We start from the raw sequence: 139,233 nt of genomic DNA on the forward strand, positions 1-139,233 counted from the left end.
CCTTGCCTTCCTTCCTGTTGAGGAACTGGGGTGGGGGAAATCTGGTCTGTAGGGTCATCTCCGCGGCAGACTTCAGCTGGTCTGATATTCACCCCTCTCCCCACCCCAGTCTTTCATTTCCTCAGAAAGGAAGAGAAAATTACCTAGAAAGCAGGCTAGGAGACTATTTTCACAATTGGCCAAAATTGGGCTAAGGGAGCCTAGCCGGATTTTGGCCGATTGCGTGCAGCAATGGGAGCCAACCTCCCAAAAGTGCCTTTCCCCTTAGCTGAGGTTAACAGAGCAAGCGCTCTATTAACCTCATCTTTTTATTGTGTTTTGATTGACTGTGACCACACATGGCATCTGCGCATGCGCAGGCTCTATTTGCATGATCAGTATGGGAGGAGGTGGCAACAGCAGTGGCAAAACCGGGATTTTTGAGGCCCTCCCTGGGATGCCGTGAATCACTTAAAAAGAAAAGGAAAATGGCTGTCCCAGGTAAAAAGGGGAAGCTGTCAAGTATGGGAGACCTTCTTTCCCTGATGATGTTTTCACACCAAAAATCGCTCCATGCAAGTTGTTCTTATTTCCCCCAATGGCTAAATGCTTAGGCTAGGCCATTTTAAAGGCAGCATACTTATACCAACTAATCAGCATGATTAGCCATTTAAGTTTTAATTGCTGATTAAAATTTGCCCCTAGATTAATTGGCCAGTAAGCAAAAGCTTTGTAAATTTGGCTTCCTGAAAAGTCCCTCACTGTCAGGAAGCAAAGATGCACAAAGTACATTCCACCCAATACCAAATTGGTTGAAATATAAATTTAAAGATGGTGTTTCTTGCTCATCCATCTTCAAGCCTAGCAGAATTATTCAAAGTTATTTCACACTTTAACGAATTTCCTGTTTTCTTCCTCCAGCAAACTCTATGCATTTATTTAAATTTAATCAATAAATTAATCTTTTACTCTTATAAAAGCCAGACTGTTAATCAATTTAAAATCTTTAATTGGTTCACAGCCCTAATCTATTTCTTCAATCTTTTTGGGAAGAACTCTGAAAAAAGGGTTGTAATTCAGATAAACTCTGGGACTTAATCCCCTGATTTTGATATTATGCTTTATTCTTCCCTCAGTTTAGTTGCCATATTGAAAATATTGGCTGACATCCTGGTTAACAAAGTACAAGTACAACAGGAGAAGCACTGGTGCTTTGGAAAAGTTCAGCTAGCTCAGCTGCACTGCTGGCTCAGAAGTGAGGGCAAATTTGATGACTTCCACTTCCCCAGGAAGTGCTCTGTACTACCAAAAATATGTCCCTGAGGGTTGTGCAGCCCTCAGGAACATATTTTCAGGTTATACAGAGGACCTCCGGGGCAAAGGGAGGTTGCTGAAATTCCTGCGTGCACACACACTACTACCAGTGCAGTTTTCGTCTGGAATTCTTCAGAAGTACTTGTTCTATACAAGGGTTTCTCCTGTTGCTCTGGTGCTTCATTAGTTAGGATATCAACCTCTATTTTCAAATATAAAGGGCTTAGACTGGAAAAACAGCAACAATAGAGCTATAAGGAATAGCAGCAGATGTTATTTTCCTCCAAGAAATTCTTTAAAAATCAATTGCATTAAAAAAAAACCAAAACCAAAAACCAAAAACCAGGCAGACATAGGGAAGGCAAGCGATCTTTCCCCCCCCCCATTTTTCTAATGAAACCTTTTTTTGGTGATAGAATATTAACTGCTATTCCACATGGCCAGGGGAACATAATTTGTTTAATAAAAGGGGATAGATGTAAAAAACCCCACAAAAAACCCACCAAGGTAGGCAATATAATTCCGTGTCAGGTAAGGCTATGAGCAAGTGAGTATAGAGTCCCTTGTAGTGGTCACCCTTCTGGCAATGATCAGCAGCTCATTTGAACTAGCTCTGTGTGTGTTTTTCCCCTCAGGCTGGCAGCAGGCTGGCAATTAGGCCCTGGTAAATCTCCGAGTCCTCGGCAGGATACAAACAGGCCTCCCATCACTCCCTAGCTTGGATGCTGAACTGCTGCAGGGGTGTGTGCTGGCTGAAGGTGGACGAGGTCTCTTCTGTCTCATTTTCCGCCTTTCTCTTCATGGCTCTTCTCTGACTGATTTTTCCCCCTCTTTCAGCCCAAGCCTAATTTTCCTCTCAAGCACCCTGATTTATTCTCAGCTCACCTTCCTCTAGCTGCTTCTCAGAGATGAAAATGATTCCTTGCAGTCCTTGCCTGAGGAAAAGAGGGATGGGTGAGGGGAGCTGTGCAGCCTTACAAGGTTACCCATATAGAAGCCTCACAGCACTTTGTCCTTAGGGAGAAGAAGACCACAAGAAACCTTTGACAGGTGCTATTCATACACTGGATATAGTATCAGAAGAGCCTAGACTCTTCTTACTTGCATTATTCAACCCTGCTTTTACTTTCTTAATGAAATGAGTACAGTGTACCGAAGTGCACCAGCTGAGCCAGCTTTAGGGGTGGGTTAGCTGGGTGGTCACCTAAGGTATCTACCTGAAGAGGTGGAGGGAAGCTGAGTTTGCATTTATGTAACACTTTATGTAACACAGATAAACTAACCATGGATGAATGCTGAAGGCACTCCTCACTATTTAGGACTGGCCCTATGTACCAGCTAGCCACACTTCCCAGTGTGAATGCATTATGCAGCTCTGTCCACAGCATTTCCTGGTATGCCTGCAATATGTCTCTCTCTCCCTCTCTCTCTCTCTCTCTCTCTCTCTCTCTCTCTCTCTCCACATTAATATGCATTATACTGTTCTGAAGACTGCATCAGCTGGCTTGATGGTTGTGAAGGACCTGTAAATCTTTGTCTGAAATAAAAGGAGGGAAAATGATTATTCCTCCAAACAGGCAGTCAGGATTGGCAAACTCTGAATTAGCCATCCATTTTTACCTGAATATGTGAGCTCATCCGTAAAGATGTACACATGGAAACAGACTAGATATAGGGTTCTGCATGTGCAAATGGATGCTCGGAGGCCCTCACCTCCCACCCACCCACCCATCTCCCAAGAGTACGAGTGTGATACTCCTTGCTGGATTGAGGAGACATTGACAGCTGTTGGTCAGCAGCACCAGCTCTGGTCATCTGTTGAGGTTGATCATCAGGTGACACACACTGTCTTGGACTGGAGTCACATTCACTTCTGCTGAACAGATGCTTGCCTTGATCACCTGTTGGACTGCATCAAATGAACAGAAGGTGGTCAGCACTGACTAGGATTGGTTTTGTTGGAAGGAAAGGACTTTGCGCTGTCTCTTTGCCTCAGACAGTGGAGGACAGACTAGTAAGTCAGAGGGCTAGAAGGTCAAAGACATTTGGTCATCACTTCCTGCTGCTCTGATGCTATCCCTTTGAAATGTAGATTGCTAATCTTAGGGGATTCAACTTCCTTCCTCCTTCTCTCTCTTCCTACCTGGCTGTTGACCTTGCAACATGGCAAGTCTCTTGCCCTGCACCATATGTGCAGAGAAGATGGTGAATCCATCTGCATCCATTTAGATAGATAGATTAGAGATCCTAAATCCTCACTTTCCTATCTAGAATGGAGTTCCTTAATAAATGCCTTTTATATTGATTTGAAACAAGCAATTGGCTCCAAGTTACTTTACTCTTAGCACACATGCATGCATAACTAAATCCGCTGTGTTTGTGCCTCTGTGCACTCTGCTATATTGAAAAAGGGATTCTCTCACCACAGAGAATTTCCAACAGGTTATGGGCCCAGCCAGTTATGGGAGCAGTATTTTGAGCTGCGTGTGCTGCAACTAGATAGTTAGGTTTGTTCCAGGAGATCCATTGAGATCTAGCGTGGACACTTTGAATTGCTAATCTACAGCAACTGCCTTTTGGAGCCGGTGAGCATGGCTGCATACCTGGAGGGAAAACTCAGGCTTACCATCCTGGAAGCGGATAATTACTTGGAATGGAAGACTCGACTGAAGATTGCACTGAAAGCAGAGGGACTCCACCAAGTTACTGAGGAAGACCCCCCGCCAGATGGAACCTCGGACGCTGAGAAAAAGGAGAAGGAACTCTGGCTAATTAAGGACCGAAAATCACAAGCGATGATTGCAGCTTCCGTGAGTAAAACTTTCCTTTATGCTATTTGTGATCTTGGAACCTCAAAGGAGATGCTAAACAAGCTAGATTCTATGCATATGAGGAAAGGATGGGCATACACGTTTAATTTACGCCGAAAATTGCAAGATCTCCAATATAAAGATGGGGACTGTTTCTCTACTTTTATTGGGACTTTGGAAGATTTCTTTTTTCAATTTAGACAAGCAGGAGAGGAATTTACAGAGAGTCAAAAGCTGGAGACTCTGTTCTTGAGCTTGCCTGCTTCCTATAGCACTATAATTGGGCAATTGGAAACCCACACCAATCTAAACTTTGAAAAGGCTGTAGAAACATTGTCTTCGGAGGCTAACCGAAGAAACCTTTTAAACTCACGCTATGAAAGTGAACTGGCTAGCAACTTTGCTCTTAAAGCAACAATTGATCATTCCAGACGTAACCCGAGATGGGGAGGGAATGCTGGAGGAAATGCTGCAAGAGGGAACCGCATGGGCACCTCACATTTGCATACAAAGAGAGCAGATTACACCAGAGAAACTCAGCCCAGAGAGAGAGGTCACATGACCGCCAGTGCTGAAATGAGGTCAGCTGGAAACAAAGCCTTCAGGTGTTTCCTGTGTAACGAATTTGGCCACCGGGTGGCGCATTGTCCCAAGAATCAGACCAGGAGGTCTGGGAATATCAGTCAAACAAAGGAGAATGAAAATAGAGATTCCAAGTATACAGACAGACATTTCAACAAGAACTATAGTGTTAATTTAATGAAAAATAATGAAAAGCTGATTTTAGATTCTGGGTCATCTGTCCATATTTCTAAAAATCTAAGTTTCTATACTGAACTGTTTGATATTCCTGAAGAGACCGTTTATTTGGGCAATAATACTACAATTAAAGCAAAGAAAAAGGGCGAAGGAATTTTATATTGCAAATTGCTGGATGGATCTGTTAAACCATTTTTTCTGAGAGATGTTTTGTATATCCCTGAATTCTCAAGCTCCTTGATTTCAATATCCAAGCTAGAGCAACAAGGCTGTGAATTGTATATTAAAAATGGACAATGTGTTGTTACCCAGAATGGAGAAGTTTGCCTTGTGGGCTCGGAATTTCAAGGTCTTTATCATGTGGAAGAGCAATTTACAGACAGAGAAAGACCAGCCCAGTCCAGACCTGAGGCATACCAGCCTAATGTAATGAACCTAGCCAAGTTGTGTCAGCATGGAAACTGCTTACAATTATGGCACAGAAGACTAGGACACAGAAGTTTTGAATCAATTCAAAACATGAAGGAACAGGGATTAGCTAATGGCATTGATTTTGTACCATGTGACACTGTAACTAACTGTGTTTCTTGTCTCGAGTTCAAAGCAGTAAACAAGCCATTCCCAAAGCAGAGTGAAAGGAAGACGAAAGGACCCTTGGATCTGATCCACAGTGACATATCTGGACCACTACCAGCAACCATAGGTAATCATAAATATTTTCTAACTATAACAGATGATTTCTCACGATACACGTGTGTTTATTTACTGAAGGAAAAATCAGAGATGCTGGAGAAATTAAAACAATATGTGGCGATGGCAAGCAACAAATTTGGCTGGAAGCCAAAGATCCTGCGCACAGACAATGGAGGAGAATACATGTCCAATGCTACACAGCAGTTCTTGAGAGAACATGGAATCGTGCATCAAACTACGGTGCCTTACTGCCCGCCCCAAAATGGAATCGCAGAAAGAATGAACAGAACTCTACTGGACATGGTAAGATGCATGCTTGCTGACGCACACCTCCCACAGAAATTCTGGGGAGAAGGCATCATGACTGCTACATACATACACAACAGAATGAACACAAAACCTATTGAAACAACACCTTATGAACTTTGGCATGGTCATAAGCCGTCCCTGACGCACCTGCGTGTCTTTGGAAGCACGGCTTACTCATACATCCCAAAGGAAAAAAGGACTAAGTTAGGGCCTAGGGCCACAAAAGGGATTTTTGTAGGCTACGCAGCACAATCCAAAGCCTACAGAATTCTGGATCCTGACACCAACAGGATAACCATAAGCAGAGCAGTGTGTTTTGAAGAGGATGAAAGAGCTACACCTTCAGAGGGGGCCTACACTGAAGCAAGCAACCAGACCAAGCACCCTGATGACTGGATTATGCTTCCTGATCTCAGAGGAACTGAGGAGGAGGAGGAGACAGCAGATCCAGATCCAACCACACTTGACACAGAGAACCCCAGCGATCCACCAGACGCACCTGAGGTGATAGAAGAGACCACAGAGGGTGAGGTGAGGCGATCAACGCGCTCAAACAGAGGTGTTCCAGCTCCGAGGCTGTCCTACCTCGCAAGAACAGCGGAACAACCAGAACCTTCATCATGGGAGGAAATATCCCAGCTACCACAACCAGAAGCCCAGAAGTGGAAACAGGCTGCAATTGAAGAGCTTGAGGCTCTACAGAAAAACAAAACCTGGACTCTTACTAAGTTACCACAAGGAAGAAAAGTTATTGGCTGCAAATGGGTTTTCAAACTCAAACATGATGCTGATGGTGAGATTCAGCGCTACAAAGCCAGATTAGTAGCAAAAGGATATTCACAAAAATATGGAGAAGATTATGATGAAACCTTTGCACCAGTGGTTAAACATACCACAGTAAGGACTCTGTTAAGTATTGCTGCTAGCAAAGGAATGCATGTTGAGCACCTAGACGTGAAAACTGCATTCTTGCATGGTGAACTAGAAGAGGACATTTACATGCAACAACCACCAGGTTTCTTACAGGAAGGCAAAGAGGACTATGTATGCAAACTGCAAAAGAGCATTTATGGTTTAAAACAAGCTGCCAGAGCATGGAATATAAAACTGAATGATATGCTGCTTCAAGCAAACTTCAAAAGAAGTGAAGCTGATCCCTGCCTGTACACGAGATGCAGAGATGGGAAATGGACTTACATTTTGGCGTATGTTGATGATTTGATTTTTGCCTATGAAAATCCAGATGACAGCAAGGAAATAATGGATCATCTGAACAAAGAAGTGGAAGTCAAGCAACTTGGCAACATTGCACACTACTTGGGCATTCAAGTACAAAGAGAGAAAGATGGAAGTTTCCTGATCAACCAAGAACAGAAAATTAAAGACTTGATAAACTTGCTCAGACTGGAAAATGCAAATCCTACACCAACTCCAATGGAAGTGAACTGCATAAAGCAAGAAGATCAAACTGAGCCACTATCTGACAACCATAGATATTGTGAAGCATTGGGTAAGCTTTTATACATTAGTACACTCACTAGGCCAGATATTAGTACAGCAGTTGGCTTACTTTGTAGAAAGACTGCATCACCAACAGTCAAGGACTGGAATGCAATGAAAAGACTTGTTAGGTACCTAAAGGGTACTGCACACTTTAAGCTCAAGCTGCCAGCTAATAGTGAACCAAAACTAGAAGCATACGTAGATGCAGACTGGGGTGGAGATATAACAGACAGGAAATCCACCAGTGGTCACATAATTTTCTATGGAGATGGAGCGATAAGCTGGTCAAGCAGAAAACAAGACATAGTAGCATCATCAACCACTGAAGCGGAATATGTATCAGCTGCACAGGGCTGTCACGAGATACAATGGCTGTGTCAACTACTGAAGGACCTAGGTACAGATGTACCACAGCCCATACCAGTGTATGAAGACAACCAAAGCTGCATTCAACTCTCCAAACAAGAAGATGTAAAGAGGAGTACCAGACATATTGATGTGAAGTACCATGTAGTGAGAAGTCTGCAGAAAGATGGACTAATCAAGTTGCTCTACTGCCCGACAAATGAAATGCTCGCAGACTTACTCACTAAGCCACTACCAAGACCCTGCTTTGAAAAGCTGAGAGAGAAAATGAATATTGTGAACTGAGTCACGAGACAACGAGAGGGGGTGTTGGAAGGAAAGGACTTTGCGCTGTCTCTTTGCCTCAGACAGTGGAGGACAGACTAGTAAGTCAGAGGGCTAGAAGGTCAAAGACATTTGGTCATCACTTCCTGCTGCTCTGATGCTATCCCTTTGAAATGTAGATTGCTAATCTTAGGGGATTCAACTTCCTTCCTCCTTCTCTCTCTTCCTACCTGGCTGTTGACCTTGCAACATGGCAAGTCTCTTGCCCTGCACCATATGTGCAGAGAAGATGGTGAATCCATCTGCATCCATTTAGATAGATAGATTAGAGATCCTAAATCCTCACTTTCCTATCTAGAATGGAGTTCCTTAATAAATGCCTTTTATATTGATTTGAAACAAGCAATTGGCTCCAAGTTACTTTACTCTTAGCACACATGCATGCATAACTAAATCCGCTGTGTTTGTGCCTCTGTGCACTCTGCTATATTGAAAAAGGGATTCTCTCACCACAGAGAATTTCCAACAGGTTTTGCCTGCAGATCCCCTGAACAAACATCCCAAGGTATTAATTTTGGCCACCGCTTGTGAAGGACTGAATGAGGTGGTCAGCAGCAACAGGACAACACTGTCTGCTTGGGGGAGAAATCCTTGCTTATCTCAGCATATGTGCAGCCTTCTGTTGCAATGCAAGGCATTCTGAACTGAAGCCATTCCTTTCATGCCTATTACTCTGTTTTAGAGTTAGAGGACTGAATACAGCAAATGGCGTTCCATTTCCATTAAGGTCAGGGAGTGCTTTGCTGAGTGTTTTGTTCAGAAAGGACAATGGACCACCTTGACACTCCTCAGCTTTTCAGACTGTTAAATAGACTGGCTAAAGGTTGTTAAGCAGCCTCAGAAGCATAGAAAATGGAAACAGCTTAGAGATGCAATTTCAGCTTTTAAAAATGTAATACATGATAATGACTCTTTCTGGCCATATACACAAAAATGTGAACTTCTGAATTGTCATCTAATTTCTCCCCCAAAGGCAGGAAGTAATGTGGTATGCTGTGATGACAATATGTGAAAGATTAAGGTAAAGTTTTGCCTCCTAACAGAACCGAAGAAGATAACCTCAGTTCTGCAGTCTCATACATCAGTGCTTCATTTCCCTTGTGACACATTTTCTTTGTTTCACATTCTAAAATGGAAGCATTCATTTGTTGCAATTGCTTGGCAAGAAGTGGTAGTACCAGCAATGGAGAACTTTAATCATAAGGAATAAGCAATAAACATCTGTACGTGTTTGCCAGAGTGGTGGATCAGAATGTAATATGAAAGCAAATTAAATTTGTTTTTTGTATCATTGAAAAGAGACTTGTGTCCTTGAAAAGAGATTTCCAGAGCAAATTAATTCAGAATTTTGGCTCTTGGAAACAGAAGTCCTTGAGGCTTTGTGTCAAGAAGTCAGTCTAAGTTCCATTGCAATTTGTATGTTGTGGCATGGGAGAAGGGATGCAATCCTTTGTACACCACACAAGAGGCACACATGGTTCAAACCTACATCTAACCTTATGCAGCTAGAAGCTGCTGAGTGCTGGCTACAAAGACAAGAGAGGGCTTATGCTTCTGATGCCTACCACTGCAGGGCAGAACGCAAGGAGGTATGGCAGGCACAGGCTGAGTAGTACATCTGCTTGTCTTTAATGTACACACACAAAACCACAACTGGTTTGATTGAATATCCTGAGTATGGAGAAAGGACAGCATCACCAGTTCTGTACACAGAAGATTTAGGGATTTTCTGCATGATCTGAAAATAATTCTGTCAAGTTGTGGCTGCTGTATGCTATAATTCTACATGAGAACAGGAAAAGTTCAGAATGTACCTTAGATTGATACACCCCACCTTCCTTCCTTCCTTCCTTCCTTCCTTCCTTTCCCTTATGGCTATGAATATATATTTGAAACTGTTCAGGCAATGTTTGCTGAAATTTCAGAAGTCAGAGAGAAGATGAAATAATATTTCCAGTTGTGAAAAGTAAGATTTCAGTACCCTTGTCACCTGTTGCGGCTAGCAACCCCAGAATAAATTCTGCAAATCTGCATAACAATGATGCAAAATAAGATAAAAATCACACAAATATACTGTATTTCCATAAATATATATAGGCTGCTGAATTAATCTGTTCCTCATGCAAAATTTGGATTGACTGGGTGCAGAACTTTACTTTTTTCAGCTCAAAGCACACATATGAAATTGAAATATTCTCCAACTGCCTGTTCTTTGTGGGATATTGGATTTTGGTGGCTAACCCAGACGCAGATGTATTTACAGAGATCTATCCCCATCTCCCCAGAACAATGGGAGAACCACTTCACAACGCTCTACAGCAAGACCTCCTTTTACCCGCAACCGGATATTTCCCTGACCTCCTTACCTTATTGGTCCCCAGTACTAAGAAAATCCCATTATATGCAGCTTTCATTGATTTTCAGATGGCGTTTGAGTCCATCTCAAGAGGCATCCTCTGGTCTAAATTACTTAACACGTCAATTGATAGGCGACTATTACTACTAATGAATAGGCTTTATGAAAATTTGACTCTCTGCGTTCGTCTTACCCCTGCAGGTCATCTTTCAAAGAAGATTCCAACAAATAAAGGAGTCAGACAGGGTTGCATTTTAGTGCCATTTTTATTTAACTTTTATGTGAATAACTTAATTCAGCGTCTACAACAAACAGATATTCATGCGCCCAAACTATCAGATAGACGCATACCAATTCTTATGTACGCTGATGACGCAGTGATTTTGTCTCAAAGTAGAATAGGCTTGAAGAAAGCCTTGGTTGTGTTGGTTGGCTTTTGCAAAGAAGAACAGGTAGTAATAAATTATACTAAAATGAAGATAGTTCGTTTTAGTAAGGAAAACCAAAGTTATAATTGTTCAATCGACGGCCACAAAGTAGACCAGCTTAAACAATTTAAATATTTAGGGATGACCTTCCAGTCCAATGGCTCCAAGAATGCTCACATCAGCTTAATGGCTGAAGTGGCTAAACGTAATATTGCAGCAATACAGAGATTTTTTTGGTCTAAGGGGGGGAACTATATTCCAGCAGCAATCAAACTCTATAAGATCAAGGTGGTTCCTCAATTACTATATGGAGCCCAATTGGGGATATATGCAAAATCTGTCGAATTCAAAAAAATCCAAACGGGTTTCTTGAGGAAGCTATTCGGTGCCCCCAACTGTGTGTCCAATGCAGTGATCCGCTCAGAGGCGGGCATTCTTAAACTGGAGTCCAAGGCCTGGATGTTATCGATAAACTATTGGATAAAACTGCAACTTTTCCTGACAGGATTAATTCCCAAATTACTGGCAGCAGAACCACAAGCATCCTGGTGCAAGGAAATAATGCATAAGCTTTCCTGCTGCGGATTATCTCCCACTTTTTTGTTGGAGGCTGGTGTGACTACAGCACGCAAATTGGTGCAGCAAAGACTGGTTGACAAAGAAATACAAAATGAGAAGGTTATTTTACCACAATTTTACAAATCTGTACAGTTTAAGACAGATTTAAGTCCAGCTACTTATTTGTTCATGATTACTCATTGTAATCATAGATGGGCCTTCTCTAGGGCGAGGTTTAATGCCTTTCCATCAGCACTATTATACGGGAAGTATAACAAATTGCCCTATGAAAAGCGCATATGTCCTTGCACCCAGGAGATAGAGTCAATGGCCCATATTCTTTTAAAGTGACCACTTTACCAGGATGTAAGACAGCAATTAATTAACCTCCTGCTAAATAATCTGAAGGGAAAAACCGGGATTTCCTCGTAAAGTATTTATTAGCTGATGAAGATTCAGTAATTTCTAGAATAGTTGCTAAGTACTGTTATGTGGTTTTTAAAATAAGAGTCTCAAAGTTATGAGTGTATTTTAAAATTGCCATTTTTAGATATATGTATATGCTTATTTTAAGGATATTATGCTACTTTATGTCATTTACCATTGTATATCTCTCTTTTGGTCATTGACCGTAAATAAAGTAATCTGAATCTGTGGGATATTTCTGCAAGTCCTGATCCAATGCTAATTGCATAATGCTTCTTCGCTCGCTGTTTCTTCCTTTGCCCACTCACTGAGTTTTTGTGTGTTTCCCACCATGGCACAGAGTTGGGGTGATTGTGGCAGTAGGGGTGAGCAATATAGGGGGTGGGGGAGACAGAAAAGGCTCTGGAGGGCTTGTACACTAAGCACGTGTGTGCCCATTTGGAGCAATGCCCCTGACTGAGATCAACATCAGTTTAAGCCAAGCAAAACTGGATTTAATTTAGGAACACTAGTTACCCACAACATAGAGATTAGCACACACAGACCTACACAGCTCTCTTTGCCTGAGTCCTGGTCACATTTTGCACACACTTTATCTGTAGAGGAATGTGGGATTCAGGCCGACAGTTCAACAGGCTGTAATTTGTACCTGACTGGCTGTTTTGGACTGGGTTTCCCAAAATTTGTGAAGGCAGAGTTAATAACCTTTCCTTCCCCAACTTGTAGGCATTATTTCAACAGTGAAAAATTGATACCTGAGTGTACTATAGGATACAAAACAAGGCTTGGTTAATAGGATACAAAATAGAATAAAAAACAAGGCTTGGTTATTGTATTGGTATGTTATAATTACTTATAATTATAACGGTCTTTTATAATAGTGGCTTATTGAATGAATGAATTGCTAGGATTGTCAAATCCCCATTGTTATACTGGTCTGTTCAGTGAAACTCCATTTTTCTGACACACAGTCAGTCTGTAGCTGGAATGACAGTAAGCTCCCAAACCAGCCTAGCCAAGTTCGGACCCTAGGAACATAGGAAGCTGCCGTCTACTGAGTCAGATCCCTGGTCTATCTAGCTCAGTATTGTCTACTCAGACTGGCAGCAGCTTCTCCAAGGTTACAGTCTCTCCCAGCTCTATCTTGGAGATACCAGGGAGGGAACTTGGAACCACCTGCATGCTAGCATACAGATGCTTTTTCCAGAGTGCCATCCTCTAAGGGAAATCGCTTGTGGTGCTCACACATGTCATCTCCCATTCAAATGCAAACCAGGGCTGACCCTGCTTAGCAAAGAGGACAATTCATGCTTGCTACTAAAAGACCATCTCTGGTGGTTTTGTGTGGGGGTTTTTTGGGGTGGGGGGTGGGGGTTGCTACTCATTCCCTGGCCCACCAAGACTGGCTCAAGGTTTTTGTGGGCCTCAGATGAGAGATCCTCTAGGGTTGTGCATGAAGCGTCTTGGCACCTTTAATTCAAGGTGCCAAAACACTTCATGCTGCCCCAGTCAAATTGTTTAAGTGGGCGGGGGGGGGGGAGAGTGGGCACTTTAAAAGGAGGAAGGCGGGTCTTACCTGCCCCTCGGTCACGCCTCTGCTGCCCCACTGCAGTGCTATCCATATTAAACAGCAGCACCGTCTGTCCTGAAAAGCCATACCGCAGCTGCTTCCTGCTTGGGAACAGGGAACTTCCCTGTTCTCAGCAGACTGCAGGTGGCGTTGGCACGTAAATGGCATCTGCCTTTTACCAATGCCATTTATGTGCTGACATCACCCCTGGGCTGCTGGGAACAGGGAAGTTCTCTGTTTCCAAGCAGGAAGCAGCCATGGTATGGCTTTTCAGAACTGTCAGAGTGGCTGTTGAATATCGACAGAGCAGTGGCGGCGGGCAGCAGAGGAACGACAGAAGGGCAGGTAAGACCTGCCTTCCTCCTTTTAAAGTGCCCACCCTCTGCCACCCCTACCCCAATGCACAAAATGCTTCATGCACATCCAAATCTTCTCCTCCCTTATTTACCAGCTATCCTTGGTAGCGTCGATGTTTTGGACACCTAAAGCCTTGGAACTTGTGTAAGTAGCTACATTGTTAGTTAGTTACCTCCTTCATGTCTGAAGATCAAGATTTGCTATGTTGAAAATGTAAATGTTAATTAGCTAGTTGAAATTCTAAATGCTAATTAGTTATTGTTTTGTGCCCACACAATTGTAATTCAATTATAACTTTACTTGAAAAATGATGTGCTTCAAATATAGTAGGGTGCAAATTTATCACCAAATTTTAAATCTACTGCTTGTGTCAAGGTTGACACTAGAGAATGAAGCCATTATTTTTAATTATTGATTAAAAAAAAAAAAGCATCAGAGAAAGTGCAACACTCACCATGCTGTTAAATGTTCAGAAGGGAAGACTGGGTTGGCACCAACATTATACTAATGGCAAATTTGTCATTGCATGAACCAGAAAGTCTGGGAGCTTTTTCCTGCCAAAAAAAGTCCGTTATAATTAATAGGCTATCCTCTTAAGCCCCTGTATAGATGAAGGAGTGACAAATGACTATGTAGCAGAGTGAATCACCAAGTTACTGTTTAATGGGTCCCTGATGGGTTCAGATCATACAGCAACTCTCCTATAAAAATGGCTTTTCTTAAATCTCCCAGCCTCATCAGACAGATTTATTCAACCAGTCAGGAGCTAGAACCGATATATTGTGACCAAATGTTCTCCTAAATAATCCCAAATCAAAATGCAAAAATGTTTGTCAGCTGCCTAATCCCACTAAAATGAATGGAAATATTCCCACTGATGTCAATACAGCAGGAGGCGCCTGGAACGCTTCTGTAGAATTTTCTCGAAAATGCTTCAGGCTGTGAACCATTTGGTTTTCATGCCGTCACAATTCCCTTCATGCTGCAACAAAATTCCTTGCTATATATATTGCCTGATTTTAATGTTCACTTCTTTGACATTGATTTTCAAGAAAAATCTTTGTTTCATGACATTGGCAGTAGTCAGGAATTTCATCCTTGCATTCTGTAAGCTTGATGAGTTTTTCAAAGTTATCTCACAAAAATGACCTAAGATGTAAACCAAATGAACAAATTTGCAATTTCTGCCTATGAAATGTGGTATTATCCAAATCATATGTTGGGGATTTTTTTTTTTTACTAAGCAGTAAGTGGTATTTGTTAAAATTAACCACATAAGGCTTTAGAGGAGCCCATATTAGCAAATAGATTTTTCGTGCTTGAATGTGTCACAAATGTTGGGCCTCAGCATATGGACCCTTGGCCTCTGTGGACTCCCTCCTCGCTCCCAAAGGAGAATTATTGTCCAGCTTCATGAACTGATGATCCAGTTATAGAGGAGCTTTCTTTGTCATGATCTGCTTTTCTGTTCTGTGATATATGTTCATTAGTCTTAACTGAATAAAAATTTGCTTCTTTTATTTGTTAACATTGACAATCTATGTCAACATATTACTTTATGATAGAGTTGATTTACTTTGATTTTAACCCCAGTTATAATGCTTCCCACTCCACTTTTTATGTAAACCACCTGAACAGGGAGAGGGAGGGAGAGATTGGGTAATATATAAATACGAAAAATAAAGTAAGTGATCCATTTCAATTGATTTTTAACACTAAACATTTATATAGTGCTTTACAGTGTTCACAGTGCTTCACATATATATAATCTCACCAGTCCTTGCAATAACCCTATAAGATAGGCCAATTTTCAATATTATTATTGTCATATTGCAGAGAAAGCACTGCAAGGTTGAGTGACAATAGATTGCTTAAGGCAACCTAACAATGGTAGCTCAATACCCAAGTGCCTAAGTTAAGGTTTCAAATGCTTTCGCATTTGCAACCCACTCCCTGCTTCCCCCCCCCAAGTTGGGATTGGGAAGGCAACTTGCTGCCACATTGACACATCAATAATCTGCTCCCTGAGGTAACCCCTTCACCTCGTCTCATGCAGAGGCGTATCTAGGGAAAATAGTGCCTAGGACAAGCACTGAAATTGCGCCCCCTGTCCAAATATCTGACACCCATCTTTCAGATAACTTTATCATAATATCAGCTGAAAAATACAAGTCAAGCTTTTTAACCTTTTAATATTTCAACAACTATTTAGCAGTGGACTAAATGCTGGAAAATGCTGGAAAACTACAAATTTCAGTATGCTGGGGCTCATGAAATACCCAAATACTATGTGGAGGTGTACTTGGAAAACTAAACAGAAGTGCCTGTCTACTTCTCTGTCATGCATTGTAGCATCACTATTGCATAAGTTTTAAACATAACTGTAGCCCCTTTGGGGGGCTTCCTAAAGGTCTGAAAAGGTCCCCTCTCCCCCCACTGGCCTCTAGGGCCTTGCAGGGACCATTTGAGCCTGTGCAGTGGCCATTAAAAAAAAATTTTTTTTTACAAAATGGCAGCTGAAAACAAAATGGCTGCCGCACATGCTCAAATGGCCTCTGCAAGGCCTGGCATGGCCTAGGGCCTCACAGAGGCCATTTGAGCATGCACAGTGGCCATTTTGTATTCAGTGGCCATTTAAAAATAAATTTAATTTTTAAAAATGGTGCCCCCTTCAAGTGGCACCTGGGGCATGTGCCCTGCCTGCCCCACCCTAGATACGCCCCTGGTCTCATGGAAAGGCCATCCCTGCAATCTAGTTCATGACAGGAGTGAGATTTGAACAAGGGCATCGCTTGTTGGTTCACAACTTCATGTCTCAGTCACTGCCATATACTAACTCTTAGCACTTAATGGTGGCTGCTAGGTGCAGCTGCAGCAGGACAAAATGCAGAGAATTCTGGAAAGGGAGAAAGTGGACAAGGGAGCTGATGGATGAAGAAGAAGAGGATGATGAAGAAGAGGAGCCTTGGTTGCATTTGGCACAGAAGGAAGGGGCAAGATTGGACGTGGCAGTGGCAAGGAGCAGCAGCAGGCACTATTCAAAAGCAATTCCCAGGGGCTCTGGACAATACTGGGCAGCCTCCCAATGTGGGGGTCCAGGCAGGTGCCTGATAATGCTGTCCTCTGGTTTGGACCTGCACCAGATCCTGGCCTGATCCACCAGATTCTATTCTGACCTGCTAGGCTCCAACCATGGCCTACTAAGATTCAACTTAGGACATTTGAGATCAAAAGAGAATTGCCCATGTGGCACTTAGCATGGGAAAGGGTGAAGAGAAGCAAGTGAAATAGAGACAAGGAAAGGAGAGAAGGAAATGTGAACTTATCAGGGTTCCAATAAGCAAAATGGCTGTGGGAAATGGAGGAAAGTCAGATTTCTATGAACTTGCCATGGAAGCGATTGGCACTGTCTGGTCAAGAAGCTAAGTGTATGCAAAGAAGAATGGGGGTAGGGAGATAAAAACAACCTAGATCTTGTAAATTTTGTGTCAAGTAAGATTTGAGAAGGCTTAAGATATATTGAGTTTCGATTGACAGGCTCTAAATAAAACCTGTTTATTGGTTCTCAGTTACATGCAAAGTTTTCTTTATGGCTATGCAGTCAACAAACTATTAATTCCCAGGACTGATAGACATTCACCTTGATTTACAAATGATAGATTAGCAGAGTATTCATTAGGGATTCTGTAACAGGTTTCTGGTGAAAAAATCCCAGGTTTTGTGCTTGCTGTGGGGCAGAATTACTAGCTCCAGAGCCTCAAAGCTACAGCTCTCATTTTCAGCTGAATATTGAATATTCCGAGTGAACTCAGTGCCGTCTCTCACATTCTGTTCTCCTCTGTAAGAGTGTTAGTAAGGCTCCTGGCGTGGAAAGGAACAGAAGTGATTTCTGGAATGGTTAATGCAATCAGAATATAGCCAACTGAATAGTTAGTATAACAGATCAGGAGGCCTTTTGTTGAAATGTGAAGAGAATTCTCTTCTGGGCACACACGGTAAAGAGACCTTGCTTTCACACTCTAGATCTAAGATTTGCAGGTGAACAGGCCTCTTCTCTTAGGTCAATCAACTGAGGTTTATTTTTTGATTTACCTTATGATAAGCAATATCTCATTTACTTATCTACATTTATTAGTTGAGGCTCTACTGTCATTATACTGATTGTTATACTGAAATCATAAACATATGATAATAACCAATTAAAAACAGAAACAGCAAGGGTTTCTTTATGTCAAAATCAGAACATCATTCATCATTCAGGAAAGGTTCTTGAAAATAGAAATGTATTCACCTGCTGAGAGAAGCAGTATAAAGAGGTTACCTGGTGCAATTGCTTAAGAACAGTGTTCTGGAGTGTTGAATGCCATAATAGGGGGGGAAACCCCTATTCAGACATTGTATGAGTCTGTATGCTTGTCTGTATGCTTGTGCATGTGTTTGTGTGAATGACTGTATCTACGTTTGTTTTAAAAGTGAACCTGGGTACAGGCCCTCTCAAATGCAGGATACAGATAGGAAGTGTACTAGAACATAGGAAGCTGCCTTATACCAAGTCAGACCATTAGTCCATCTAGCTCAGTATTGTCTACATGGACTGGCAGCAGCTTCTACAAAGGAGTCTCTCTCAGCCCTATCTTGGAGATACTCAGGGGCATATCTAGGGTAGGGCAGGCAGGGCATGTGCCCCGGATGCCACTTGAAGGGGGGTGCCATTTTTTAAAATGAAAAAAAAAAAATTTTAATGGCCACCAAAAACAAAATGGCCACCACGCATGCTCAAATGGCCTTTGCAAGGCCCTATTATCTGGGAAAAGTCAAATTCTCCATTTATTTTTAAAACGTATGTAATAGTGATGCCACAATGCATAGTAGAGAATTAGACAGGCGCCGCTAAATAGTTTTTGAAATATTAATAGAGTAACGAGCTTGACTTGTATTTTTCAGCTGATATTATGGTAAAGTTATCTGAAAGATGGGTGTCAGATGTTTGGACAGGGGGCGCAATTTCAGTGCTTGCCCGAGGCGCTATTTTCCCTAGATACACCTCAGATACTAGAGAGGGAACCCAAAACCTTCTGCATGCCAGCATGCAGATGCTCTTCCCAGAGTGGCCCGATCCCCTAAGGGGAATATCTCGCATTTCTCACACATGTAGTCTCCCATTCAAAATGAAAACCAAGGCTGATCCTGCTTAGCAAAGGGGACCATTCACGCTTGCTACCACAATGCCAGCCCTCCTCCCACAGGTACAGTACACTGCTGTACCTGTGTTCAACATAATGTGTGAATAACGGTACCTGTGTATAAATCTGTTGCCGTGTACACTGTACACTCTTTGTACGAGTGTTGAACATAATGTCTGAATAGGATTCCTGTCCCCTGCTGAATCCATCTCTAAAAGAAGAAACACAGATTGTGTTGCACCTGCTGCTGATCTAAGATGAGGAAGTCCGCAGGGCGTAGCTATAACTGGACAAGGGGGAAGCTGATGTTCTTGGTTCCTCACTGAGTGACAGATCTTCCTTTCCTGCCTCCTTTACTACTATGAACATTTATATACTGCTTTTCAACAGAAGTTCTCAAAGCGGTTTACATAGAAAAATACATCAGCAACAGCAACTGAAGAGTTGCTCTCCTCCGCTAAATATGAGAGGATCGTCACTTTAAAAAGTGCCTATTTGCTCAGTTAGGAGGGTCCTTTACTCATTGACCTGCTGGTAGTTCTGGATTGGAGTACACATTTTGGCTTCAAAAACAGTGAGCGCTCTCCAGTAAGTATATATGGAAGTAGTAGGGGTGTGTGTGTGTGTGTGTGTGTGTGTGTGTGTGTGAGAGAGAGAGAGAGAGAGAGAGAGAGAGAGAGAGAAACTGGGAGTGTGTGATATTATATGCATAGGAGTGACAGAAAGGGTGTGCCGAGAATGTTTCGTTTTTCAGCATGTCCATATAGTTCATCTAGAGGCTGCAGCAAAGACACGTGGTGATGGGGCATCTTCACTGTTGTCTATCCTTGTGACACCCCTGGAAGTACATATAGGTGAAGGCATTCTCTAAGTCTTATGGTCCTGATCTAGGAGAAGTTGTAGTTAAGTCCCATCAAAATCAATGCAACAAGTTATTCCCAACAGACATATATACAAAGTGTGGTGGAAGTGATTTGAGAACACAACACCACCATTTGTTTTCAAAGCAGAAAGTATGTGTTTAAACCACTTCTACCCGTCACATTGATTTCTGTGGGTTTTCTAAATGTTCCATGCCTTCTAACTCTGAAGCAAGGAACTTAAAAATGTGTCTTCAAAATACAATTCACCTTCCATTTATGTGTATGTGTACACACACACATACATCTCTGGTAAGGTGTACCTTCCTTGCTCTTTGCTTGTGATAACACTCTAATCTGGCTAGTATGGATCAAGGCAGTTTCCAAGGGTGATTATAATCAATCCATATTATGTGGGAATCTACTCAAGCAGGGGCACTCACATAAGGCTCTAGTAACATGGTTTGGTATTGTACAGGCAGCCAGATTGCCACTGGTCATGTTGGCTGGCCCTGAGGAACCTGCTCCTATCTGACTGTAGAGAACTGAGCAAGACGACCTTCAATCTCTTCCAAGCCTAAAACTGCATTATTTGGAGTTTCCAGCAGTTTATTTGATACAATTTTGACTAGGAGCCGAAGCAAAACTCCGCTTTTAAGTTTGACGGGTCCTGCCTGCTTCACAGGGGATGAATTTACTGGTGTTTTTTTTGAAGGCTGCCATAAGGTGCCGTCTCACTGGAAACGTTTCTTCCATTTTTGCTCCTGTAATTCCCATGTAACAGTGACAGGACTCATCTGCTTCTCAAGACTGATATAGCAACTAGCCTGTCTAGCTCTGTGCAAATGAAAAATCATATGGAAGTCTTGAAAGGGCAGCACGAAGCCCCACATTGCTACATTGGGGTATTGCTGCACCAATTGCAGAAAAAGCCCAGGGAGCTTTTGGGGAAAAGATGCATGTGAAATGAGAGTGACCAATAAAGAAAGAGCTCCTGTTAGGGGCACAGAGACAAGATTTTAAAGAGGAAACACTTACATGTACAGATTTGTAATTTGTCTTTCAAGGCCTGATGTCCAGGCTTTTACACACCATTCACTTTAGGGCACAATGTTCTGTGGTACTATCTGCCACACCTATCTTTCACTATCTCAACGGAGGTTGTGACAGTGACTAGAGATTACAATAAAATAATCTCCAAAAGTCATTTAGCTTCATATCTGAAGTGCAAATAGGATGACACCCAACAAGTTTGGGGAAGGAGAGAGATGGTTTTAAATGTCACAAGTCAAAGCAGTGTTGCACCAAAAGATGTGATGCTTGAGAAATCCTTCATCTTCAAAGTGTTTCTCAGCGGTATAGATATCTATACAGTGTGGGTGCCTTTTCACAAAAGTAGCTGACCACATGGTTTAGGATCACAGCAGAAGCTGCTGAGCCGACACACTGCATGTATAAACTGGAATCAGGCATGCCATGATACAGCATTTTCCCGTCTTCAGACTCTTGTTTTGTACCCAGATCCTCATATTTGAAGTGCTATGGGTCCAGTGCCATAGAGGTGGGAGGCCAGTGTAGAGATTTGCCCCAGCATCCCACCCCCCAAATTGGCACCAACCCTGTTCAGCATGATCTGCGTATATTTTCTACTCAGTGGTGTATACAAGGGAAACAATTCTAAATCAGAGTTGGTTATATTTAGATGGTGTTTGGGGACTTGCTTTTCCCCCCATATATGTCATGCTAGAGTGTAATGTTTCCCCTAAATATATCTTTTTCGTTGTTTAATATTACTTTCTGCTCCGGGTTTTTCTAAAGCATTGGCCTTCTGGTAAGCTTTATTACTGCTACCATGACACTACTTGAACATCATATTTTCAAAGAAGAGAATGACAAGATTTTAAAGCTACCTTGAAAATAAGAAAGGGGTGCTGGGAGTTTGCAAGGAGAACTAATGACGACAGATGTTTTCTTTAATGCCTGTGGTGAGGCAATACTTTACACAACTTTGGCCCTCCTGTAGATGATGAACTACAACTACAACTTCCATCATCCCTGACTATTGGCCATTGTGGCAGGGGATGATGGGGATTGCAGTCCAAAAGCAGCTGGAGGGCCAAAGTTGTGCTACCCTGATTTACACCTTCTGGGGGTGTTTCCCTGGAGGGTACAGAAAGGCTGGATGGCCAAGAGGGGAATTACCTAGAAGCTGGATTCATATACTGTTAACTCCAGTAGCGTGCAGTGAACAAGAAACAGCATCTTTTTCGAGAGAGATCTACATCCCAAACAAGACTTGAGGGCAAGTCTACTTTCTTTTGGGAAAAGTTCTAAAATCCAGCCCAACCTGAGGGGACTCCTGCCTAGGAGGGTTCTCCAAGGAGGAGAGGGTTCTCCTTCCTAGAACCCTAGGAAGGTTTTCTCTGACTCCTACTCCATCCTCTGAGTGGGTGGATATATGTATGCAAAAACTTGATGTAAATTTGTCTTACAGTTACCTGGAATAAAATACATTTACCCGGTGTTCCTGTCGAAGCTCTAGTTGCTCTCTGGAATGGAGAGGTGGCTCAGGCAGTCAACATGATCGCTTCCAAGTGCCCTCTCCCACAAAGCAGAGCCCGTGCAGCTCCTTGATATACACCTGAGCTGAGTGCGATGAAGCAAGCTGGGAGATGGCTGGGAGGTAAGTGGAAGAAAACTCGGGGTGAATCTGAGCGAACACAGGTTAGGGCTCATTATCGAGCCTACTCTATGGCAGTGATGGAACAAGGGAAAGACTTCTTTTCATCCACCATTGCAGCCTCTCAATGTCGTCCAGCAGGGCTCTTGCAGGTGGTGAGGGGCCTTTTGAAATCTGGCCCTGGGCACGATGCATTAGAACCCTTGGTAGCACCCTGTGATGCATTTGCACAGCACTTTGAGGGTAAAGTTGCTTGCATTCACTGTGAGTTGGACACTATGACTGATGCAGGATCATTGGGAGAGATGCCCAGAGTCAAACCTAGCCTAGTTTTGCTGGATGAGTTTCAATTAATGGTCCCTGAGGATGTGGACAAGGTGCCTAGTTGAGTTTGACCAACCATGTGCATGCTTGACCCTTGCCCTTCATTACTTAGTAAATCTAGTAAGGAGGGAATTTTTAGCTGGGTCTTGAAGGATCTAAACACCTCATTGAGAGAGGGAGTGGTCCCAGCATTATTGAAGCAAGCTATTATTTGACCACTCCTAAAGAAACCCAGTCTGGACCCAGAGGGTGTAAACAACTATAGGCCTGTGGCCAATATTCCCTTCCTGGGCAAGGTGCTTGAGCGTGTCATGGCTGACCAGCTCCAGACATTCTTGGAGGAAATGAACTATCTAGATCCATTTCATTCAGGCTTCAGGCTGGCTTTGGAACAGAAACCGCTTTGGTCACCCTGTGGGATGACCTGTGCAGAGAGAGAGACAAGGGAAGTGCAACCCCATTAGTCCTCTTGGATCTCTCAGTGGCTTTAGATACCATTGACCATGATATCCTTTTGGATAGGCAAGCCAAGCTGGGTGTGGGAGGCACTGTTCGGAGATAGTTCCACTCCTACCTCAAGGCCCATTCCCAAAAGGTGGTGCTGGGGAAAACTCCTCAACCCGCTGGCAGTTATGCTATGGGGTTTTGCAAGATCTCCCCTATGTTTAGCATCTACATGAAACTGCTGGGAGAGGTCATCAGGAGATTTGGCTTGATGTCAGATGACAGTTGTATCTCTTTTTTTCATCAGATGCAGGTGAGCAGTGACTGTCCTGAATCGAGCCTTGGTTTCAGTAATGGACTGGATGAAGGTGAATAAGCTGAGACTCAATCCAGACAAGACAGAAGTATGGTTGGCCGATGGTTCCTCTGCCTGGGTGAATGATGTTCAGCCTGTTCTAGATGGGGTTGCGCTCCCACTGATGGACCAGGTTTGCAGTCTATGAGTGTTCATCAATCCAGCACTGTCACTAGAGGCTCATGTGGCCTCTGTGGCTAGGAGCGCCTTTTATCAGCTCTGGCTGATACGCCAACTGCAACCTTACCCGGACAGAGATAGCTTGGCCACAGTTACTCACACTCTGGTAACTTATCACTTAGATTACTGCAACGAATTGTATGTAGGGCTGCCTTTGAAAATGGTCCTTTGCTGCTTTTGAAAAGCCCCACCTCTTTTGCCCACCATAGTCAAATTGCGGGGGGGGAGGTAATCTGGCTTGGGAATGGGGCCATAGCTCAGTGGGAGAGCATCTGCTTAGCATGCAGAAGGCTCCAAGTTTAATCCCACCATCTCCAGTTAGGACTGAGAAAAATATCTGCCTGAAGACCTGGAGAGCTGTTTCCAGTCAAACTAGACAGCACTGAGCTAGATGGACCAAGGGTCTGACTCAGTAGACAGCAGCTTCCCATGTTCCTATGGCTATTTACTGTAAAAAATAAAATAAAATAAAAAGCACAAAATGCTATGCCTGTGTAACCCCTCTTCATCTTAAGGATCAAAGGGTGGTGGTGTTTCCCCAAGTCCTGGACAGAACTAGACTGATTGCAGAAGTCCAGTCCAGTTCAGAAGTTCAGGGAAGAACTATACTGATTGGTTGAAGAAGTCCAGTGATTGCAGAGAAGGATAAACAAAAGAAATTCTTGCACCCAACTCAAAGGGTTAACAAGCATTATATTTCTGTTCTTCTATATTTATACTAGCTGGCCTGGTGCAGAGCATCTGCCAGCTAGTTCTCCCTGTCTCCTCCCATCCCCCCCCCACCAATCCGGTTCCATGTGCCACCTTCCCCCTGTCCAAGCCACCCCCTGCCATCCAGGATGGCAGCGGAGGTAGCGAAACCTCCTTCCTGTCCCCCACCGGCCAATTTGTCCCCCTGCCCTGCCTCGCCTTGACCCTGCCTTAAGCCGTCCCATGGTGGCAGACAATACGGGCAATGATGGGGCACTGGCGGTGGAGAGGGCAGCAAATTCTCCTTCCGTGGGCCCAACTGCTGCCCAAATGTTAGGCCAGCACATTTACAGCCCATTTCAGGACTCTCTTTCAGAATGTGGGCCCACGGAAGGAGCTTTTGCAGCCCCCTCCGCTGCCAACGCCTCACCCTGTCATAGTCATCTCTGCCTCCATTCCCACCTCAGACATTGGTCGTATATGCAAGCCCCAACTCCGCATTTTCATTGATTGTGGTGAGGGCGGGGCACGCCATGTACGACCTTAGTGTATTATATATAGACATTTCCAATACACATGTATGTATCTATATATACAAGTACCAGAGTTTGTTAGCAACAATAGTGACCATTCCCAAATACAAATTCACAATAGAGCAGGCATAAGCATCTGCAGAAAATAGTGTCATATTGCCAACATGTCATGGCTATGATCATAGAAGAAGGTGGTGCCTTAACAGTGCATGGTGGAAGGCAAACAAAACAAAACTCCAGCCTCTTTTCTTTAGGAGTGTTCCAAAGTCACCAGGGCAATCCTCATGATCACCAAGAATGGGTGGGCATAGGCAGGCAGGGCGGGGAAGGCTCCAAAAAGCTTACCTTCCCTGCAGATAATTGAGGGATTGGTGGTAGGAGCACGCACCGCCAGGGGCGTAGCTAGGGAAGAGGGGGCCCTTCATCCCTTTCCCTGCTGGCCCCCCAGAGTGAGGGAGATAATGAAGAAAATAGGGAGGGGTGGATGGAGGGCCCTCAGGAGCTGGGGGCCCGTGTTCTCTGAACCCTTTCACTCAATTATAGCTACGCCCCTGCGCACGGTGCTCCCACACAAGCAGTCCTGCTCCAAGAAGCACAGAGCAGGGCAGAGGGATCTGGGGCCAGAACCTATTGTTTCAGCCTCTGTGAAGCCTACAATGCAACGCATGACACACACAATGCAGTGGGGGATTCCCCCAAGAGATGGGCAATCTAGGTGCTCATTTCTGTGTGCGGCTAGGCTGGAAGCAGCCCGGCTTGCACATGAGCAGGCAGCAGGGGTGGGGAGGGAGTGCTCGCTCTCTTAACCTCGGCTAACAGCTAGGGTAAATAGCGGGGCTAGGCAGCACTGCCCCAGTGGGGTCAGGCTTGATCCTGGTGGTTCTCACGCAAAGCCTCACCCAGGCTGGGCATCCCTAGCTCGGGTTAGGTTGAGCGTGAGAACAGCCTCACCCTGTTACAGTCCTTATCACTCCCTTAAGAAATCTCAAGAATATGCAAAACCAAAAGAACAGGCATGAAATGAACAACTCAGGCTTGTCCTGTGCTTTGAGTTGAGTTGCAGAGAGAGAAACAAACTTGACTGCAAAGAGAGAAACAAGCTGCAATGATATAAACAAGTGAATAAAGCAGAAAGCTGCAAAAGATTCCCTTTCCCTCTTCAGGTCAGGAGCAGCTTTCCCTCCTTCTGTTGCAAAAGATTCCAGAAGATTCTCTGCAGCCTCTGATCATGCTTCAACACTAATAAAGTGAGGGATTTCAACACACCCTTTGCAGATGGCCTTCTCCTACTATCACTCACCAGTAAAAAAATGGATAATTAACTGACCCCACACAGAGCATCTGGGCGACAATACACTCCCCCACCTTCAGGCCCAGTCTCTCCTTCCCTCCCCCCACCTTTTGCCCCAGTATCTCCTGCCATTGCTCACCTTCTGCCCCAGTCTCCAGTGGGAGGCCGGGCTTTGCCCACTCCCCGCTCCCCTTCTGCCCCCTCCACCTTCTTCCCCAGTCTCCAACGGGCAGTTGGGGCTTTGCCCACTGCCCGTTCTCCTCCTGCCTCCCCACCTTCTGTCCCAGTCTCCTCTGTCCTTCCCCTACCTTCTGCTGCAGTCTCTCCTGCCCCATTTCCTCCTCCATCCCACCGCCCGTCCCAGCCTCGTGCCCCACCTTCTGCCACAGTCTCTCCTGCCCTCCCTCACCTTCTACACCAGTCTCTCCAGCCCTCCTCCCACCTTCTGCCCTAGTCTCCCCTGCCCTCCCCCCACCTTCTGCCCTCATCTCTCGTGCCCCATGTCCTCCTCCATCCCAGCCCTCCCAAGAGCGGTGGGGCTTTGCCTGCTGCCCATCTTGGCCCTCCAAAGGGTGGCAGGGCTTTTCCCGCTGCCCATCCTCCTCTGTCCCGTCTGTCCGTCCTCCTCCTCGACTTTGCCCGCCACCCATCCTGGCCCTCCAAAGGTGGTGGGGCTTGATCCACTGCCCATCCTCCTCCATCCCAGCCCTCCATCCTCCTCCTCCTTGGCTTTGGCCACCACCCACCCCACCCACCCTGGCCCTCCTAAGGGCAGCGGGGCTTTGCCCACCACCTATCCTCATCTGTCCTCCTCCTTGGTGTGTCCTCCCTGCTTCAGCTGGTCAACTGCAACCTCCCTCCCTCAGCCACTCAACCATTCTTTTCCCTCCGCCATGACCTCCCTCAACTGCAAGCCCTGTGGAGTCTCGCCAACCACCTCCTGGCGCATGCTCCTCACTCCCACCCTTGAATGTGTCTCCCCCTCTGGGCCTGCCATTGGTCATGGCTGCAGCGGGGGCGGGGCTTGCCACATCCCCGCACATCCCCCTGGTCTGTCAACAGGAATTCATAATATAGATAATGTGGGGGTTACACATGCACTTCCTGAAATGTGTTGACTGACCCTCAAAAACACTTAGAACTGGGTTGTTAGTATCCTGCTTCCCCATTCACAAGAGGAAATTAGTCGAATACTCATAATGACCCAGATTTGCTCTCCGTTCTTTGGAATGTTACTCCCATCATGTTTGGGAGTAGCAACAGAATGATAGCTAAAAGTAGGTGCAGTTTGGCTTTGGACACCAGAGGCATAGAACACTGAGAGGTTTCTTTTAGGTAGAGTCAAGTGGACTGGAAGCAGCCTGAGGGGCCGTGGTGGTGATACATTGCTGCTCTGGGAATCTGAAGAAAGCTCCATGGTTTTGGTGCCTGCTTTAGGCATTTCTGCCAATTGGCTTCCACTATGATCTGCTTGTAGATCTGTATATAACACAGACCTTACAAAGAGACCATACACCTCCAGCGCTCTCTCATCCAAAAGAAGCTAACCCCGTCAGCATTGCTCCTAGATTTCTCAATGCTCAGAAAAGTAACAGCATTGCTAGAGTGAGTCATACCAATTATACAGGCTGACATCCAGACCAGACTAATGAAGCACTAGAACTTCTGTAACTAACTCAGCTCCGCTGCAATGGGGATGGTGGGGGCATATTTTGACAATCCCTTTTCTCCAGAAATGCTCTGTGCCAGCCAAAAATACATCCCTGAGGGTTGCATAGCCCTCAGGGGCATATTTTCAGGAGGCACAGATGGCTTTCAAGGAAAAGGGAAGTAGTTCCCCCCCCCGCCGCCGCTGCCACCCAACATGCATCTGTGCATGTTAGTCTGGAACACTGTTAGTCTGAAGCACTGACAGTACACCAATATTTTCCTCTTTGTACCGGAGCTTTGTCAGTATTGATATCAACCACTGACTTGGGAGATCCATCTTATCATAGTGGGTTATCTCCTAGGGCCAGAGCTAAAAACAGGAGCTAAAAACATTTGTTAAACTGATTTAGCCTAATGACACAGAAAGATAATTACTGTTCTTTAATCAGGGCAGTATTCTGTTTAATTAGAATCAATTCAGCTAACACCAGATAATTAAGGGCTGATAAGCTTAGGAGGATGTCAAACTAGTGTAAGATGCTGAGAACTGTTCTCTTTAATTTGGAAGTTAGCAAATAAAGGCTTGGCTGTATGGGATCCCTCCAGACTACTGGTTTGGAGCTTTGGTTTGGAAATGCTGGGAGGAAAGAAGATAAGATGTGGGAAGGGGCTTCTGGCATCAACACCACACTTCTAACATGTGTAGACTCACTGCACTATCCATACTGCTTTCTGACTCCCTACTCATCATGGATTTTGAGGTGCAAAGGGCAGAGAATCAGTATGTCCTGATCATGGCATTGGCCTTTGTGGTTTGCAAGGACAGCAGCTGAAGGAGTGCCTCTGATCACAGAATGGAGTCCGGTATGCCCTTAGAAAGGAGTCTGTTTTACTCTGTGGCATTTCTCCAGAAGTATAAATGTGGCCAGAAAATGAACCACATTCCTACAAACTACAGTATTTATAAAATCATTTCTATCCTGTCCACTGTCCACAGTAGATAATCAAAGCGGTTAACAATATTTTCAATATAACCACCAGGAATATAAAAATCAGTTCAAATAAACAGCATAGCTATTTACTCTACCAGCTGCATGAAGGTGTGTGGGCAACCTCTGTGTGTGCATTCATACATTCTAGTTTTCTAACCAGGTATATGTTGAGCACAGAATACTATAGGATGTTGGCATTTTGGCATTCAGGAGGTTTTTCACACATGGCTTTATGCCTCAGGGTATCTGAAGAGCGAATCTGTTTTGCAGCAGATTCGCAAGGTGTTTACTTCAGGGGATTAAAATGACAGTCCACATAGCTGTCAGCTTCTCCTCGCACTCCCTGGCAGATCTTTTTCCTTTGTGTTCGCATCTCCCTGGTCCAGGTTTTCCCTCCAACCAATCACAAATCACAGCACAGAGAAAGAGGGGAGAGAGCTTTTTAAAAATAGTTTGACAGCTAAGAGCGCAAGACCATCATTACAAGTTGCAAAACAGCTGGATCAAACAGCAGGACACTTAACCCTTGCCTTTGTGAGTGACTGACTTCATCACATAATGTTTACCTCCCCCCCCATTACCCAATGGTCTCTATTTGTCCTGTTTTTTAACACTTAAAACATTTTTTTTAAACTTCTAAAGCCACTGCTGAGCAGCAATGGCAGAGTGCGATGGCAACGAGAGCAGCTTTCCCGTCTCCAAAACGATGAAGGGAAGCTGCTCTGGGGCAGGGGCAGGGCTGGCAGGGGCAGGCGGCATGCTGGCGAGTGGCGTGACAGGGCAGCGGCAGAGGGACTGACTCATAGGAGTCTCTAGAACACTCACCCCCACCAATCACTGACAGTCCGGGGAGGGAGGAGTGGGGAAGGAGGGTGGGTGAAGAGCTCCTATCCTTGGCCCTGGCTGCCTGGGAGACTTGATGTGTGAGCACTGCAAGATATTCCCCTCAGGGGATGAAGCCGCTCTGGGAAGAGCAGAAGGTTCCAAGTTCCCTCCCTGGCTTCTCCAAGATAAGCCTGAGAGAGATTCCTGCCTGCAACCTTGGAGAAGCCGCTGCCAGTCTGTGAAGACAATACTGAGCTAGATAGACCAATGGTCTGACTCACTATATGGCAGTTTCCTATGTTCCTATGCCTCCAACTGAAGCAGAAGGGCTTATTTCAGGCTCTGAGGCAGACAGGGCTGAGGATGGGAGCTCTTCATCCACCCTCCCTCCCTCCCTCCCGGCTCCTCCCTCCCAGACAGTCAGTAGCTGGCGGCCATGGCGGTGAGTAGTCTAGAGACTCCGAGTCAGTCCGCCGCTGCCCTGTCATGACACTCATCAGCATGCTGCCCACCGCAGCCACCCTGGTCCTGTCCCAGAGCACCTTCCCTTCATCATTTGGGAGGTGAGAGAGCTGCTCTCATTGCTATCCCGCTCTGCCGCTACTTTAAAAGGAAAAGGAAAAAAACAGAAAAAAACACCCTAGGTGGCCATGCCCCCATCCCCCCCCCAATCTCTGTCCCGATTTCTGTCAACGCAGTGTTGTGTTGGCAACCCCACCCCAGCACTTGCAATTGCAAATCACTTAGAGCAGACCATACCTCAAACAGCTGTCAAACTCCCCTTCATTGAGTTTTGAAAAACGCAGATTTACTGGCATGACCAACACAATCATAACAGAAAAAACTGTGGGGCATAACAGGAGCCCCGGGTTATTTTTCAAAAGCCTCTGAAACTAGACGACTTTTTCAAGCTGGACATACTTCAGGCTAAGCCAGAATTTGCAGCCTTCATTCGGGGAAAATCAAAGTCCTAACTGTCCTGGTCTCTGATAGCCCACAGGGATGTCGGGGTAAATCCAGCTAATATGTGGACTGGCACACTCCATTCAGGAGTGGATTCACAATAAAAGCCCTGTGTGAAAAGCCTCCAGGGGAAATTGTGGAAATACCAATTGTCTCCTTCTTCCAGGAATAACTATAAAAATGTTGCAGAAGTAAGCAGCATGTATATTAGGACTATGTGTTGATAAGCCTCATACGGTCTTCCTAGTGCCCCTGTATCTTTACTGTTTCAGAAACCTCCACATACACACATGTGCATATGTGTGCGCATGAACACACATGCATGCGCGCACACACACACACACACACACACCCCTAGTGATTTTGATCACACTCACATTTGATCACACTTCCCCATTGCTCTAGCAGTGATGTGATCTGATGTCATATTTGGCAACACTCTGCAAAGTCTCCTGGTGACAGTTTCCAATGGAAAGGAGTTGGGGGATGACAACTGTGCAGAATGTAGCCCATTGTTTTCAGTGAAGCTTGCTTATTACACCTTGTGTCTGTTTTAACATGAAAAGGTGAGTAGAAATAATACAAAATAAATATATACCCACAACGCTCTGATTTCATAGCAGTCATTGGGAGCCTTATGCATATGGAGCTCTGGCTTGTGGCTTTGGACTGCAATGTGCAATCCCACTGGGTACAGAAGAAAGGTTTTCAGAGATCAAAGGTGGTATGACAGAGCTATTACTGCCATAGTTTCTTTCTGTCTGTCCTACTATGATTTCTGGTTAAATAAGCTTTGCAAGCTTTTGTAGAGCTAAGGTGTTTGATCAGAGACTTTATTGAATACAAACGTGAATGTGTGCACCCATCCTACTGTTTGAAGGGGAACCTTTTCTCCCCTCGCAGGAACTTATAAGTGAGGTTATAAGCAGGCAGTTTCCCAAGAAAGTCACAACCACAGTTTACAAATCCATTAATAGTATATTTTATTGAGTACAAAGTAAGGGTTTGACTGTGTTGTGGTGTAGTCCTGAAAGATGAGAGAGTAAAGGTCAGTTACAGAATGGCAAAGGAGAGTGGAGAAATTGGAAATTGAGGATAAAGAAGGACAGGTCCTGGGACTGACCTGGGAAGAGACAAAGCAATGGACTGGTAAGAGAACTAGTGAAAAGAGTGGGGTGGAGAAATTGAGACCCAAAGGAAAGAAAGAAGCAAGAACTGTGAAGGAACCAGAGACTTACGCAGGACTGAGAAGGGATGCCACCCGGGAAAAACTGGGGGGTGTGGGGGAAAGAAGGACAAGTTGATAAAGGAACCAGCGGAGGAATCAAGGCAGAGAAGAGAGAGAGAATGACACACAAGCCGAGGAAAGCCGGGAGAGAAATATGGGGGAAATGGCTTCTTTGATGTGGAAGGAGAGCAGGCTGCTGGCACTCCTGTGAAGGGTGGATCTGAGGGACGGGTTATGTAAATCAGGGATTCTCTAAATTGGGTCCCCAGATGTTATTGTACTTCAGCTTCCATAATCCCCAGACGAAGGTCACTGAGGCTGGGATTATGGGAGTTGAAGTCCAATAACATCTTGGGATCCAACGTTGAGAATCCCTGATGTAAATAATGGGAAATTGCTGAGAACCAGGAAGTGGAATTTGAACAGGAAGCAGTTTCCCTGTGCTGCTGGGGCTGCTTTACTTTTCTAAGCTATGGTGGTTTAGGTGAGTAGGGACGATGAGAGGATGGTGTGTGGCAGAAGTCACCTGCACTGGAAGGGACACCCTACAGGTAAACCTGGAGAAAGAAGCTGAGAGGAGTTAACTCTCTTGGACATATAGTCAAAGTCCTATGGCTCTACTGCATCTTACACTCTCATGAGAGGGTTATCCACTCGCAGCTGAGATTAAGTTCACTGAATGTCATTGTGAGACTACAGACCACAGACCAAAAAGGCTGCAGGCTTTTTGTGGGTCCTTTGCCTATGACTCATAGAAGAAAAGGCCTTGCTGAAGGAGAACCAGCATGGCTACTGCAAGGGCAAGTCTTGTCTCCCTAACCTTTTGGAATACAATGATGAATATTTATATGCTGCTCTTCAGCCAAAGTTCTGAAAGCGGTTTACATAGAAAAATAAACAATACATAAGTAAGATGGTCCCCTGTTCCCAAAGGGCTCACTCTCTAAAAACAAACATAAGGCAGATAACAGCAACAGCCACCGGAGGGATGCTGTGCTGGGGTTGGATAGGGCCAGTTGCTCTCCCCCTGCTTAATATAAGAGAATCGCCACTTTAAAAGGTGTCTCTTTGCTGAGTTAACAGGGGTACTTGAAGTTTGATGTTCTTTCTTTCTTTCTTTCTTTCTTTCTTTCTTTCTTTCTTTCTTTTTATTTGATTTTTATACCACCCTTCCAAAATGGCTCGGGTGGTTTACAATGAGGTTTACACTTTGAGTGTCAACAGGCATATGGATAAAGGTGATCCGGTTGACACAGTATACTTGGACTTCCAAAAAGCTTTTGACAAAGTTCCCCACCAAATGCTTTGGAGTTAACTTAGCAGTCATAAGATAAGAGGACAGGTCTAATGGTGTGCCCGAACCGGTCCGGCAGCCATTCCAAAGAATGGCCGAACTGCCAAACCGGTCCGGCCCTGCCTGGTCCGGGTCCGGGTGGGGGGTATGCCTTTAAGGGCGGGGAGGGCTTGCTTAGCCCTCCCGCCTCCTTGCCCCCGCCAGCGCCCGTATTGAACACTATAGGGGCACTGGAAACCAGCCGCCCCCCCCCGCCGCCGCTTGCGCCCTTTCCCGGCGGGTAGACCGGGCCTCCGATCGCTGGGTAGACTGGGCCTCCGGCGATCGGAGGCCCGGTCTACCCAGCGATCGGAGGCCCGGTCTACCCGGCCCTTTCCCGGCGGGTAGACCGGGCCTCCGGAGAACGGCGTGGTTTGCGGCGCGCGCATGTGCGCGCGCGCAAGCCACCATTCTGCTGGAGGCCTTCCAAGCGAGAGGAGCTCTGTGCCGGAGCTCCTCTCACTTTTTATCCAGCGACCGGGTGAGCGACCGGGTGGGTGGGTGAGTGGGTGGGGGGCGGGCGGGCAGCTAGCTGGGAGGGAGGGAGGGCTGGCTGGTTTTAGGGGTTATTTCGCCGCGGCGGCGGCGGGGGGGGCGGCTGGTTTCCAGCGCCCTTATAGTGTTCAATACGGGCGCTGGCGGGGGCAAGGAGGCGGGAGGGCTAAGCAAGCCCTTCCCGCCCTAAAAACAAGGCCCCCCTTCGGTGCCGGTCCGGACTTCTCCGGACCGTGCACATCCCTAGACAGGTCCATGTGTGGACTGGTAACTGGTAGAAGGACAGAAAACAGAAGGTAGGAATAAATGGACAGTTTTCACAATGAAATGAAGTAGAAAGTGGGGTCCCCCAGGGATCGGTACTAGGACCAACGCTCTTTAACTTATTCATAAATTATCTAGAACCTGGGGTAAGCAGCAAAGTAGCCAAATTTGTAGATGACACTAAACTATTTAGGGTAGTGAAATCCAAAATAGATTGTGAGTTGCTCCAAAAATATCTCTCCAAAATGGGGGAGTGGGTGACAGAATGGCAAATGTGGTTCAATGTAAGCAAGTGTAATGTGATGCATATTGGGGCAAAAAACAACTGATGGGATCTGAGCTGCCAGTGACTGGACAGGAGACAGATCTTGGGGTGATGGTGGACAGCTCACTGAAAGTGTTGACTCAGTGTGCAGCAGCTGTGAAAAGGTAAATTCCATGCTAGGGATCATTAGGAAGGGGATTGAAAATAAAAATGCTAATATTATAATGCCCTTATACAAAACTAGGGTGCAGCCACATTTGGAATACTGTGTACAGTTCTGCTCACCATGTCTTATGAACGACATTGTAGAATTTGAAAAGGTGCACAAGAGGCAACCAAGATGATCAGGGGCCTGAAGCACCTTCCCAAGGAGGCAAAGCTAGTAGCTACAGCATTTGGGGCTTTTTGGTTTTGAAAAGAGGCGACTGGGGGGAGACATGATAGAGGTGTGTAAAATTATGCATGGAATAGAGAGAGTGGACAGAGAGAATTTTTTTCTCCCTCTACCACAGCACTAGAACAAGGGGACATCCCATGAAACTGAAGGCCAGGAAATTTAGGACCAACAAAAGCAAGTGCTTTTCCACACAGCACTTAATTAATCTATGTAATTAAGTGCAATGGGATGCAGTGATGGCCACTAGCTTGGATGGCTTTAAAAGGGGCTCAGACAAATTCACTGAGGGCAGATCTATCTATCAATGGCTACTAGCGTGGTGGCTATAGGTCACCTGCAGCCTTAGAGGCAAGATACCCCTGAATACAGTTGCAGGGGAGCAACAGCAGGAAAGAGGGCATTCCCTGAGCTCTTGCCTGTGGGCTTCTCAGAGCAGGCATCTGGTGGGCCAGTGTGTGAAAAAGGATGCTGGACGAGATGGGCCTTGGGCCTGATCCAGGTGGGTTTTTGTTATGCTCTTATGTTTTTATGGTGCTTCATTAGTTCGGATGACAGCCACTAAGTCTGCCTTCAGTCTCCCATGCTTTGACCCTCCATTTTGTAGAATTCCAGTTTTCTCTGCATATTTTTTTCCTTACTTTTTATTTAATGTTACCTTAACTATTAGTTTCCCATTCCCCCAGTCCTCCATGCTTTCAAAAACAGGTTGTTTTGTTAAGGCTGTTTAAGGTTATGGATGTTCATTTCAAATTGATAGTGTTTTTGCCAGAGCAGGGTTTCTTTGGAGATCAATGCCTTAATCTCTGGATCAATGATGCTGCTTTTCTGTGCTCCTAGGAACGGTTATTATTATTCCTTTTATGGGAAGATGGTTTATGTTAGTGCTTAGATTTCAATGTAACAGTATTATTTTTCAGTATTTGTTAGCAGGGAAAATAAAAACCCTGCCTCTCATTTTCTACCATTTAATTTTTGCAGTTACACTGACTCTGAAGTTCTTTATCTTGTCCAGGGCAGTATGTTCTGTTCTAGTAAAATGAATTTGGGTAAGGGAAGTGGGTGATGCCTGCCAGAAATGAAGTTTTCACTATAAGTCTTCTTTATATGATGCTGTTAACTAACTCTGCATTTTATTTTTTTTGCCAGATTCATCATTACTTGGGGAAAATAGATCTCTTCATTTCTGAAACCCTGGAGGATGTCTTTCAAGACAGTTCTCTTTTAAACTCCATACTGAAAGATGCTCTCTAATGCATGTTAGAAGCATCTCTGTTTATACCTTTTATCTACTGCATTATAATAATGATACTGTTGATTTACATATATCTCTGTATAAAAATGAGTTTGCAGCCATATATCTAGTATGAAATGAGTGTGCTGAAATCTAATCTGCAGGCTATGTTAGCAAGTTACTGATATTATTTTAAAAATAGTGGGGAGAGCTGATCATCAACAAAATGATGCATGTGTATGCAATAGTTACATGTCCCATTCACAGATATGGGACAGTATATCAGGGGCTGATAAGTCTCAGTTAGGGGCAGGGAAGAGAGCTGGCCTTGTGGTAGCACATATTAATTGTCCCCTTTGCTAAGCACAGTCCACCTTGGTTTGCATTTGAATGGGAGACTACATGTGAGCACTGTAAGATGTTCCTGTTAGGGTATAGGGCCACTCTGGGAAGAGCATCTGCATGCTGGATGCAGATAGTTCCAAGTGCCCTCCCTGGCTTCTCCAAGATAGGCTGAGAGAGCCTCCCTCCTGCAACCTTGGAGAAGCTGCTGCCAGTCTGTGTAGACAATACTGAGCTAGATGGACCAATGATCTCACTCGGTAGAAGGCAGCTCCCTATGTTCCTATGAGTGATTTGGATTTTCTGCCTCAGGAAAATGTCTTGGGCAGGCCTGAAGAAACTACTCTTATTGTGTCTTTGTTAAATGTAAGAGAGCCACCAGTTTACAAGGTGCCTTTTTGTCAAGTTAGAGGAGCAAAGTTTAAAGTTAAACTTTGCTCCTCTAACTTGACAAAAAGGCACCTTGTAAACGGCAGGTGACATAGGTTCAAATCTGATCTCAAATCACCCTGTAGGTGGCTATGTTGTGTCCAAATCAATGAAACCAACCAGAATGGTTTATAAGGACACATTTTTCATGCCGTCTACTAAACAACTGGAGTTTTTTATTGGTTTCATTGATTTTGACAAAACATAACCACCTACAGGGAGCTTCATGTCTGAGATCAGATTTGAAGCCACTGCTGAGCATCCTGAGGTATGAATGTACACATGTCAAGCATATGATTGGTGAGTGCAAGGCAACGGCTACAATGACTGTGATAATTACAAAGGGACAATAGGAGCCTTTTCTTCAGTGCCAGCCTGAGACATTTTCCTGAGGTGAAAAATCCAGATCACTCCCTACCCTCTGGCTGATAAAAGAAACATTGCTATGAAAAGTGAAAAGAGCCCACAGATCCATGACCTGATGATTATGTGTGAAAATAATTATTGCCCCAAAGTGAGAGAAATTCCCAGCATGGAGCAGGAGTTGTTTCTGAAATGAATGTGTGCATTCATTTTGAAACAGGCCCAGGGGGGGAAAAATCCCTCATCCCAAGCACCAGGAAGATGTAGAACATGCTCCCACCAGGACTATATTTAAAAGATGTGCTTGGCAGTGATGAACACATGCCCAGCATATGGATGCAGCTGACGGAAGAGCTCCTGGACTCCATTCAAGAGAACACTCACATAGCAGATGAACCATTGCAAATTTAAAACTCTACGTCACATCCTCACCACTAACCCTTCATTTAGTCTTCAGTGAATGCTGCTCAGTTGTCAGAATCTGATGTCTAGATTTTTGCCGGGAGCAAGCGGAGATATTTCTGTTCAGGATCATCCATTCTGAACACGTAACACCCTCAAAAACTCATCTGCTCTTTTCCCACTTAAGAGTCATCTGCAAGTACAGCAAATAACTTGGCATCCTTTAGACAAGCATCGTCTGCTTGCAGGAATCACTGCCTAATAGACTTTGCCCAGCATTCTGGCATCTGATATTCTGTTACACTGTTGGGGGGGAAAGACAGGGTCCCTTGCTAAGCACTTGCTTTTACTAATTGGTACTATTAAGAAAAAAGCACTTTTCCTGAACATTGCTGGGAGGGGATACATATGTAAGTCCAGGCATGTGGTCTGGAACATCCCAATATACCTGATTTCATTCTATAGGGGTGGAGAGCAATTGTGTTTACTCAGAAGAAATCATGACTGATTATGTCTTGCAGTGGATGGGGTTCACTCCCAAGAATGAATGTATTGGATTCATGAATGTATTCAGTGGCTTTTTGCTGTCTGTCCCCCACTGCTTATAATGGACTTGTATACAGATGGCTGTCCCTCTGAATTAATATGTGACTGCTGATTGCAACTACTTTACCCTCTGCAGCTCAGGTGAAGAAAAACTTGTCTGGCGGGGTGGGTGAGGGGTGGTGATGCCTGGGAGGACTTGCCCACCATGCCCCCGCTCTGTAGCTGCCTCTGTAGTTTTTAGAGCCTCTTGCAGAGATTCACCCTCTCTACTTCAGATGGAGAGGAAAAACAAGAGAGGCAGCCCCGTACACACTTGCAGACGTAGAGGCCACATTCCCAAGTAATGCGAAACCGCAGTTAAACGGGGCAGAGGATGGAATTTGTGTATGTCTGAATGTGGGACACTGTGGTTTTGAGGCAAAAGTGACCTGTGGTTTCCCTTGCCAAACTCCAGATTCAACCTTTGGTTTGTAGTGCTTTACTCCACCCCAATCTGAGGTTTTGCGGCAGCAGCATCGCGTCCGAATGCGGACAGTGCCATAACTGCTGTTTCATGCTTTTTCTGGAACCATAATCATAGAGAGGGTGGCTCAGATTCATGCATGATCACCATGCCTGAATGGTGAAGTAAGGCGCTTCTTACTAGCCATCTTTCCGAGCACTTGCCTCACTCCCCATCCCCCAATCCAATGAAGCAGTTGCCTGGCAACAGGGACACTACCATGTCCCATCCCAAGTTTGTCAGCCTGTCAAATGGGAATTTCACAATGGGCCATGCCCTCTTCCCACCTTGTCCCTTGCCCCCCCCCCCGGGTTTAACTTTGGTTAACCCTGGTTTAACCTTGTCCACCCACGCCAATCAGGAGAGAAAGGAGATGGGATGGCAAGATGGGCACTATGAGCTTTGCTCTCCAAAAATGAAATGATAAAGATGTATGTTAGATAGATAGATAGATAAATCTTTATTGTCATTGTCCTGTGCAGAACAACGAGATTGAAAAGAAAAGAATTGAAAAGATGGAACCATAATCATAGAGAGGGTATGTTCACAAGCACATGCAGTAGCAGTGCCAACATAAACAGGGCAACCCCTTTAGATCGCTGAGTTGGTAGCATATGGCAGGGTGGTGATACCCAGGGTCAGGTTTCAAAGGCACCCCACCTGGGAATTCTTGAATGGTTCAAGTCTATTTCTTTGTACAATTATGTTGGGGAAAGGGGCCCCAGCCCCTTCACCTTGGGTTAACATGTGCCGTCCCTAGGCTTACTCATGAGAAGGGCAAGGCAGCAGGATCAGCATTGCCTCCATAGCAAGGAGCAATTCTACAGGTGTGATAATGACGGATACTGCTCCTGAGAAGACTGCTCACTCATAAGAGTGGAAGGTCATGGGGACACCCCTCCCCAACTCAAAAGAGCCCTCCAGGGGGATAGGGGGATTGGGCAGAATCACTCATAATGTGTGATGAATGCCCCTCTTCCACAGACTGCTCTCTCAGTGTTAGGCCATGGAGACACATGTGTGGGCCAGACAGTAGATGCTGTCCAGCCCGGTTGCTCCACACAAGCAAGCTGCAGGGATGGCAACAACTTTCCCTGTCTTGGAGAATGCTACAAAGAAGCAGTCAAAGCAGACCTTCTGCTAGCCTGTCCACCCATCTGAATATATCCATCTTTATTTTTGCCCAAAATTGCGACCCCACTCTCCTGGGGCCGCAGACTACTGAGGCTCCTCTCTCCTGAGATCCCCGGCAGCGGCAGATCTGCATATGCCACATCTCCGGTCCAAACCTGGGAAATCTGAATGAAAGTAAAGTTCTGTCCCCGGTCCTGGTGTTTCCCCAGTCTGCTCACCCGGCAACACTTGGATACATGGAGCAGCAAATTCTCCTTTGGACTTGTCACTGTGCAAAAGTCCTATCATTAACCAAAGAGAATAGGGGCCCCACACCCATTTTTTCAATGGCTCAGCTCATGAGCATGGTGTCCAATGGAAGACCGAAGGTTGGCGAGCCTAAGTTCATCCCCAGTAGACAGGCCCTCTCATGAGAATGCAAATCCCCTGGCGGCATGCCACCACAGGGGAATGTAGGAGTGTAGTTTGTTCTCAATGGACTGCTTTGCCGGGGTGAGCCATTGCAAGAGCATCCTTGGTCATGGTGGGCCAGATCCCAGAATCCTTTGCTCTCCCTAATATACATATTCCCTTGTAGGAAGTCATCATGTTCAGAACACAAAAGCTAGTAATTGTATCTGTTTCCAATTCCCATGAATACTATTAAGATATTAACACTGGAACTCTAAGGTTATGTCTTCCAGTGAATATATCATTATTAAAGTATTATTTAAGTATTATTTGTCCTATTTGTCATATTAAAGTATTTTTAATGATAATTCCCTTCCCCTGCAGCACATAAGCAATGAAATGGGCAGGCATTCATTCATTCAGAAGAAAAAATTCATATATTTTATCTAATTTCATATTTGTAATAGATTACCATTTTGATAATCTTGAAAATAAGAGAATATCATTTGCTTTCGAATGTAGTTTAATAAGCCATTATCTAGAATTCTACCTATTCAACATTCAGATATCCCACAAGTTATGCTAATTCTATAGGAAATATGAGCTTCTGTTCCATGCTGAGGTGTTCTGCCATATCCTTTTTTGTTGTTGCCTTTGGAGATCTAGTTAATTGGAGGTGCTGATCTTCATGATATTTAAACACCTGCTGCATCTAGTAATCCAGATAATATTATCATGGGGGTAGTGGGGAGAGGAAAAGCAAGAAACAGATTTGGCCTTTAATTATTGTCATGTCTTATTTTCTTCTAAAATGTATATTTTTATTTGCAATACTAATAGGGTCAAAGTGAATTCCAGATGCTAAAAGAGATGTTTGGAGAATGCTTGACTCAGAAGCCAGATAGAAAACACATGGCGGTTCCTATTTCTGTAATGAGATAAATTAATAATTCAGGTTTAGGTACATGTGGGGTCTGCACCAAAGTGTCACAGTGCATCCTTACTCCTAATAGGAGTGTTTGTGCTCAGGATTCCAGCCTAGCCAGCCTGAAGCAAGGACTTTATAGTGCTGTTTGGGACACGTAGAATACACTTTTTAAAAAAAATCCCACTGTGCTATATAGTACTACAGGTTGAGTATCCCTTATCCAGACTGCTTGGGACCAGAAGTGTTCCGGATTTTGGATTTTTCCAGATTTTGGAATATTTGCATCAAAAACATTAAAAAGCTTCACAAAAAAACAGAGCCACAACTAGAGAGATTACAGACAAAACCCCTGTCGCTAGTAGCCTTCTGAAGTAAGTAAGTTTTGACTGCATGTTTAAAAGCAGCAAAATTAGGAATCTGCGAGCGAGTTTGCTGAGGCATTTTGTTTTTTGTTTTTGTTACGGTGTGGTGTCCGGATTTTGGAGCATTCCAGATTTCAAATGTCTGGATAAGGGATACTCAACTTGTAAAAGGCTCTATTTCTATATGCTGGGGGCAAGGAGTATAGCATGGTAAGGAGAGGGTGTTTGTTTGTTTTTTAAAGTTCATGGTATGTGTCCTCACATAAGTCCTAACAAGTACAGGATACTAAACTCTAGGGCTGTGCAAAGCTTTGGGCCAGTTTTCAGCTCTGAAGCAAAGTATGCTGCCTCAACCAAATTTTATCTCATTTGGCTCGAATTGGGTTGGATTAGAAGAGGAAATAAAAATTTCTCACCACAGTTCTTTTCAAATAGAATCTGCATTTCTGCAACTATGCCTGTCTCCAGCCTGTACTAAAAGGCTTAGTGGGAGGAGGTGCGTTGAAACAGTTTAGCTTGTATGGAGCCGCTTTGCCAATGCTAAGCCCAAATCAAACCAGGAACCATGTCAGGTAAAAGAGGGTGCTAGTCCCAAATGTTTTCAGGTGCGGTGTTAATCAGTGACAAGGGTAACTTCCATTGTTTCCTTTTTATTATTAATATTTAAGATATTCCTGGTCTCAGCCCTGGAATTCAAATAAGTGTGTAAGGATGGCCCCAAGCTCAAAAACTCTTATTTCAACATCCCAAAAGAGAAGAGAAGAAGCTACATCAGGGAGCTCATCCCACCAGCTCCTGAAGTCAGAAAATGACAACTGATTGACAGTCCAGCTGGAGCAGGCTGCCCTACACCTTCCCAGGGGCTACTGAAAGACCTGTATGCCCCAAAGAGAATGCTGAAGAGGAAAAATCTAGGCCAGAGCTCATATCCTCAACTTCTGCAAAGACCACCAACTGACTGAAACAATTGTGTTTTATCTTTGGGGGATGGGCTGAGTATTTGAAATAATAAACCACCTTGAGTGCCTTGGCAGAAAGGAAGCAAATAAATGTAACAAATAAATAAAAATGCAAACAACATCCAACTATCAGCCCTCCTATGTTAGTTCTAAACACACTAGCCTCATTCTCATGTAATGAGACCCATGGTTCTATGCCCCCACTCTTCCATATGAATTTGGATGAGAGAAAGGGGACCTGGCTGTGAGAGCTTCTTTCTTGACTGAAGGACAGCCTGCACAGCCAATCATGGGAGAGGGATGAGTTTGCTTCCTTCCTTCAACTCCAGTCTGAGAAAGGACTGGATGCAGCATGGAGACTCCCTGGACCCTTGGTTTGGAGCAATGAAAGTCACAACAAACAGAGGGTTCAAACTGGTGTCTCCATTGCACAAGCTTGGGTTGCACTACAGATGGGAGTGGAGTTGCATGCATTCAGACGTAAGGAAACTGGCTTTCTTCTGGGGCTGCCTTCTGTGACCCCAACAATACTAGAAGTAGGATTGTTTTTGTTTTCCTAATATCCAACTGTCCTTTCCTAACCCTGAATTATATGGAAACCTAATAAAATAGTCAGTGCAAATAATCATGATAAAAGTAGTTTATTGTTATTTTCTCTGCACTTTTAATTTTATACAAAATAGGATATCAACAATTGCATCAAGTATTAAGGACAGCAAGCATTAAAAAAAATATGTTCCGATATATCTAAATGGTTATTCTAACATCTAATTAATTTTAGGGAACATTTATTATATAAACAATCAAGCTGATTTTCTAGAAAACAAAAGATGCAATTAAGAATGTAACCTTTAACAATACAGGAAGCAGCCTTATTTCAATTATTTTACTCAATCTGAGTTTTTCCGTCCTCCTAATCAAACTATTATACAGGGTAAGGTCTATTATTTATTAGACATGTAGGAATGGATGTCATGAAGAGCTGAGAGAATCTTTAAGCCTCACATTTATTTTGATTGTTTTATCATTTTACAAGAACTCCGGCAGTCTAGCCTTTGTAAAAAAAAAATCTAACAAGAAAACTCTCCCTAAGGCTATGTTGTTTCATTTAATCCCCAGCTAGGCAAATATCCCTGAGCAGAAGTTTCTAATTCTTCTTTATATTATATTTATTTCTGTTATTTTGATGTATAAATTATAGCATCAGACCCTATAGGTAATTATTTTCTCCCTTCCACGGGTAACACATTTTCTTTGGAAAGCAAGTCTTGAACTTTCCACAATAGATCAAAGCATCAAAATCAAAGTCCAATAAAACCTTTAAAGCTTGCAAAATCCCAATTGTGTTGAATTTTGATATAATCTACAGCTAATTTGGACCGAAACTGCAATCCTGAGCCCCACTGCAATACTGTTGAACATTTATTCCTTAGGGATGGACGTATCAGTAAGAAAATTGTGCTATAGAGCAGGAGTGGTCAGAATTCAAGCTTGAAGGATATACTTTGTGATTTACTAGAGCCCCAATATAAAATAGTGGCCATGACCCATGGGAGGAGAGAGAGAACAGAGTCAAGTGTAAAATTGTAGCATGGGGTGGAGCCCATTGCAGCCTAGGAGCCATACACTACAATAATCTGTATATTATAAACTGCGTCTGAGTTCCTATAAAGGAAGGATTCGAACACAAAACTTTAAAATTGGCCAGCAAAGAGGTTATTCACACAATCAAAAACTGTGCTCTACCCGTGTTTGGGAGCTATGGTTACTCCCAATTTTCAGTTGTGTGGAAACAAGGAAGGAGGAAAACCTAGGTAGATTTTCCTCCTATTTTGCTTCCACACAATCACTTCTATCCAGGTTTCCCCCTGCCCCCCCATCCTAGGCATGCATGCCTTCCAGGGGATTGCCTCCCCGTCAGGAGAAGTAAAGATCTCGTAAGAGCCCTGACAGCAAGAGTTCTGCCAACGACAATGGAAGACACAACGGAAAGAAGAAGCCTCCTACCTTGCCAAAGTGTCACAAAGATCAGGCATCCATCTTATTTATTTGTCTACATCTCTGTGTAAACCGCCCTCAGCCATTTTTGGAAGGGCGGAATAGAAATCGAATAAATAATAATAATAATTAATAATAATAAATTAATACACATACTTCACAGGTGAGGGATACAGAAGCAATTAGCACAAGCCTCCCAGAGTAATTTTAACCCCCCTCCACAGAGATTTTTTTTTTTAATTTTTAAACTGTATTTATTATTATTGATACTTCTTCCATTTGTTAAACTACTGGGAGGACCAGTTAACAACTCAACTTACGAGCTCCTGCCCCAGCCTGGGCTGCCCCCTGCTTCCCCATCCTGGGCATGCCTTCCAGGGGATTGCCTCCCCGCACAGGAGAAGAAAAGATCTTGTAAGAGCCCTGACAGCTAAAGTTCTGCCAACAGCAGTGGAGGACACACTGGAAAGAAGAAGCAACTGAAAATCGATACTTTTCTGAAAACTGATACCTAACCCCCCTCTCCCGGAGATGACAGCAAGGGAAGTGAATGCTGTGAGTACCAACAATAGATTTACAGCTCTGGGCATGGAGTCTCCCTCCCTTCAGCTAAGGAGACCACTTCATGCAAGCTGGCATCTCGGAATGCAGCTATAAATCAAACTTCTCAGATGCTGGCCCATCAGAGGGCTTAGCTGGGAAGCTCCTTGTGAGAGGAAGGCAGGCGCCCTATAGCTCTGAGCCAATTTTGGAAGGGCGGTACAAACATTGAATGAATGAATGAATGAATAGCTCCCGACCATGCACGTCACCCCTCGACTGACCCTGTCTATCAGCAACTCAGCTATGCCTGTTTAATTTCAGCAGAATCCTTAATCATTATTCTTGACTGGTTAAACAGCATTGCAGAAAAAATAAGGCAGGATTTTGAGCCTTGCTTTTTTACTTACATTGATTCTCATGGCCGTATTTCCAAAGAATGCGGGCTGGCAATTATCATCCCCATATTCAAAAAGGGAAGAAAGGATGACCCCGCCAACTAAGGCCTGTCAGCCTGCTCGCCTGCTCAGCACCATCAGCAAGCTCTATTATAAACACTATTATAGAGCCTCTGTTATAGAGGTTGAGGATGTGTGTTCGACTGTAAAAGGATATCTAATTTGAACGTAATGTGGGAGAATGGGACTCCACCTAGGTGGGAGTATGTGTACAGAAGGGGGAAAAGGATATCTAATTTGGACATAGTGAGGGGGGTTTCACCTAAATGACAGCATTCACTCATGAGTTCGTGCCAAGGCTGGTACTGTGTCAAAGGGACTCATGTCAAGCATTTATCTAACACATGGGAAACTAATGGACTGGCTAGACCAAGAAAATCTGCTTACAGAGGAGCAAGCCAGCTTCAGGGAAGGTAGATCCACAACCAATTAATGTCTGGTGCTTCAGCACCTCATTGAAAGATATTCTTCCAGCAACTTGGCCTCCTTCTACGCTGCTTTCTTTGATATTAAAGCCACTTTTGATTCCATCTCCTGAGTCAAGCTATGGGAAAAGTTGGAAGCCTCCTCAATCAACCGCTGTCTGCTGTATATGATACACATTCTGCATGCAGACACAACCCTCAAGATAAGGTGGAACCCATGAGGACACCTCACAAACCCTGTCCCAACTCATGAAGGAAGTCAAACAAGGATGCATTCTGGCCCCGCTCCTTTTCAACTTTTATATCAATGGCATGGTGAAGCACCTTAGTAGCCCAGATTTTCACCCTCCCAGCTGGTAGATAGATGCATTTTCTCCCTGCTCTATGCCAATGATGCTGCAATCCTCTCTAGGACCCCCATAGGTCTCAAAAGAGTACTGACAGCTCCAACTCTGTACAGCAGGAACAACCAACTAGAAATCAACTATCAAAAAAACTATAGTTATGGCTTTCACCAGAAGACCGAAGTCCTGGCCCTGGAGTATAAATGGCCACAAGACTGAACAGGTCACCTGTTTCAAATTTCTGGGAGTGGTCCTACATGCCTCTGGCTCAAGAAAGACACATTGTGACCCTGTTGCCCTCACCGCTCAGAGGCGCTATGCTGCCATTCTAAAGCCCTTATGGACTAGAGGGGGCCAGTACATACTTGCAGTGCTCAAACTATTTGAGGCCAAGACATTGGCGCAACTCCTTTACGGTGCCCAATTGGGACGCCTGCCTTCAATCTTGCCCCCTTGGAGCTGTCTCAAATAGCACTCTACGCTTGGAAACAGGTATGATAAAGGGTGAAGCCAGAGTGTGGCTATCCATTCTTAACCTCTGGCTTAAACTATCCCTCAACCCTCGGGGTCTGGCCCCTCTGACCCTATTGGACAATTTTCAATCTTCCTTGAAAAGGGCCGTGTGTACTAAATTGTTGCTCCTAGGCTCCCCCCCCACCTTCTTATTTTCTATGGGCCATGACCAGGCGAAAACAGTCTTCAAGCAGAGGATAATGGACACTGAGCGCCAGGTTGACCTCAGCAGGGGTTCCATCCTTCCTGTCCTCAGAAAGGCTCAGATATTCTGCCTCTCCCGCTGCGTACCTGTCACAGCTAGAAATCCCAAGCCACAGAAGGGCTTTTACCCTCACCTGTTGTCATGCCCTTCCCTCTGCAGTCCTGGAAGGCCAACTCAGAAAGATCCCAATTGCAGAGGGACTTTGTCCCTGTGACACTGGAGAGGTAGAAACCACAGAACATGTACTCCGCTTTTGCCCCTTTTACAGAGACATTCAGACTAAGTTTATATTTCCGCTATTTCCCAAGTACCCTGGCTGCTCCAACCATGACTATACCATGACTATGCTGCACTCAGATGAAGATCTGGTCTTCACGTATAACACAGCCAAGTTCTGCATGGCAGCATGTAGGATCTGCCAGGTCACGACTGCCAGGCCATTTCCCTGCATCAGCTCTGCATAATTTTAAACTGCTGTTTATTCTATATTTGTAATGCTTTTAATTAGATGTTTTATTTTATATATTCTATTTTAGCCATTGTTTTTTGCATTTTATATATTCCACTTTTTATATGCTTAGAATTTTAATATTTTTATAGCTACCCTCTCTTTTAAGGGTAGTAGCCTTTTAGTATTATGTTATAACTTATAGCAATAATGTAGAAATTTAAAATAACTTAGTTTTATGGTTTCATAATTTGTTTTAATCATGCTCTACTGCTCTATCTTATGCTGTTCTTGGTCTGTAATAAAGATGATTGATTGATTGAAACTACTGAGAGTCATGTACACTTGTCAATCTATTTCAAATTACCAAGAGATCTACTGGTAGATTATTATTTTTATTGGACAATATCAGGACAATATCAGGATTAAGTTAGTCATGACTGAGTCCCACTGAAATGAATGGGTCTTAAGTTAGAAATGAATGTCTCATTTTTTTAAATGGTGTTTAGTCATGACTAACTAGTCTGGATGTTGCCCATTATTATTAAGAATATTTATATACTACTTTTCAAAAAGACGTTCAAAAACTGGTTTATACAGCAGAAGGAATGAGACTATCAGAAAATGGTCACCTGCTCCAGAGGGGCTCATATTCTTAATCCATCTTCTGTCCACTGAGCTACAGAATGCACAAACTGTAGTCCCTTGTGTATTGTGCTGGCACAGTATTTATCTCTTTAAAAGATTTATGTGTCATCATTCTTCATAAATGTAAGTTTGGGGTGGTATACAAATATGTCAAATAAATACATAAATTAATGGTAGCTTACAATAAAATAAATTTTAAAACAGAGTAAAGCAAAGTAAAACCAGACTCTAAAATCATAGAAGTTGAGGATATGGCTATAATTAAAACAAGACAATTGCAAAGAAATGGAGTTAAGGGAAGGCCAGACCTGATGTAAAATGGCTAAGGTACCACATGGAGAGGAGAGCTGGTCTTGTGGTAGCAAGCATGACTTGTCCCCTTAGCTAAGCAGGGTCTGCCCTGGTTGCATCTGAATGGGAGACTTGATGTGTGAGCACTGCAAGATATTCCCCTCAGGGGATGAAGCCGCTCTGGGAAGAGCAGAAGGTTCCAAGTTCCCTCCCTGGCTTCTCCAAGATAGGGCTGAGAGAGATTCCTGTCTGCAACCTTGGAGCAGCCGCTGCCAGTCTGTGAAGACAATACTGAGCTAGATAGACCAACGGACTGACTCAGTATATGGCAGTTTCCTATGTTCCTATATTCCACAGTTAAAAAGTGATCCTTAAAACTCTAGAACACAACTGTCTGCTACCCTATTTTGCCTTCAGATCAGATAATCTTGTGATTTTTTAGATGTCCCTTTAAATGTTTTTTAAAATGCAAGTATATACTGAAGCATAATCCCATGTGGTTTTGAAAAAATAGATCAAGCTAGTATTTCCTGAGTTATTAGCCTCTGTTGTCCCCATAACAGTGTAAAATCAATTTATAGTGCTTAGCATCAATTTTGCCCACTGAAGGTTCTGAAGCCAGAGCTGGGATCGGCAAGTTCTGGCAAATTTTGGAGAGCGACTTCTTGGTTCTGAATGTAACTGCTTGAAAAAGAGTGTCTACAAACACTCTGGCAATTCCAGGGATAAACAGATGTACCCTTCCACCTCCTTCTCTTTGATGGAATTTTCTTTTCTCCCTCCACTGGCAGCGAGATGGCAAGGAGCTTTGCAAGGGTAGGGTGAGGTGGTAAATGGACTTAGGAGGAGAAATGAGGCAGTGGCGGGCCTTGCAAGGGTATGCAAGGTGGAGGCAGATTGTCTTTGACCATGAACTTTATACATCAGATATATGGAGGCTCCATAGGGCCAGCACGGTTAAAAGCCACTGTTAAACTTCCCTTTCTCATACTGCCAAATCAGACTTTCTTTTTCACAAAGCCTAGAAATTCAGACATCCAAAAATCTTGGGTTTAAGATGAGAGTTAAGATGCTTTTGGTTTTTACTCGTGCTCCAAGCAGCACGGAAATTGCAAGTTAAGGTACCCATCTGAACTTCTGTGCCATATAAGCTGTAAAGACTTATACAATATCATATATTATGCTGCTTTTATTGGCCCACCGATAATGTGGCCCAGTAATGATAACAAGACAATTGAGAAGAGTAGCAGTGCAGCTCAATTCTGGTTTCATGGGCTTTATGCTGCAGATATATATACATATAAATTGACCCAACAGTGACCTTTTGAATAGCAAAATGGATTAAAAGAAAGTCTAAGCAGAATGTGGACGCAAATTATTTTGTTACTAGAGATCTGATCAAATAAAGCAGACAACATAATTAACTAGTGATTAAATTAAGCAGAGGTCTCTTTATTGAGTGATGCATAATTAACTGGAATTGCATTATTACATAGGATGCAATCAACCAAGTCCTGTTCCTGTGAAAGCTCTTGAGGTGAATAGGACTTGTGTGGGAGCAGCATCTGGTAAATTGTATACCTATGCTCTTTTCTTTTCTTTTCGCAGTAGAAGGACCTTATTTGTCTTCCTTTTTAGCAATAGGCTTTTAATTAAAAAGTTATCCCAAAGTCTATTTGCAATTATTTAGAGTGCTAATTTAAAAAGGCAGGTAGGTGGGATGATGCTATTTTTATTTGGATTTCTAGCCAGCCCAAGTGGCTTGTACAATACTTTCCACACGGGGCCAGACTGGGGGCACTGAGAGGGCAGTAGAATGTATGTGGGGAGGGCGCCGGCGGGTTTTGAGCAGAATGGGTGGGAGTATTTTTTGATTTCACTTAGGAATTATTATTTTTCTGTTAGCTTTTGATATCTGACCTCTGTTTTCTGCTACTTATAGGTTACCATATTTCAAATGAAGTGTATAACTTATAACTATTAAAGCACAATTCTATACTAATAAAATAGTCTGGATATATGTTAGGCAGGGGTGCATAACTCAAATGCCCTGGTGTGCCGAAACCTACCGTGACTTGGTGTGTGAGGGCCGAGCTCAATTTTTAGCGCACTGATGATTAAAGTAGCAAAATTGATTAAATAAATAAATAATAAATAAAATTAAAATGAAATTAATTAAGTGGAATTTAATTAAAATTTAACTTTTGAATTACACTTTGACCCTTCACCACATTTTTGATCCTTCACCTCACACTTTTTGACCCTTCACAGCTCCCAAGCCCCTTGGCTGAAAATGAAAAGGTATGCGTGCAGCCTTTTTTCTTGGCCTTTCTCCCCACTTACTTTTGACCGGCAGCTCCTGAGCCCCTCAGCTGGTGTTGGGGCCAGGAGCTTCCTGGAAATGAGGGCATGCATGCTCCCTGAAGGAGATACAGGATGCATGTGTGCTCTGAATGAGGAAACGCATACGCCCTGTATCTCCTTCAGGAGATATTCAGAGACTGTCTATTCAGAGTCTGTCATCCCATTGTTGAGAGAGCGGAGGGAGGCAGGGCTCAGGAGCTGAGCCGGCCTTGGAAATTGTAGCGGGGCGTACCGGGAGGCGTGGGCACACCAGGAATATTCCCGGTCTCCCGGAGGGCCAGTCTGGGCCTGTGACCTTTTAAGACTAGGGACCCATCTTTAACACAAACCGAGCCCTTTCTCATGATCAGTGAGAAAGGGCTCAAGGGATAGTGGGGAGGAAGGCTGCTAGCACTTACCTCCCTGCAGACGATCCCTCTGTCTTTGCTGGGCAGGTGGATCACCTGTCCAGATGTTTGCCGGCTGTACCCAGGAGCGTGGAGGGTTGAGGGCTGAGAAGTGTCACCCTGCACCCCCAACTCCCATAATGCACTGTGCAAGTGCTGCACATTGTGGGGGTTCCTCCGATACCAGCTGGGAGCCCCACAAAAAGATGCATTGTTTTTATTTCATATGTATATTATTGTATCTCTTCTCTCATTCAGATGCTGGACTTCCGAAGACTGCTGTTGATCTGCCATTTAAGACAAGTGTGTCATATTAGTTTCTTTCCCCTGCCCACCAATGATAGCATACCAGGTAATTTGATATGTATATTCTTCATCTTTAAGGCTCTTATCACTAGGTAATGTAAACTTTATTATGATAGCTGACTAACCTTGAGGAGAAGAGATATTTCTAGTCTGCAATTCTGCTTTATTCTGGAGATATTTCTGCTGTTTTCTGAGGAAAAGAATTTCCCCAGAAAATTCAGAAGTTGACCATCCATGAACTGTTATTTATTCATATTGGGCAGCATACGAACTAAGACGAGTGCAAATGGAACACTTCTGCACATGCAGTGGGGACAGGGGCAATTTTTGCTGCCCCACTTCCCTCTGCAACCTTGTGCCCACAAAAAAAAGTCCTTAAGGACTGGGGGACTCTTAGGGCATGTTTTTGGAAGGGCACAGGGACTGCAGAGGGAAGGGAGAGTGGCCAAAATTGCCCCTTTCCCCCATACATGATCAGAAGCGTTCCACTTGTGCAAGTATTTCTCTGGATATGAAAAAATAGTAAGCTCAAAGATGACCTGAACTTTCAGAAAGGACAGCAATCACATTCTAAAGTTTATCAGACTTCACAAGTTTGATGCATCCTAAAGGTAATTTTTGTATTTAGGAAGCAGCCTTCTATCTACAGTTCCAAGGAAAAAAGGAGGAGGGGAGATCCACGGTACCAGAAGGAGAAAAACAAAAACAAACCATGAACAGAATGATCAGGCAATTAATAGAAATAAGATTTAATCATATAGCACACTAAACATGATATTTGGGGACAGGGATCCAGTTTATTTATTTATTATTTCTCTGTGTAAACCGCCCTGAGCCATTTTTGGAAGGGCGGTATAGATATCAAAATAATAATAATAATAATAATTATTATTATTATTATTCTGCCATTTAAGGCAGAAATGGCTTAAGAATGGCAACTTGAAGAAAGAAACAGAGGGTTTAATACTGGCTGCACAAGAACAGGCACTAAGAACAAATGCAATAAGACAAAAGTAGAAAAGTCAACAACAAACAGCAAGTGCCGCTTTTGTAAAGAAGCAGATGAAACAGTGGACCACCTAATCAGCTGTTGTAAAAAGATCGCACAGACTGACTACAAACAAAGGGATGACAAGGTAGAAGGGATGATACACTGGAACATCTGCAGAAAATGCAAGCTACCTGTAGCCAAAAATTGGTGGGACCATAAAATTGAAAAAGTTGAAGAAAATGAAGATGTAGAAATATTATGGGACTTCCAACTACAAACAGACAAACATCTGCCACACAGTACACCAGATATAACTGTAATCGAGAAGAAAGAAAAACAAGTCAAAATAATCGACATAGCAATACCAGAGGATAGCAGAATAGAAGAAAAAGAAATAGAAAAAAATCACAAAATGCAAAGATCTACAAATTGAAATTGAAAGGCTGTGGCAGAAGACCAAAATAATCCCAGTGGTAACTGGCACCCTAGCTGCAATTCCAAAACAACTTGAAGAGCACCTCAACTCCATAGGGGCCACAGAAATCACCATCAGCCAATTACAAAAAGCAACTTTACTGGGAACAGCCTATATTCTGTGACAATATCTATAACAACAGCAACAACATTGACAATAAAATTCAGCCATCCCAGGTCCTTGGGAAGGACTTGATGTCTGGATAAAACAAACATTGACTGGTTTGTTTTATCCAGACATTGAGTCCTTCCCAAGGACCTGGGATGGCTGAATTTTATTGTCAATGTTGTTGCTGTTGTTATAGATATTGTCACAGAATATAGGCTGTTCCCAGTCTGACTGTGTAAATAAATAAATAAATAAATAAATAATAAGATATGCCCCAAACCAGTATATATGCAAAAAGCGTATGACTGAAATATGCTATACACAGACCAGCCAGGTAAACATCTACAAACAGCACATATGAATTTTTAGACTCTTCATTATGAGGAAAGGTTATTAGACACCAAAGAGCCTAAACACTTGAAAACAATCCTAGAACATAAACAGAGTACTACCCCACTGCCTTGCGGGTGGGAGTGGGGTGAAGTTGGCACACGGCAGTTGACAGCTGGCACTGTCAAAAAGACAGTCAAAATGAATAGAAGAAATGAAAATGTATAATGAATCCTCGTAGGGATTCATTGAGGGAAAGTTATTATACACCAAAGAATCCAAACACTTGAAAAATAGTGACCACACATTTTGCTCCATAACTTCACTTCTACAAGGGCTAGAGCTTAGCTTTTTTTTTGAATTGAAAGCTGGGAAATCTTGGGGAATTATTAGGAGGGATCCGAATCTTAAATCAATTTGAATCGAATCAGGCTTGATTTGATTTGTACTCAAATCTAGCCAATGGACCACAGGAGTTATTTCTTTTGTCTCCGCATCACTTGAATCAGCTAGATTTGGGTACAAATCGATTTGTACCCGAATCAGTTTGCACATCCCTACTGTATATATAGACATATATACTGTATATATATCCGCTATTGAAAGATACCTGAGAAAACAGCCAAAGTTTGTTGGATGGTATCATTCCCCATTATTTTCCAATAGGAGAGTTTCCCTGCATTTTCCAGTGAATTAATGATTTTTAATGGGGCTTTCAGTGTTTCTGGAAATCCAGGCAAGGTCTGGAATCTACCTGTAAAACAGCGTGTTTCTATCTTTCAGAGTTTGGCCTGGGAATTTCATATCAGTGAGTGAGTAAAGGCCAAGCAGCTTTAGATCAACAGACAGAAGACTGAGGCCAATGAATAGCATATTTCCTCACCAAGTGAGTTCATGCTTTATATTTGAAAATAGGGTTGCAGTTCATCACTCTAGCATTCAACAAACACTACATGTGTACTAGCCTGCAAACACTTATGCCACAAGAAACCAATGATCTCCAAAATGCCATGGCAATTTTTGTGTTAATAAAAAAATCTGATTTTTTAAAATAGATGTATTTGCATTTACAGTCTCCCGCTAGCTATTCAAGCACCTCTCAACAAGTTTTTAAATATGCCATAATCATTCTCTTATTCATTTCCTGCAGGAAAAATGTGTTCGGTTTTCAGGGGTGTTTGTTTATGTCAGCGAAAGAGGGAGTTTTGCTTGCCTTTGTGTGGGAGAAATTACTGACAGGAAATTGAGTTAAAGAAATTAGCTTTGCATTCTATAGAGAGGTCTGTGATGCTTCCCATCTCCCACTGGAGAGAGCTGTCTTGTCTTGATCCAGCTTTCTGTCAATGTCCTATCCTTTGTACTCAGCAACCTCTTTCTATTGGTTGACATTTAACTATTCCTGGTGATAATAGCGGTTGTGGTTCTGAAAAGAGATTATAGATTTCTGGTAGCTAAGGATTACTTCTTGAGTGGCTAAGAGTATCAGCACATAAACTTTAAGAATTTAATTCTGAATTCAAAAGGGAACCTGTAGAGAGATATGAGTACAAGAGTGGCATGTTGAATATGACCTGCACTATTAAACAGATGGATTCCTACATTTTAGACAAGTGCATAAGTGAACTCCCCCAACAAGGACTACATGAGATACCATTTCCCTTGATGCATTTACTAACATCCAAGAGCCATTTTATCCAAAGGAGTCAGAGTACATAACATCAACTGGAAATAGAAGCAGCTTATCTTGCTACCCTCTTGCCCCAGAGCATCTACTTTCACTCTGTTACTATGGTATTAAGGGGGACTTCTATGTAGGTGAGCTCACACTGCAAGTCTGTGGGCAAGGGAAGAGAGTCTGAACCAATGTACAAGTTATGGCTGCTTTGCAGAGGTGTCTTCATGTTGCTTGATGGAATCTGTTATCATGCCTTTAGGGGTTTATGTAGGACAGCTCCCTATGCAACACCAGTAAGAAGTATTTGTTGTACTGCCTCCATATGGCAGCAATAATGTGAGGACCAGACCAAAGGGTGATGAGAGATTTTAGATGTGGGGAGATAAGAGAGAGCAAAGCCAGCAGTTAACGACAGACAGCCTACACTTTCACCAAATACTAGTCCACTAAATCACAAAGCCAACATCTAAAACTCAATGAACAGTATGAAAGTCAAAATATAGCCGGAATAAGGGGAGGGAACAGCGAGATCCAGTGGAGGGAGGTTTGCAGTTGCCTGCAGAGGTTATGAATGTGAATTTGCTGCAAAGGGCCCCTAATTTTCAGGGAAGAAGCGCACTGTTGAGCTGGATGAGTTGAGGAAAATAAGTTCTTAGACAATATCTTTGGGGACATTGTACAACTCCCAAGCTGTCCCTGCTACTTAGCTACTGAAAAGAACAAGGATCTTGGAACAAAAGTTCATTACACTGAAAAGTGGGAAACAATCTCTTAGGATCCTGCCTCTTGTACTACACACTGTAAGGGGTGGAGTCCTCATAGTAGATTCTTCTTCTGCCCATAACTAGTACAATGCGTACAGTTCTGGCTACCCCATCTCAAAAGGAATGTGACAGAACTAGAGAGAATACAGAAACTGACAAGTAAAACATTGAGCGAGCGTGGCATCTAGCTTGATGCAAATGGCTTAAGGTCTTTTAAATAATTTTTTTAAAAACAAACCTACAGAGGTTTCTACAATTATGAACTGCATGGAAGGAATAGAAGGAAATGCTTTCCAGCTCAGGATCATCCAGCATTTACTGGCTGTAGTTTCAGGACAATCAAAAGAGAGAGAAAACTTCATATGAGGCAAGATTAACATGCAGTTCACCGCCACAAGATATAATGACATATAATATGGTGGCTTTTAAAACAATTAGTAAAATTATGAAGGACCGTTAGTCATGCTAACCAAAAATAGGGCCACCATATTCAATATATATTTGGTTATCAGACCCTACAGGCAGACAGTAGGGGGTGGTTATCACCAGCAGCCTTGATCAAGAACTTTCCAAGGGCATTTGGCTTGCCATTACTGCAGGCAGTGTAAGAGAACCTTTGGTCTGAACCAGCACAGCAGTTCTTATTTCAAGCACACACACTGCAAAGAGCTCTGGTGCTTTCTGTTGGTCCCACTGACAGTTTGTCACCCATCGCACATCCCCTCTGGCTGTATGTATTGTCACAGTTACCAACTAACAGGAGCCTGACAATGCCGTCTGTAACTCTCCATGGATAACCACTGGGATAGTGTGACAAGAATGTGTGAGAAATGCTACTTCTCTTGTATTAATAATACAGATAGTAGACCTAACAGTTTTTATTCTAGCCAGGGCCATAAAAATCAGAATTTGAGGCAGCATAGCACCTAGAACAAGCTGGTAAAGGCTTCCTAAAGCAAAGAACGAAACCCAAAACTGGTGTTTATAGTACAATTTAGGCAGGAAGGGATTTTAGAAAAGGCATGAGGGGCAGGGAAGAAGTTGAATAGGAGAAAGGACAGCATGCCTTACTAATTAAAGGCAAAGTGTGCCATCAAGTCGGTATCAACTCCTGGTGACCACAGAGCCCTGTAGCTGTCTTTGGTAGAATACAGGAGGGGTTTACCATTGCCTCCATTACCAGTTGCCTCCATTACCATTACCAGTGCAGTATGAGACGATGCCCTTCAACATCTTCCTATATAGTTAGTTGTTGCCCAATATAGGTGGGACAGACACCAGCGCAGACCGGCAACCTCTGGCTTGCTAATCAAGTCATTTCCCTGACATTACATTGCTAACTTAGTACATGGGTGGGGGCGGGGGCGCGGAAGAGAAAGCTGAAAGCTATCACTTGCAAGAGGAATATCTGGACCGTCATGTAGAAGAAACTGAACTTGGAGACAGTCGAATTTTACAAGTTGGGAGAGTTTCTTCTACGGTTTGGGGGGTGGAGGAGACCCAACACCCCACAATCTCTCTTACGCAGAAAAAGTCAAGCAAAACACAAGACCCTTGGAGGTCCTTATAGATGGTCCTTCAACGTCGTGTTGTAAGGATCCCAGGAGGAGGAGGAGGAATTTTAAGACGTCTATGCGGAGAGCGATTCTTCGGGCCAATACAAGCGGCTGAAGTCCTTTGAAATATAGCGAAGAAAGCGCGAGGCTACATAAGGAGGGAGTCTGCGGCTTCCGAGGGAGGGATGCAGCAGTCCAGGAGACCGTGGAAGTCCACAACAGATCAAGAGAAGGGCCTGTTCCCCGCCCGCGCACCCTCATCTTCCCAGAAAGGGCGGAGGACGGGCCTGAGAAGGGCGCGTTCCTTCGCGCCGCCAGTCGCTCTTCGAATTCTGAGCGGGCCTCATTGTGTGACGCCTGAATGGTTGCCGCGGGCTCCATTCGGAGCGCCTCGGCGCAGGCTCGGCTCGGGACAGGGCCGCAGCAGGTCGGGGTGCTGCAGACAATGGGGCTCCGGAAGGCTGGGGGCTCGGCGAAGCCCGCTCTCTTTCTGGGGTTGCTTCTGCACCTGGTGGCCGAAAACGCCCCGAGCACCGCTAACATCACCATCCACAGTCACACCATTTCTGTCGATGAGGGCGTGTCGGAGCCGGTAGTGAAGCTTGTGGAGTCGGGTGAGGGACTAAAGGTCGAAGCCTTTTGAGCCAGCCTGGGGCGGGTGGGAGGAGCTCCGGAAAGGCCGGCTGAGCAGAAGCATTGGTGTTGCTCGCCTCTTCCATTTGCAAGAGCGAGCGCCCGTCTCGCCTCTAGTCTAGGCTGAGGCATAACAAAGCAGGCACCTGCAGGCACTGCCTCCTCCGCTGTTCTTGCACCTGTTTTTTTGCTGGATGCGGTCGGGCCTAAAACACCACGCGCCCTTGGGGCGATGCCCGTTCTGTTTCTGACAGCTTTCCCCTTCACCCAGCCAGCATCCTCCCCGCCGCAACCTGTCCAAGCTCTCGTGACTCTCCAGCGCCTCCCGCTCCCTCACACTACCACGCTGTTCATTGCGTGTCCCAATATAGTGATTCTCACTCATGCAGAGCTTTCCCATCATGTCCCACTGAGGAAGAGGAAGGTTGTTTGGACAGAGCAGCCAGAGACGCAAAGATGCTTCATGTGTTAGACCAGATATTTACAAGGCTGAGGAAGAGTCGTGATTTTTAACAACACTTAATCATCCTTCTCCAGGATGTAATGTGTCTTCTTTCAGCCGCCCTCCCCAAATGCAGTCAGTGGGAAGAAGGTGTCATGTATGATTTATTTGGAAGCCAAAGTGGTCCTCTCCTCTTGAAGATAGGGAGGGAAATACTGAAAATTCCAGTTTTACTAGAGGTCACTGTAGTCAGAAAGAGTGCGGGAAGGAAATTTACTGGATACTTTTAACTGCTTCCATTGGTTAACTCAAGAGACACGTGTCAAGTCAAATGAAGCAGTATTGCAATGCACCAACAAATAAAACAAGAGAGTCTTGTGGCACCTTAAAGACTAACACAAGATTGTGTTATTTTTGCTACAACATAGGACTGCTCCTCTGGAATTGACTACATGATCCAGGCCAGGGGCGTAGCAAGATTGTAGTGGGCCCAGAGACAAAAATTTAACCCCTCCCCCCCACCCCACTGAAGCTTAGCTCATGAAGTAAACAAATCTTAAGTTAAATGAGGCTGAATAGTGGTAACAAAAAGCATAGTAAAATTTATTTTATTATCTATCTATCTATCCTAAGTGCGACAATAGAACATCATCCTAAATTATTTTAAGTCATTGAATGGTACTAGAGAAAAACATGCTGTTCTAGTAGCTCCAGGTCTTAACGCTCATGTCAATTTCGGAGGATGAATACAACTGAAGGAAGCCTGGGCGGGTGCATGGCTGGGGAGTCAGTCATGTGACTTGCCTCGGGGGGGCCCCCCAAGGCAGTGGGCCCCCAGACAACTGTCTCCCCTTGCCCTATTATAGTTAGGCCTCTGATCCAGGCAGTATTTCCCAATTTTTTAATAGAAGATTTTTGTTTTCCAATAGAAATTTATAATTAGACACACATTTCACTCTTATAGGCTAAAACGTCTTCTAAAGGTTGTAGGGTGTGTAAGGCTGCAAGTGTATGCACACTTCCTGTGATTAAACTGTATTGAACAGAGTGGGGTTTGTAGACTTGCATAGGATTGCACCATAACAGTAAGATTATCTGTGTTTCTAGATGAGTCAACAACAGCTGGTGTGAAGAATCTGATAGGAAGGAAGCATGTCAGAACTGTGACTCCTTTAGAGACACAGTGGGCCACTTCCTCTGGTTACATTGGCAATGTGGCCGGAGGAAGTGGCCCATTGTATCTCTAAAGGAGTTGCCATGTGCTGAACTCGGCATGGAGCCATTCAACCTTTCTCATCAAGCCCGTTTACCTAGCTTCTAATCCAGTTCACCACATGCTCAGCACACTTTGCTAGCAAGACCATTTATAAAGAATGTATGTATGGACTTGTGAACTGGGCTATGGTATGCTCTTCACCATATGACAAACTCCAGACAGATCCACTCAGTTCACCCCAATTTGCCAACTCACCAACATCCTAAGAGCTTATTCTGAATGACTTATTTTTCTCTTTGCTTCCATGGTTGTGTGATTTTCACTCATCCACAATTTTTGCCCTATGTTGTAGTCAGAATCTAGATCAAGCCTGCACAACACAAGGCCTGGCCGGGGGGTGGGGGTGGGGCGATCTGGTACACAGGGACCTTTTTGATGGCCCCAGGGGTGGGTCAAAGTTTTGCGGTGCCTGAGGTGAGGTACAAAATGCTGCCTTGCCCCTTGCCCCTGGTGTGGGTCAGCCTCCTTTCAAAATAAATCTTTGCAAACTTTGGAAGTGCACAAGAGGCAGGGAGGAGGAAAGGCTGTAGCAGCCTTATCTTCTCTTTTTATGCTCCGGGTAACTAATAATTGTTTTCATTTATATTTAATAATTAATTTTAATGTAATCATTAATGTACAGAACATTTACCTCGGTCCCCACACACTAAGTCAAGGTTGATTCCGACTCACCAGGTTATTGAGTTGTGCACTCCTGATCTAGATTAACAAAGTCATTACTAAGTTCCATTTAAATTAATGAGACTTAAGTTAGTCATGACTAACCACCAAAATATGACTTACTTCTCATTGATTTGGGTGGTCAGTCATGACTAATTGCTCTCGATACTGTCCACTGTGTTTCTGAAAATTTCTTGCTGTGCTATATTTAAATAATAGGCTGCCATGTATGGATGTATACCCTATTTCTCAAATCAGTTTAATTCTGAAATAATTAGGTATTTATTTATTTAAATGGTTTCCATCCTGCCTTTCCATGTTGAAACAAGTATAAAGTGGCTTACAATGAGAAAACAACTAAGAATAATAAAATAAAATATCAAAAAACCCCAAAACAATAGAACTGCCATGGAAGCAGCAGCAAAATAAGTAAAATCAATTCAAAAACAGCAGTAGCATAAAACAAATTATATTTTTAGTCAAATAGATTTGTTTCAGTATAATATATTCAGGGGGAAACCCAATTTCTTCCACATTATTCCACTGACTGTGGAAATATTTCAGATGACAGGCACTAGGGAAGAATTTAAGAACTATATTTATGGAGTAACTTTATACTTTGTAATCAGCTTTTGATATCTCCATACCTTTTCCAGGTACAAATCTGTCTGCACCCAAGGAAGTAGAGTTTGGAGTATGTACAGTTACATGTGGTAAGTGGAAACACAGATGAATAAAACATAATATAATTTGGTAGGCTTTATCACCATCATCATCATTATCATCATCATCAGAACAATATGTTAACGTTAGCTGTTTGGCCATTTTAATTTGTATGCCCTTGTTCACCTCTCAGTGATTTCACATGTTGATAACTATAATTAATGAAAACAATCCAGTTGATTGTCATTAGAAATATAGGTCAGATCTGTCGTTTTATTAATTTCACAGCCTGCAAGCTCCTTTTTAAATTCCAGCTCCTTGGGTTTATTGGCTCATGTCATGAGCTGCCTTCACCAAAGTAACAATTTTCTCTATTTGTGAACATCTGTGAGACGTACAGAAACTGAAAGACCTTCTGATGCATTTCACAGATGTCTTCCCACATACAATATTGCCAGCTCTATTAAAACAAATTGCTTCTCTGCAATAGTCTATTCTGTATTCCACACATCATACAATATATTCGTTGTGCTAAGGGTATTGGGGTCTCATAAATGAGTGGGATGATAGTGTACAATAGGGTGACCATTGTCTATTAGCAGATGCCTGTGTTATGTAGAACAAATAGAAAATGGAGTAGTGGTTGCATTTTTTACAGTGTAGTTTTCCCAGGTAGCTCACAAAGAGAAATAATTTTGTTTTGAACATAATCTTTCATTAGATAGTGGTGTCCGATTCCTGTAGTAAGAGAGAGAGCGTTTAAATCAGTTAAATTTAGCATCTGGCAAATGCAGCACTTTAATTCCATTATTCCTTGCCAGTAAATAAAGACTGAATTCAACCTTTTAACCATGGTTTTCACTCCCTCCCTGTGTAATACTTTCAGTATTTGTGGAGTGGACTTCAAATATTGCTGTCCAAATATTTATATTTGATCTTTCTCACTCCACACATTGCATCATTTTTCTCATTTAAACTTAATGTTTTTGAAAGTTATGAATAGCTGATCTTATCATGAAAGAGATACTTGCAGTAATTGTATCAGTAACTCAACATCTTCTCTTGGACTGGTTCAGATAGTTGCTACAGAAAAATGAATGCAGCAGGAAGAAGCATGGAGCCCATGTGCTTCCTTCTCCCCCACTTCCAGCTGCAGTTTACAAACCAGACGATGAAACCAATATCAGATTTGGTTTTCCTATCCTAGATTGTAAACTGCAGTTAATCCACAGCTGGGTCCAGACAACACATGGAACTATGGTTAAACTAACCAGGATTCTTCCCTCACAGTTGGGTACATAAGTGAAGCAGGAAAGAGGAGCTTCTGGCTTCAGGGATCCAGGGCTCCTTCCTGCAGCAGTGATGATCTAACAAATCATAAGAACATAGGAAGCTGTCATATGCTGAGTCAGACAACAGGTCCATCTTGCTCAGTATTGTCCACAAAGACTGGCAGCGGCTGCGCCAAGGTTGCAGGCAGGAATCTCTCTCAGCCCTATCTTGGAGATGCCAGGGAAGGAACTTGGAGCCTAGATCTCTTCCCAGAGCAGCTCCATCCTCTAAGGGGAATATCTTACAGTGCTCACTTCTAGTCTCCCTTTTGTATGCAACCAGGGCGGACCCTGCTTAGCTTAAGGGGACAAGTCATGCTTGCTACCACAAGACCAGATCTCTTCCCAATCATGGTTCATTGGATTGTCTGAACTGAGCAATTGATGTATTTGCCAATTAAAACTTAATTACATCACTGTGTGGGTCATAGTACACTAGTAGCTACAGTGCTTCCCAATCTGAAACTTCTCGGTAAATTCATACCTCCTTAGAACTGTTTTTCTTCTTTTAATTGTTAAGTTCTTGATGATTTAAACCTAATGTCATCCGTGTGTGCCATAGTACAGTAACAACAGTGCTCAATCTGAAAACTTTCAGGAAATTTATACCTCTTTATTTTCCTTATAACATCAAAAGCTTGATGATTTTGTTCCTGTCTTCAGGAGGTTTTCTGATTTTCCAATATCCTTCTGGTAATGGTTAGAATTCATTATTACCTGTGTGCTCCTAGCATATTTTTACAAATAGCATGGTAATATTTTATGTTTTGCTGTTACATATTATTCTTATAATATTTTCAGGGCACCTACTGGATGCCCAAATGGCAGCAGTGATGAAGAATGCATTTTACCTGTTTTGGCTGGTTATCCATGCCCTTGCTTTTCCAAGATCATGTTAGTGTAATGCACGCTATGTAGGGCTGCCCTTGAAGAGTGCTCAGAAATTCCAGCTGTGCCTTTCCAAAATAGCAGGCTTTATTGCAGAATTAAGAGGGATGAAGTACTATGAGTTACGGGGCATACCGGATATTTTGAATTTGCCCCCAAACTGATGAAAAAAGTGGAACACCTCCCCACCCGACATAAATTAGGCAAAGCTCCAATGTGCAATGAAAAACCTGAATTGTGTATGGAGTGCTCCCTGATAGGGTTGTGCATGAACCAGTTTGGTGCCTTCTGGTGCCAAACTTTTGGTGCCAAACTGGTTCGGTGGGGTGGGGAGGGGTTCCCTTAAGAAGCAGGTAGGCAGGTCCTTACCTGTTCCACTGCCACCCCACCGCTTTTCCAGGTGCAGCGCTTGCTCCAGTAAAGGCTGTGCATGGCTGTGGTGCTGTTCCTTCTAGCCTGCATGCATGGCAGCCATGTGTGTGGTGACACCACATGTGCAGGCTGCAGGGAACAGTGCTGCAGTCATGCGCAGCCTTTGCTAGAGCAAGCACCATGTCTAGAAAAGTGGTGGGGTGGCAGCAGAACAGATAAGGTTCTGCTTAACTGCTTAAGGGAACCGCTCCCCATCTGCACCTGCACATCCCTACTCCACTGCAAGTAAGTTTGCAGTGACTTCGACATAAATCTGTTCAATATGTGAATGCATGCTTGCATGGCAAAGGAAAGTGAAGCACCACCCAGAGCCTTTGGATAGGGTGGTATAAAAATGTAATAAATAAATAAACAAACTCACCATCTGGGAACAGCCTGGTACAGAATGCATTAGCCCAACATTTATCCAGAACTGCACATTAGGATTACTCATCGGCCACATTATGAGAACTGCATTGGTTATCTGTATGTTTCCAAGCCTTGTTCTGAGTGTGGGTTCTTACCTTTAAAGCTCTAATCTTTAAAACTTGGGACCTGGTACCTTAAGGAGTGCCTTCACTTGTGTGTTCTTCCTTGTACATTTCATCATACCTCTGGAGCCCGGCTCCAAGTGCTGATTCCATCTGAGGTGAGGCAGGAATCCATTAAGATCAGGGACTTTTCTGTGGTAGGCCAAAAATGCTGAACTATTTCTTGGTAGAGGCCCAGCTGGCCACTAACCTAGTCTCCTTGCAGCATTTGGTGAAGTCTTGGTTCTTGTTTATGGTGTTTCAGTTGGAATGAGCGTTACTGCTCAATGTTTTTGTTTTGGCTGTTGATTGTATTTTTAAAATGATGGTTTTGATGCTGCTGTGCTGTTTGCGGGGGCTTGTATGATTTTTACTGTATTAGTTTATTTTGTTCTTATGTGTTTAAGGTTGCCTAAGGATTATCTTGGAAAAGCAGGATTATACATTTAAAATAATAAATAAATAACTTTACTCTTTTAATATTATTTTTCCCGTCAGGTGAGTCACTATTATTCCCATTTTTACTGACCAGGACTAAGAGATAGTGGGCCCTTTCTCACTATCAGTGAGAAGGGCTTGCGGGCGCACAGGGAGGAAGGCTGCTAAAACTTCTCTCTTCCACAGACAATATTTGGGTTCATGATGGGCAGGCAGATGGCACGCCCAGACAGACACAAGCCGCCCTCGGCAGCACAGAGGGTTGGGGATCAGGACATGTCATCCTGGTCCCCAGAAATCCCATAATGCACTGTGTGAATGTGTGGTGCATTTTGGGGATCCCCCGGCACTGGCTGGGAGGCTGATGCTGTGTTGGTGCTGCGCAGTGCATGTGGCACCAACACATGATCATTTAGCTTGGGTTAAGGGCACGCTCGTGCCCTTAACTTGGGTTAACAGGTGGGTCTCTTTGGTGGGTTTGCTGCTGAGGTTCTCACGCACAGCCAAGCCCGGTCTTGGCTGTGCCTAAGAACAACCTCAGTAATGTCCTAAGGCTAACCCTTAAATCACAGGGCTGGATTGTTAATTATGTGAACAGGTTGAAAAGCAACCTCCCGGCTCAGGGGTCTCTCCAGCATGCCCTGCGCGCTCTTGCAGGGCATGCTGGAGCTTCTGGGGGCCACGTGGCCCCCAAACTCCCCAGCCCCCACCGGCTCTGTGACAGAGCCAGCAGTCGTGTGGGCAGCCACTGCGGCTGCCCAGAGCAGACTGCTACTCGTGTGTGAGGAGAGTGGGCTAAGCCCGCTCTCCCCACGAACCCCCTAGAGGCTCTTCCTCTCACGATTAGTGAAAAGAGCCTCTCTATCTTACTATTTATCTTCTCCAAATCTAATACAGCCTTCTTCTTCAGCCTCTGATTCTGGTAGACTGGCTCACTTTGGAGCCATTTAAAAACATTGGCTGACATCCAGACTAATGCTGAACTAGTGGAAACATTTTGCACTAGCATAAATCAGCAGCTTGTGTTGCAGACTAGAGTTGTGCTGATGCAACAAGATGCATAACCTCTGGTGTGCCTCCTGCTGTGAAACCTCTTCCTCAGTCTATATATGTTGCAGGGTTATTCACTATCCTGGTTGTGCAAGCACAAGACTTGTGCAAGCAGACCAAGGGTGCAAGAGATTGTGCAATGCTGAGCATCTGCTCAGATACATGACCTTGCCTGTGCGCATCTTTATTTTTTATTCTAATGCAGCACAATTCTGGATGCCTGCCATTATTTGGTGCCTCTTCCACCAATAAGACCTTTTTCTACTTTCTACTTTACCCAGCAAGTTAGGCAGCTGGAGTTATCTATCTATCTATCTATCTATCTATCTATCTATCTATCTATCTATCTATCTATCTATCACATTTATAAACTGCCCCATCCAGAGGCTCTGGGCAGTGTACAACAACTTTTAAAAATGCATAAAAACACACAATGCTAAAAACAATATAAAAACAATTCAAAAACAATTAAAACCATTTAAAACCAATTAAAATACTTTTTAAAAAACATCAACGCTTTACACAGTCTTTGTTGGGCAGTCTTTGTTGGAGCTAGGACTCCAACAAAGCTCTCAGCTGCAATATCTCATAGGGACCATGGGGGAGGGGTAGGGTCATGGATAAAAGTGGACTCCTCCCCAGTTTGTTCTTCTAGTGTTAGTCTCCATTTTGTCTCTCCAGAAATGGCTGTTTGTTTAGCCTCTCTCCCGTTTCAGCCTTAAGCTCACCGTTTTTTAATCCTTTTGTAACTTCTAAATCAATCCTCCCAGGTCTTCAATACTAAAGAACTGTCTCAAGACCTCTTGCTTTGCTGCTTTCTCACCAAACTGGTTGTGCTTTGCTATTTGGGGACTGAACTGCCATTCTTCCCCTACAGTCTTCAGGATGGGAGTGGAAGAAAGAAGCTGGGGTCAGGGAGAAGAGGTGAATGGAGGTCCGAGGTAGAAGTCAAGATTAAGAGTCATTGGCAGTGGTGACACACTTAGAAGGACAGTATCATCTAAGGAGATCGTTTTGGGATGAATGGTAAATGTAATGAGCAAGAGCCCTTTCATTCTGTTTGGCATCCCCCCAAGCCCCATGGTCCTGAACCAGTCTTGAGAGAACAATGATCAGGCTTAGAGTCTGATTGGATCTGCTGCATTTTCTTAGCCTCTGTTGTCATTCCTGTTCCTGCCACAGTCATGGAGGGAAGGGGAAGATTGAACCGTGGGGAAATTAACAGTGTAAAGCAGGGGTGTGCAAACCTGGCCAGGTTGCTGTTGTTGAACTACAACTCTCATCATCCCCTGCCACAATTTTGTGGCTGGGGAGGATACGAGTTGTGTAGTTCAGCAACAGCTGCCAGGCCAGGTTTGCCCACCCCCCGATGTTAAGTCTTTATTGTTATATTCACACATTCTTGCCAAAATACATGTTAAGGAGAATAAAACAAAGGGACCACACATGCTCTTTACATTTCATCCAGTTGGGTTAGATCACAACTGGGAGGGGAGATAAAAGTTTAGGAACATAGGAATATAGGAAGCTGCCATATACTGAGTCATCTAGCTCAGTATTGTCTTCACAGACTGGCAGCGGCTTCTCTAAGCTTGCAGGCAGGAATCTCTCTCAGCCCTATCTTGGAAAAGCCAGGGAAGGAACTTGAAAACTTCTGCTCTTCCCAGAGTGGCTCCATCCCCTGAGGGGAATATCTTACAGTGCCTACACTTCTAGTCTCCCATTCATATCCAACCAGGGCAGAGCCTGCTTAGCTAAGGGGACAAGTTATGCTTGCTACCACAAGACCAGCTCTCCTCTCCTAGACCAGTGTTGCAGATAGTGCTCAGTGTTTTGTTTCCTGATATTTAAATATTCCGTTTTGCATTTTCATTCCATAACTGTGAATCTCAGTCTGTTTATGGTCTGCAGATTTTATGCCTCATGCAACCCCCGCCCCCAACCCCAAAAAACTCCAAGTATTTTCATTTCTGTTTATGATTTTTAATTCCAGCATTGCTTTTCTAAGTCTCCCAGAATTTGAGTATTTTGTTTTTATTTGATTTTAATTTCTGCTGATCTGAACTCCATGAGTCTTCCATATAGCCTCATATTATTCTGAATTAGTGATATTGCAGTTAGAATAACTTCCAGGTAAGACTTATCTTTGCTTTTCTACTCCAGTATCCACCACCCCAATTTCCACCACCCCAATTTTGTGTACTTTTCTCAGCATGTATGGGGATATGTATAGCTTAGCATTACATGAAGGACTTCAATGAACGACCTTCAACTGATCCACCACACAGCCCACACCAAGTGTTTATCTTTCCAAGGATGTGGGGGGCTTGTGCACTTTACTGTTTGTGCTGCTTGCCTTGCTTCCCAAAAGGCCCTAGTGTTTCTTTTTACATAGTTGAGGGCTACCATCAACTTGGTTTCTTTAGAGCAGTGTTTCTCAATGTTTTTGGAGTCATTCATTCATTCATTCGATTTCTATAGTGCCCTACCAAAAATGGCTGGGGGCGGTTTACACGGAGAAATAACAAACAAATAAGATGGAACCCTGTCCCCAAAGGGCTCACAATCTAAAAAGATACATCAGATAGACACCAGCAACAGTCACTGGAGGTACTGTGCTGTGGGTGGATAGGGCCAGTTACTTTCCCCCTGCTAAATAAAGAGAATCACCACGTTAAAAGGTGCCTCTTTGCCAAGTTAGCAGGGGTAACTTGGACCAGTAGATTTATGGACCAGTACATTCTTTGTGCACAGTTTCCCGGACCAGCAGTTAATAAAGGGGTCACCCCCTTGCCCCCACCTCCAGGCACCCCAAAACAATTTTGAGTGGGGGTGCCATTGCTGGAAGTTCTCCAGAGCTCATTTAAAGGCAGCCAGCCTTCGCTGCTGGGATAATACTCATTTAACTTCCTTGAAGCGTACGTTATCCCAGCAGCAAGGGCTGCCTGCCTAGAAATGAGCTCCAGAGAGCTCCCAGCAGCAGTGGCCCTCACTGGCTCGAAATTGTTTGATGGTGGTGGTGGGATTAATTCCTCATGGACCAGCATGGACCGGCCCTCAACACCTCACGGACCAGTACCAGTCCATGGACCGGTGGCTGAGAAACACTGCTTTAGAGATTATTACTTGCAAAGCAAGTGCAATATTCCTCCCCCACAGAAAAAAATCCCTAGCATTCCTCCTAATCTATCCCTCCCCCACTTACATATTTGGTTATGACTGATTGTTTGGGAGGGGGGTGAGCAAATTGTAAAATCACAAAGTTATGGGAGGAGAACTAGAACTGGTTCCTCTATTGAAATTAGTGAGGTTCTTTTACTATGTGCAATTATTTCAATGACCTTTAAAACAGTTCCTCTTGCTACTATCTTTCTGAAATTCGGTAGGTGTACTCCTTTGGAGGAGTCTTCAAATTCCTAAAAATTAATGAGAATTGCCTGGAAATCCTCAATGATGTGAGCACAGAAATTGAGGAGGTTCTCCCACTGAAACCAATGGGAACAAAAAAGGCCAATCAGCAAACAAAAACTGGTGTTATGGTGCTATGATGTTATGAATGTGATTCCCATGAATGCACTAAACGTGAACATGTGGAGAGACCAGGAGCACAGCATCTCCCCCCACCCATGCAAAGCCCCTATTATCACCCACCCCACACACTCACCATTGTAAAAGAGGATGAAGTCATTCATGCAATCAAAAACTGTGTTCTACCCGGGTTTGGGAGAGGTGTGTCCTCCCAATTTTCGATTGTATGGAAGCAAGGTAAGAGGGAAACCTGGATAGAAGTGATTGTGTGGAAGTAAGGTAGGAGGAAAAGTTACCCAGGTTTTCCTCCTACCTTCCTTCCACACAGCCACTTTTACCTAGGTTTCCGTCCTACCTTGCTTCCACACAACTGAAAATTTGGAGCACACACAGCTCCAACCCAAGTAGAACACAGTTTTTGACTATGTGAATGACCACGGTGTGTTTCAGTTATCTCTTCCTTTTTTCATACCTTTGGTGACTCTAGATTTGTGTTCATGCCCTCCTTTTTAAATAATAACTTTTCTATACCATTTTTGTGGGTTGAAAGAAAATTCCACAGATCTCCGAAGCAAGAGGAATGTCTTTAATAAAAGTGTCAGTTCATTGCTATATACACCTCTGTTTTCTGCATCTTTGAAATGAGACATTCTCAGTAGTTGAGCATGATCCTTATTTTGTGACAGTTCCAGTAAGTGTTGCTGCTTCCCTCTGTCAACTGAAGTAATGTTTCATGACTTACATGTTGCCTAAAAATATTACAAAATCCATCAGGTTACACTATAAGCATTTAAAAATTCAAAACACCTCACCATAAAATATTTATCATATGCATAGGGATTAATTCAGTATTCAAATAGACTTTGTTCTGTTTATCTCTAGGTCACAGGAGGTTTTCTTTCTTTTTTCAAATTCTCTCCTCTCCATTCCTGTAGTGTTCAGTAAACAAAATATTTCTATAACGGATGACAATCTACTCAGTATTTACTGGGACTAAGCATACTATTCTCTCCTCCCTCGCATCCTATGCCATTTGAATGAGCTGGGTACAGTGTTTGGCAGAAGAAAAAGAGAAAAACAAAGAAGCACAGCATTTGTGTTGGATATGTTTGTGTTTTTGAACATAACATGAAGTTCCTAAATGGATGCTGTTGTCTGAGGGCCAAACTACGTGTTACGTTAAATGTGTAGTTTGGCTTTTCATGTTTGTTTTTCTTAAGTTAAATAGCACCCACGGGGGAGGGATCAGGATTGAGGACTGCAGCAAATGGGGAGGGATATTTAAGCAGAAAGGAAGGAGAAGTTTCCTTTCTGGGGCTCATCAAAGCTACAGCTGTGTAATTTTCACCAGGTCCATCATGGTGCAGAGGGAAAGGGTTAGTTGCTCCCCTTCCTATGTGCTGCGGTCCATCCAGGTTGCTTCTCCCACAGATGCCATTTAACGTTTTTTAAAATGCAGCATGAAACTATGCATTTAATGTAATGCATAGCTTGGTAGTAAGATTCAGGATTCTGTGTGTAATTTGAATCATTTGAGTATCTCTGTTTTCCTTAGGTAGTTATCCTCAAAGTATTGTACTATACAAAGTGCTATATACTAGGAAGAAAGTGCCCTTGAACTTCAAGGACTTGCTTCTAAGTAAATATGAACTATGAGATGGGTGAGGGTTGTACTGTGCCATCTCTTTTACTCTCACGGCCTGGGAGACATTAGGAAAATTTGGATAACCTAGAACTGCTATAGTAGTTGATTTCATTAACATTTGATTATTCCAGAATGACACAGCAGAATCAGAACAGCCTCAAAAAGTTTTAATCTATTTATTTTGTGTATTTATTTATCATTTTTTTTATACCGCCAGATGTGCACATCTCTTTGATTATTATTTCTTGTTTACACAGACAGGTGTTATTGACTGGTTTGTTTTATCCAGACATCAAGTACTTCCCAAGGACCTGGGATGGCTGAATTTTATTATCAATGTTGTTGCTGTTATTATAGATATCGTCGCAGAATATAGGCTGATCCCAGTAAAGTTGCTTTTTGTAATTGGCTGACAGTGATTTCTGTGGCCCCTATGGTGTTGAGGTGCTCTTCAAGGTCTTTTTGAATTGCACCTAGGGTGCCAATTACCACTGGGATTATTTTGGTCTTTTTCTGCCACAGCCTTTCAATTTCAATTTGTAGATCTTTGTATTTTGTGATTTTTTTCTATTTCTTTTTCTTCTATTCTGCTATCCCCTGGTATTGCTATGTTGATTATTTTGACTTGTTTTTCTTTCTTCTCGACTACAGTTATATCTGGTGTATTATGTGGCAGATGTTTGTCTGTTTGTAGTTGGAAGTCCCATAATATTTTTGCATCTTCATTTTCAAAAACTTTTTCCATTTTATGCTCCCATCAATTTTTGGCTACAGGTAGCTTGTATTTTTTGCAGATGTTCCAGTGTATCATCCCTGCTACCTTGGCATGCCTTTGTTCGTAGTCAGTCTGTGCAATCTTTTTACAACAGCTGATTAGGTGGTCCACTGTTTCATCTGCTTCTTTACAAAGGCGGCACTTGCTGTTTGTTGTTGATTTTTCGACTTTGGCTCTTATTGCATTTGTTCTTAGTGAGTCTGTTCTTGTGCAGCCAGTATTAAACCCTCTGTTTCTTTCTTCAAGTCGCCATTCTTAAGCCATTGCGAGCTCTTGGTGATGTTTGATTTTCCACTTGTATTGTGCAAATATTGACCATGAGGTGGCTTATTTTTCCATTTTTCTGCTCAGTTCTTGACTTGTTCTTTCTTGTAGGCCTGCTTTGTTTCATTGGTGTTGAATAGTTTCCCGTTATTGACCATTTGAAGTGCATCTTCTTCACTGTCCTTGATATATTCTTCAAGGCCTCTTTTCTCCTCCTCTACTGTTTGATGGACTTGCAGCATTCCTCTTCCACCTGAGCTGCGAAGGAGGTATAGCCTATCTACATCACTGCGGGGGTGCAGAGCATGATTGATGGTCATGATTTTCCTGGTCTTATGATCTAGCGTCTCTAGCTCTGCCTAGGTCCAGTCTATTATTCCTGTAGTGTATCTGATAACAGGTATAGCCCAGGTGTTTATGGTTTGTATGGTGTTCCCGCCATTGTGTTTAGACTTGAGGATTTTTCTAACTCTCCTGATGTATTCACTTCCAATTTTTCTTTTAACTTCAGTGTGTGCAAGCTTATCAGCCTGGAGAATGCCCAACTATTTGTAATGTTCTTTCTCTTCCAGGTTCTTGATGTTGCTTCCAATGGGCAGTTCTATTCCTTCTGTTTTTCTTATTTTCCCTCTTATTATTATTAATATCTTATTATTAATAATCTTATTATTAATGCAGCATTCTTGTCTAGTCCAAACTCCATTGCTATATCGCTACTGAATATATGGACAGTGTTTAGCAGTGATTCGATTTCTGATTGGGACTTTCCATACAGCTTCAGATCGTCCATGTACAGCAGATGGTTGATTTTACTGGATGTTTTAGATATTTGGTATCCGAGGCCTGTTTTGTTTAGTACTTGTGGAAGTGGAGTCATGGCGATTACAAACAACAGAGGGGATAGTGAGTCCCCTTGGAAAATACCTCTTCTAATGCTAAACTATCCAAGTGTCTCGCCATTGATTGTTAACTGTGTACTCCACATGCTCGTTGCTTTAATAAATAAATAAATATCTGAATATTTTTGCTGATACCAGTTTCTAAACATTTTAGAATCCATTTGTGAGGCAATGAGTCGAAGGCTTTCTTGTAGTCAATCCATGCAACACTTAGATTTGTTTTTCTTCTCTTGAAGTTTTCTAAAATCATTTTGTCAATCTGCAGCGGATCTTTTGTGCCTCTGGTGTTCGGGCAATTTCCTTTCTGTTCAACTGGAAGCTGTTTGTTAGTTAATAAGTGTTGCATCACTTCATTTTGCTGTTATTCCAGTTAATGATTTTAACATGGCTGGCAGGCAGGTTATCGGTCTATAATTACCTGGAACTGCACCTTTTGCTGGGTCTTTCATTATGAGATGAATTTTCCCAGTTGTCAGCCAGCCATTGTTCAATATCACCTCCTTGCAAAATGTGATTGAACTGTTTTGATAGTTGTTTATGCAGGCTTGTTAGGTGTTTAAGCCAAAAACCATGCAGTTTATCATCACCTGGTACAGTCCAATTTTTAATGTTCTTTGCTCTTTCACTTATTAATTCTGGTGTTATTATTAGATCTTACATTTGTTGGTTACATTTTTTGACCTCTTTCACCCAGCCTGCTTTTTTATTATAATCTGTTGGATTGTCCCATAATTTCCCCCAGAATTGCACTGTTCCTTCTTTATTTGGTGTTTCTACGTTTCTTGCAGTTTCTCCTTCTATGCTTTGGTAGAAACGTCTCTGATTTGACTGGAATTGGAGATTCTGCCTGTGTTGTGTAATTCTGGCTTCGTATCTGCTAATCTTCTTGGAGACTGCTGTTATTTGCTGCTTTATTATTTCCAGGACGTCTCTACTTTTCCTTTAATCTAGGTGGTATTTTTGGATCAGATACTGTGTTTCAATTCCTCAGCTTCTTGTCTTTCATATCTTTCAATTTACTAGCATCTGATCTAAGCCTGGCGATTTTATTTTCTAATCTAATCTTCCATTTCGGTGATGTACTACTTTCTTTTTTTACAGGTCCACTGATCTTATATCCGAGCTCTTGTGTTGTTATTGTTGCTGCACTGTACATTAGTTGGTTTGTTTCTTGCAAATTCTTGGTTGTTATTTCTGCAAGTGCAGCATTGACATCTTTTAATGCCTGAGCAAGTTTTTTGGCAACTGTTTTTACAGCTGGAAGTCGAACCCTGGTGGTTGTTTGGTTCATGTACTCAGTTATTTTTTACTTTAGTTCTTGTTGCTTTTCTGTTAAATGGCATTCCAGTTTTTGAGGTGAAGGCAAAAGGGAGGTTGCCTGGTTTCGATTTTGAAACAGTTCAGCAGCAGTGGCATCCTCTATTTCCAACACCTCCTCCACTTGCGCCTGAGCAACTTCTTCAGTTGGTGGGAATTCTTCTTCCATATCTTGAGCCTGTGTTGCTCGTTGCAGTTCTTCCAGCTCAACTTGAACTTTTCAGTTCTTCCAATTCCTTGCCAACTTGGCAAAGAGGCACCTTTTAACGTGGTGATTCTCTTTATTTAGCAGGGGGAGAGTAACTGGCCCTATCCACCCCCGGCACAGTACCTCCAGTGACTGTTGCTGGTGTCTGTCTTATGTTCCTTTTTAGACTGTGAACCCTTTGGGGACAGGGATCCATCTGATTTATTTATTATTTCTCTGTGTAAACCGCCCTGAGCCATTTTTGGAAGGGCGGTATAGAAACTAAATAAATAAATAAATAAATAAATAAAATAAATTTCTGTGAATACTTTATTTCTTATTATGAATCTTCTCTGGTCTGGTTCTGTTATTTCTGTATCTGGATGCTTTTCTTTCCAAATTTGGTACATTCTTTTAAAATAACCTCTTCTAGTTGGACTAGACATTTAATAGCAAATCATTATTTCCTTGTTAGCGTTTTTCGTATATTTTTTCCAGATAAGCGATATTTCTTTCAGTAACCCTGCAGTCTCCAGGCCTGGTTGCTCAGCTGAGGATCCTGAGTCCTGTAGCCCACTTGCCACCAAAAGTCCAGGGACTCTAGCACCTGGCGTGGTCCTTGTTGACCCGGGCGATGACTGATTCGGTATAGATTTATTAAAGTTACTTCTCCGCATATTGTTAATTGGAGAGGCACTCTTCGTCTGGCTCCTCTGGTGAGACTTGTCCAGTATGGTTGGACCTCTGGCATAGCTCTCACCTTCCTCAGAGCACGCAAGCCCCACAACCATGCCAAGGTAGTGCCTCACTGGGGGATATTATTATTATTATTATTTACTAGTAGTTTCAGCCCGTTTATATAATGGGCTCTAGTGTGTGGGGGGTGCTAGTATCCTCCTCCTCCCTTCTCCTCCCGAGAACACCTCTTATTTAGTCAGGCCTCCAGCCACTCCCCGTCTCGGGGAGGAGGAAGAAGCTCCCCTCAGCGGCGAGGAGGAGGGGGAGGCACAGACCCGCGGCGCTCGCTTCCGTTGCGGGGCGAGGGGGCAGAGGAAGGGCGCTTCTCCGAGCTCTCCCTGCTGTCTCGCCTGGCCCGGCGGGAGACGGCAATGGGCTGTTTGCGAGGGATTCCGTCCGGAGGCAGGCTGAGGTAGACTCTCTCTGCACATGGGAGCTCCACACTCAGGCAGCCGCCCGCGCCTCGGCCCACCCTACTCCGTGGGCTAATCCCGTCGCACTCAGCCGCAGTCAGGGCTGGAGGCGGGCGTCGAGGTCTCTCTAGCGCTGCTCCCGACTCCCAGGGCGGCCCCTCACCCGCCGCTCCCTCTCTGTCCTCCTCACCGGTCTGCCAGCAGCCTCTCCTGCCGCCTCAGCAGCTCCGGCAGGCTCCAGCCCCGCACCTGCCGCCGCCTGAGCCGCGCCGCGTCCTCTGGCTGAGGTGGCGGCTTTGCCACCGCCTCGGCCAGTTTCCCCCGCCGCCGCATAGCCGGCTTCTTTGGGGCGGCCGTTTCTGGCCGCCCAAGATGGTCTCCGGGTCCTGCTCTTTGTGCCTCCCTTGCTCTGTTCTGGGCATGCGCTGCGCACATGCCCAGAACAGGCAGGCACGAACGCACGCTTGGTGTCCGTCCACGGATGGACACCAAGCGTTTTATTAGAGAGGATTCATGGCTTCAAAATTTCTGGAATTGTACATCTCTACTCTCTGCAAGGGATATTATTATTGTTATTGCTATTGTTATTAATTCAATTTCTATACCACCCCTCCAAAAATGGCTCAGGGCGGTTTACACAGAGCATAAATAAATAAATAAGATTGATCCCTGTCCCCAAAGGGCTCACAATATAAAAGAAACATAAGATAGACAGCAGCAACAGTCACTGGAGGTACTGTGCTGGGGGTATATAGGGCCAGTTACTCTCCAAGAGTTGCACCCTTGCAGAGAGTAGAGACGTAAAATTCCAGAAATTTTGAAGCCATGAATAAAACCCCATCCCCCACCATTGGCGGGGTGGGGGGAGAGAAATTTGGGGGAAAATGGAAATATATGCAATACTTTTTAAAAGCACTCTTTACAGATCTGAAGTCATTTTGTTTCTTTATTATGTATAACCTGCTTTGCTCATAACATTGATCATTTTTGGTATGTTACTTGTAGAATAATAGTTTATTCAGACAATAAATACAAATGTAGGTATTACATTTGTCAATAGGAGAGCCAGTCAGGACAAAGGGATTCGAGCGGTTCTGGAGGGGGTTGCATACCCCTTGAAAGAGCAAGTGCACAGCTTGGGGGTACTGCTGGACCCATGTCTGCTTTTCGATGCTGAGGTGGAGGTGGTGGCCAGAAGTGCCTTAGCACAGCTTTGGCTAGTGTGCCAGCTTCCTCCCTTTCTTGAGAAGGCAGATGTGGCTACAGTTGCCCACAACTTAGTCACATCACAGATGGATTACTGTAACACGCTCTACGTGGGGCTGCCCTTGAAGAATATTCAGAAACGACAACTAGTGCAAAATGCTATAGCTAGGAATTTATCTGGAACGGCCGGTTGGGACATATCACATCCATTCTGAAAGAGCTGCACTGGCTAGCAGTTTGTTTTCGGGTCCAATTCAAGGTACTGGTTTTGAACTTTAAAGCCCTTAATGGTTTGGGCTCTGGATTTCTGAAGGACCTCCTGCTCCTAAGGGTTTCTACCCACTTGACAAGTTGATTGGAGTGGGCTCTGCTCCACATGCCAATGATAAGGGAGGCTCGGCTGTCAGGCACACAGGATAGGGCCTTCTTGGTCATTGCCCTCAGGCTTTAGAAGGCTCTCCCAGCTGAAATCCACTCCTCGGTCTCCATCATAGTTTTTAGGAAACAAGTAAAGATGTGACTCTTCACCCAGGCTTTTGTATGAGAGAATGTCTTTTATATGAGAGAATTGTGTTTTGCTGTTGTTTTGATATGAGAGAACTGTTTTTCGCTGTTGCTGCTTTGGGTTTTGTGCTTTACTGTTTTAAACTTTTAAATGGAGATTTTGTATTTTATATTTAAATCTAATATTTGTTCATTTGTGTATTGTTTTAATTGTGCATTTTGATGATACTGTAAATTTTCATATTTTATATTTTAATGAAACGTGGTATATAAATTAAATAGTAATACAAATAAAATAAACGTAGTAATTTAATTTACTTTTAAATAGTATTTAATTTTTGTTACAAATGGATTACAATCTGTTGAACTCCAAGGAATCCAACATCTCTTAGTTTTTGACTATTTGTGAGAAGCAGGCAAAAAATAATAATAATGCTGAAAATAGAACAAGCTGGCTTGCATTCATTGCAGCACCCCACCAGTCCAAAAGTGGGTGCATGTGTTCCGTACATCCCCAAACCTCAGCCTCACCTCTACCAAGCATGCAGAAGCTCCGTCACTAGTGATGATTGCATTATTGCTGCAGTGATGACACAATTCTTGGAAGCCATGGAGACTGGTACAAGCAAGGACGCAGTTTGGGGTGCACAGAAAGAATGCATGTGTCCAGCTCTTGAATCAGTGGAGTGCTGTGCTGTATCTAAGCCACTATTAACATCACAGTAAAACCAGGACAGTTATGTATTCTGGATTTAGTCTCCTCCAGTATCAAGAAAATACAGAAAACATTCACTTTCAGAAAAAGAGAAACCCCCCCTGACTTATCTAATACATTTTTTTGCCACATGAAACTTTGTCTAATCAGTCTCATTATCAGCAGTTTCTGCTTCTGAGCCTTCATTTTTCCATCCTCATGGACCTGAAAACTGGAGGACTGCCTGGATTGAGACAAACCTCTCTACCTTTCCACATGTTAGTTTATGTCTTGATTCTAGTGTGATATTTCCAAACTGGGACCAGTTTTTCCCACATCCTATTAGTGCAGATTTGGGAATTTGAAGCAAGCAAGAAGCTTGGGAGAGTAAAGGCCAGAACACCTTTTCTTATAGGAATATATCTGAACACCTTTTCTTAAACATTTTATTCCGCATTCCAAAATAAAATATTTCATGATCCAATTTTTCCATTTTTCCAAAAAATTTCTGTGTTTTATTCAGACCTTCACCTGTAGCAGGAGGCTGCTGTGTAGGGATGCACACAAACCAGTTTGGAGGCCCTTTTACAGACCTCTGAACTGGTTTGAAGGCGGTTCAACGGCGGGGTGTTACCTTTAAGGAGTCAGGAGAATGCTCTTACCCCCACCGTGTTTCGCCAGGAAGGAAATGTGGTGGGGCCATGTTAGAGCACCCTCCCTGCTCTTTAAAGGTACTCCTCACCCTTGAAATGGCCATCGCTGGTTCCATGCACATCCCTACTGCTGTGGGGCTCAGCCTGCCCCATAGCCAGTTTGTACCACAGCCGAGAGGGGAGTGATTTTCACTGCTCTCCTCTCCCTCTAAAAGTATTTTCCTGGCTTCCATAAATATGTGTCTGATGGTTGGGCAGCCCTCAGAGACTGATTTCTGAAAGCCAAAAAGAACTTTTAGAAGGAGGTAAGAGCAGTGAAAATTGCTTCCTCTTCTGTGTATGCTCAGCTGTGAGACAAGCCATTAGCTGAGTTCTGAAGCAGCCTCTCTGTGAGTGCAGAGCTCTTGCTCTGTTCTCATTACACTGTGAAACATGTCAGCCAACCTATTTATCCTGCAAAGGTTGCTTACAAGGTGAAACAAATGTGATATCCAAAGTCTTCCTTAACCATCCAAGAGTATTACATACTTTCTGAAATTCTTAGATCCTGTGAGGTGTTAAGCACTGTAATTTTCCATTGGTATCAGTAAGAAGAATGCTCAGCACCTGATTGGAATGAGCTCATCAGAGCAAAACTGCTCCAGGCACCAGATGGTGGAGGCTTTGAAAGGCCAGGTTCACAAAGGCTGCAAGCTAGCGTTGATATTTAAATTTTAATTAACTTGTTTGTTTTTAACCGTGCATAAAATGAAAGTGCATATTAAATTCTTCTAAAAGGAGAGTGTTAAGAATGATTTTTACATTATGGAATGATGAGGCTTAGGCCTAGAGCGATTTTCAGGCACTTAGGCAATGGTGTCAGGCACAAATAGGTGGCTCTTGTCAAATGTTTGCTACAGAAAGGAAATTGCTTTGATGAAGGCCTTAAATGGGATCTGTTTCTCTTCATTTCAAAAAGTACACTAGAAGAGCATCCAGCCTAAAGAGGGGAAGAACAAAGTAAGCGTTGGAAGTTGAAATTTAATTATAGACATATAATTTTACTTTTTTATGTTTTGACCAAAGGCATAGGCATTCGAGAAGTTATATTAACCAATGGATGCCCTGGAGGTGAAACAAAATGTATTGTTCGTGTTGAGGAGTGCAGAGGACCATCAGATTGTGGATGTAAGTAGAACTCAGTGATACACAATATTTCCTTGTTAGTTTCTGTAAATACTAGTCTTATTTCCTTAATCGCATGTGTTTTAGTCTGAGGCAGGGCAAAAGTACCATGCTTTTAAGCTCCTTTTTAGATTATAGATTACTTGAAGCAGTTTCAAATCCTAGGCAATATATAATTACCCTAAATTATATCAGAATGTCTAAACTTATAGTCTATGGCTACAATAGCCCTCAGTATCGGCACAACGTAACTATTAACATTGCCTTCTCCAGGGGGGAAACCAATTTCTGAAAGTCTTGAAAGTGTGAAGATTCCTTGTATTTATGTACCTCCAGAAAATCGATTTACGTATATTTGGAAAATGTTGATTCCAGACCAGGTGAGTCATTTCTTTCCATTCTGTACAGTATTTGTAGTTAATGAATTAGTTAGATTTCTAACAATTCTAAATAAATTCTGAGACAACATTCTCTCTCCCTACCACCCCTCATCCTGTTTCATTAGAAGTTGAAGCTCTCTCCCCACCCAGTAAACACCAAATTTCTTCTCCCATGCTGGAAGCAGAGGAAGTCTTCCTTCCTTCACCTTGCTCTGGGCTTTACAATTCCCAGCATATTGACCAAGGAGAGTATGGAAGAAGAAGGAATGACAAACCGTAAAATAGCTATTGCTTTCTGACTGTTCCTAGAACAGTATATTTGCCATTTTACTTCATGCCTTTCCAGAACACCAGCCTTTCTTATTAAATTAAAATAAATTCTGAGCGTAAAAGTAGTCTTCCCTTTGAACATATTTGAATAAAATGTGGAAGAGAACAATCATGAAAGATGCCAGGTGTTTGTGGTCCATCCTCACTAAAGGTCTGAGGGTGGAGGGGAAACTGTACAGATGGACATTTCAGAAGAGTTATGGTTTAGAAAATCGCAAGGGGCCTAGGGTTGTGTGTTTTGGGTTTTTTTTCTGTTTTGTTTTTGGCCCAAATCCAAAACACCCCAATTTTGTTCTTTGTTTGAAATCGCAAAATCCAAATCCGAAATGTTTTGGATTTTGAAAAATGGCCCCAGGGAAAAACTAGTGGGTGGGGGTGGTATTGCCCAATGGGTGGAAACTACCACCCAAATTTCAGAGGAATTGGGCAAAGGGCTGATTTTTGGTGAATTTTTTGAAGTATAGGATTTTTCCCATAGGGAAGAATGGAGGTTTCAGCAAAAGTGTAGCTACAAGTTGGGGGGGAAAGGGGTGGCCCAGAGTAGAGTAGGGTGGGTGGTAGTGCCCAGTGGGGGCAAGGAAGCTGCCAGAATTATTTCAAAGGAATTGGGCAGAGGGCTGATTTTTAAAGATGTAATGGAGTTTGCGCATCTGTAAAGTTCTTCCCCATAGGGAATGATGGACCTCCATAATTCCTGCCCCATAACTGCACTTGGGGGGCACCAGGGTGGCCCAGAGCAAGTGGTGGTGTAGAGCACATAGGTTGCTAACCCATGGGGTACTGGGTTCTGTTGTTTCTGAGATGTTTGAGTGTAGATTCAGATTCTCTGGTAGCATGTGAGAGTGCATTCATGATTTGTCATTGAAAATCTCATATGCTACCAGAGAATCTACACTCAGAACACCTCAGAAACAACAGAACCCAGCACCCCATGGGTTAGCAACGCATGGGGGTGGTTGGCACCCTGTGTGCACTACACTGCCACTCGCTCCCGGCTACCCCAGTGCCCCCCAGATGGAGTTATGGGTCTTCTGAAACCTCTTTTATTCCCCGGGGGGGGAACCATAAAGAAGCGTAAACTTCAACAATTCCTAAGAAATCAGCCCTTTGCCATATTCTTTTGGAATAGGGCAAGTGGCAGGCACCCCTTGGGGCACTGCCACCAACCCACTGTTTTGCCCCTCGGGCCCCCTTTCTGCCCCGAATCTGCCCCAAAGATATGTCAACTTCAGAAATTCTTTAAAAATCAGCCCTTTTCCCAATTCCTTTGGAATCTGGGTGGCAGCAGGCACCCATTGGGGCACTACCACCTGAACCACTCTTCTGCCCCCAAAGCCCCCTTTCTTCCCCGAATCCACCCCAAATAACATCAACATCACACATTAACAACGGCAGAGCTTTGGAAAAAATCAGGCAGATTTCCAAAGGTCATGCACATCCACATCCCTCCCGCCCAAAATGCAATTGATCTATACACAACAGTGTGAAACAACAACAATGAAATGCACACTACCCCACTGGGCAATGAGGGTAAATGCACACTGCCCCACTAGCCAATGAGGGTAAAATTTACCCTTAAATTTGCTTAAAAGGAATAAGGAGGCAATTGCCAGCAGATCAGCCCATGCTTTCGCTGGCCAATTTGCGGGCTGGAAGGGCTGGAAATTCAAACAGATGTCAAAAATCAAAACGGAGACTGAAGGAGAAAGACTTTTTGCAATTGCAAAATGGAGTTCCAAAACAGCCGAAACAACAAAACATTTTGTAGCCGAAACAGGGACATTTTGTTTTGGCTACAAAATTTTCTGTTTTGAGCATTGGGTGTTCTGTTTTGGCTACAAAACAGCCGAAACGGCCTGTTTTGTGCACAAAACATTTTGTATCCGAAACGAAACGCACATCCCTATGCAATGAAGTTAAAAAAAAAAAAAACCCACTCCAAATTATCACAAGATTTTGGCATAGTTCATTCCTCATTATGAGATAATCCAATTTTGTCTTTTTTGTCACCTTTGAATTGATAGCAATCACTCATTCTTCCTAATGATTCAGCTATTCTGGAGGTACACAGGGATACTCACCCGGTTGCATTCCAGTGCGATACAAGAGAAAATGAAGAATTAGTTGCATCTGTAAAATATACAGTGTATACAGCAGCTGGTAAGTTCATTGTAGTTCATAAATATTTGTCAGACCTTGTTTATGTTAAGTAAATCTTCTTTCCTGGGGTAGCTCTTCTAATCTGTAGCAACAAATATAGTAGACTCATAGGAACACAGGAAGCTGCCTTATACCAAGTCAGACCATTGGTCCATCTAGCTCAGTATTGGCTTCACTGTCTGGAAGTGACTCTCCAACCTTTCAGGTGGGAGTCTCTGCCAGCCTTACCTGGATATGTCAGGGACTGAACCCGGGACCCTCTGCAAGCAAGCATGAAGATGCTCTTCCATTGAGCTATGGCCCTATCTCCTAAGTGGAATATCTTATTGCACTCATATGTTGTCACCCATCCAAATGCAAACCAAGATGGACCTTGCTTAGCAAAGGCGGCTATTCATGCACACTACCACAGAACCAGCTTTGCTCCCTAACAACTCTTGTAGTGCCTTAAAAAAACAATCAATTTATTTCAGTATAGACTTTCACGAATTACAGCCCCCTTCATCATGCATGATGAAGTATAATCCTCAGTAGGCAGGTGTGTGTGTGTGTGTGTGCGCGCGCGTGCGCGCATGCGCGCATTAGTGCCAAAACCAGATAATCTTCATTTTTGTCAGGTAACATGCAGAGGTGGCTGCTTGCAGCATGGCTGTCTCTGCACAATACTGTGTGCTTCCAGTATGGAGTGGGGATCATTTATAGGAAGCTGAGCCCTGTACTACCCCGCTAATGGCTAGGACTGGGTGTGGGGTGCACTGGGAGGTGTGCATGGCTGGTGATGGGAGAAGTAGTTCCTCCAAGCACATCCCCTCTGCCACACACCCCAGAAGTGTGCAGTACCTGCACAAAGATACAGATTACTCAGCTTTGGTGCTGCTGAAACACTGGCCCACACACACATACACACATATGTACATACACATACACACTTGGGAACAGAGGAAGAACCCAGCACAGTCAAATGCACGTGGAAATGCAAGAGGCCTGCTCTAGTGACAAGCATAAAACAGTATTGTCCCAGCCAGTTGCCTGGTTGCCACTGGTGACTTGGACTTTATATCCACAGAGTGACAAGTGGTCTCTCTTTCTCTTCTCTTCTCCACACCTTTATGGGCACTCACAGATTCAGCAGCACCTGATGCACCGAAAGCACTTTCAGTGGCAGCGCCTGCTAGCTGCCATCATTTTTACTCTAGAAAGAGGCACGAGATAACTCAGCGTCATGTCATAGGGTCGTTTCCTGCCTCATTGTAGCAGTCAGCCACTGGGAGCACTATTAGGGCTTCAAGCATTGTGAATGTGCCACTATCTGAAAAGGCAAGGCAAAAACAATTAAGAAAAAGAAATGGGAAGCCTGGTCACTAAGCCCCCTCTCTAAAGCAGGCAAATATAATTGTTTGTGGGCAGCTGTATTTTGGGGACTTAATTACAGGGCTAGCTCAAAAAGTATACAATATAAACTCTATAGCAAATCAGTGACTGGTGATAATGACTTCCTAGCAATGCTAAGTTGATTAATTCTCTAATGAGATTTTTAAAAAACCCTTTCTCTTCATTCAAGCCTAGGCTAATAGTATCAAGCCCTGTTATACATGCAAACAGATTTTTGTTCTAGTCCTCCTTTGAAGTAGTTCTTCTTAAGAACTGTCACTTTAAGATCTGCAGAACAGTGTCTTGGAAGATTGAAATGTTCTCCCATTGTTTTCTGAATGTTGCCTTTTCCCGTGTACGATTTGTGTCTGTCCGTTCTTTGAGTAGAAGAAAGAGGCTGACCTGTTTGTCCTATGCCGAGAGCAGAAGGGCACTGCTTGTCACTTTGGAAGAGGGACACTGGGACTTGCAATGGTGTTACCTGAGTAGTTAGTTATGAGGACAGAGTTGGCATTGGGTTTGTGGGTCCAGTTCCTGCTTTTGTGGCTGTGTTATATAGTTTGCTGTTGATGGATAGTGTTCTAGGATTAGGGGGCTGTGTGTAAGCAAGGCCAGACCTGCTGCCACCCAAGGCCCATGAAAGAGGAGGATCATTGGACCTATGTTCTGCAATACGTGTAGCAAAGATGCAGTGCTTTTCTGCCCTCACTGTATCCTCAAGCTTATGTCCAGTGGAGTACTCTAGAATTGTGAGAGATCTACTACATGCCCCTTCTCCCTTGAACCTGAATTTGGAACCACCAGTTACCCACTGTGATATTTTTAATGAGTATTTTGTGGATAAAATATCTCATATTCGAGCAGCGGATACTACAGTTACTGCAGAGTCCATTATGGATGTGTCAATCAGCATATCTTGTGTGGTTAGACTGGATCAGTTTCAATTTGTGACGCCTGAGGATGTGGACAAGCTGTTTGGGGTGGTTCACCTTACCATGTGTCCTCTTGACCCCTGCCCAATATGACAGAGAACAATTTGTTATGGGGTAGCTAACAAATAAAGTTGTTTATTTTGATTTATTATTATTATCTTGTTTACTACAGTCTGACAGGTGTTATTGACTGGTTTGTTTTATCCAGACATCGAGTCCTTCCCAAGGACCTGGGATGGCTGAATTTTATTGTCAATTGTTATAGATATTGTCGCAGAATATAGGCTGTTCCCAGTAAAGCTGTGTTTTGTAATTGGCTGGTGGTGATTTCTGTGGCCCCTATGGTGTTGAGGTGCTCTTCAAGATCTTTTGGGACTGCACCCAGGGCGCCAATTACCACTGGGATTATTTGGGTCTTTTTCTGCCACAGCCTTTCAATTTCAATTTGTAGATAGATCTTTGTATCTTGTGATTTTTTCTATTTCTTTTTCTTTAATTATTACTAATTAATTTAATTTAATTTAATTATTACTATTTCTTTAATAATAATAATAATAATTATTATTATTATTATTATTATTATTTCTTGTTTACATTATTATTTCTTGTTTACATAGTAAGACAGGTGTTATTGACTGGTTTGTTTTATCCAGACATAGAATCCTTCCCAAGGACCTGGGATGGATGAATTTTATTATCAGTATAGTTGTTGTTATTATAGATATTGTTGTTGAATATAGGCTGTTCCCAGTAAAGTTGCTTTTTGTAATTAGCTGATGGTGATTTCTGTGGCCCCTATGGTGTTGAGGTGCTCTTCAAGGTGTTTTGGAATTGCACCTAGGGCACCACTTACTACTGGGATTATTTTGGTCTTCTTCTGCCACAGCTTTTCAATTTCAATTTGTAGATCTTTGTATTTTGTTGTTTGTTCTATTACTTTTTTTTCCTATTCTGCTATCCCCTGGTATTGCTATGTTGGTTATTTTAACTTGTTCTTCTTTCTTCTCGACTACAGTTATATGGTGTATTGTGTGGCAGATGTTTGTCTGTTTGTAGTCAGAAATCCCATAATATTTTTGCATCTTCATTTTCGACAACTTTTTCCATTTTATGCTCCCACCAATCTTTTGGCTGCAGGTAGCTTGTATTTTTTGCAGATGTTCCAGTGTATCATCCCTGCTACCTTGTCATGCCTTGGTTTGTAGTCAGTCTGTGCAATCTTTTTACAACAGCTGATTAGGTGGTCCACTGTTTCATCTGCTTCTTTACAAAGGCGTCACTTGCTGTTTGTTGTGGATTTTTTGACTTTTGCTCTTACTGCATTTGTTCTTAGTGCCTGTTCTTGTGCAGCCAGTATTAAACCCTCTTTTTCTTTCTTCAAGTTGCCATTCTTAAGCCATTGCCAGGTCTTGGTGATGTTTGATTTTCCATTTATATTGTGCATATATTGACCATGCAATGGCTTATTTTTCCATTTTTCTGCTCGGTTCTTGACTTGTTGTGCTCTGTAGAGCACTTCGCTCTCTGGCTATCTTATGCCACGAATATGCTCTTGAAATCAATTATAGCAAGACCAAAATTCTGGCCTTTGCTAAGCACCCAAAGACCTTGAACTGGTCCTTGGCTGGACATAAATTAGAACAGGTTAAGACCTTTAAATATCTAGAGGTTGTTTTCCAGGCCTCCACGAAATGCCAAGCACATCTGCAATATGTTACCCCAAATGCACGTAAATCGGCATTGGCCATTCAATCATATTTTCTTCAAGATGGGGCTCAATTTGTACCACTGCTCTTAAGTTATTTATGGCTAAAGCCTGCCCCCAGTTTCTCTATGGGTCACAGTTGGGCCCTTATACTAACTGCATACCTTTAGAGGTAGTTCAGACAAAGTTTTTGAGATCTATTTCACAGATTCCTAGATGTGTTCCCAATGTAATATTGAGGGTGGAAACTGGTATGCCTAAGATGGAAACCCAGATGTGGTTTTCCATTCTGAGCTATTGGTTAAGGTTGTCTTTTTTCTCTACAGGCCTTGTTCACCTAATTCTTACTGATAATTTTAATTCTAGATGGAAGCTGTCAATATCCCGTCAAATAAGTTTATATGGCTTTAGTCCAGACGTTCTATTAAAAATGGGTTTCTCCCATGCAAGACTGATACTAAAGCAGCGGATCTATGATATGGAAATGCAGATTGATCGATCTCTAATGTATAAAGAAGTTTTTCTGGAATTACAAATGTATAATACTAAACCTGCGAATTACTTGGATAAGATTACGATTACTAAGTATCGCAGGATGTTTATACTGGCCAGATTTGATGTGCTACCTTCAGCTGAACTAGAAGGTAAATTTAAAGGGATACCAAAAGAGCAGAGATTATGCCCTTGCAGTTCTGGAGAACAGGAGTCTATTTTTCATATTCTACTCCGCTGCCTCTTTTATAGGGACTTATGATCTCGTTATATTTCCCCATTACTGGCTGATTTCCCAGGTCATACAGATGTATTCTACATCAATTATCTGCTCTCAGATCAGAAGGAGGAAGTAACAATTAAAGCTGCTAAGTTCTGTGAGGCAGCTAAGAATGTTAGACAACAGATGGTAAACCAGATTATGCAAATTGGAAACTGCTGATCAGGAAGAGATAATATTGGATCATTGAATATATTATTATTATATTATATGTTTATCATTATGTATGCTTTAAATTTTGATCTATGACCGCAAATAAACATGATGATGATTGTGCAAATATTGACCATGCAATGGCTTATTTCTCCATTTTTCTGCTCGGTTCTTGACTTGTTCTTTCTTGTAGGCCTGCTTTGTTTCATTGGTGTTGAATAGTTTCTCGTTATTGACCATTTGAAGTGCATCTTCTTCACTGTCCTTGATATATTCTTCAAGGCCTCTTTTCTCCTCCTCTACTGTTTGATGGACTTGCAGCATTCCTCTTCCACCTGAGCTGCGAGGGAGGTATAGCCTATCTACATCACTGCAGGGGTGCAGAGCATGATTGATGGTCATGATTTTCCTGGTCTTACGATCTAGCATCTCTAGCTCTGTCTGGGTCCAGTCTATTATTCCTGCAGTGTATCTGATAACAGGTATAGCCCAGGTGTTTATGGCTTGTATGGTGTTCCCGCCATTGTGTTTAGACTTGAGGATTTTTCTAACTCTCCTGATGTATTCACTTCCAATTTTTCTTTTAACTTCAGTGTGTGCAATGTTATCAGCCTGGAGAATGCCCAAGTATTTGTAATGTTCTTTCTCTTCCAGGTTATTGATCTTGCTTCCATTGGGCAGTTCTATTCCTTCTGTTTTTCTTATTTTTCCTCTGTTCATTATTAATGCAGCACACCTGTCTAGTCCAAACTCCATTGCTATATCGCTACTGAATATACGGACAGTGTTTATCAGTGATTTGATTTCTGACTGGGACTTTCCATACAGCTTCAGATCGTCCATTTACAGCAGATGGTTGATTTTACTGGATGTTTTAGATGTTTGGTATCCGAGGCCTGTTTTGTTTAGTATTTGTGGAAGTGGAGTCATGGCGATTACAAACAACAGAGGGGATAGTGAGTCCCCTTGGATAATACCTCATTTAATGCTAACCTATCCAAGTGTCTCGCCATTGATTAACTGTGTACTCCACATGCTCGTTGCTTTTTTTATAAATATCTGAATGTTTTTGATGACACCAGTTGTTTCTAAACATTTTAGTATCCATGTGTGAGGCAATGAGTCGAAGGCCTTTTTGTAGTTAATCCATGCAGTACTTAGATTTGTTTTTCTTCTCTTGCAATTTCCTAAAATCATTTTGTCAATCAGCAGCGGGTCTTTTGTGCCTCTGGTTTTTGGACAGTTTCCTTTCTATTCAGCTGGAAGCTGCTTATTGGTTAATGTGTTGCATTACTTCATCTGCTATTATTCAGCATGGTGTAGTGCTTAGAGTGCTGGACGAGGACCAGGGAGACCCCAGTTCAAATCCCCATTCAGCCATGATACTAGCAGGGTGACCCTGTGCCAGTCACTTCTCTCTCAGCCTAACCTAGTTCACAGGGTTGTTGTGTGAAGAAACTCAAGTATGTAGTACACTGCTCTGGGCTCCTCGGAGGAAGAACAGGATATAAATGTAAGAAATAAATTATAAATAAATAATTATTCCAGTTAATAATTTGAACATGGTTGGCAGGCAGGTTATCGGTCTGTAATTACTTGGAACTGCACCTTTTGCTGGGTCTTTCATTATGAGATGAGTTTTCCCAGTTGTCAGCCAGCTATTCTTCAATATCACCTTCTTGCAAAATGTGATTGAACTGTTTTGATAGTAGTTTATGAAGGCTTGTTAGGTGTTTAAGCCAAAAGCCATGCAGTTCATCGTCACTTGGTGCAGTCCAATTTTTAATTTTCTTTGCTCTTTCACTTATTAATTCTGGTATTATTATTAGATCTTACAGTTGTTGGTTACATTCTTTGACCTCTTTTATCCAGCCTGCTTTTTTATTATAATCTATTGGATTGTCGCATGATTTTCCCCAGAATCTCACTGTTTCTTCTTTATATGGTGTTTCTACGTTTCTTGCAGTTTCTCCTTCAGTGTTTTGGTAGAAACGTCTCTGATTCGACTGGAATTGGAGGGTCTGCCTGTGTGGTGTAATTCTGGCTTTGTATCTGCTAATCTTCTTTGAGACTGTTGTTATTTGCTGCTTTGTTATTTCCAGGACTTATCTAATTTTCCTTGAATCTAGGTGGTATTTTTGGATCAGATACTGTTTGTTGTTTTCATTCTTCAGCTTCTTGTCTTTCATATCTTTCAATTTACTAGCATCTGACAAGCTCGGACTGGCTCGCCTTGCCTGGTGCGCCCTGCTGTGCTCGCTAAGCTCTCCCCGAGCCAGCAGCCCGGCTCACCTTTCCCCCTCTCTCTGTCCAGAGAGCATCACCTCCTCTTCTTCCGATTGGTCGTGAGAAGTAGGCTCAGACTGCCTTTAGGGCAACAAGGCATATTCCCGGTGTGCCCCACCCCTGTGCCCCAACTCCCACCCTTAATTACCCATTCTGCTCAAAACCTGGCCCCTCCCCACATACATTCCACCATCCTCTCAGTGCCCCAAGTCCGGCCCTGCCATCTTTTCTAAGCCTGGTGATTTTATTTTCTAATCTAATCTTCCATTTAGGTGGTGTACTACTTTATTTTTTTACAGGTCCACTGATCTTATATCCGAGCTCTTGTGTTGTTATTGTTGCTGCACTGTACATTAGTTGGTTTGTTTCTTGCAAATTCTTGGTTGTTGTTTCTGCAAGTGCAGCATTGACATCTTTTAATGCCTGAGCGAGTTGTTTTTTGGCAACTGTTTTTAGAGCTGGAAGTCGAACCCTGGTGGTTGTTTGGTTCACTTGCTTTAGTTCTTGTTGCTTTTCTGTTAAATGGCATATGGGTTTTTGAGGTTAAGTCAAGGGTGGGGGGTTATCTGGTTTTAATTTTGAAACAGTGGCATCCCCTATTTCCAACACCTCCTCCACTTGTGTCTGAGCAACTTCTTCAGTTGGTGGTAATTCTTCTTCCATATCTTGAGCCTGTGTTGCTCTTTGCAGTTCTTCCAGCTCAACTTCTGTGAATACAATATTTCTTATTATGAATCTTCTCTGGTCTGCTAGCCTTTGTTCTGTTATTTCTGTATCTGGATGCTTCTCTTTCCAAATTTGGTACATTCTTTTTAAATAACCTCTTCTAGTTGGACAAGACTTGTAATAGCAGATCATTATTTCCTTGTTAGCGTTTTTCGTATATTTTTTCCAGATAATCAATGTTTCTTCCAGTAACCCTGCAGTCTCCAGCCCTGGTTGCTCAACTGAAGATCCTGAGTCCTGTTGCCCACTTGCCACCAGATGCCCAGGGACTATAGCACCTGGCGCGGTCCTTGTTGACCCGGGCGACGACTGATCCGGTATAGATTTATTAAAGTTACGTCTCACCATATTGTTGATGGGAAAGGCACTCTTTGTCTGGCTCCTCTGGTGAGACCTGTCCAGTATGGTTGGACCTCTGGCATAGCTCTCACCTTCCTCAGAGCACGCAAGCCCCACAACCACGCCAAGGTAGTGCCTCACTGGGGGTCCATCATCATCATCATCATCATCATCACCATTATTATTATTAATATTATACAATATAGCAGGGAGGTTTTTGGAGAGGGTCTTGTTAACATAATTAATGCCTCTCTTTGGGAGGGCAGGACAGCAGAATACTCTTGTCAATGTACAAAAAATGTACAAATAGAGCAATCCATTTGTAACACACTATGTTACAGTGTATACAGTCCAGAGAAGCATTTAAAGTTAAATATGATTTATTGAGACAACTTGTGTAGCACCAAGACTTTACAGTAACGCCTACCAGAATCTTTTATGGCTACCTCTTTAGGTTTCTAACTTGTGTAGAAAGAGCATGAGTTCTGAACGAAACCTGGGTTTCAAGTACTCCAGATTCTGGTATGTTAGAACTACAAGAAAAATATGGAGCAGACTCATAAACATAAAGGCTCCTCTGTAAAGCTCCATTAAAATAAATGTACAAGGACAGGGGAATTTTTGGAAATCAAGACATTTGTATAGCATCACTACAGAAGTATATAAACACACACACACACACACTGAAATGATTTTTCTCCCTTATCCATTAATTTGTTGCTGTACTGCATTCAATCTACATATCTTTTGCATTTCCCCCCTCACTGATATCAAAAGACAGGAAGATCAGGCAGTTTAATAGAAGCAGCTGTTGACACCTTGTTCAGTTCTCCCCAGGCCCTCTGTTATAATTTTGCCATGCTGCAGAGTAAGAATGTTACTGATGTACTGCTTGCAGCTGTCATCCTGAATTTTCTCACTCAGAGTGGATACCAGTTCCAAGGTTTCAAAAGACACTTGAAATAAACATGAAAATGTGATTTGATTTGTTTTTCTCTTGCAACAATCTTCTTCCCTGTTCCATGACACGTCCCCATATTGCTGAATGAGGCAGTAGTGGTCACATCTCTCCTGTGAACAAAACTGTAATAATGTGGGAAGGGTTTATATGTGTGTCTATTTGTGTACATGAGTATGCATGCTGAGCAGAGATGCTTCTTGAGTAACTTATAACTTAAGAATGCATCCATAACTGAAGATTGCAAAGTGAGAAAGAGTCTTGAGAACACTAAACCAGTACTAAAAAGAATGAAATATTTCTTTTGGATTCTGCATGATTAAGTACACATGACTGGTTATTGCTGATATCTTTTCTGTGGATCTTATGGTATATCATTTCATTGATGTTTTTGATGGTTTTATGTTTGCACTATTATTTTTAATGGAGGGTGTAATATCTGTAGGAGCTTGTTTGTTTGTTTGTTTTGATTGATTGATTCACTCCTTATGTACAAATGGCAGAAAAGTCTGCAATTTTTAAAATGGATTATTCAAATGAATGAATGCATATAGATTAAAAATGGAAAGAAACCTGACCATGGATGATCAACACTGGGGTTTTGCCTTGTTATAAAACTTCATCAGGCTCCAACCAGGAAAATTTTGAGGTGTTTGGTTTTTTTTTTAAATGAATCTAGAAGAAACTTAGAAATGCCTTCTGATAGACATCCTTCTCCCCCTCTCAACAGGGATACACATCACATTTTAAACAATTCACTGGATTCAGTTCAGCCATGATTAAAATGTTTTATTTGTTTACTTAAAAGACATATATCCTGCACCATCACAAAAAGTTTTGTTGAATTAGCAAATTCAGACAAATTAGTGTGTGTTTCTGTGACTGTGTGTGTACATACACATATCACTTTTCAGTTAAAGAGTTCTCAACGTGGTTTACATACAAAAAGGAATAAAAACAAGAAAATTGTCCCTGGTCCCAAAGGGGTTCACCGTCTATATATAAAATTAGTAGGACTGGGAAATAAGACATGACTTTCTGGGTTACTGCCTGATGCTATTTGGTAAACTGACTATATCCTGCTATTGGTGTTGATGGTCTGACCCAGTAAGTCTTTGCTTAAGTTTTTATCACTGATATCACTACCTCTGTATAGCAGCTTTTGGGTGAGAAAGGCTGATCCTGATTGGAACCATGGTGGAAGCAAAGGGTTAAAGCCCCTTCCCCATGCCTTGGTTCCGATCCCCATCAAGGGGCCACAGCTGCTGTCTAGAGAGTAAAAAACCAAGCATGTCAGGTGCAACATGTACTTAACATAAACGTATAGTTTAGCCCATAGTAATTCAACCCAGGCTTGCTTCTGAACCCTGCAACCAAAATCTTCTATCTGTAGGGAGAAAGCTGCAATTAGTTCTAGAGGGGCTAGCACTCTGGTCAACTGGCCACCTGTTATTTGCCTGTGGTCGAATATTGTCAAATATTCCATGAAGCCATGGTATTGCTGGTACTTGAACAATTGGCTTGCTGCCTACTTAACATAACTGCCTTTAAAATTTTACCCCCTTTTAAATAATAGTTGCTATTACTATGTTTGCTTTCTGTTTAATTTTTTTAAAATTGTAACTGTAGGTAGCCCCTGATATTCCAGAATAAATTCCAAGAAAAATAACTTGAGTGAACCATTTACATTTACAGGTACCTACCTAACCTTGGCTGCATTCAGACAATTCTCTAAACCAGGGTTTCTTAACCTTGGGCCCCTAGATGTTGTTGGACTACAACTCCCATCATCTTCAGCCACAAAGGCCATGTCTGGGGATTATGGGAGTTGTAGTCCAACAACATCTGGGGGCCCAAAGTTAAGAAACCCCTCTCTAAAGCATGGTAGATGATAAGGAATGAGCTCTGCGCTTGCAAACTCCCTCTTCAAGCTCCCTCCTTGCTCTCCCCTTCTTGCCCCCCCTTCCATGTGCAGTTTAATACAGTGCCTTAGGGTTTAAACAAGCCATTGTATGCTGTTGTGTCCATCCAGAGATCTGTGACCCCTGAAAATATGTCCCTGAGGGTTATGCAGCCCTCAGGGACATTTTATTTGGAGGGGGGTGTCTCAGAGAATTTCAGAGGCAAGGGGAGATTGGTGAAAATACTACCCCTCTGGAACAAGCACCCATACATCTTTATTTTGGAATGCACCCAATGTGTGCATGCTTCTTTTGCTGCACACAAATGTCATAAATCAGGATGTCAGCTAATACATTTTGTAAATAGCAGGTTTGACAATTAAAGTATATATATTTTTTCTAATGAAGTTAATACTTTAAAATACTTGAGTGTTATTTACATATTTGACATTATTTGACCAATATTTGACTCATCAATTTACCAAATCTTTTTTGACTGGTTAAATGATTAACCTTATGTTCAAGTGATTGTCACCTTGCATTAAAACCTGTGAATGAAGGGGAAATGGCATTATAGGCTTGCTAAAGGAAGAATGGAATTACTTCATTTCCAGGTATTTTATAACAATATCAATATTTTAAATAGTTACCGCCTGTCAGTACAAACAATGAAACCGCTTTCTTGTGCAAAATGTGCAATGCAGCAATTTTCATTATTGATTTGGTAACCGTAGGGAGACAAGCAGATGTATGTATCAGAAGGATAGGAATAAATCCACATGCGTAGTTTCCCCCAGTTTCTTGGGTTGTTAGGATCAGTTTGGTGTACGCAAAAAGCATCTCAAAGGGAGAATTTTGCACGTTGCCACATTTCTAACCAATCTTCTATTGATTCTCTGCACTCTTCACTAATTCCCCCCCTTTCATTCTCAGCAGAGTTTTAGACAGAAACCAAAAACACACACCCCTTCCTTTCTGCTCAACCACTGCAAAGAAAACCCCACCCATTAATAACTGCTTTCTGCATATGGCCTTTCTGCTGCACCATTCCACACTCCAGCCTATTTTGGTTTTTCACTTGCTTTTGACAAAGCCCAGTGACATAAGGCAGTTTATTCATGTTTTCTGATAATAGTTCTGCGGGGGAAGGAGTGTGTTGTAAGTGAAGGGGGATGATTCTTCTCCTCTTGCCATGTGAAGAGAGAGCCAGACAAGATCCAGAGTGTGCTCCTTGTTCTGTCACCCATGTGAGTGAGTGTGTTGGCAATAACACGAGTGGAGGTGGAGGCAGCAGCTGGCCAGCTTTCAGAAATGGCAGCATCACCCACATGAACATGATACAGTTGGCTGTGCCGAGGCAATTTTACAGCGTAGTTTCCATTAATTCAGCTCATTTCCTATGCAGGCAGAGGCTCTTGCATTGTAACACAGTGCCTGTAAAGTGCAGGGACACATTTGCTGTTTGTCATTGCCTGATATGGAATAAGAAATGTTAATGACAGTGATGGTATGTAGAGTATTTGGAGTTCTGGTGATGATAGTGGTGATGCTGATGATGGGAGATTAAACACTTCTTCCTCAAAGGGCAGCTGACCCAAGACAGCTTATTTTCCCCAAGTATCTATTTGCTTTTCCTCCCTTTCCCTGCAGCTGACATCTACAGAGGTTCTCTCCTACACAGTGGAGGGGGAAAGCAGGAGGGTCAGGGATCTGTCATATAGCCTCCATGTCTTCTCTTGGCTTAGGGAATAGTAACCCTCCCCTGGCCATGGAAACTGGTTTTCCAGACTGGGGAGGAGAAGTATTTCTCCACTATTACGAGGAGACAAGTAGGGTTTGGAGCACAGGTGGCACTGGAACTTCTTTGCCAAAATCTATTAGAATGAATTGCATTCTGCCAGATAAAGGGGGGAAGGGAAGGGAGGCACAGTTTTGTACTGAAGACTGAAATTCTACACAAACCAGTGCTGGCCCACTTTTCACTCACTAATGCAGAAGCAGTTATCATGGATTTCCCCCTATGTCCATTGTTGGCAATATGAAACATTATAGGACAAAGGGCTGAACTCTAATTTCATCCATTTGGTAACACTGCAGTTTTGTAACATTGCAAATGTTACGTTTGCAGATCCATTGCTACCACAAAACCAGTTTCCATGGTCACATTGATAACATGTAAAAGCACTGATCACATGTCACCCAGCTCCTGTGGGTGCTTCCCAAGCCAGCATCAGCAGCATCAATGGAGGTGCAGCACTGTACCCATCTGATCTGCGCCTATGTGATATGAAACAGATGTTACTTCAGTGTTGTAACTAGCCACTGTGAGAGAGATTTGCAGCAGCAGCGATGTCACAGAAAATATGTAAACCTAGCCTTTAGTGTGAACACTGGCCACATTCGCACGTAACGTAAGACTGGAGGACACTGGACCTGTGGTTAATTTTTCTAACCATAAATCGCATTGTAGACATTCATCCAACCACGGTCCAGCAGCCTCCAATTTCAGGACAGGGGAGCCCCTGCCTTTTTTTAATCTGCTGAGGCTGCATCCCAGCAAACTCTGTAATGCTCGTGTCATCAGGCTGAGGGCAAGGTCTCAGCATGTCGCAAGAGTGACAGCCATTGGCCACAATCTTGAAGGGAGTGTGCTGACCGTGTTCATGATTTTTCAGAATGTTCCACATGCCCTTGGAAGGGAAAGGGCATTTAAATCCCTTTAAATAACATGCCATGGAAGCCCTTCATTTGACAGCCATTGCACCGTCGCCCTCCTAAGAGCCTTGAAACAAAACTGTCTCACATGAGCACAATTAATGACTGCAGAGCAGTCAATGCAGTCCAAACTACACTTCTGCCCCCATGGCAGCTTGCCGCCAGCAGACTAGCACTCTCATGAGGGGGCCAGTCTGCTGGGGAGGACCTTAGGCTCATCAGTCTTCCATTGGACTGCATGTTCATGAATGGAGCTAACTCAACAAAGGGGTTAGCTCTTTGGTTCATAATAGAACTTTTGCACAGCGATCCCCTTCTCTCCATCAAAGCCTTTTACACATCCAAAGGAGATTTTGATGCTCCATGTGTCTGGGCGTAGCCAGGTATGAAGACGGGAAAAACCAGGAGGAGGAATGGATCTTTGCTCTCATTCAAAATTCCTGGGTTCGGACGGGCATGGCAGGGTATGCAGATCTGCCGCTGCAGGGAATCACCAGAGAGGGGAGACCTGATTGTCTGCAAACCCAGTAGAGTGGAGTTGCTATTTTGGGCAAATAAAAAAGATGGGCATGTTCAAATGGGGGGATGTTCTGGCAGAGGGCATGCTTCAACAGCTTTTTTGCAGCAGTCGCCAAGACAGGGAGAACTGTTGCCGGGGTATTCGTCCCGGTGGCTTGTGTGTATAGAGCAACCTTGCTGGGCAGCATCTTCTGTCCAGCCTGTATGCTTGTCTCCATGGTCTGACACACTCATGAGAGAGCGGTCTGTGGGAGAAGGGATGTCATAGCACATTATTAATATTTCTGCCTGACACTGCTGTCCCTAGAGACAGTTCTTCTTACAAGTTGTGAAGGGCTATCCCTCTGGCCTTACACTCTCATGAGTGAGCAGTCATCTCAGGAGCAGCATCCATCATCATCACATATGTTGAATTGCTCCTTTGACTGGAAGCAATGCTGATCCTGCTGCCCAGCCCTTCTCATGAGTACGCCTAGAGACCACACACGTTCCCCAAAGGGGAAGGGGCTGGGTCCCCCTTCCCCAAAACATTGTTCAAAAAATAACAAGGGACAGTGTGGAAATAGGGAATGCTTCTGTGTGACTTTGCCATTTGACAGGCTTACAAGCTTAGGCGGAGACGTGTGTCGGCATCCTTGTTGCTGGGCAGCTACTTTGTTGAATCAGATTTAGGGGTTGGGGTGAGTGCTCAGAGAGGCAGCCAGTGAGATGCACCACAGTCATGGAGTGGGTATTATCCCTGGTGGGTCTGCCCCGCCCTGGTGGGTCTGCCCCGTTAGGAGAGGAGAGCTGGTCTTGTGGTAGCAAGCATGACTTGTCCCCATAGCTAAGCAGGGTCTGCCCTGGTTGCATATGAATGGGAGACTTGATGTGTGAGCACTGCAGAATATTCCCCTCAGGGGATGGAGCCACTCTGGGAAGAGCAGAAGGTTCCAAGTTCCCTCCCTGGCTTCTCCAAGATAGGGCTGAGAGAGAGTCCTGCCTGCAACCTTGGAGAAGCCGCTGCCAGTCTGTGAAGACAATACTGAGCTAGATAGACCAATGGTCTGACTCAGTATATGGCAGTTTCCTATGTTCCTATGTCTCTTATTGTGGCTCCAGAAAGTGAACAACAACCACCAATATTTATATACCGCTTTTCAACAAAAGTTTCCAAAGTTTCCAAAGCATAGAGGAATAATAATAAACTAGCTGGGCCGGGGGCAGAGCATCTGTGCCTCTAGTCCTCAGCCCCACATACTCAGCCCTCGCCCCTCCAATGTTTTTTCTCTTTGGTTGGCTGCCTGGCCAACCACTTTTTTCGGCTGGCGGCTACCCCCCTTCTCCACTTTCTCTGGCCACACCACTGCTTTCTTCAAACACACACCTCACCACTTTCCCTGCCACTGCCTTCTTGCTCCCCCTGGCACTGCTTTCTCGCCCGTCCATCCATTTCTGCCTGTTCGCTTTCCCCCCTGGCAGCTCACTCACAAACTCTTGCGAGAGCTGCCACACATGGGATGAGCAATGGGTATGTTTAAGAGAAATATATAGATAGATAAGATGAATCCCTGCCCCCAAAGGACTCACAGTCTAAAAAGTAAGATACAGTAAGATAGACACAGTCACTGGAGGTACTGTGCTGGGGGTGGATAGGGACAGTTACTCTCCCCCGGCTCAATAAAGAGAACCACCACATTCAAAAGTTGCCTCTTTGCCCAGTTAGCAGGGGCAAAACCGTGTTTATGGTGCTGTCCACATTCAAAAGTAACACTGCCGCCAAACCTCAGGTTGGGGTGATGAAACTCACTCAAAACTGAAGGAGTTTGGCAAGGTAAACCACAGGTTGCTTTCCCCACGAAACCGTGGTTGCACACATTCAGACTTTCCGGAGTTCCAACCTCTGCCCTGTTTATTTGCGGTTTTGTTACATGTGAATGCAGTCTTTGTCTACAACAGTAGGGCAGGGAGCTTGTGTAATGGATTATCTAGTCCAGGGGTTCCCAACCGGTGGTATTCCAGTTGTTGCTGAACTACAACTCCTATCATCCCTAGCCACAACAAATTGTGGCTGGGAATGATGGGAGTTGTAGTTCAGCAACATCTGGAGTACCAAAGTTTGGGAACCCCTGACTAGTCCATCCTTCTAGTACTTTCTTGTGTCTATGTCCCCACCCCCACCCCAGTGCTGAACTATTCTTATTGTTACACTTTCCCCCTTATGCCTAACTTTAGTTTGCTTTCCTGTAGCTTAAGCCATTGCTTCTGAGTCTGTCAGTGGAAAGGGCAAACAACTGTTCCCCTTTGCCTTTCTAAATACTTGAAAACCGTCAATCAATCTCTATTAATTTGCTCTTATTTCCCATAGAATAAATGTAGCCAGTTCCTATCTTCATATTATTTGCATTCTGAGCCATGTATTGTAGCTCTTCTCTCAATCCTTCCCAGCTTTTCAATACCCTTCTTGAATTATCGTGCCAATAACTGTATTATGCACCTAATAATTTCTAAGACCATTTTCACATGAGGCATTAAAAGGCCCACTTGAGCCTCTAAAAAAGCACACTTGAGCGTATTTGTCACACATGTTCATATTTTTAATGGGAGATTGGAATTAAAACTGAATGTACAATCTTGCCAATGTAGGTTTTACAGTCACATCACAGAGCAATTTAAGCAAAAACCAATTAAGATCAGGTAAAGAAATTCCCTAAGGTTTCCTGAATTGATCATAACCTGTAACCTTTTAGGTATCTTTTGCTTAAGACATATTCTTATACTATTAATTTAATTAGGTGGTAAAGAACCTTCTGGGCTGAACAACCTCTCACGAGCAGCCAAGCCTGGGCTGGCTGCCCATGAGAACCACCGGGATCCATGTGCCTCCTGGTGGTGCCTTGGCGCCAAACCCTGCACCGAAGCCTGCCCTTAACCCGGCTGCCATAATCGTGTATTGGTGCAAGCTACTCACAGCTTGTGCTGACACAGAGACAGGTGCCTAGAGTGCCCATCCCCTGTGGGAATTCCCCAGTGCACTGCGCTTAGCACGCGGTGCACTGTGGGATACTCGGAGGCCAGGAGAACGAGTCCCAGCCTCAAAGCAATCCGTCATGCTCCATGCTGCACAGAGCAGCAGGGATCATGTGGAAGCATGCTCCGCGCTCCCACCAAGCAAAGAACTGTCATCTGAGGGGAAGGCCAGGTTTGCGAAGCCTTCCCCCTAGCTGCCCGCCCAGTAGGTCATGTGAATGGCTCCACTGTCTGATTTCTTATGATTTCCTTTCTCAGATGCTTCCAGTACTGTAGTACTCCAGTTCTTCCAATACCAGTAAAATTCTTTGTATCAGAACTATACCATAAGAAAACACAGCATATAAATGGGTTGTCTCAAAAAAGCTTGTTCTGTCAGAGGCAAGAAACCTTTGCATACATCCTATTCAATTTAAATTAAAACCAATATTTCCTTTGTATATTCCAGACATGATTTGTGCCAGATTACAAAGTGATGGTTGCCAAAATAACACATTCACGGATGAGACTCTCCTGCCATATATGATAGGGTCATGTAGTTTTTGAAGTTTTTTAGTAATAAGAATATTAGTTGTAGCCTCATACCACCCATCAGCCCCTTCCCGTTGTGCTCAGAGGGAAGTATATTGGATAAAGCCCATGGAGGCATCAAGCTCCATGACTCCAAAATTCCCCCAAAGCCTCATTCCACTCGGAACATCTTCATGACACATGGTGGCTGAAACTTGTGACTGAACGAGGGCTCCCAAGAAATCACAGAGAACATATCGCTCAGCCTTAGAATTTGATTGACAAATGTAAAGGTCACTGCCTTCTCCAAACCATTTGCCTACCTCTGAGAAAGAACATTGTTCATCCTTTTTGTAAACAATTAATATCCCAACACTTTCCCCTCCCCATCCAGATTATTTGATAACTACTCCTTTGGATGGCTGAGTGAATCAGAAGGTATATGGTGCCAGATCCTGTATTACTCACTCAGACAAAACTCCTACTGATTAGCTTTGCTTAAGTGATGAGTACAGGATCAAGCCTAGGAGCTTTACATTTCCATTAAATATGCTTTGTGGTATTTGAGTTAATATTTCTCCAAAGTAAATATGCATGTGTCTGTTTTTTTGCCTTTCCAGTCTTCCTTTGCTGGATATTACCAACTTAAAAGCTATTCCTGATTATCCAACAAAGTTTTATTTTGACCACTTATTGATTTCTAGTCAGCAACTCAACTCATTGAAACCAATTAAATGATCTCCTTATTTATTTAATTAGAGGAGTTAGACCCTGCCTTTTGACCAAATGGTCCTCAAAACTGCCTACAATGGATTGCACTATGAAGCAAAATATGAGAGATTCTTCCCTTCATTAATAGTTTCCTTTTATGATACTAAGCAGCTGTCACTGGATTATCGTCTTCATGTGTTAGGCATAAGGACATTCAGTGGCCTAAGATGTGTTGTAGCAATGGCGTTGCTGAGTACTGTTAGCTTACTAGATGTCTTTTATATAATCTCTTCAAATCTCTTAGGTTTTGTTTAAAAAACAAAAACAAAAAAACTACCCAAATATAATCTTCTTGCTTCTAAGGTTGCCAACATTTTTTTCTGGCAGGGTTCCTAAGTCGTCAAGAGCTGTTTGGTAGGAAGTAATTGAACAGCTGCAGCTTTCCCCAGCATGGAGATGTAGTGATGAGAAAAAGCCTGAGTTGCTGACTTTCTGCTTGGTATTGGTGGGAGTTAGAAGGGGGGAAATGCTGCAAGGTGACTACTCATGATGAGGGTATTTGTGATGGCAACAGAGATGCCCATGGAATAGTGATTTATGCTTCTGAGGTGTTAATTGTTAAAAATAGTCATTTTCACTGACTATAAGGCTCTAGTCAGCTTCACCAGCTGCAGCAATTAAGCAGTCTTCAGTGGCAGGCCCACATGCAACTGACTTTAGTAGCTATGCCTCAGAATTATTTCATTTATTAAAAGTCTTTTACCCTAACCATCAATGGACAAGTAGCTGCAGAATCCAGAATCGATATTGCTATATCGCTGGCCACGAAGCCTTAAGGAGTAGGGCTGTAACTCTGCTGGAAGAGGAGTGTGCTTTTCATGCAGAAGATCTCAGGTTCAGATCTCCTGGGAAGGGCTGGAAAAGACCCTGCTCTGAAACCCCAGAGAGCTGCAAACCAGAAAAGGCTGAACTAGGTGGACAAATAGCCTCAAGCACAACAAGGTAGCTTCCTATGATACTACTTGGCTGAGCTTGGATACAGCATTCAAGCATAATTTCTCTAGGCCTGATAGAAACATGTAACATGAGCCCACTTTCTCCTCCCCACACCACCAAAGGGCTTTGTTTTATATGGGGAGGGGGGAAAGAGTTGATTGGTATGCTATAGGTCCCTGTGTGGAAGTACTTTGTATTTCTGGCTGCCTAGTTTGTATTTATAGCCACCCGACAGCATGGAATGTATGTATATTTATTATACAGAAGTGACAAATGCCCATGTTCCTGGTATCTGGTGTCAGTTCCTAGGCATTCTGGAGACCCAAGGCCTAACTTATTTACTCACATTTGTTCTTGGGCCTAAAAATTCAATCAACAGCACAGACTCTCATGGTCCCTGGGGTCTCAGTGGTCCTGATTTTTACGGTACTTGCCTGTCCCTTCCTGCCATCACTCGGTGGCCACACATTGGAGGTTTCTCTTCCCTAAACAGAGGAAATGCCAAGAGGAACTAAGGAATTCTGGGGCTTCTAGTTATTGAGCAGGCATCTCAGAAAGGGAGGCACACCTCTGTCTCTTAAAATACAAGTCCCAAGGTTTCTTGTAGAAGCACCACCACTAGCACCCCATTCCAAAGGAGCGCCTGGGCGAGCTGTCAGTTAACTGTTCAGGACGTTGCTTGTTCTCACAAGAACTTAACACTCATAGAGATAACAGAGAAATAACTCGCATGAGCATCCTCAAGCATAATCTATAGTTTAGCTACTGTTTGTGCCTCATGGTAATGTGCTTGCAGTCCAGGGTGGAAGCCCCTGGACTTCTGTCGCCAGATAAAGTCCTGTCCCCGCCATCCCCAGCTTCCATCACTATCGGGCACTGCTTATGTGATGTAACAGAATGCATACAAACATTTCAGTTGCTCAAGGAATAAAAGCTGACAAATTGCAGTTCAGATTCTATGTGGGAAGTGAATGTTGTGGAAACGGAATGCTGTCAGGTGGGTAGTAAAACCTCATACAGACCCTAGAGAGAAGAATAGCTTTATGAAGCATGCAGAGAACTGGGATTGGGTTTAAGACATAGGGACAGTAAGGGTCACTAAGTCCAGAGGCAAGGTAGCTGAAGGAAGACTTCAGAGCACACAACAGAATAAGAAATGTGCAGCTGAGGAAAAGATAGGTGAAGGTTAAGAAGACTTAAAGAGAAAGCCAGAGGAAACACAGAACTGAGGTAAGAAGGGGTTAATGAAATAGCTTTCTGAAAAAACTACAAGGGACTTATGTTAGGGCAAGGTAAAAGGAGAGACAGAAAAGCTAAGAAGGCTGGCTGATAAGGAGTAGCTAAAGAAAGTGAAAATAAAATGAAATAAAAATAAAATTGAAAATAAAAAATAGGACAAAGCAGGCAGTGGAATGAAACATCAAGTGGTGGAGACAGGAGCACTATTCAGATGTTGTTGAATGCTTGTAAAACCAATGTGCAGTATACACAGCTACAGATCTGTACACAAGTACAGTAATTCACATATTATGCTGAATGCAGATATCTGTGCCATGCATCTGAGGGTCTGTAACCAGGTTCACTTTTTTAAAGAATGCAGGTACAGTCATTCACACAAAAACAACATTTATCAGTGTCCAGATTGTATACTCGTACAAAATAATGAGGCCATTCACACAATCAAAAACTGGGTAGCCTTTTCTCCTACCTTGCTTCCACACAATCACTTCTATCCTGGTTTTCCTCTTACTTTGCTTCCACACAACCAAAAATTGGGATCAAACACAGCTCCCAAACCTGGGTAGAACTCAGTTGTTGATTGTTTGAATGACCTCAATGTCTGAATTGGGCTATGAAGCCGAAGGAAAGAAGAGGCAAACGGGGAGTAAGACTGGGACAAAACATCATATAATGCCTGAAGGCAGGAGGATCTATGCCCTATTGGTAGGCAGGAAGTGGCAGGCGGTGGCAGGGAGGGGCTTGGAGGTCTGGGGCCAGTAAGCCAAATGACATAAAGTTGCTTTTGGGTTCAAGTCTCATTAGCCATATTGGTCACAAAGAACAGGAAGTATAAAGCCAACTGAATACCAACTCGTGTTTGATAATGCTGGAGGTTAGCTTTCATCTTAGACAGAACTCTTGTTCAGGCATAGATGTTCCAAGCAAAATAAAATGCTCAGGCTAAAACTAATCCAGTAAAGTTGAAACATATAGAAAAAAACAATTTGTTTTAGTTAATGGTATCCCTCCCCTTTGGCCATGGTAGAGCAAATTTCTCTTTTTGTTTTTTTCACAGAATTAGTGTTATTTGCACAGGGGGCAGCATTCTTTGCACAGTGATAATTCAATATTGTTAAAATAGGTGGAAGATTTAACTAGGTCATCTTGCTTGCTGAGTTGTTTCATAGAATTTGCAATACTGCTTAGAAGCAGGAATTTGTTGTCCTACATTCAGTGCTGGCAGATACTCTCCACCTCCTACCAGAATGTTAAGGTGCAAAAGGTTTAGGAGTTTCTCAGTGTAATGTATAGTTATAAACACTAGTTCAATCTAGGGATGTGCTCAAAATGCAATTCGGCATCCGAATTGTGTGCACATCCCTTTAAAAATGAGGGCTTACACAGCCCCTTTAAAGTGGAGGAGAGCAGGTCCATTCCTGTGCATGTTGAGGCTATGTGTGTTCTGGCATGCAGGGGCAGCTGGGAAATGCCCTGCTGGCGGGCAGGCATAGCTGTAGGGAGCACCAGGATTATGGCAATGGCGGCGATCGAAGGAAGAGTAGATATGGACCTGTTCTCGTTGCATTTTGGCACATCCCTAGTTCAGTCTTATAAATCTATAGGAAGCGAAGGTAGTGTGTGCATGATTGTGTTCTAATACTCCTTCTAGCGCTACTACCACTATGGATATTTTATATTGTGTACATTTATTACCATTTTATATTGTGGAAACACCTCACAAAATATTTACCAGAACTGAATACTGTTGTATTTGCAATATATTGAATGCTCAGTATATTTTTAATTGGAGTTTTATTTGTAAGCTGTTTGGGAAATATTGTTGAGAAGCTGGATAAAAATCTTCCTCTAATTCGAAAATTCAGAAGAAGAGGAAGAAGAACAAATATTTATATACTGGTTTTCAACAAAAGTTTCCAAAGCGGTTTACATAGAGAAATAACAAATAAATAAGATGGATCCCTGTCCCCAAAGGGCTCACAGTCTAAAAAGAAATGTAAGATAGACACCAGCAACAGTCACTGGAGGTACTGTGCTGGAGGTGGATAGGGCCAGTTACTCTCCCCCTGCTAAATAAAGAGAATCGCCACGTTAAAAAGGTGCCTCTTTGCCCAGTTAGCCGGGGTGAAACAATGTTCAGAAAAATGTCATGGTACAGCCCTAATGGTATGTTGAATGCTCTCCCTTAAAAAAGAAAAATTTAAATAGTACATACAAAACTAGGATGTCTGGAAGAAGCTAAGCCAAAAGGCCTTCTCTCTGACATTCTAACTTTCCACAGGCAGGTAGTTACTTCCATGGGGGAGCAATCAGGCAATTGCCTTCCTGGAAGTTTTCCAAATAGCAATTTACTCCTGCTTCACAACACTTAGGGCAGTGGTGAGTTCATACAAGGGAGGTATTTACAGCAGTTCAATGCTGTTTATACGGCCAGTGGTATTAGTCAGCTTTTTTCATGATGATTAGCCCTTAATGTGTAACATAAAGTAAAGTTGCACTGTTGAGTTGGTGTCGACTCCTGGCAACCACAGAGCCATTTGGTTTTCTTTGGTAGAATATAGGAGGGGTTTAACATTGCCATCTCCTGCGCAGTATGAGATGATGTCTTTCAGCATCTTCCTATATCGCTGCTGCCCGATATAGGTGTTTCTCATAGTCTGGGAAACATACCAGTGGGGATTCAAACTGGCAATCTCTTGCTCGCTAGGCAAGTTACTTTCCCGCTGTGCCATTAGGTGGTTATAATGTGTAACATACGCATCTTTTAAAAGTTGCACTTTGCTGGAGTGTTGAAAAAGATTGCAAAAGATCAGCATTTTTGCAGAGCTGTGTAGAGAGACCATGTGGATAAAGCAGATAAAGCAAGAGTAGGAGGTCTGGTTACCTCCCTGGGAGTGTCTCTGGGGAGTGTCAGCTTTGCCTACCACCCCTGTCAATTCCTAACCAGACAGACTTGTTTCCTGTGCCCTGTAGTCCACTTCCAGTCTACAGTGCAATATAATAGTTTATTTTTCCCTGGTATTCTCCACCACCAGTGGTGAGCTAGAACAATGGACCAGCACACTACACAGGCAAATCCAAAATCCATAGCAGCATTCATGCTCTGCAGTACAGTTAAAATATTGGTTTTTAAATTGGAATTAAAAATGTCAGCGGAAATACAAACTGGTGCCTGCAGCTGGTTTCTGCCGGTCTAGCAATGTTTCCCCCTCAATCGCATCTGTAATAACGGTTCTCTGAGGGTTTTTTCCTCTTTCTTTTTTGTTATGGCAAAGTGGTATTGCACACCTCTGCTATTGCAAAAGGAAGGAGACAAGTCAGGAATCCTTTTGATGTAGTGCAGTTGCGCAAAAAAGCACCTTCTCAAAAGAAACTCGTCTATGAGGAAAAGAGAAAAAATTCAGAGCATGGTAATGGCTTGGCAGATTGCTCTGAAAATTGGTATACAGGTAGTGGGGGGTGGCAGGTCTCTGTGTATTGAATTTAAAGTAAATTGGTCCATATATTGATTTTTAATGATTTTTAAAAGATTAAGACAAATCATGGCAAAAACAAGCATCACACTTTTTAAAAAAAACATAATTTAAAATCAATAGAAGGATAAATTTACTTGTAATTCAGTACACAGAATCCTGCCACCCTCACTACCTTTGTGCCAATTTTCAGATCGCTCTCTCCCAGCCACTACCGCATTCTGATTTTTTGTCTTTTCCCCATAGACAGCTTTGGCGAGTTTTTGGTTTGAGAATGTGCTCTTGCACAACTGTGCTACTTCAAAAGGATTTCTGATGTTTTTTCTTCCTTTTGCAATAGTGGGGGTATGGAAGAACACCTTGTCAAACAAATAAAAAAGGAAAAAGGAATTCAGAACATAGCAATGGCTGGGCATGGTACTCTGAAAATTGACACAGATTTAGTGGAGGATGGTGGGACTCTGTGTATTGAATTTCAAGTAAATCGATCCATCCAATTTGTAATGATTTTTTAAATTTTCATTGATTCTCGAAGGTTATTTTTTGACAATTTTCTGATTTTGGCTTAATTCTTTAAAAAAATCAGTGAAAATCAAGTAATAGACTGATATACTTGAAATTTAATACACAGAGTCCTGCCATCCTCCACTGCCTCTGTTGCCAATTTTCAGAGCTCTCTGCCCAGCCATTACAGCAATCTGATTTTTCACTTTTCCCCATAAATGCCCATTTTTAGGTTTGAGGAAGTGCTTTTGCACTACTGCAAAAGGATATTTGACTGGTTTTCTTCCTCTTGCAATAGCAGGGGTGCATAAGGGCACTGAAAACATTATTAAAAAATAAAATAAAGGGAGGAAATCCCTGAGAAGTACACATGAAAAGACCCTGGTTCCTGGGCTTCACACACCCTCCCCATGAGAGCCTCAAAGTTGAAGCAGTGCTTAATGGCATTAGATGGAATATGGAACATTGGATTGTGCTCCCATGCAGATGCAAGAGTACTAGGAGAAAAACATTTTTTAAAATAACAATTTCAAAAAATAACCAGAACCCACAAATGCGTGCACACTTACTCCTTGCCTATCTAGATATAGGTGGATGCACCAAGAGGAAGCAGGAGGTGAGGTGCCCCTGCCTCTTTTTACAACCATATTGACCAGAAATGGGTGGGAAGGATGTGGATGGCCTGCCGTATGAACAAGCCAATGTTTGAAAAACCGTAACAGACCATAATCAACAACAATAAAAAGCAGCAATGTGAATGACCCAGATTTACTCTAATGTGTGCTTGCTTGCTTGCTTACGTACCGTCAAGTCGGTGTCGACTCTTAGCGACCACATAGATAGATTCTCTCCAGGATGATCTGTCTTCAACTTGGCCTTTAAGGTCTCTCGGTGGTGCATTCATTGCTGTCGTAATCAAGTTCATCCACCTTGCTGCTGGTCATCCTCTTCTTCTCTTTCCTTCAACTTTCCCCAGCATTATGGATTTCTCAAGGGAGCTGGGTCTTTGCATAATGTGTCCAAAGTATGATAGTTTGAGCTTGGTCATTTGTGCCTCGAGTGAAAATTCTGGATTGATTTGCTCTATGATCCATTGGTTTGTTTTCCTGGCTGTCCATGGTCTCCTCAAAAGTCTTCTCCGGCACCAAAGTTCAAAAGCACCAATGCTTTTTCTATCTTGCGTCTTCAAGGTCCAACTTTCGCATCCATAGAGTGTCACAGGGAATACCATTGTCCGAACAATGTGTGCTGACTTAAGCTTATATACACCCTTATATGCACTTTATATACTTTCGTCCTAATTTGCCCTGACTTACACCACTTTGTCCTGCAGTAACGCCCCCACCCCACCCCCTGGGTGTGGGCAACCTTCTGCATTCTGAAATTATATGGCCCTGGGAGACTTTACTGTGTGGTATTTCTGAACATGTCTTAATCTTTGCCATGTTTAATTGTACTCTATGGTGACCATCCACAACTTCTATGTCAACACAGTGGCTGATATTCAGACTGATGCTACACTAATGCAACAAACAAAGATATACCGATGCATGAAGCTCACATAGCTGAGCAGTTGCTTAGAGTTGCTCAGTGTCTTGCACTTTTAGTCCACTTGCACAAGCATTGTGCTTTCGCAACAAAGAGCAAAAGAAACACAGGAGACAATAAGGAATGCAAAAAGAGTTTGAGGAGCATATAGCTCGAAGTGTCAAAGGGAATAACAAAAACTTCTTTAAATATATCAGAAGCAGGAAACCTGCCAGGGAGGCAGTTGGATTCTTAGATGATACAGACATGAAAGGGATTAGTAAGGAGGATAAGGAGATTTCAGAGAAGCTGAATGAGTTCTTTGCACCTGTCTTCATGGTGGAGGACACGGACCCACTCTGGAACTGAGCTGCTCAGTCTTGGAGGCTGAAGCACTGGGCCAGTTTGAGGTGATGAGAGAGGAGGTTCTAAACTGTCTTGAAAAACTAAAAATTAACAAATCACCAGGGCAGATGGCATCCACCTAAGTGTTCTGAAGGCAATGTGAAATTGCTGATCTTCTAGCAAAAACATGTAACTTGTCCCTACAATCAGGCTCTGTACCAGAGGACTGGAAAGTACCTGTAGCTAATGTAACTTCAGGCTGGTTAGCATAACTTCTGTGCTATGTAAACTGATGGAAAACATACTTAAGGACAAAATTGTTAAGCATATAAGAGAACAGGCCTTGTAGAACGAGAACCAGCATGGCTTCTGCAAGGGCAAGTCTTGCCTCACTAACCTTTTGGAGTTCTTTGAGAGTGTCAACAGGCATGTGGATAAAGGTGATCCAGTTGGCATAGTATACTAGGGCTTCCAAAAAGCTTTTGACAAAGTACCCCACCAAAGGCTCATGAGTAAACTTAGCAATTGTGAGATAAGGGGACCGGTCCATGTGTGGATTGGTAACTGGTTGAGGGACAGGAAACAGGGGTTAGGAATAAATGGACAGTTTTCACAATGGAGGGGCCCCCCAGGGCCAGTGCTCATTAACTTGTTCATAAATGATGTAGAAGTTGAGATAAGCAGCGAAGTGGCCAAATTTGCAGATAACAATAAACTATTTAGGGTAATTAAATCAACAACAGATTGTAAGGAGCTCCAAAAGGATCTCTCCAAACTGGGTGATCGGGTGACAAAAAGGCAGATTTCATGCTAGGGATCATTAGGAAAGGGATTGAAAATAAAAATGTTAATAGTATAATGCCCTTATACAAATCTATGGTGCAACCACATTTGGAGTACTGTGTACAGTTCTGGTTACTGTATTTTAAGAAGGACATCGTAGAACTGGAATAAGTGCAGAAGAGGGCAACCTAGATGATCAGGGGCCTGGAGCACCTTCCACATGAGGCAAGGCTACACATCTGGGGCTTTTTAGTTTGGAAAAGAGATGACTACAGATAGAGGTTTATATAATGATGCATGAAGTAGAGAGAGTGGGTAGAGAGAAATTTTTCTCCATCTCTCACAACACTAGAACCAGGGGCCAACCCATGAAACTGAAGGTTGGGAAATTTAGGACTGACAAGAGAAAGTACTTTTTCACACAGTGCATAGTTAATCTATGGAATTCTCCGCAATGGGATGTGGTGATGGCCACTAGCTTGGATAGCTTTAAAAGGGGCTTAGTCAAATTCATGGAGGACAGGTCTATCAAGGGCTCCTAGTCTAGTGGCTATAGGCCACCTGCAGCCTCTGAGGCAAAATGCCTCTAAATACCAGTTCCAGGGGAGCAATAGCAAGAGAGAGGGCATGCCCTCACCTCTTGCCTGGGGATTCCCAGAGGCATTTGGTAGGCCACTGTGTGAAACTGGATGCTGGACTAGATAGACCTTGGGCCTGATTCAGCAGGATTGGTCTTATGTTCTTATGTGGTTGCACAAGTGCAACGCTGGTCTGGAATACAAGGTCCCAACTTAATAGAACTAGCTAGTGCGACATCATCACAAGTACAGCATTTGTTTGTATGTTAGCCAGTGTTGTTGTTTTTTAGTGCCCACACACCACATTTCTTTATTCTTGTACTCTGAGTGACGTTTTGGAATAGAACTTCAAAATTGAGTTCTGGAATAGAAATATTGAAATTTTCATATGACAAGTCAATCCCTGGGCAAATGTATGCTTACTGATAAACTGTTGTCCAATTAACATACCACCAGCCTAAAAGAACATCTCAAAACTGCCTTCAGTCATGGGATAGGTACTGTATGATGCCTTGAACCTTCTTTTGCTATTTTTCTACTTTTAATACATGCTGACATTTTCCAAGGATCCTTTACTTGATTCTTACCTGAATTATTCTCTGGGTTGTCCAAAACACCTTTGAATCTGTATCCCTTTACAATCTGCATCTATTTCAAACAGTCATTACAATGTTCAATATTTTATTTACTTAATCCTCCTTAAGTGGTCTTGTGGTAGCAAGCATGGTAGCAAGCATGACTTTTCCCCTTAGCTAAGCAGGGTCTGCCCTGGTTGCATATTAATGGGAGACTAGAAGTGTGAGCACTGCAAGATCTTCCCCTCAGGGGATGGAGCCACTCTGGGAAGAACATCTAGGTCCCAAGTTCCCTCCCTGGCATTTCCAAGTTAGGGCTGAGAGAGATTCCTGTCTGCAACCTTGGAGAAGCCGCTGCCAGTTTGTGAAGACAACACTGAGCTAGATAGACCAATGGTCTGATTCAGTATATGGCAGCTTCCTATGTTCCTAACTTTGCATTCATTAAAATGTTATAGGAAAGTGCTTTCCAAAAGGGAGGCTTGATTGCAATTGATGGAGGTCTTTCCCACGACCTCATGGCCACTGCTGGGCGTGCTGCAGGGAAGGCAGGAGCTCCCCTTTGTACCACGTGCCCATACGAGCGGCAGCGCAGCAATGGCAGGAGCTGAGATTGGGAGGACTTCCCCCCTCCTGTATCCCAGACTGCCCTGCACTATGAGTGTGGCTGCTCCTTCCCCCCGGTTCATTGCCGGAAATGTGGACAGGCCCAGGAGAAGCTTCAATTCGGCAGTGATCAGCCAGACCATCGCCTGCCAAGGTTAAGTGAAGCGCAAGTTGAACCACTGAATGCTGGGTTAGGTAGGTCCAGGGTCAGCACCAGGATCAGGCTCACACGTCCAGCCTAGCCTCACTGAATCTGCTATGGAGCACTCTTGTAAGTGCTTTTGCTTCTTTACTCACATAGGTAAATAGGAAGCTGCCATATACTGAGTCAGACCATTGGCCTATCTAGCTCCATATTGTCTACACAGACTGGCAGCAGCTTCTCCAGGGTTGCAGGCAGGAATCTCTCTCAGCCCAGTTTTGGAGAAGCCGGGAGGGAACTTGAAACCTTCTGCTCCTCCATCCCCTGAGGGGAAGATCTTACAGTGCTCACATGTGGTCTCCCATTCAGTTGTAACCAGGGCAGACCCTGCTTAGCTAGGGGGACAAGACATGCTTGCTACCCCAAGACCAGCTCTCCTCTCTGCTTTTTTGGTTGTCAGTCCTTTTTTTTAACCATTTCTGCAGCCGTAGTCTTAATCCTTTATGGTTTGTCACATTCTCTTCCCAACTGTGCACATAGTGCTGTGCACAGTATTCTCAGATCAGTTTTATGTAAGATTATAATGAGGGGCTGCCTTGTGACTGATCTGTCTATTCAAAGATATTCATTTGTACGTCAAAATTGCTTTGTTATAATGTTGTACTAAAATATGCACAATTTTAATCAAATTTCCTTTTTGCTTTGACATTTGGAACTTCTTAGTAAGACACTGATGCGGTGTGAGTGTATAATATCCTGTCTTCCATCTAAACCCACTTTTCACAGGGATATAATGCTATCTGGCAATTCATGGGAGTGGGAAATCGACACCCATTGAACTTATTTTCATCTCATTCAATATCCTGTTTACCAGAGTATTCCCATAATAATGATAATGGTATTGGTTTTCTTTAGAACTGGAAACAAGACGATTGAAGAAGCCAAGCACAGATATAGTACTGGTGTTTGTCCTCATAACTGGAGTTATCGTTTGTGTTGGCGTGATCTTTGCAATAATCTTCATCATTCTTAATTGGTAGGTAGACAGCACAAACATGTGAACTGTGTTAAATTAAGCAGATCCATAACACGGGCAACGTTTACCTCTCCGAAGCATAGGAGAACCAGGGCCAGTGTCATTATGCAGCAGGGTGCAGTGCAAGTCACTGCAGGTAGCAAGTGTGGGAGAGCAATGGTGGATTTGGGGCTAGCCCCCTTTTTGCACACTCCCTTCTGCAGCAACCAGCAGCACTACAAAGCCACGGGCACCACTCTAGCCTGCCCAGTGCTAGCAGTGGTAGGCCATTAGTCAGGCTGTGGATGGTATCAGTGGCGGCCGGTGAGGGCGGCGCCGGGGTGCATCCTCACTGGCCACCACTGGATGGTAGGTAGAGATGGTTTTAAAAGGTAACAGACAACAGGTAACAAAGAGGAGAATCTAAGGAGAGCTAGTCAAATGAACTTGAAGAGAGGCAGAAGCTTGTCACACAGAGAGATTTTAGGGGAGAGGAACTGTTCCAGACCTAGGAAACAGTAACAGAATACACACAAAATTGGGAGAAAGATATGAAGGGAGCCAAAGGAGTATTAACTTGTGAGGAATTAAGAAGTAGAATTGGGGCAAATGAGGAGAAGAGAAACTCAGAAACAGAGAGATAAGAGTTCAGATGTCAGGAGTGGGTCAACAGTGTTGTTGGAAGAATGACTGAAAAGTATTACTGTCATGTTAGGGTAGTAAAGTGATAGAAGATAGAAAATAGGGTCCCCCCCTTACAGGTTTGAAGATCGTTTGAAAGAAAGATCTCTGCTCATAGTGTGTACACTTATCCTGCTTTTCCCTCTGATGCATTTGAGTTACAGGCTAAACCAGGCCTGCTCAACTTAGGCCCCCCCAGCTGTTCTTGGACTACAACTCCCATAATCCCCAGCCACAGTGGCCAATAGCCAGGGATTATGGGAGTTGTAGGCCAACATCTGCAGGAGGACCAAAGCTGAGCAGCCCTGGGCTAAGCAAATGTTAACCAGATGTGACATGAGACAAAAGGAAAATGTGTGTACACCCTAGGGGCTCAGTGATGCCTTTCTCCAACCATTTTCAAGCATGAGGAATGATAGGCTGCCAACAGCTCTGGCAAAAATGATCCAAAATCTGCCTTAAATTTGCCTTATGATTTGGTTGTGACTTGTCTTGTAGGGCCGCTGTCAAAGCCTTCTGGCAAACAAAGGTTATGAGGAGAGATGAACCAAGTTCACAAGGTTCAGTCAGAAACTCAGATGACCCAATGGAGCAAGGACCCACAGCCGAGGCATCCCAGATGTCACAGCTAGAAACCAATGTACAGGAACAGGGTTCTTACCAGGAATGGAATGCGGAAGGAAGGAAGGAAAGTTTTTAGGAAAAAATAGATTATTTTGAAAAGAGAGATTATATTAAAGTATGCTCAAAATATTAAGAGTACTCGTTCTGAGAAGTGCTTTTTGCTGCTCCGATGAACCTAGCTTGTGAACATTGAGATAGTGAAACTGCATCAACCAGATTTAAAGATTGCTTTCTGTTGTTAAGATGAATGTGGTTCACCAGGGGCCTATGCCTGTCTGTGCTCTTAAAAGCCAGGAAGGAGATTTATTTTTATAAGGTGTTAACCAAACTTGCATAATAAATACGTTGGCACTCCGATTCCCAACACTGATGTTTGTTCATCTGTTTTATGTACTTCATGCTTTGTGTCATTGTGATGGTGTTGTTACTGCTACATGGCATCCTAAACACTTTCATACTGGTGCAGGTAGACCACAAGTAGGGATGTGCATAAAACCGGTTTGCCCAGTTCGGTTCGAATTCTAACTGGGTTCGAACCAGGAGGGGATGGTTCGGTTTTGGTTTTGCTTGAACCCCCCTCTGGTTTGGTTCGGATTTGAACCATTTCGAAACGGTTCAAACTTCCAAAAGTGGGTGGCACCCATGGGTACCTACCACCCAAACCCCAAAGCAATCAGACATTCGTAAGATTTTTTATAAATTTATTTTTATTTTTTTCTCATAGGATATAAAGGGACTCAAACCAGCCCATTATGCCCTATTGTGAAGCACCCTTGTGTGCCAACAACCACCAAACCCCAAAGCAATTGGACACCCCTCTGCTTTTTTATGAATATAAAACCCATGGGTGGTTGGCACTAGGGGTGTGCAATTCGGGAATTTGGTGATTCGGTTCGGGACCCGAACCGAATCACCCCTGTTCGGTTTTGTGCCTGAATATGGGCCACCCGAATCACCCTTGATTCGGTTCGGTTTCGGATTTAATCCGAATCCGAATCTGAATCGATTCGGGGGGTAAAAAAGGGTACCAGGGGCAAAATTTTGGGGTGGGGTGGAAGTGCCCAATGGTTGGAGTCTACCACCCCAATTTCAGGGGGATTGGGAAAAGGGCTGATTTTGGGGGAATTTCTGAAGTTTTCATGTCTTTGAGGCAGATTGGGGCAGAAAGTGGGGACTGGGGCAGAATAGTGGTGTGGGGTGGTAGTGCCTAATGGGTGGAGGCTACCACCCCAATTTCAGGGGGATTGGACAAAGGGCTGATTTTTTGAAAATTTTTGAAGTTTTAGTGACTTTGGGGCAGTTTGGGGGCAGAAAGCGGATCTGCCCCAAAATGAGTGGGGTGGGATGGTAGTGCCTAATGGGTGGAGACTACCACCCCAATTTCAGGGGGATTGGGCAGAGGCCTGATTTTTTGGGAATATTTGAAGTTTTGGTGTCTTTGGGGCAGATTGGGGGCAGAAAGTGGATCTGCCCCAAAGGAGTGGGGTGGGCTGGTAGATAGTGCCTAATGGGTGGAGGCTACCACCCGTCCCCAATTTCAGAGTGATTGGGTAGAGGGGTGAATTTTGGTGAATTCTGAGGTTTGTCTTCATAAGGTGAAGTGTGCTAAATTGATTACGTCCTCATATTCATAGTAATTGAGAGTGTGAAAAAGTGAAAGTGGGGTCATGAGAGTTGTCTAATTGAAAAAAATCTCATCTGCTATGATAGAATGAGAATTCACACCTCAGAAAAAACTTCTGAGGATGGGGTAGTGCGTTTTGTTGTTTCTGAAGTGTTCTGCATGCAGATTCTTTGGTAGCATATAAGATTTTCAGTGACAAACCATGAATCCACTCTCATTGCTAACCTTAAAGACACATAAACTTCAAAAATCACTTAAAAATCAGCCCTTTGCCCAATTCCTTTCAAATAATTCTGATAGTTACCTGGCCCCCCTTGGGCACTACCACCCACCACACTCTGCTCTAGGCCACCCCTTTGCCCCTGACGTGAAGCTATACATTTGCTGACACCTCCATGCTTCTTTATGGAGAAAAACCTTAAAGACACGTAAACTTCAAAAATCACTTAAAAATCAGCCCTTCACCCAATACCTTTCAAATAATTCCGATAGCTTCCTTGCCCACCTTGGGAACTACCACCCACCACACTCCACTCTAGGACACCCCTTTCCCCCCGACGTAAAGCTATACATTTGCTGAAATCCTAATTATTCCCTATGAGGAATTCAAAAATGCTTTTAAAATTCACCAATTATCAGAGGAGTGTCCTATTGCCTTGGGGTTTTTTGGGTGGTAGGCACCCCTGGGTTCCTACCACCCACCCCACTTTTATGCCCCTAGGTGCTCCACAATAGGGGATATGGGTTGGTTTGGGTCCCATTATACCCTATGTGAAAAATAATAAAAATATTTCAAATATTCATAAAAAATCACAGGGGTGTCCAATTGCTTCAGGGTTTGGGTGGTTGTTGGCACCCATGGGTGCTCCACAATAGGGAATAGTGGGCTGGTTTGAGTCCCTTTATACCTATGAGAAAAAATAAAAATAAATTTCAAAAATTCATAAAAAATCGTACGAATTTCCGATTGCTTTGGGGTTTGGGTGGTAGGTACCCATGGTTGCCAGATACCATCCCACCCACTTTTGGAGGTTCGAACCAGTTCAAACCTGTTCAAATCAAACCATCCCCAGTTTGGTTCGAATTCAAACCTGCAGCTCGAACCTGATGGCTAGTTCGGTTCGAATTCGAACCATCGAACCACCCTGGTTCGAATTCAAACTGGTTCACACATCCCTAACCACAAGCCAGCATGGACCTCTGCACCTTTAAGCCAGTTAAACTCTGCACTGAAAGTTTAGCTTCCTGTATGAAGATTATCTTTTGCATAGTGCCCTCCTCATGCCATCAATCTTTTTCAGAGTGAAATGATAATAATAATAATAATAATTTGATTTCTATACCGCCCTTCCAAAAATGGCTCAGGGCGGTTTACACAGAGAAATAACAAACAAATAAGATGGAACCCTGTCCCCAAAGGGCTCACATTCTAAAAAGAAACATAAGATAGACACCAGCAACAGTCACTGGAAATACTGTGCTGGGGGTGGATAGGGCCAGTTACTCTCCCCCTGCTAAATAAAGAGAATCACCATGGTAAAAGGTGCCTCTTTGCCCAGTTAGCAGGGGTAATATCAGAGCAGCTTTTCGTCTGGCAAAGCTGTAGGCGATATCTATGAGGAACAAAAAACAACTCTCCCTTCTCTAACCAGTAATTAAAATTGCATTTTTACATTTACAGATTTGGACAAGAAGATGTGTACTTAAAAGTTCACTTCATCCCTACATTTCCCCCTACATACAAAATTTTGTAGTGGGGTAAAAGTATGTAGGGTGAGGGCTTTGTTAGGTCTGTACCCGCTTTCCTTTAATAATTTCATTTTCCTTTCTGTCTTTCTTATAGATCAGATTGAATCCCACTTTGAATGTTTGACTCCAGAAATAATACATGATAATATGTAAAATAATTCCAGTCTTGAATAAGGCAGAACTTCTAAGGGCGGGGGAAAGAATAGGCCGCAGAAAGTAGCAGCTATTAAAGCTTAGAGGGACCCAAAGTATTTCTTTCATTAACAGCTGTGCTGGAAGTTTTATAAAGCCAAATATACAAACAGTACAGATAGAATTGTTTTTTGTTAACCATAAAGTTCATCATTAAACATGTGTTCATTTAAAAAAGACAGAACAACTTATCAGCTCTATGATGGAATTAAACCTTATTAGTTTTCCTAAGTTCAGATACTGGTGCAGATGTTCTAACTGTGTCCCCTGTGTCACTTTATAAGAGTGTATCAACAGTTTTCATAGCTATATCCTTTTTATTTATTTTTTTAAAAAGAAAAATGAACACTAAACTTTACTGCACATAAACTGCATTTAAAATGGTATGTTAATCTTTGGCAGGCAAATAAAAAGATCATAATGTTTGTACCACTGAAATGGGCAGTGCCTTATTATATCATTTAGGAAATGAATTGAAACATCACAGAATCTAAAGGGAAAACACAGACTGAAAAGAACACTGAAAATGGTGGTTGTGATGATGTTCGCCTATCTACTAAATGAGGTTATAAACATTTTGCTCCAAGCCAAGCCTAAGCCTGTTATTTCATTTGATCTTAATGTCCATGCAATTTTCTCTTATAAAACCAGTACTTCCTGTATTTCTTTATCTTACAGAATGCTTAGGGTGGAAGGAAGGAGAGACATTTCAAGTATGAACTGGTTTTATACAGACTGCACTGCTTTCCAGATATTAATAGCTTGCAGGGATGATTCCAAGAGGTAGTAAGGGGTAGTGGCCACTCCCGTATGAATTTCTCGCCTCACCATTTGCTCCCTCATCCACTAGACTTGAACTTTACAGCAAAGTGTCAGACAGTACAGTCATAGTGTGTCATGATCCACCATTGTTTAAAGCAACCTCATTCACTCGCTCCTGTACTCCAAAACAAACAGCAGAAGCGTGCAGCCAGGAAGGTAGCAGACTCCTCCAGCTTCCCAGGAGCCAGGCCAACACCTTAGCATCATTCCTGGTCAGGAACTAAGCTGTGTGAGACCATGTGCGTAGAGGGGTGCAGGGTCATATCCACAGCAGATTTCAACTCGTCTTATACTGATCCCTCTCCCCACCCCAGTCTTTCCTGCCACATGATCTTGGACAGGAAGAAAATACTAGATTCGAAAGCAGACTGGAAGGTTTTAATCCATGAGCCAGGTCAACAAATTTTGGCCATTGGTACCATCCTAGGAAGCCACTTAATGGCGCAGCGGGGAAGTAAGTTGCCTAGTGAACAAGAGGTTGCTGGTTGGAATCCCCGCTGGTAGGTTTCCCAGACGGTGGGAAACGCCTATATCGGGCGACGGTGATATAGGAAGATGCTGAAAGGCATCCTCTCATACTGAGCAGGAGATGGTGATGGTAAACCTGTCCTGTATTCTCTCAAAGAAAACCACATGGCTCTGTGGTCTCCAGGAATCGACACTGATCGACGGCACAACTTTACCTTTACAACTTTACCATCCTAGGGCAATGACTACCACCACCACCATCACCCCCAGTGATAGAAGATAGGTGATAGCATTGTTGCACATACAGATTTTATCCTTACTCCCAAACAATTAGGATAAAATTTCAGTCATTTTTGCACAGAGGAAAGAGCTACGCCCCATTCACATGTTATGCAGAAATGAGGGTCCAATGGACTCATGCACTCCCCCCGTGCTAACCTGTCCGCGTTTAGACACAATGCCCCTCAGGAGCTCTGATTTTGTTGACAAATCGGATAGCATTTATAGATTGGTGTATGATTATAAATGATATACCAATGATTATAAACTACCTGACACATATGTGTGTTCAAAATGCATGAGTATATATCTAATTCCTGATAAAGAAATGATGCATTTCTGCTGCAGAAAAGAGTGTGCAATGTGAATTATCATAAGCTTCATTTTTTTCACTTTTTGCATTCAAATTTGCCTCTTAATTCCATTGCGTTATCAGACACAAAATCCCCCGAATGCTGGGGCTGCAGCCAATGGACCATTCTACCTGGAGAAGTGTGTTGCTGCATCTGAATTTATTTTTTTTTAAGTTCTTAGAGCTAACACAGCCTATTTTCTGCTTCTTTTTACATGGAAGTTTTTCACACCTGGCTTTTAGTTTGCATCTCCTCTAGAATGGAGAGAGTGCGTTCACAATTGGCCAAATTTACCCCGAAGTCCCTGTGAACTATCAGGGAGCACTTCACACACAATTTGGCTTTTTATCATGTGTTAGAGTGTAGCCAGATGTATATCCAGGGTAAAAATATCCACTTTTTGCATCGTTTTTTTGAGGCAACTTTGAACTCTCAGTAAAGCCTCTCAGTAAACCTGTGGTAAAGCCTGCTGACTGGGAAAGCTCATGGTGACTCTTACCTAGGACCCCCTCCCATGTGCTGTGGTTTGTATTTGACTGTCAACACATGAGTCACAAAGAACAGTTGTCTATACTTTGAGTGGCTACCATCTTGAGACAAGATGGTGGATTGGCAGAAAACAATACCTCTGAGTCTTTGAGGATCCTATCCCATGTGCTGTGAATCTGGTTGTTTTTTTTAATAAAAACATTTTTTATATCCCCCTCTTCCTCCAAGGAGCCCAGAGCGGTGTACTACATACTTATGTTTCTCCTCACAACAACCCTGTGAAGTAGGTTTGGCTGAGAGAGAAGTGACTGGCCCAGAGTCCCCCAGCAAGTATCATGGCTGAATGGGGATTTGAACTCGGGTCTCCCCGGTTTGTCAGTCCGCAGTTGCTGTCAGCACATGGATTACAAAGGGGTGTTGCCTATACTCTGAGTGGCAGCCATCCAATGTGCTGTGAATTTGTTGTATCAGATGTTAGGCTGTCTTCTTTACTGCTGAGAAGAGTGCTAACCAACTGGGACATAGTCTGTCATTCTAGGGATAGGGTAAATAGTCGTGATCTGAACAGATCCCTACGGTATAGTCCACAAGTGCCAGGCCTTCTGGCTGCATTGATCCTGTGCCCACTCATATTATGGCTGACAAGACTATGGGGCCAGCAGCTCACAGTCTGCATGGCTAGCTTCCAGATGCTGCTACCATCGTTCCAGCTGTGCATTACTGGCCTAATCAAGGCTTGAATATAGCAGTGTGGATTTTCTCTCTCTGCTGTTTGGGCCAGCTTTTAGTAATTCACTGCTCATCTGTAGATGATTTGCTATCTTCCTTAGGAAATTGAGGGTATATGAAAATATTTTTAAGCTCATAATGCATGACAGCCTCACTTAATGTGTGATCTAATGGCATAAGTGATGGAAATCATTACTTTTGACTTTGACAGTTTTAGGCATCCTAGATCAAGATGAAATCTTCATGATGAATCCCAAAGATTTTCATTATATTTTATTACTTCATTTAGTCAGGCATATTTAACAAAATATCAAGGAATAAATGGGTTCCTTTTCCTATAGTGTTTTGTGCCATTGATTTCTTACCAACGTAAAAAGGCCATTTTAAAAACCATATGCTCCATAAAAGGGCGGGGTGGGGGGAGATATAGCTGAAAACATATTTAGTTCTCTATGATTAATGGTGATATTTTCTCCAGAGTGCTTAAGATTCAGGAAGCAAATGATTTGTAAATCAAAGGATAGTTCCAGCTAAATGTTAAATGAAATTTGCAGTGTTTTGCAGTACTGTAGTTGTACAATTAATTACTGCTGTGAATAACAGAAGTCAGAATGGAGTTCTGCCCCACCTTGCATTTTTTAAAGAAAAAGTAAAGTGCAATCTCAGGAGTAAATCTACCGCATTCAATGGGACTTACTTTTAGGGTTGCATATGATTGCAACTTTAGTCTAGTTTTTTTCAGAATAATTGAGAACTTTGACAACCATTTCATTTGTTGTATTATTAAGATCTGCAGGCGTGATTAAGTGGGTTAATAGAAAGCTGTTAAAGAAACAAGCAGCAGAAATGTTGCAAACTGTTTTACTATGGTGCAATTATTTTGAGGCTGCCCAAAATAACATGGATTATACCACTGATTGTGCTTCTGAGCTAGAAAGTATGCCATGTGGAAGGTTTTCTTTTGCTACTATGAGATGCCTTTGGCTAACTACCCCATTTATTTGCCATTTGCAGTAAATATTGACTGTGGTCAACTAAGAAATGTCCAGTCTCTTGCAGTATGTGATCAATCTCCACATAAGAAAAAGCATGTACTTCGATGTATTTGGGGCTTTCCCCCCCACCACTGGTATGTGCTTCAGGCAACAACTGGATCAATGTGTCTAACCTACAGAAAAACAATGTCCAGATAATCTTGAATTCTGAAAATCTGGACTTAGGAGACTTATTATTTATTTTATTTATTTATTAAGTTATATTTATATGCATCTCTAGGTGGTGTACACAATCGCCACATCATTGTGTATATCAATTTTACAAAAACATCATGAATAAAAATAAATATATCCAACTTGATCCACAGAGGCAAAAATAGAGACAGCTAAATAATTCTATCATGGGGTCACACCAGAAAGTGAAAAGTCAACCCAGTTTAACTTTCACTCCTGAACTCCCTCATGCCTTTAATCTTTATGAAGACAGGAAATTGGAAGCATGCTTATTTTTAAATCTCTTTCCCCTGCTGCTTGATATCAAAAAAGCACCATCTAATTGTTGAATATTTTAATTTCCTTGGGTTGGGGTTCTCTCTCCCTCTCCCCCCTTTTCTCTCTCTCTCTCTCACACACACACACACTCACACTCTCTCTCTCTCTCTCTCTCTCCCAGGTGTTCTCATTACTTCTTCTTCTTGTTTTTTTAATGGTCTTTTTTCACTATCCCGTTTTAAATCTCAAAGCCATCAGTTCCCATGGATATGGTTAATTTACTGATGTTTCAGTTGACAAATGGGAATCCCAGGCAGAAGAAAATGGTACATGGACCCCAGAAGCAGTGGGTAGGAGGGTACTACCCAGGACTAGGACCCAGTGGCCAACTGCAGCACCTTGCTTGCTGTGTCTTAGGAACAGCTCCTTCTGCTGTGGAGGGGGGAGTTGGAGTAGTTCATTACCATTTTATATAACATTAATTGACCGTCTTTTGGTACCCTTGGGGTTCCTTTCTACTTTAATTTAATATTGAACCCATTTACAGCCTGCCCAGTACAAAAGAATGCCTAGGCTTATGCATATTAGAAGTTAGTCTCGTTGAATTAAAGTGAGGCTTACTCCTAAATAAGTGTGGATCGGCTATCAGTTAGCTAGCTAGCTAGCTAGTGTAGTTAAATAAGTGGTTGTGCTGGCTGATGTTCCGGAATACAAAGAAGCCATGCCACCTTCACAGACCTGGCTCATGCAGAGCCCTGCAAGTGCCAACACTGCTTTACCAAGTCAATGAACAAAGCGTCCTTTGGAGCTTACCCACGGCACAAGGCTTTTGACACACTTGAGATCTGGATTTTAGAACATACTTAGGGTTGTCTTCCAGAAGCAGAAGTGCTTGTTGTGGCTCTTAAATCCCTCTGTCTGTGTAGGGATGTGCACAGAACCGGTTCTGTGTACTCCCGGGAGGGTGAGGGTGGGGGTTCTTTAAGGGGCAGGGAGAAGTGCTGTCTACCTGCCAGCCCCGCCCCACCACTTTCCTCCCACTGGTGCTCTCGTAAAAAGTGGGTGCATGGGACTGCAGCGTCCCTCCCTGCGCCCTGGTCAGCATCACCATGGAAGTGGCCGACGCGTGTGCATGCTGTGCGCATGCGTATTGGCCACTTCTGTGGTAACACTGACCAGGGCATTGGGTGGGACGCTGCAATCCCGTGCACCCCTTTTTTACGAGAGCACCAGCGGGGGGAAAGTGGTGTTGCGGGACTGGCAGATAGGCAACACCTTCCCTGCCCCTTAAAGGACCCCCCCGCCGCCGCCGCCATCCAAACCGGCTCAAATGCCGGTCCACTGAACCGTTTCAGCGCTCCTAGAATGGAGTGCCAAACAGTTCCGTGCACATCCCTATTTCTGTGTAATGTCTGAATCAGCTTTGAGTTAATTCAGGGTCTTGTACAGTTTATAGTATATGGACAAAATTAAATAAATTTGAATTAGTAGCTGTCGTAGTAGTCATTCTCAATTATTTAAGAGGTTATTGTAAGAAACCAGATTTGTATTGATTATGCTCCTGTCACATCAAGTGATTCCAGTATGTAGGAAACAATTTTGTTACCCAAACCTGAAACAAGAAAGAGGCTTCAGTTAGAAGACTGAAATTGTTTCCTAACAATGAACCAATTATTCTGTTTTTAATTATTTATGTGCATATAATTTGAGAGAGCAATGAACATCCAACTGAAATCTTCATGGAATAATAAGGTTTCTATGAAAATAGGATTGTAAGCATGGTTGTTTGCTGCTAGCAAACAGAAGATAATCAGACTCTGCTTCCAAATGTATTCACTTAACAAGTTGTTCTGGTAAGAACTAATCTGCCTACTTTCCTTTCACTTTAGTCTTAATAATTACCATCCTCACAAGTTAGCCCACTTCAACCTTAAACGTTCACATGTCCACCATCCTGAATTGGGATGGATTACATCATCACAAACTATTTATTATTTCTTGTTTACACAGTCAGACAGGTGTTATTGACTGGTTTGTTTGATCCAGACATCGAGTCCTTCCCAAGGACCTGGGATGCCAGAATTTTATTGTCAATTGTTATAGATATCGTCACAGAATATAGGCTGTTCCCAGTAAAGCTGCTTTTTGTAACTGGCTGATGGTGATTTCTGTGGCCCCTATAGTGTTGAGGTGCTCTTCAAGGTCTTTGGGAACTGCACCCAGGGCACCAATTACCACTGGGATTATTTGGGTCTTTGTCTGCCACAGCCTTTCAATTTCAATTTGTAGATTTTTGTATTTTGTGATTTTTTCTATTTCTTTTTTCTTCTATTCTGCTATCCCCTGGTATTGCTATGTAGATTATTTTAACTTGTTTTTCTTTCTTCTCGACTACAGTTCTATCTGGTGTATTGTGTGGCAGATGTTTGTCTGTTTGTAGTCGGAAGTCCCATAATATTTTTACATCTTCATTTTCTTCCAACTTTTTCAATTTTATGGTCCCACCAATTCTTGGCTACAGGTAGCTTATATTTTTTGCAGATGTTCCTGTGTATCATCCCTGCTACCTTGGCGTGCCTTTGTTTGTAGTCAGTCTGTGCGATCCTTTTACAACAGCTGATTAGGTGGTCCACTGTTTCATCTGCTTCTTTACAAAGGCGGCACTTGCTGTTTGTTGTTGATTTTTCGACTTTTGCTCTTATTGCATTTGTTCTTAGTGCCTGTTTTTGTGCAGCCAGTATTAAACCCTCTGTTTCTTTCTTCAGGTTGCTGTTCTTAAGCCATTGCCAGGTCTTGGTGATGTTTGATTTTCCACTTATATTGTGCAAATATTGACCATGAGGTCGCTTATTTCTCCATTTTTCTGCTCGGTTCTTGACTTGTTCTTTCTTGTAGGCCTGCTTTGTTTCATTGGTGTTGAATAGTTTCTCGTTATTGACCATTTGAAGTGCATCTTCTTCACTGTCCCTTATATGTTCTTCAAGGCCTCTTTTCTCCTCCTCTGCTGTTTGATGGACTTGCAGCATTCCTCTTCCACCTGAGCTGCGAAGGAGGTATAGCCTATCTACATCACTGCAGGGGTGCAGAGCATGATTGATGGTCATGATTTTCCTGGTCTTACGATCTAGCGTCTCTAGCTCTGCCTGGGTCCAGTCTATTATTCCTGCAGTGTATCTGATAACAGGTATAGCCCAGGTGTTTATGGCTTGTATCGTGTTTCCGCCATTGAGTTTGGACTTGAGGATTTTTCTAACTCTCCTGATGTATTCACTTCCAATGTTTCTTTTAACTTCAGTGTATGCGATGTTATCAGCCTGGAGAATGCCCAAGTATTTGTAATGTTCTTTCTCTTCCAGGTTCTTGATGTTGCTTATTAATTATATTTATTATTATTATTATTATTATTATTATTATTATTATTATTATTATTATTTTAACTTATTGAATTTATATGCCGCCTAGTAAAAAAAATCTCAAAGTGCTGTTGAGGTGTCCCTATGTGTCACAACTGTACCAAATTTGTTTCAAATTGGTTAGGCAGTCCACAAGTTAGCCCACTTGTGCCTCAACCATTCACATGTCCTCCATCTTGAATCAGGGTGGATGACATCTTTACAAAGTACGCCCTTGAGCTGTCCCTCTGTGTCCTTACACTTGTAGCAAATTTGGTTCAAATTGGTTAGGTGGTTCACAAGTAAGCCCACTTGTGCCTCAAACGTTCATGCATCTGCCATCTTGAACTGGTTTGAATCACAGCATCACAGACTACACCGTTGAGGTGTGCCTTTGTGTCACTCACTACAACTGCACCAAATTTCGACCAAATCACTTAGCCCACTTGTGCATCAAACATTTACACATCCATCATCTTGAATCAGGGTGGATGACATCATCATAAACTGTGCCATTGAGGTGTTTCTTCTATGTGTCACTTACTACAACTGAACCAGATTTGGTTCAAATTGGTTAGATAGTCTGGTCCACAAGTTAGCCAACTTGCACCTTAACTGTTCACACGTCTGCCATCTTGAATTGAGGTGGGTGGCATCATTACAAACTATGCCATTGAATTGTCACTGTGTCCCTACAGCTGTAGCAAATTTTATTCAAATTGGATAGGCAGTCCACTTGCACTTCAGATGTTTACATATCTGCCATCTTGAATTGGGGTGGATTACATCATCATTGTTGAAGTGTTCCTACAACTATACCCAGTTTGGTTCATATTGGTCCATGCATTGCAAAGTTGATAGATGAACACACATGGAGACACACTCACACACACACACACACACACACACACACACACACACACACACACACACAATGTCAGGAAAGTAGGTTAAAAAGAAGAAAACTCAGACAATGTTAACAGTAAAACATAACTTCTATAGAAAATGCTGCACCTTTGTAAATGTGTCTTTTCACTTTCTCTTTCTCAACTGTTTTGATTATCTCGGTAGATGTACCATTGGGAAGCTCAGCGAATGGGGAAATTAGGAGCCTGGGTTTGGTCAGCCACCTTCCTGTTGTGAGAAATGTCCCCAGAATTAATGTATCTTGCACATAGGGAGTACAAAATAGAAAACTGCAGTGAGGACACTATCCTTTGTGACTTCCACAGCCAGTACCTCAACCCTCTCCTTCTCACACCTAGTTGCATAATTATAGTCCCTGTCACTAACTGACATGCTACAGTGAATTCCATGCTGCTAAATGAAAAGGTGGACTGTGTTAGGTGTCATGCCAGACCTATTTCTGACCATTTCAACATGGCACATTTTACCCTCTGCTTTCTCCTTGATTATTCAAAACACTTAATTTGGTTGGAAGGTTATCCAGTGACAGATCGTGGGCTTTAGTCTGGACTGCCTATGTGCAATCCTATATGCATTTAGGCTTACCTGCCTTGAATTAAGATTTAAGCAGCCTGTGCTGAGAAAGGCTGCAGCCCTAGACTGCAGACAGGGAATGCTGCCTTACAGGGAAGGCAAATCCGCTGGCAACACAACCCATTCCAGCTTTGCCAAGCTATCGGTATTTGTAGTAGCATTATCCCCCCACCCTCCATTATGAGGAAAGGTTGTTCTCTACTGGATACCATCCCAGATGCAACCAGTTGTTTATACTTGTCCTGAGCAGATCATCAAGCTTTCCTGCAGTACCTGTGGTGAGGAAACAACCAGAAATCATCCCTGATCCATTACACACACACACACACACACACACACACACACACACACACACACACACACACACTCTTCGTCCAGTTTCCCCACTCTGTTCCAAATATGTTGTGGAAACCTGTACTGACCTGTATCTTGGTGCTATAATGCCTGGAAACAGCCAAGTTGCATTAAAAATAAAAGGTCACACAGAGTTCTCGAGTTCCATACAAATGCAATGTCTGCAGTGCGGTTACGAAACAGGTTTAAAATTGGACAGAACATTCCCTTGTGATAAGTGAATGACAAAACAGACCTAGATTTCAGAAGCCAGATGCCTAAAATTAAAATCCTAAGTGCCGAGTTGCACACCTAAATAAGCAGAATGATGTTCAAAAGTGCAGAGCTGCCAGCATTTCCTCCTGCCTATGGAGACATTTGTTGTATAACCTTACCTGATAATCACAACCCAGGAGCAGTTCATTTCTCTCCTATGCTGTTATCCATACCTTCCCCCCTCCTCAATTTCTTAAGAGGCTGACAGTTTTTAGCACTGTGTTTCAGTAATATAGAGACATACTGCTTTCCAAAAGTGTCCCCACACCCCACCCCGGTTATCTAACATTCACCTTGAAACATGATCAGCTGAATGTGTGGACTGTTTCCACAGTGTTTTATATGCTGTACAGTGACATAGAAGCTCACTCTGTGGTATTTGAGCTCCAGTATTTTCAAGAGAACAAATCATCATTTGATGCTGCCATAATTGAGTGATGAATGCACATGTGTTGTCTCACCCATGGTTTTTGAGTTACATTACCTTGTATCTCCTTTTTGGAGAAGAATCTATCATGTATCAAATGCAGAGGATTTCTCAGCCTTTCCAGACCCAGCACCCCCTTTATCCCCAGTCTGCAAAAGGGGGCCAACACTCACCCTATAATCTTCTATAATATTTTTTATCTTTAACCAATTAATCAGTCAATCAGTCAATCAATCAATCAACTTTCTCCATCCTGATCTCTGTGTATTTCTTCTCTCTGAGCACTTCTAAACACCAATTTGAAGTACATGCCGTGCTGATTTCCAAGGAGGCTGTTGCTGCCCGAATACATGATGCAAGTGGAAATCTGTGCTTTTCTGGCACAAATGGCCCCCAAATCTGCACTAGAAGTGTCGTTCTGATGTACTGAATGTACGAGTAGTAGGGGAAGAGCTGTTTTCACTACACAGATGGAGCCTCTTGCCAATCCACCAGGATAAAAGAGTCAGAGGGAGGGAGCATGTCCCCCTTTAAGTCTCCCTTCCCCCCTGCCCCAGTCTTCCCAGACTCCTTATCATTTCCCGTGTTCTCACTGGCCTGCGAACTAAACTCCCCTCCCCTCCCCTCCCCCTCCTTTTCCTAAGCCCAAGCACTGGACTCTCTCTCTCCACCAGACTCAATCTCTCTTCCCCAGTGCTGTGGGTTCAGCAGGGGAGTAAAAACAGAATCAAAACAAAAGCACGTGGAGAAAAGGCAGCAGAACAAACCAAGTGTGTATATAGCCCACACTGGTTCTGGATTCGATAAAGTGTGCAAATCCACATATCTAGCCCCAACAAACCCTCTTGTTTAGAAAGCCTCGCTCTTCCTCCCCCTTCCCCACTCCAAAGATGTGGTGGCGCTTAGTTATGAGTTATGCCTCATCAGATGAAGACCAATGATCAGGACAGGCTTCAGGTTTTGTGAGTCCCAGGGATGAGATCCAGAGTGGGCCTGCCTCCTTTTCCTCACATTGCCAACAGAAGTGGCTACTACTGGTCTGTCATCTACTGCTCCTCAATTTGCTTCCTTTTCAGGCCTACTCCAATGGCAGTAAGGAGAAGCAGTAGCAGCAGCTGCCCCCACCACCAGTGTTTGCTCATTCACTCACCTACTTTCTCCATCTGGGCCCAATGTAATGGCAGCAGGCAAGAGCAAGGGAAAGGAGCAGTAGCAACAATAACTGTAGTAGCTGCAGGCACCATCACTGCTGTTATCACCATTTCATGAGTCAAGAGGAAGATGGCCATTCCTGCCAACATGTCCCTATTTTCCCATTCACCTGAATGGGGACATAGGGACATGTTGCAGGTATGTAGTCCATGGGCAAGCAAGAAAACAACAGGGGTGGCTGTGCTCCTCCTCCTTGCTGCCACAGAACATAAGAACAGCCCTGCTGGCTCAGGCCCAAGGCCCATCTAGTCCAACATCCTGTTTCGCACAGTGGCCCACCAGATGCCACTGGAAGCCACAGGCAGGAGTTGAGGGCATGCCCTCTCTCCTGCTGTTACTCCTCTGCAACGGGTACTCAGAGGGATCCTGCCTTTGAGGCTGGAAGTGGCCTATAGCCCTCCGACTAGTACAGATACTTTCTAAAGGAAACAGTGAAGCAAGGAGGTTTTAGGGACTGCGTTCTTTCAACAAGCATTCCAGAATATCAGCTCTCAACAAGTGGCTCTGGACCTGTAAGGATCACTGCTGCTTCTAGAATCATTCAATTGAGGCTATGGAAAGTTGACATAAGTACAGAATGGCTCAATGCATATTATCAGGTTGAGGGATGGGGTCACTGATCTAAGTGGAGCTATGCATACATTGAGCTATGTGCTAGTGATAGACCAAACAATAAATATCTATATATTTAATTATCTAAGGCATACCCATGGCTAATCATATACATGGCAGCTCTCGCAAGAGTTTGAAGAGCTGCCGGATAGGCTAACCATGGGATGGGTGAGAGAGGAAAGATGGTGGTGGCGGCCAAAGGAAACTGTGGCGCCTGGCCGGCATCAGGACAAATGGGAAGACAAAATGGCAGCAGGCCTCACGGGCGAGCAAAACGGCAGGGAATAGGCGGGAGGACAGGTGGGCAAAATGGCGGTGACAGTGGCTGGGAAAGAAGGCGGTGATGCCAGCTGGCCGACAGGCCAGCAGGTAGGGGAAAGAAGAAGCTGGGTGGATGGGGATGGGTGGAAGAGAAAACAATGGCAATGGGGGAAACGGCGGTGGGCGAGTGGTGGTGGGGAGGCAGTTGCAGGGCCAGTGGCCAGAGGCACAGATGCTCTGCACCCGGCCCAGCTAGTATTCACTTAACTGTCCTGAGCATCTACATGGATAACAACAAGTTGTAAGAGACCACTGCTTTGAGAGCTGGAAACAACTTGTTGTGCGTTCATTATGAAAGCCCCCTCATACACACCTGCAGTGGCATAAGAGCTTCTTCCCCCAAAGCAACCCCATGATTGTAGTGTAGGGCTACTTGTGTGGGTCTTCCCCACTTACACCCAATTATCATTCTCCCTTCTGGCCATGTGATACTCAGGTGGGAAAGATCCCTGGGACTGGCCTCACTTATAGTGCTTATATCCGCATGCACATCATAACCATATCGGACCACACTAGAGGGAAATGGCTCCCATGCGAGTGCAGCAGGTATGTGAGAGAGAGGGCAGAGCCCGCTTGGAAAATATGACACCTGCAAATACCTTTAGTGTTCTGAAACTAGTAAACAGTAGCAGAGCCAAACACCTTTTAAAAAAACAACTGAAAGAGTAAGATAAATCAACCCAATGAAAACTAAGGCCTATTTGGCCAAAATATTGTCAGAATCTTATGGAAAACATACCATCTGTTCCAACTGCAGAACTGAAAATGAGTTGCCATGTGAGAGCCTGTTATACCTTCGGGGGCAGCATTTGTTCTCTAGTGTTATTTTCATGTCTCTCCTAGGACAACATATCATTTCATTTTCTTCACCTCTTTCTCTTCTCTTGTGCAGTCTGAATGAAACCTAAGGATGATCAGGTAAGGGGAAAACAGCTTTCCGATGCAGGGAGACAAGAGTGCCAGGCTCTCAAGGCAAAGGGAAATGTTGAGAAGTCTCCACTGACAGTTTGAGCACTACTCGCTGTGTATGTTACTCGTTTGGCAAACAATTCTGCACTAAAATCCTATATCCATACAGTTATTTTTCTAACATCCTTCTGGATTTTAAGCCATTGGCTCTGGATGTGACAGGAAGGTTCCATTTTTCTCTTTAAATCAAGGATCACCACCATGATGCTCCATACGGGTTAATACACAAACTACACTACCAAATGGATTGCTCTCTCAAGCTGCTAATGTCTAAAATAATTCATGATATTTAATGAAGAGACTGTAATATTTCCAAGTGGGGATGAAAATATTATCAGTAATTACCAAGCTAATTCACAGATTTCCGATAATAACTGTGAATCTTTGTTTGCATTTTTATGGGAGCTTTCACACGTTTAAAAGCCTTAAAAGAAAAGAGAACTCATGATGTTGCTTCAAGGCTAGGCCCCTACCCTGTCCAACCCAGTCCAAGCCAATACATGGTGTATCAGGCACCCTTGTATAGGGTCTGATTAGAGAGGGCCTTATTGGATAATTTTATCATCAATCCAATGAAGAATTGCCCATTATGAATCAGGTCTGATTATCCGCTCAGGTGGATTAGTGGATCTAATATAGCAACATATATTAATACTAATATTAATATTATTAATATTAATAATGAAAAAGCAACATGCAATTTCATTCAAAAGACTAATTATTTGAAGGAAAAATGGCTAATTTACTAGAACCTAAAGTTAATTAGTTCTATTTATAAGACATTAGGAACTTCAAAGGAAGAAAAGAACATCTTATAGGCACCGTCCTGACATTCCAGAAGCAATGGCTCAGTTCAGACATCACATAAAAGAAACCACTGTTAAACCTGACAAGGTTTCAGGGGGGAAACGAGAGTGGTGCAATCAGCAACCTCAACATTTCTTGTAACCGTGGTTTGTAAGTGACCCATTCCCTGTCTTCATCTCCTAGGAAGGATCCATAAGCAATGCCTAGCTGCCTTCTCCACCCTATTCTTGGCAAACCCTTGTCACCCACTTCCCAGCCATTGGTTGTGTTTCAAAGGGGCAGACTCACCTGGAGTCTTGGCTCTTGGCTCTTTCTGCCTGCTTTTGGAGTGCTTCGGGGCACTTTGCTCCCTGCAGAAGGCAAAGGAGCTTTATAGTGCTAATTCTCCCATCCTGCAGTGGCCGCAGTCTAACACCAAGCACCATTCGCCAACTCCTACACATTCCTGGGCTAGCAAAAAGCAATTGTAATACCTGTTGGGGGAAGCTGTGACATAATGGAAGAACAGGATTAACTACACATTAGTGGTCTTGGTTTAAATGATGGGAGGGGATAGGCAAAAGAGCGTGTTTCTGGAAGGCGGAAGATAACCTGACAGTAATTGCACATCTCAGCAAAGGGCAGATGGACTGAGAGGAGGACACACAGAAAAGGAAGAGGTGCAGGGGTGGAAGGGGAAACCGAGGAAAATTTCTTGTGGCTTCAGTGCTGGGGGTGGATTTTAGGGAACGGACTAGCCTCAAGTGTTAGAGCTGTTGGAAGGAAAGAATAGGCAAAGTTTGTAGGCAAAGTTTGAAGAGCGGAGCTTCACGGTGGCCCATGCTTGTTTTGTGTGTTCCTTGGGCATTATCAGCAGTGGCTGAAAGGTCTCCTGTACAAATGCCCCACATCAGCAGCAAAGCACCCCCTGGACCAACCAGCAACAAACACCAGAGCTTCTCAGTTCCATTCTTGATGGGTTTTTTTTTTTTTAATGAATAAAAAATGAAGTGGAGAAAAAGATCATGTTGGGAAATGGACACTGGTGTAATCGAGCCGGGATGGGGCACTTTTCCTGCTCCAGGGATGCTGCAGGGTCATACCCCACCCCCACTCTCACCACCCACACTCTAATTTGCTTTTGTCTCAAACCGTTTGAGACATTCTGCCCATAGAGCTCTGATGCCACTCTTTGCCACCTGGTGGCCACCAGAAAGAACCTGCTGGCAGGCCGGAAGTAACAGAGCCTAGCGCGTTGCTTGAAGCAAAAGAGCCTAGCAGAAGTAAGCAGAGCCTAGAGCATTGCTTGAAGTAACAGAGCCTAGTGCATTGGTTTCTCTGTGGACGGCTGCAGTGTCAGAGGCCTCTGGAGAGCGTGCAAGTTGTTGCTGTTCACTGGATGTTAAGCAGGAGAGGCAAACACCTTAAAAAAAATTCCCAAGCCACTGAACCCTTCCACATGCCTCCTCCCCATTGTCCCTCAGCCTAGAAAATGTCCCCAGGCCATCTGGGAGACAGCGGGGAGTGGAATCATATGTCACACTGGCAGCACAGTGTAACCCAAGAATGGAACCTTGGATTAATAACTATTAAAGAGCAAAGGTATAAAAGGTTAAAAAAATGAATTGGAAATTGAAAAGATGGATGTTGCTGAACAAAAGCTGGTTTGGGACATAGATGGATGGATTTCAGAAACGGTTAAGGCTGGCATAACTATATCAGAAGATCTGAGTTGTAACACAAAGGGGTGGAGAAAGGAAGTTTTATGTTTGGACATAAATAATGTGTATGGTGAACTCTTACAGATAGATTCCTGGACTATAGTAACCCCTCTGGATATCTGTATACATGTGAACAGTCAGGATTTCCATTCTGGAATGCTTCTATTTCCAGCCTTGGAGGAGTTCCAAAGCTTCAGCTCCCCTCCCCCCAATTACAGTCTTCCCATGCTGGAAATAGACTAGAAATCAGTTCAGAGGAAAACGTTCTCAAGCAATTTCTCCTACTTTGAACCCCACACCCTGCAAATTCCCAACAATGGGTGCTGTTTAGTTCTGGGGTGGTTGTTTTCTTAAAGGCAAGCAAGTATCACACTTAGACACTTGATATTTATTATCTTAAAAATTCAACCAGCATTAAGATTGTGCAGTGCAAACCTATGCATGTTTACTAAGAACAGAGTTCAGTCCAACAGAGCTTATTTGTAAATCAGTGTGCACAGGCTTGCAACCTGAGGGTATTTAATGCTAACTCCAAACTTTAAAAGTGAAATTTGATCATGTTTGAATTCTAAAATGTCAACTTTGAATTCTGAAATTATGAAATTTTGTGAAATCTCATTTTAGCTTCACCTTCATTATTAATATACATCACCGTTAATGTTAATGCAGGTAATGTTAACATCACCTCCTCTGGCAGTGGCAGACCAAGAAGGGGTCTTTCCCAGCCCTGCTGCCTGAGAACTGCTGTTCACAGACGCCCCTAACCATTTAATACCAGAGCTCAGCCTTGGATTGTCCGGATGTGCAGTGGGATGTTGGAGGGACAGTCTCTCTGTGTTTTTTACCTTTGAAAAATAAATTCAGACCAGATGCCTTGGTGGCCCCAGATATATTAGTGCATGCCATTAAGATGTCATCTCTTCCAAAACTAAATACATGTTTTTATGCCTTTGTCCATGAAGAGATAGACTCTGGCTTGGATATACTTAGGGAGAAATGGAACCTGGAACTCACTCGTAAATTGTCACCATTGCAATGGCAAGATATTTTAGGTAGTGTTAAAAGCAGCTCAATGGATCTCAAATTGCATCATATCTAGCAGAAGATTATTTTCAGGGCCTATTGGACCCCTCTACATCTTAAGCGATTACAAATGGCCTCAAATAGTAACTGCTGGAGATGCAATAAGCCTCACTCTGATTTAATGCATCTGTTTTGGGATTGTGTAAGGCTTTTGGAGGGAAGTTACTACGTGTATTAATTTAGTGATGGATTCATCTCTTGCACGGATGAATTTGGGTGTATTTTCACAAGCACATGCACTCAAGGTGGCAACATAAGCAGGACAACCCCATTAGAGCGCTGGAACAGCAAGATATGGCAGGGTAGCGATACCCAGGGTTGGGTTTAAAGGACAGCCACAACTAGGAATTCTTGAATGGCTGAAATCTATTTTTTATACAATGATGTTGAGGGCAGCCACGGGGGCAGGAGTGTGGTTTGGTCTCCATGAACTGCTTTGCCAGGGTGAGCCATCGCACGACGGCATCCTTGGTCACAGCGGGCTAGACCCCAGGATCCTTTGCCTTCCCTCATATGCATATCCCCTTGTAGGACGGCATCATGTTCCCTTCCTTTTCCTGAGTAACAGAAAAATAGTGCCCCCTAGCATCCCTTGCCCACCAGAAATTGTGCTTGTGTGAGACTGTTTTGCTTTCAGGCTCTTATGAATGTGGTGGTGGAATCGCTTTCAGAAGAAGGGCTTGCATGGCATGGCATTTAAAGGGATTTAAATGCTGTTTCCCTGCCGAGGGTGGCTGGACTATTCCAAAAAGGCACAATTGCGCTCGGCACACCCCCTTCAAGATCATGGCCAATGGTTGCCACCCTGGAGACATGCTGTCGCCTTGCCCACAATCTAGTGATGCAAGTGCTACAGAGCTTGCTGGGAGGCAGTCTCGGCTGACCAGGAAGGTGTGGAGGCTCCCCTGCCTGAATAAGGAGGTTGCCGGACTGCAGCTGGATGAATGTCTGTGATGCAATTCATGGTTTGAAAAACTGACTGCAGGTTTGGCAACCTCCAGTTTCATGCTTCGTGTGAATGCAGCCTTAGTGTTCAAATCTTGGTTAGACTGCCATAAATAACCCACAATTAGTACCATGGAGTGGACTCAGACAATGAAAGCAACCTAGGTTACTTTAAATCAACTGAAGTTCTGTGTGACATTGACCAGCTTAATGACTCACTTTAGGACTGTATCTTAAATCAGGAAGTGTAAATACTTTCCTCTCGCCATCCTGGTCATGTGAATTTCTAGAATATTTGAAGAGAGCATATCTCTTCACCTTCTTAAAATATTCCTTCTATAATCTTTAAAGTAAAGTTGCGCAGTCGAGTCAGGGTCAACTCCTGGCAACGACAGAGCCCTGTGGTTTTTCTTTGGTGGAATACAGGAGGGGTTTACCATAGCCATCTCCCGTGCAGTATGAGATGATGCCTTTCAGCATCTTCCTATATTGCTGCTGCCCAGTATAGGTGTTTCCCATAGTCTGGGAAACATAGCAGCGGGGATTTGAACTGGCAACCTCTTGCTTGCTAGGCAAGTTATCTCCCCAAGTGTTCTATTTTCTCGCAAAGCACATGTCATTGATAAATAGCTTTATACTCCTCCACTTTGTTCTGTGGGTTGGAACAGATCCTCAACTGACTGTAGCTGTAGAAAGTTATTACGTATAACTGTGGCTCTATAAGTATCAGTTGGCAGATGACAGTCAAACATTGAGGTCAGAGAGCTCTAACCATTTTGGAACTCTTTGGTATTTATTTAGAGAAAGCATGGTGGGGTACAATGTGTCAGTCCTCTGTTTATCTTTTTCCCTACTGAAAAAGGGCAAAAGTGGAGTTACTGAGGAATGGTGAGTGTCTTCTGGTTTAGGAAGCATCTCTCTGCATTTGGTCTCAACAGCAGAGTGACTGAGCAGATAATTGGGGTAGGGACGAGCAAGAAAAAGCTGAAGCATGACTCTCAAAAGCAAGGGACTAAAACTAGCAGTAAAAATATACCCAATGCTAAAATAAAATAGCTGCACAGATAATTCCTTATTCCCAATACTTTGCAATGCATAATTTTGGCAGCGGGTGGGGCGGCGGCACAGAGGTAATCTCAAGGATTTGCAGTGGTCCATTTGAGGACCCTAGGCCCTCAGAAACTGCCCCATGATGCCGATCCTTGATGTCAGCCCTGAGTGAGACACAGAGTAGAGGAGGTTCAGCATTCTTGTTCAATGTGTGTGTGTGTGCGTGTGTGTGTGTGAGAGAGAGACCCTGCTAACTGAGCAAAGAGGCACCTTGTGGCGCAGTGGTAAAACTGTTGCCCTGTAACCAGAAGGTTGCAAGTTCGATCCTGACCAGGGGCTCAAGGTTGACTCAGCCTTCCATCCTTCCGAGGTCGGTAAAATGAGTACCCAGAATGTTGGGGGCAATATGCTAAATCATTGTAAACCGCTTAGAGAGCTCCGGCTATAGAGCGGTATATAAATGTAAAGTGCTATTGCTATTGCTATTTTAAAAGTGATGATTCTCTTTATTTAGCAGGGAGAGAGCAACTGGCCCTATCCATCCCCAGCACAGCACCCCTCCAGTGGCTGTTGCAGGTGTCTATCTTATGTTTCTTTTTAAGATTGTGAGCTCTTTGGAGACAGGGAGCCATTATCTATCTATCTATCTATCTATCTATCTATCTATCTATCTATCTATCTAAACATAAGAACATAAGAACAGCCCTGCTGGATCAGGCCCAAGGAAGCCCATCTAGTCCAGCATCCTGTTTTGCACAGTGGCCCACTAGATGCCACTGGAAGCCACAGACAGGAGTTGAGGGCGTGCCCTCTCTCCTGCCATTACTCCCCTCCATCCACCTACCTACCTACCTACCTACCTACCTACCTGTAAACAGCTTTGGGAATATTTTTTGAAAAGTAGTCTATAAATATTAATAATATCATCATCAGCAGCAGCAGCAGCAACAGCAGCAGTAGTAGAGAGAGAGATTGTTTGTGATAATTCCAGGTCTTTTGTTCAAAACATAACAAACACCTCTTCAAACAAACAGAGCTGTGTTCTGATTATAGGACACTTAAAGAGAAGCAGGAGAGCGGCGGGAGCGGCGGGGGCAGGATCACTTCATGCTAGGGAAGCTTCTCTTGATGGAGCTGCTTCAGGAGAGGAAGTTTCTTTTTCTCTACCTGCCCAACGCCACCCCCCACACCAATAGAGGTATTATTCATAAGGAAAGTGCCCAAGCTGCCTTGAAGACTAGAGTAGTAACTGCCTAGGCATTGCCCATGAAGTGAGGAGAGCAGAGAGGAAGAAAAATGATGGGGAGAGAAAAGAGAGAGGGGAAGGACTTGGAGTAATCTGGGGTGGGGAGATGAGATGAAGGGAGAGGGCAGGACAGGCAGGTGGTGTGTTTTCTGTGCTTATGCCTTTTTGTAAAATTGTGAAGCAAATTCACTTCTCTACATACACACTATCTGGCCTAACCACCATTTCCTCCTCCTGTTCTTGCAATCTTCTAGCATTTTACAATTACAGTATATGTTCCATTACCATTCAATTTAATGTAATCCATCAAGAGTCCCCTCTAGGGATCTCCTTCACTCTGGATTTATTTGCTAATAGACTCATGACAGCCGATGATGGCTCTCTATTTTTGGTGAGATTATTAATTGCTAATGCAGCTTTATCACTGCAATCACATAGTTGCCAAACATACATTCACTTCTTTTGAAAAGCTCTAGTCTAAATTATAGCTTCATCATCCAAGTTTCTCTGGGAATTGAGAGTGCCAGTATAATCTATGGAAAATAATTGAAGGGCATAAATTTAAGTATTGTGCCTCTTCTTATTGAATGACTCCTAGCTCTTGATTCAATTCTCTCCTGAACATTTTCACTCTTATTCTTCTCCTCACGTGTATGCAAAACAAAGGCAAGTTTTCAGAGCAAATTGTCCCCCTTAGATGTGTAAGCATGAGACTCTTGAAACTGAATACACCTAGCATGGAGGGAAAGATGCAACCCCTTATAGCTTTAGCCATGGGAAGCCACCCGTGAGGTGTGTGTCCAACATCCCCATTGTAAACATATGAAGTTCAGTTCACTCATTTCAATGAATTTTGTTTCCACAGAAGTGTTTTAGGATTGATCTGTATTGTAAAGCTTGCTCTCAGGGAGATGCACTAAAATTGTGCTCAGTGCCTTTTTGTAGGGTCACATGTTGGTGAGAATTGTGGGAAGCAGCTGTGAACCTGCTGCTGTAGAGATGGAGGTGTGAGGAAGAGGGAGGCTTTTTGTCAATGCCCCCAACACTTCTGAAGTCAGAACACTACAGTCTATATCTCCTCTGTCACAAGTTGGTGTTTGTTTGTTTGTTTGTTTGTTTAACATCTTGAGGCATATGTACTGTGGATTTCATTATTGGTTAATTGTTTTATAACAAC

At 43.2% G+C, this 139,233-nt stretch overlaps 1 protein-coding gene across 1 annotated transcript; it reads left to right on the forward strand.

The window, feature by feature from the left end:
• The first annotated feature begins 57,463 nt into the window (after positions 1-57,463).
• SPACA1 (sperm acrosome associated 1) lies at positions 57,464-114,355 on the forward strand. Its single transcript, XM_053283725.1, has 7 exons — positions 57,464-57,731; positions 60,785-60,841; positions 79,328-79,429; positions 79,700-79,806; positions 82,161-82,296; positions 112,587-112,707; positions 113,866-114,355. Exons 1-7 carry the CDS (start codon positions 57,479-57,481, stop codon positions 114,065-114,067), a joined length of 978 nt encoding a protein of 325 aa, XP_053139700.1. The 5' UTR covers positions 57,464-57,478; the 3' UTR covers positions 114,068-114,355.
• The last annotated feature ends 24,878 nt before the right edge of the window (positions 114,356-139,233 follow it).

The sequence above is a fragment of the Hemicordylus capensis genome, chromosome 1 (genome assembly GCF_027244095.1).
Source record: "Hemicordylus capensis ecotype Gifberg chromosome 1, rHemCap1.1.pri, whole genome shotgun sequence".
Taxonomy (NCBI): domain Eukaryota; kingdom Metazoa; phylum Chordata; class Lepidosauria; order Squamata; family Cordylidae; genus Hemicordylus; species Hemicordylus capensis.

Coding starts and splice junctions, on each gene's coding strand:
- SPACA1 (XM_053283725.1), top strand. CDS start 57,479: ATGGTTGCCGCGGGCTCCATTCGGAGCGCCTCGGCGCAGGCTCGGCTC. Junction 79,807..82,160: donor AAATGTTGATTCCAGACCAG/GTGAGTCATTTC, acceptor TTGAATTGATAG/CAATCACTCATTCTTCCTAA. Junction 112,708..113,865: donor ATCTTCATCATTCTTAATTG/GTAGGTAGACAG, acceptor CTTGTCTTGTAG/GGCCGCTGTCAAAGCCTTCT.